Here is a 144,179-nt window from a genome sequence, read left to right as displayed (position 1 = left end):
AAGAACAGCTCAAATAAGCAAAGATAAACGACAGTCCATTATTACTTAAAGACATGAAGGTCAGTCAATCCAGAAAAACCATCAAGCGCTATAATAAAACTAGCTCTCATGAGGACCACCAAAGGAACGGAAGACCCAGAGTTACCTCTGCTGCACAGGATAAGTTCATTAGAGTTAAATGCACCTCAGATTGCAGCCCAATTAAATGCTTCACAGAGTAACAGACACATCTCAACATCAACTGTTCAGAGGAGACTGCGTGAATCAGGCCTTCATGGTCGAATTGCTGCATAGAAACCACTACTAAAGGACACCAATAATAAGAAGAGACTTGCTTGGGGCAAGAAACACAAGACTGGTGGAAATCTGTCATTTGGTCTGATGTCCAAATTTGAGATTTTTGGTTCTAACCACTTTGTCTTTGTGAGATGCAAAGTAGAGGTGGAAAGGGGAGGAGGAGGTGTGATGGTGTGGGGATGCTTTGCTGGTGACAGTGTTGGTGACATATTTAGAATTCAAAACACACTTAACCAGCATGGCTACCACAGCCTTATGCAGCAATACACCATCCCATCTGATTTGCACTTATTCCCACTCTCATTTGTTTTTCAACAGGACAATGATCCAACACACCTCCAGGCTGTGTAATAGCTATTTAACAAAGAAGGAGAGTGATGGGGTTCTGCATCAGATGACCTGGCATCCACAACACCTCAACCCAAATGAGACGGTTTGGGATGAGTTGGACTGCAGAGTGAAGGAAAAGAAGCCAATAAGTGCCCAACATATGTGGGAAATCCTTCAAGACTGTTGGAAAAGCTGGTTGAAAGAATGCCAAACTTTTGACTGGTACTGCATATTTGACTAATTATTTCAAACCTTGCTTACATTTGTATACGATCACATATATCTCTCTATTATGCATGGGAATACTTTGGAAGAGATTTCCAAAATTAAAATTACTTGGAGCTGATTTGCTGGAGTTTTTAGTGTTTTATGTCCAACAATTTACTCAGAAACTTGGGGGGCCAAATGGCATAGGACAATGAATGGGGGATCAATACATGTAAACAGAGACACAGTGACATTATGGTGTGAGCTAAAGTGAGAAACTTGAATGGTTTTGAAATACAACAAACTAATATTCAGACTTTTCAAGAAGGACAACAAAGTAACAACTCTAGTGTGAGCCAATGCATGTTATTGAGAGAGGAACATTTGGTTTGGAAATATACTTTTTTTTAAATATCCAAAGTTTGTTATCCAAGTAGATGTCTAGATTCTTGACTTTTTGCTCCTTGCACAACAAATACAGAATATTATTTGGGTATTTACAGTAAATGACATCCAAAAGGTAACTTTACTTTTGTGACTTTATGAGAAGCCCATGCCCTGAGGTAGTCGGCTGTTTACATTAATTGTCTTAATGTGTTTAAGTGGTTTAAAGAAGATAATTTCAAACAGATATCCAGTTTGAAAACAACAGGATACATGCACTAATTGAGCCTAAAGGGTATTTTTCTGTGGTAGGTAATATCGGGAAAGTCTGCCCATAGTCACTGTAAAATTAGAATTCTGAAAAGTGAACTTGATGTCCTTTTCAAACAGCTGTAGATAAAGATGTTTGTCTATCTATCTCCTTGTCTCGTGTGTGTGTGTGTGCGTGCGTCTCGACTCTTTGTTCATGTGACCACTAAGGATATAGGGAGAACGTCAGTGGCATAGGGGAAACAGCTAACTTCCTATAATTGTACATATTTTTCCATGCGGCATAGAGAATAATTAGCAGTTTAATAGCTAATCTCATGCTATTTTAGACATTTTGCCATGAGGCTGAGAGAAAATAATGCTGTTTTAAAGCTAATTTCCTGTAATTTATATTTATGACAGCTTTTCTCAAACTCGGTCCTCGTACCCCAAGGGGTGCACGTTTTGGTTTTTGCCTTAACACTACACAGCTGATTCAAGTGATCAAAGCTTGATGATTATTTGAATCAGCTGTGTAGTGCTAGGTTAAACAACTAAGCGTGCACCTCTTGGGATCCCGAGTTTGGGGAAAGCCTGGCTTATGACCTGTTCATATGCTACATTATCTGGGGAGTTCTACACGTATTGCCATGGGGCAGAGAGAAAGAATTTCAGTTTTATATCTAATCATGCTATTCTACAGATTTTACAATGAGGCTAAATCATTTTGTATTTTTGTCACCCATCCACACAGGAACATTCAATGTTGTCTTTTTTAGCCCTTTTTCTTAATATCCAATCGGTAGTTACATTCTTGTCCCATCGCTGTGACACAGCCTGGGATCAAACCCGGGTCTGTAGTGATGACTCCAGCACTGTGATGCAGTGCCTTAGACTGCTGCGCCACTCGGGATGCCCAATGTCATCTTGTTAAGCAATTCCAGTGTATATTTGGCCTTCTGTTTTAGGTTATTGTCCTGCTGAAAGGAGAATTTGTCTCCATGTGTCTGTTGGAAAGCAGACTAAACCAGGTTTTCCTCATAGATTTTAACTGTGCTTAGCTCTATTCCATTTATTTTGATCCCCAAAAAAACTGCATAGTTCTTGCCGATGACAAACACCCATAACATGATGCAGCCACCACCATGCTTGAAAATATGAAGAGTGGTACTCAGTGATTTGTTGTGTTGGATTTGCCCCAAACATACCATTTTGTATTCAGGACCTAAAGTTTTTTGGGCAGTTTTACTTTAGTGCAAACATGTTTTGGAATATTTTTATTCTGTACAGGCTTCCTTCTTTTCACTGTGACATTGAGGTTAGTATTGTGGAGTAACTACAATGTTGTTGATCCAGTTTTCCACTGTCACTGCCTTTCAACTCTGTAACTGTTTTAACCTTTTACTGCAGTGGGCTAAATCAGGGTCACACAGAGTGTTTCTTAGTAGTCTTAAACAAATCTACTTTAAAACAAAAGTGTACACCTCACACACATATTTATGGGCTTACAAAAAGAAGACAACTGTACCATGTCAGATATACATCAACAGGAAAGCCTAGACCCACTCCAATTTGCATACCGCACCAACAGATCCACAGATGACGCAATCTCAATCGTACTCCACACTGCCCTTTCCCACTTGGACAAAAGGAACACCTATGAGAAAATGCTGTTCATTGACTACAGCTCATGGTTCAACAACATAGTGCCCACGAAGCTCATCACTAAGCTAAGAACCCTGGGACTAAACACCTCCCTCTGCAACTGGATCCTGGACTTCTTGACAGGCCGGATAGTAAGGGTAGGCAGCAACATATCTGCATGCTGATCCTCAACACTGGGGCCCATCAGGGGTGTGTGCTTAGTCCCTTCCTGTACTCCCTGTTCACCCACAACTGCGTGGCCAAACATGACTCCAATACCATCATTAAGTTTGCTGATGACACAACAGTGGTAGGCCTGATCACCGACAACGATGAGACAGCCTATAGGGAGGAGACCAGAGACCTGGCAGTGTGGTGCCAGGACAACAACCTCTCCCTCAATATGAGCAAGACAAAGGAGCTGATCGTGGACTACAGACAGGATATTGCGGGCCAAACAGGCCCCCATTAATATTGACGGGCTATAGTGGAGTGGGTCGAGAGTTTCAAGCTCCTTGGTGTCCACATCACCAATGAACTATCATGGTCCAAACATACCAAGACAGTCGTGAAAAGGGCACAACAAAACCTTTTCCCCTCATGAGACTGAAAAGACTTGGCATGGGTCCCCAGATCCTCAAAAAAATCTACAGCTGCACCATCGAGAGCATCCTGACCGGTTGCATCACCGCCTGGTATGGCAACTGCTCTGCATCTGACCGTATGGTGCTACAGAGGGTAATGCGTACAGCCCAGTACATCACTGGGACCAAGCTTCCTGCCATCCAGGACCTATATACTAGGCAGTGTCAGAGGAAAGCCCATAAAATTGTCAGTCTTCAGTCACCCAAGTCATAGACTGTCTTCTCTGCTTTCGCACGGCAAGTGGTACCAGAGCACCAAGTCTAGGACCAAAAGGCTCCTTAACAGCTTCTACCCACAAGCCATAAGACTGCTGAACAATTAATCAAATGGCCACCGGACTATTTACATTGACACCCCACCCCCCATCCATTTCTTTTGTACACTGCTGCTACTCACTGTTTATTATCTATGCATAGTCACTTCACCCCTACCTACATGTACAAATTACCTCAACTAACCTGTACCCCCGCACACTGACTCAGTACCGGTACCCCCTGTATATAGCCTCGTTATTGTTATTTTATTGTTACTTTTTATAATTTTTACTCTAGTTTATTAGGTAAATATTTTCTTAACTCTTCATGAACTGCACTGTTGGTTAAGGGCTCCTAAGTAAGCATTTCACGGTAAGGTCTACACTTGTTGTATTCAGCGCATGTGACAAATAAAGTTTGATTTGATTTGATATAGAGTTGAAATGAATTACATTTTGAGTTTGCATCCCTATATGAAACTTTAAATACATCACAGAAGACTGAAATATAACAAAACCTTTTGACATAGAAATACTGGATTTTTATCATGTTGATTCCTTCTGAAATGATGAAAAGGTATGAATAACTTTCCACCCATGAAGCCACGAGGTCATTTGACTGCATGAGAGGGCTACAGTCACCATTGGCCACATGGTGAAGTCCCTGTTTTCTTCTTCTCCGGTTGGAAGGATGCCTGTATCTTTGTAGTGACTGGGTGTATTGAATAACTTCACCATGCTCAAAGGGTTATTCAATGTCTGCTTCTTTTTTTACCCATCTATCAATAGGTGCCCTTCTTTATCAGGCATTGGAAAACCTCCTTGGTATTTGTGGTTGAATCTGTGTTTGAAATTCACTGCTTGACTCAGGGACTTTATGGATAATTGTATGTGTGTGGTACAGAGATGAGGTAGTTATTCAAAAATTATGTTAAACACTACTATTGCACACAGAGTCCACTTGTTAAGTGCATTTTTACTCCTGAACTTATTTATTCTTGCCATTACAAAGGGGTTGAATACTTATTGACTCCAGACATTTCAGCTTTTCAGTTACAAAATTCATTTGTAAACCTTTCTACAAACATAATTACACTTTGACAGCATGGAGTATTTGTGTTTAGGCCAGTGACAATCTCAATTTAAAACATTTTAATTTTAGGGTGTAACACAACAAAATGTGGAAAAAGTCAAGGGTTGTGACACTTTCTGAAGGCACTGTATATGTACAGATCTACCTCGATTACCTCATACCCCTGCACATTGCCTCGGCACTGGTACCTTGTTTATATAGCCAAGTTGTTGTTACTCATTGTGTATTTATTATCTTGTTTTTATCTTACATTTTTTTATATTTTTCTCTCTGCATTGTTGGGAAGGGCCCGTAAGTAAACATTTCACTGTTATATCCATATAGACCTGTCGCCCAGTTATGAACAGCATACATATTTTAGTCAAATTGACGATCAAATAAATCAAATGTTTTATTTGTCAGATATGCCTCGTAAACAACTGGTGTAGACTTTCTCAGAGACCAATCCAGGTAAATAAACATAGATGTGAGCAGGATGCAGGACGAATGGGATGTACACTGTTAAAATGAAGTGCTTTGTAACACCAAAACTACTGGTAACTGAGCTGCCATCAACGTGAAGGAGACCAAACCTTGTGTGTTGAAACACGTCATCCTGATATGTTTTGAAACATTACATGGTGTTTTGTAATAACACTTCATCAAGTGTTGTGCAACACCTTGCCAGGGACTGGGAGCACTACGGAAAAGGTTTTAAACACTATTTTGCTGTTTCGAGTCCTGTGTAGTGCAGAATTAGATCCCTTTTCTTTAAATGTGGTTTCCTCGCTATAGCTTCTAAACACTATAATGGTGTTTCAAATTGTGTCTAGTGCAGAATTAGATCACTTCTTCTGGTCTATTTTAATGTTTAACATGGATTTATGATTCTGATCATTTGCCAGTATAACCCATTTTGACAGGCATTGTCGAGCACAGTATTCAATCCCCCAACAGTATCTAACAGTTTTACAGCAGGTATTGCAGGGTAGTGTAAACACAGGTGTGTTTACCTGCATCATTAAAGGTAAACTCAGCAAAATGGCGTTGCCAGAAACAACATCACAGATATTGAGATGAGCAAGATGCAAGACTACACTCTCACACAGTCACACAGACTACCTGCGCATTTGTAGGGGTTCGCTTCACGCTGTTCACATCGTGGTAGCTAGAGCACCAAAAAAGCGGAGAAGTTGAGCCTTGCACTTCAACACTCTTAGCTGTTGTGAAAATTGACCCTCTGTGCTGTTTACTTTCTGCACCTCCGTCATAACTCTGAGTCTACCTTTAATTGTTGGTGACGTGGGATTGTGTCGTTTCATCATTGAATGTAATTTTGTCTCATGGTTTTCATTGTGTAAAATAATCATGAATTCTAAAAATGTTGAATTACCCACAGTTCTCTAAAAATTGAGCCATTCAAGATAGGAAGTGCAAGGAGATAAAAACCAGACTTGAGTTCAACCACTCAATTTTCTCTATCTATGGTTATCCTCATAAAATATACTTATATTTTGAGCAACATATTCAATTTGATTTATTATTACATTTTTGGGTCAAATAAAATTGACAAATTATTGAAACAATTGACATAACTTTTTATTAAGTCTATGTTTTATTTTCATTGCGGCTGTGTGGTTGTGAGTGAAAAAATATTTAGTTGTTTTTGGTTTCGATGCTGCCTTTTACATGTACCCACCAAAAAGTGTTTTCACAACACTCTTAAAACAATTCAGATTGAAGAACCACTTTTGGGTGTTTCAGAGTATTTCTATTCTGTTTTAAACCCCTTTCTGTGTATCATAACATTTCCATTGAGTTTACATTCAAACACCCTCCAAACACCAGATTTCAAGTTAGATGCACTACTTTTCATGGTTTTATTACACAATCATGGCGTTTTGAGTCTTTTTATTTTGACAGTGTGGCATAGGCTGTTGTAACCTGATTCTCTCTCTCTCTCTCTCAGACAGTCTCTCTTTCCATTTTCTTAAACTGTGCCCTTTTCTTAACTGGTTTCAAACCTATAAAAGGCTGCATTGAAAGAAGAGAGAATGCCCCTCTAAAGGATCCCTATGCAAATACTGAGGAACAGGTACGGTAGGTATTACAGTTAATCATGAAACATGGTCTAGTTCGGGGCTTTCTATGTTGGGCCTCTGAGGGGAGATAGAGTCAAAGGTTAGGACCGTGACACACACACACACATACACACTCTCTCTCATACCAGAGGAAAAGGTTTCTCATACAAAGTGGGGAGGAGAAAGAGGAGGTAGGGGGTGTAAAGTGAGGGCAGGGAGGACTGGTTGTAACTCACACACCTGTCAATGGGTGAGCAAGGAGGAGGTACAGGCCAAGGGGTCACCAGGCAATTTGTTCAGTTGTAGTTTGGTTTCCCGAAAATGGTACGGTCAAGGTGCACAGTAATTTATTTTTGAGTGAAGAACTCCCTGCCTTCAGTCATGAGCTGGGGTCTGACATCATGCCAGTGAGAGAGTCTGCCTGCTCAGCACCGGAGTCAGCGGTCACCTGCAGCTACAGATCCTTCCCTCATGAACAGTCCAGTGTTCTTTAGTTTATTTGTAGATCTGTGTGCGTTATTGCCAACAAACCACATGTAACAAAGATTACAAAGCACACATACTTCAAGCTACATTTGTATTAAAGAGTTGACAGTGAATCCGGCTTGCAGAGTTTTTCTGACAGTAGACACTGGCTAGAGTAGCACTCCCAGTGCATAACGCATATGGTATCCTGCAGTGACAGTCTGCTCCCCTGCTTTTCTTACTTCAAGGTTTCACACACAATCACTGTGAGACCCCAACCTGGTGTGTGTGTGTGTCATCAGATATATTTTTATCAAAAATGTTAATCAGTCAGTTTGATCAGAGTAAATCAAAACAACAATTAATGGAAACAATGAGTAAGAAGTTTATTTGTATTACAATGGTAGTTCCCCCACTGGCAACTTATTGTTGGACATTAAAGACTGTAAAAACACCAGGAAAACAGCTCCAAGTGATTTTAATTTTAGAAATCTGTTCCCAAGTATTCCCACGCGTAATAGAGAGAGATACATGTGATCGAATACAAATGTAAGCAAGGCTTGAAATGTGTATGTTTTAGTGAACTAATATATCTGTTTGAGATTGTTATGGACAAATTGCAAACTAGAAATGATTTGTAATTATATTCCGGCCCCTACTATCCGCTTAAAAAAAATTGTCCCGTGGCTGTTAGCATCAGACAGCTCATTGCTGCCCCCTGGTGTTTGTTACCAGTACTACCAACACCCCACACTTGTTGACCTCTGTTGACAGTGAATCAGTGGAATTCTCAACATAGCAACAATGCAGTAAAACATCATTACCATCACTGCTCTAAAACCGTGGTTTCAAACACCAACTCCTAATGATGCCATGCTTTACGGTAACACAGGGTACACTATACTGGGTCATTGCCAGACTTCACCGAGTTCTGTAGACTTCTACCTCCTCTCAGAGAGACGCAGTTTTTCATTAGTGGGGAGGATGTATGTTACATGGTCCATAGAAAATGTTTAGCACGATACCAGAGGGCAATAAAAGACGAATGGGATGTGAGTCAGAGAGAGAGAGAGTCAAAAGGAGAGTTGGGAGGGATAAAGGTACACAAAGATTTACACTGAGTCTCAGAACCGCCATGAAAGAGGGAGAGCAAGGGAAGTTTCCTCTCCCTTACCTTGCCCAGGTTATTTCATGGCATGATTACTCTAGGGCACAGCTACAGGTTGACTGCTACTGTTACTGTACCGAACCTGCAGTGTTGGCAGCCTGTGGCCGGTCGGCTGGGTCTTCAATGTTCACAGGACTAGTCTATGGACCTGAAGGGGGAAGAGAAGGGGGAGAGACATTTAGTGGTTAGTGAGTCATTTGAGGGGACAAAACCCTTCCCCTTTCCCTGTCTTCCATCCCTCCCAGAGGTTTGAAGTGGTGGCAGTGTGCAAACAATATAAACTCTTCCCACAACAAACGTTGTGATTTGCCACTTACAGCAAAGATCCAGGAAATGGACACAAACCCTGATAACATGGCCTGTTCCACTTAGTTTATTGGGGCATTCTGTAGCTCCTACTCGACCGGAGGACTTACTGTGGGGCAAAAAAGTATTTAGTCAGCCACCAATTGTGCAAGTTCTCCTACTTAAAAAGATGAGAGAGGCCTGTAATTTTCGTCATAGGTACGCTTCAACTATGACAGACAAAATGAGAAAAAAAATCCAGAAAATCACATTGTAGGATTTTTAATGAATTTATTTGCAAATTATGGTGGAAAATAAGTATTTGGTCACCTACAAACAAGCAAGGTTTCTGGCTCTCATAGACCTGTAACTTCTTCTTTAAGAGGCCCCTCTGTCCTCCACTCGTTACCTGTATTAATGGCACCTGTTTGAACTTGTTATCAGTATAAAAGACACCTGTCCACAACCTCAAACAGTCACACTCCAAACTCCACTATGGCCAAGACCAAATAGCTGTCAAAGGACACCAGAAACAAAATTGTAGACCTGCACCAGGCTGGGAAGACTGAATCTGCAATAGGTAAGCAGCTTGGTTTGAAGAAATCAACTGTGGGAGCAATTATTAGGAAATGGAAGACATAAAAGACCACTGATAATCTCCCTCGATCTGAGGCTCCACGCAAGATCTCACCCCGTGGGGTCAAAATGATCACAAGAACGGTGAGCAAAAATCCAAGAACCACACGGGGGGACCTAGTGAATGACCCGCAGAGAGCTGGGACCAAAGCAACAAAGCCTACCATCAGTAACACACTACGCCACCAGGGACTCAAATCCTGCAGTGCCAGACGTATCCCCCTACTTAAGCCAGTACATGTCCAGGCCCGTCTGAAGTTTGCTAGAGAGCATTTGGATGATCCAGAAGAAGATTGGGAGAATGTCATATGGTCAGATGAAACTAAAATAGAATCAAATCAAATCAAATGTATTTATATAGCCCTTTGTACATCAGCTGATATCTCAAAGTGCTGTACAGAAACCCAGCCTAAAACCCCAAATAGCAAGCAATGCAGGTGTAGAAGCACGTGGCTAGGAAAAACTCCTTAGAAAGGCCAAAAAGTAGGAAGAAACCTAGAGAGGAACCAGGCTATGTGGGGTGGCCAGTCCTCTTCTGGCTGTGCCGGTTGGAGATTATAACAGAACATGGCCAAGATGTTCAAATGTTCATAAATGACCAGCATGGTCGAATAATAATAAGGCAGAACAGTTGAAACGGGAGCAGCAGCACGGCCAGGTGGACTGGGGACAGCAAGGAGTCATCATGTCAGGTAGTCCTGAGGCATGGTCCTAGGGCTCAGGTCCTCCAAGAGAAAGAGAGAAAGAGAGAATTAGAGAGAGCACACTTCAATTCACACAGGACACCGAATAGGACAGGAGAAGTACTCCAGATATAACTAACTGACCCTAGCCCCCCGACACATAAACTACTGCAGCATAAATACTGGAGGCTGAGACAGGAGGGGTCAGGAGACACTGTGGCCCCATCCGAGGACACCCCCGGACAGGGCCAAACAGAAAGGATATAACCCCACCCACTTTGCCAAAGCACAGCCCCCACACCACTAGAGGGATATCTTCAACCACCAACTTACCATCCTGAGACAAGGCTGAGTATAGCCCACAAAGATCTCCGCCACGGCACAACCCAAGGGGGGGGGGCGCCAACCCAGACAGGATGACCACATCAGTGAATCAACCCACTCAGGTGACGCACCCCCTCCAGGGACGGTATGAGAGAGCCCCAGTAAGCCAGTGACTCAGCCCCTGTAATAGGGTTAGAGGCAGAGAATCCTAGTGGAAAGAGGGGAACCGGCCAGGCAGAGACAATTCCGTTCCAATTTTCTGTAAGCTTGCTTCAGAGCTCGGGTATTTTCTGTGTACCAGGGAGCTAGTATGAGAAATGTTTTTAGTTTTTAGGGGTGCAACTGCATCTAGGGTATTGCACAAGGTTAAATTGAGTTCCTCAGTTAGGTGGTTAACTGATTTTTGTCCTCTGGCGTCCTTGGGTAGACAGAGGGAATCTGGAAGGACATCAAGGAATCTTTGTGTTGTCTGTGAATTTATAGCACGACTTTTGATGTTCCTTGGTTGGGGTCTGAGCAGATTTTTTGTTGCAATTGCAAACATAATAAAATGGTGGTCCGATAGTCCAGGATTATGAGGAAAAACATTAAGATCCACAACATTTATTCCATGGGACAAAACTAGGTCCAGCGTATGACTGTGACAGTGAGTGGGTCCAGAGACATGTTGGACAAAACCCACTGAATCGATGATGGCTCCGAAAGCCTTTTGGAGTGGGTCTGTGGACTTTTCCATGTGAATATTAAAGTCACCAAAGATTAGAATATTATCTGCTATGACTACAAGGTCCGATAGGAATTCAGGGAACTCAATGAGGAACGCTGTATATGGCCCAGGAGGCCTGTAAACAGTAGCTATAAAAAGTGATTGAGTAGGCTGCATAGATTTCATGACTAGAAGCTCAAAAGACAAAAACGTCTTCTTTTTTTTTTGTGAATTGAAATTTGCCATCGTAAATGTTAGCAACACCTCCGCCTTTACGGGATGCACGGGGGATATGGTCACTAGTGTAGCCAGGAGGTGAGGACTCATTTAACACAGTAAATTCATCAGGCTTAAGCCATGTTTCAGTCAGGACTTTTTCAGTCAGGACTTTTCAGTATAACTTTTTGGTAAAAACTCAACTCGTCGTGTTTGGAGGACAAAGAATACTGAGTTGCATCCAAAGGACACCATATCTACTGTGAAGCATGGGGGTGGAAACATCATGCTTTGGGGCTGTTTTTCTGCAACGGGACCAGGACGACCGATTCGTGTAAAGGAAAGAATGAATGGGGCCATGTATCGTGAGATTTTGAATGAAAACCTCCTTCCATCAGCAAGGCATTGAAGATGAAACGTGGCTGGGTCTTTCAGCATGACAATGATCCCAAACACACCGCCCGGGCAACGAAGGAGTGGCTTCGTAAGAAGCATTTCAAGGTCCTGGAGTGGCCTAGCCAGTCTCCAGATCTCAACCCCATAGAAAATCTTTGGAGGGAGTTGAAAGTCCGTGTTGCCCAGCAACAGCCCCAAAACATCACTGCTCTAGAGGAGATCTGCATGGAGGAATGGGCCAAAATACCAGCAACAGTGTGTGAAAACATTGTGAAGACCTACAGAAAACGTTTGACCTCTGTCATTGCCAACAAAGGGTATATAACAAAGTATTGAGATAAACTTTTGTTATTGACCAAATACTTATTTTCCACCATAATTTGCAAATAAATTCATTAAAAATCCTACAATGTGATTTTCTGGATTTTTTTTCTTCTAATTTTGTCTGTCATAGTTGAAGTGTACCTATGATGAAAATGACAGGCCTCTCTCATCTTTTTAAGTGGGAGAACTTGCACAATTGGTGGCTGACTAACTACTTTTTTGCCCCACTGTAACTGGAATCCCAAAGCGTAGTCATAGTCTAGACATTTACGCCTCAGATCTTACTTAAAATCTGCAGGTTATCAAACCTCAAAATGCAAAAATTCTGCCCCCTAGAGTGAGTCACCGTATTCTCAGAGCCATCCCACTGGGCTCACACTGGTTGAATCATTGTTGTTTCCAAGTCATTTCAATTAAATTATGTTGAACCATAGATGTTGAATTGACATCTGTGCCCAGTGAGATGGTCTAGTAAATGATGCACATGTTAATGAACATTTTTGTTTTGTTTTGACTGTTGAAACCATTAACAACCGTCTATATTTGCTTAAGAATTATTTAGGAGTAAAATATTTTGTTAGGCTATACATCGTTTATATGAAGGCTTCATGTAAGGTAGAGGACCCTTAGCCAAAGGAGGTGACAGGAAGGCAGACAGGCTTAAAGGAGAAGTTTACCCAAAATCCAGAAACTCCCAAGTGATTCCATACATTGAAACTAGTTCAGTTGAGTTTGCCCTCCCCCTCTCTCTCTCTCCCTGTAGCGCAGAACTAAGACAGCTGCAAAACGGGTCACGTAACTTGTGATGTTGCTGGATGCAGGCATTGCTCTGGTCCGTTGTCAGTAATAGCATGATTCACAGATCTGCAAACTGTGGACACATTCATTGTTTTATTGAAAGCCCAAGGTTGAATTAGTTATTCTTGTCAAAAGTACTATCGGTTTTGAGTCAGGAAATGTGTACTTTTCCACCTAAAATATTTGCCATGGGTAACAACTGTGCGCCCTAGTGGGGGAAAACCCTGTTACGTAGAAATGTCAGAATATATGGAGCTTGATGTCACGGATTCATTTTCATACCATTCATCCGCTGTCATCACCTTATGTTTCAGCATGTTTCCCAGTTCTTCCATGGCCTGCATACTCACCAGACGTGTCACCCATTGAGCATGTTTTGGGATGCTATGGATGGACGTGTACAACAGTGTGTTCCAGTTCCCGCCAAGATCCTGCAACTTCGCACAGCCATTGAAGTGAAGTGGGACACCATTCCACAGGCCACAATCAACAGCCTATTCAACTCCATGCGAAGGAGATGTGTCTCACTGCATGAGGCAAATGGTGGTCACACCAGATACTGACTGGTTTTCTGATCCATGCCCCTACCATTTTGCATGATGCGTTGACATTTTTGTTAAGTGTAGTTCTCTGACAAGGAAAGAATCACGAATGAGGAGGAAAAGTAGCCTACTGAAGGGGCGTCAATGTATAACCTTATTTTGATCCAGAGTAGTTTATTGTGATGAAGAATTGAGGCAAATTGAACTTCAGATGGCAGCCACCGCTCAAGAAACTGAGGCTGCAGCAGCAGCTGGGTCAGAGCCCCAACCCATCCCCAGGATCAACACAGACTGGTGGTGCAGTTGTGGTAATTGCACTCCAATGCCGACAGGTGAGGAATGTTTTTTTTATTACTATTATTTACTTACAATCCACCTGCAGTGAAGCCACTCAACATTTACATTACATTTTAGTCATTTAGCAGACGCTCTCATCCAGAGTGACCCATGGGAGCAATCAGAGTCAAGTGCGAGTGCCAGCTGGGCTAAATGGATAGTTATGCAACGAGTAAGTACCTACATTTTACTTTATTGAATGATCGCTTATCATAAACCTCCATAAGCGGGACCATTAGTGGGTTTATGTTTTCACATTAGCCCAAACACAATATACTGTAGCCTATGTTCATTTAACACAATGTTTTTGTGATATTCTATTCTGTAATGTAAGGTCAAATCAAATCAAATCAACTTTATTTATATAGCCCTTCGTACATCAGTTGATATCTCAAAGTGCTGTACAGAAACCCAGCCTAAAACCCAAACAGGAAGCAATGCAGGTGTAGAAGCGCGGTGGCTAGGACAAACTCCCTAGAAAGGCCAAAACCTAGGAAGAAACCTAGAGAGGAACCAGGCTATGTGGGGTGGCCAGTCCTCTTCTGGCTGTACCGGGTGGAGATTATAACAGAACATGGCCAAGATGTTCAAATGTTCATAAATAACCAGCATGGTCAAATAATAATAATCACAGGCAGAACAGTTGAAACTTGAGCAGCAGCACGGCCAGGTGGACTGGGGACAGCAAGGAGTCATCATGCCAGGTAGTCCTGAGGCATGGTCCTAGGGCTCAGGTCCTCCGAGAGAGAGAAAGAAAGAGAGAATTAGAGAGACCATACTTAAATTCACACAGGACACTGGATAAGACAGGAGAAGTACTCCAGATATAACAAACTGACCCTAGCCCCCCTACACATAAACTACTGCAGCATAAATACTGGAGGCTGAGACAGGAGGGGTCAGGAGACACTGTGGCCCCATCCGATGATACCCCCGGACAGGGCCAAACAGGAAGGATTTAACCCCACCCACTTTGCCAAAGCACAGCCCCCACACCACTAGAGGGATATCTTCAACCACCAACTTACCATCCTGAGACAAGGCCGAGTATAGCCCACAAAGATCTCCGCCACGGCACAACCGAAGGTGGGGCGCCAACCCAGACAGGAAGATCACATCAGTGACTCAACCCACTCAAGTGACGCACCCCTCCTAGGGACGGCATGAAAAAGCCCCAGTAAGCCAGTGACTCAGATAACACAATGTCTATTGTCTCCTCAACCCCTCTTGCTAACCTGTAGAGCACCTAGGCCTATGATATGGTGCAATGGTAATAACACAATACGAACACCTTGAAGGATCAGCCTAGGCTACATTCCTCCGCACACTTGCTTTGTCTCTTTCTCTACTCAAATGCACCTTTGTATTTTGGCATTGTGGCAGATCAAGTCCATGGAAATACAGTTAGCAACAGCTGTATCTTTTAGTATTTCAGATTGCATATAGCGTTCACTTGCATCGTCGCTGAAGTGCTTGCTACACACAGCAATGTAAGGTTGGCTGTAGGAGTTTGTACATCGTATTTACGTGAAGTGTGAATTTGGTGCCTTCTTCCCTTGGTTTCCTGTATAAAGTGCAGCCAGGAACTGAACAACAGCTTGCATTTGCTGCCATCTCTTTTTCCACTTTCCGTAACTAACTTTACATGCAATAGGCCTATCAACTTTCGCTCCTTTTTCCATCAAATAAAACTGTGACATCCCCCATGACAGCACTCATGCATGGTTGTTATCCATCTCCGCTGCTGTGGCAGCTACATAAAATACTGATTCTAAACCGATAGAAGTTTTTACAAAAATAGCTAATTCGGCTATACGCTTTCAATAAAACAATGCATTTTTCCACAGTTTTCAGATTTATGAATCATAGTTTTACTGACAAAGGAGCAGAGCAAGGCCTGCATCCAGCACTGTCACGAGTACCGTGACCTGTTTTTGCAGCTGTCTCAGTTCTGCAATCAAGGGAGTGAGAGGGGGGTGAGGGCAAACTCCACTGAACTAGTTTCAATGTATGGAATTCACTTGGGAGTTTCTGAATTTTGGGTAAACTTCTCCTTTAACAAAATGGTATTCAAGTGCAGAATGGTTTAGGCCCTACTTACAATGCATTCGGAAAGTATTTAGACCCCTTCACAGGTTTTTAGACATTTTTTTTCATTTTTTCCACAAAAAACAGAAACAAAAACGTATATAAGTATTCAGACCCTTTGCCATGAGACTCCAAATTGAGCTCAGGTACATCCTGTTTCAATTGATTATCCTTGAGATGTTTCTACATCTTGATTGAAGTCCACCTGTGGTAAATTTAATTGATTGGATATGATTTGGAAAGGCACACAATCAAATCAAATTTTATTTGTCACATGTTTAGCAGATGTTATTGCGGGTGTAGCGAAATGCTTGTGTTTCTAGCTCCAACAGTGCAGTAGTATCTAACAATTCACAACAATACACACAATACACAAAACCTAAAAGGAAAATAATGGAATTAAGAAAAATATAAATATTAGGATGAGCAATGTCAGAGTGGCATAAACTAAAATACAGTAGAAAAGAATACAGTATATACATATGAGATGAGTAAAGCAAAAATATGTAAACACTATTAAAGTGACTAGTGTTGGCAGACCGCACCACCCTCTGGAGAGCCCTGCAGTTGCGGGCGGTGCAGTTGCTGTACCAGGCGGTGATAGAGCCCGACAGGATGCTCTCAATTGTGCATCTGTAAAAGTTTGTGAGTGTTTTAGGTTCCAAATCAAATTTCTTCAGCCTCCTGCCGTTGAAGAGGCGCTGTTGCTGTTTCCTGAAGTCCACAATCAGCTCCTTTGTTTTGGCGACATTGAGTGAGAGGTTATTTTCCTGGCACCACACTCCAAGGGCCCTCAGCTCCTCTCTGTAAGCTGTCTCGTCATTGTTGGTAATCAGGCACATGTCTATATAAGGTCCCATAGTTGACAGTGCATGTCAGAGCAAAAACCAAGCAATGAGGTTGAAGGAATTGTCCGTAGAGCTTCAAGACAGGATTGTGTCATGGCACAGATCTGGGGAAGGGTACCAAAACATTTCTGCAGCATTGAAGATCCCCAAGAACACAGTGGCCTCCATCATACTTAAATAGAAGAAGTTTGGAACCACCAACTCTTCCTAGAGCTGGCCGTTCGGCCAAACTGAGCAATCGGGGGGGGGGGCCTTGGTCAGGGAGGTGACTCTGACAGGTCACTCTGACAGAGCTCTAGAGTTCCTCTATGATGGGAGAATCTTATAGAAGGACAACCCTATTTGCAGCACTTCACCAATCAGGCCTTTATGGTAGAGTGGCCATACAGAAGCCACTCCTCAGTAAAAGGCACACGATTCTCTGGTCTGATGAAACCAAGATTAAACTCTTTGGCCTGAATGCCAAACGTCACGTCTGGAGGAAACCTGGCATCATCCCTTTTTCAGCGGCAGGGACTAGGAGACTAGTCAGGATCGAGGGAAAGATGAACAGAGCAAAGTACAGAGAGATCCTCATTAATTAATTATTTTATTATTTGACCCCATTTTTCTCCCCGATTTTGTGGTATCCAATTGGTAGTTACAGTCTTGTCTCATCGCTGCTCATCGCTGCGACTCGGGAGAGGCGAATGTCGTAAGCTGTGCGTCCTCCAAAACATAACCCAACCAAGCCGCACTGTTTCTTGACACAATGCCTGCTTAACCCGGAAGCCAGCCACACCAATGTGTCGGAGGAAACACTGTACACCTGGCGACCGTGTCAGCGTGCATGCGCCCAGCTCGCCACAGGAGTCACTAGAGCACGATGGGACAAGGACATCCCTACCCGCCAAACCCTCCCCTAACCTGGACAATGCTGGGCCAATTGTGCATGGCCCCATGGGTCTCTCGGTCACAGCCACCTGCGACAGAGCCTGTGATGCAGTGCCTTAGACCACTGTGCCAATCGGGGGGCCCCATACAGAGAGATCCTTGATTAAAACCTGCTCCAGATTACTCAGGACCTCAAATACAGGTGTGCCAAGCATGTAGCATCATACCCAAGAAGACTCAAGGCTGTAATCACTGCCTAAGGTGCTTCAACAAAGTGCTGAGTAAAGGGTCTGAATACTTATGTAAATGTGATATTTCCGGGGGGGGGGTTTCTTCAAAATTTGCAAAGACTTCTAAAAACCAGGTTTTGCATTGTCATTATGGGGTATTGTGTGTAGATTGAAGAGGCAAAAATACAATTTAATCCATTTTGGAATAAGGCTGTAAACAAATTGTGGAAAAAGTCAAGAGGTCTGAATAGCCTGGTGGGTAGCAGTGTTCAGTAACCAAAAGGTTGCTTGATCGAATCCCTGAGCTGACAAGGTAAACATCTGTCATTCTACCCCTGAGCAAGGCAGTTAACCCACTGTTCCCTGGGTTAGGTGTGGATGTCGATTTAAGGCAGCACCCCACACCTCTCTGACACATTTTAGTTGAATGCATTCAGTTGTACAACTGACTAGGTATCCCCCTTTCCAAATGCACTGTACATATGAGTGCAGGATGTCCACGTGTAGGTTAGAGAGAGTAAAGGATAAAAAATAAACAAATATATGAAGGCCTACACTACACCAAAAAGTTAACTGACATGACAAACAACTGTTAGCTGAATGACCTTTTCAAGATAATTAAACAGCTAAATACAAAACGCAACATGGCACACCTCACAACACGTTGGTTTGGCAACCATATTAGGTGTGCACTGTTCTTTTAACTTCATTAGGTAGGCTAAGGCTATGATTGATAAACACCTCATCATAAACAGGAATCTCCATACGCAGTAAATATTCAAGCCTTCAGTATTCATATTTACCAAAAAACAACACAATAATAAACCTAATCAAGGCACAATTGAATAGCAGGTCAAATGGTCTCCCTCAAGGACGTCACACCAAACAACAACTGTGCACCTCTGGCCAAGAACACCATTTGACCAAGTGCTGGAAAACAGCTGATAAAACCAGGAAGTAACTGTGAGTTAAACAATGGCGAAATAGCTGTAGCCTACATTGTGGTAGTTCTCCCCCAATAAATGTTTGCAAGTAACTGCAACATTTATGTGTGTTTCCAACTGAAGTGTAGTGACTTGTGAGCCAGAAAGGTCGAAACTTTATATTATTTTCTCTGCAAACTTGTCCACAAAATTCACTGGACAAGTTAATGGAAACTACTGACAGCATTCTGCCCAAGAGACTGAAGAACATCATGAACGACAAGGTCTACTACAACTGTGGGTGCACAGGTGAGGTGATAGAGGCATATGCTTATGATACATTGTTTTAAGAATGGTCAAGCCTGAAGTTGTGGGGGAACAGAACAGTTATGTGATAACTGGCATTGATACTGTTAGTAAACTGACTGTGTGTGTGTGTGTGTGCGCACGTGCTTGATTGTGTGACCCTCCTCAGGTCAGTTTGAGAGACACAAACCACTGCTTTTCAACTTGACCATAAATATTGAGCAGCCAGAGGGGTGAGTATCCTGAGTTGCCCAATGCATTGTCAGCTGCAGGCAGGGGCGTCATGCACCCTAAAAATCTGAAGAGGCACAAAGTACGCTAGGATGGCTTGGGGGTAGTGTTGCGTTGCCAAACCTCCAAAATCACGTCGTTGTCAAACCTTCCATGGAGGTCTGGAGAATTTTGTATTACAAAAATGGGTTGAATAGTCCTCAAGATTTTTATTGGATGTTACATTTCAAGAACCATCCCAACACATGCCAGTTGAAGGGGGTGGAACGTGTTGTGTTCGTCACTGTTTCCCCCCGGGTACTACACATTTTGTAGAAAGTTGTTCCGTATACTAGCTAATTTGCAATATTGCAGAAAAAGGAAGAAAATTTGAATTCTGTTTTGCCAGAAATGTGCTCTATACGAATCAATGAAGGCATTACAACTCCTAATATTATATTCCACCCCATTTTGCTCTCAGAACAGCCTCAATTCGTCGGATGCTGGCCCATGTTGACTCCAATGCTTCCCACAGTTGTGTCAAGTTGGCTGGATGTCCTGTGGGAGGTGGACCACTCTTGATATACACGGAAAACTGTTGAGTGGAAAACCCCAGCAGCTTTGCAGTTCTTGAAACACATACCAGAACACCTGACACCTACTACCATACCCTGTTCAAAGGCACTTAAATATTTTTTCTTGCCCATTTACCCTCTGAAAGTCACACACACAATCCATGTCTCAATTGTCTCAAGGCTTAAAAATCCTTCATTAACCTGTCTCCTCCCCTTCATCTACACTGATCTTAGTGATCCCCTCGCGTGCCGGGATTGATTTGACAACACCCAGTGAAATAGCAGCGCGCCAAATTCAAAAACAGAAATACACATAATAATAAATCATAAATCATACAAGTGTTATACATGGGTTTAAAGATGAACTTCTTGTTAATCCAGCCACAGTGTCAGATTTCAAAAAGGCTTCACGGCAAAAGCAAAACATGCTATTATCTGAGGACAGCACCCCATCAAACATACACATGAAAATCATAATTCAACCCACCAGGCACTACACAAAAGTCAGAAATAACATATAATGCATGCTTTACCTTTGAAGATCTTCTTCTGATGGCACTCCAATATGTCCATTAAACATCACAAATGGTCCTTTAGTTCAATAAATTCTGTCGTTATATATCCAAAATGTCCATTTATTTGGCGCATATGATTCAGAAAATACACCAGGTTCCCCAGGTTTCCCATTTAGGGAAACCTAGTTCTCGATCAAGGGGCCAGGGTTCGGTCTAGAAGCACGGTTTTGATTGCTCCTTTTGATTCGGTACTGCAGTTTAACTGAAGCCCGGCCCAGAAAGACAATTTCCATACACGGCCACATAGAGAAGTCACATTTTTAAATTCCTAATAAGACACTTTAGTCATCACCTTGGTGCACAAAACATCCATTTAATTATTTGAATAATTGTCGCTGAGGCTGATTATTTTTGTCACACCCTGATCTGTTTCACCTGTCTTTGTGATTGTCTCCACCCTCCCTCCAGGTGTCACCCAACTTCCCCATTATCAACTGTGTATTTATACCTGTGTTCTCTGTTGGTCTGTTGCCAGTTCGTCTTGTTAGTAAAGTCAACCAGCGTTTTTGTGTCTCAGCTCCTGCTTTTCCCAGTCTCTCTTTTTCTCCTGTTTTTGACCTTTGCCTGTCCTGACTCTGAGCCCGCCTGCCTGACCACTCTGCCTGCCCCTGAGACTGCCTGCCGACCTGTACCCCTGCCCCACCTCTGGATTATTGACCTCTGCCTACCCTTAACCTGCCTTCTGTCCGGTACTGTTGCCCCACCTCTGGATTATTGACCTCTGCCTACCCTTAACCTGCCTTCTGTCCGGTACTGTTGCCCCACCTCTGGATTATTGACCTCTGCCTACCCTTAACCTGCCTTCTGTCCGGTACTGTTGCCCCACCTCTGGATTATTTACCTCTGCCTACCCTTAACCTGCCTTCTGTCCGGTACTGTTGCCCCACCTCTGGATTATTGACCTCTGCCTACCCTTAACCTGCCTGACGTCCGGTACTGTTGCGAGGAGAAAGTCTGCAATCCCTCTGCCCAGATGTTCATCCGCCGCTGTCACCGGACCTGGAAGAGAGCCCAGGCTGCTCTGCTGAAGACCACGTCCAGGTATAGGATGACAAGCAGATCACCACCGGACCCCTGCTCCACGCTTTCAGCTCAGGCAGAGGGTGTGGCTCTCCACCCTGGACCTGCCCCTCCGGGTGGAGTACCATAAACTTTCCCCCCATTTCATCGGCCAGTTCTTCATCTCTAGAGTCATTAGCCCCACTGCTGTTTGTATTTTGTTACCCCGTACCCTGCGTGTTTACCCTACTTTATATGTGTCTAGGATTAAGCCCGTGTCTCACAGCCCTTTGTTTTACCCCACCAGACATGCCAGCAGAGGTATTTTCACAGTCCCCAGGTCCAGAACAAACTCAAGGAAATGTACACTATTAACTCTCTTCCATCTTATATAGTGCAAGTGAACAGAAAACCTGGTTTCAAAAAACAAAGTAACACCTCACGGCACAACACCTCTCCCCCATGCGACCTACTTGTTGTGTGTATGTACTGACATGTATGTGTAACTGATAGATGCTCACATACCCACACTCACTGCATGTGCATGTTTTTAAATATATGTAAATTGTAATGTCTTTTTCGTTATGTGCCAGTTAATGGGGATCCTAATAATTCAAACGAATAAATCAAATCAACCAAAGTACCAGTACCGAGTCAATGTGTAGGGGTACAAGTTAATTAGGTAGGTATGTACATATATAGCTACTGACTAGGCCAGGATAGATAATAAGCTGTAGGAGCAGCATATGTGATGAGTCAAAAGAGTTAGTACAAAAAGAAGTCAATGCACATAGCTGTTTGGTTAACTATTTAGAAGTCTTATGGCTTGGGAGAAGAAGAAGAAGCTGTTCAGGATCCTGTTGGTTCCAGACTTGGTGCATCGGTACTGCTTGCCGTGATATAGCATAGAGAACAGTCTATGACTTGGATGGCTGGAGTCTCAGGCCTTTCTCTGACACCGCCTGGTAAAGAGGTTCTGGATGGCAGGGAGCGCAGCCCCAGTGATATACAGGGCCATAAGCACTACCCTCTGGAGCGGCTTGTGGTCGGACGCCAAGCAGTTGCCATACCAAGCGGTGATGCAGCCAGTTAAGATGCTCTCAATGGTGCGGCCCATACCAAATCTTTTTAGCCTCCAGAGGGGGAAGAGGAGTTGTCTTGCCTTCTTCACAACTGTGTTGGTGTGTGTTGACCATGTTAATTCCTTAGCGATGTGGACACCAAGGAACTTGAAGAAATCGACCCGCTGCACTGCAGCCCTGTCGATGTGGATGGGGCTGACGAGCGTAACAACAACAACAACAAAAATAATAATAATAATTGTATATTCAAAGAAACAATAAATAAGTCATAATAAAGAGTAAAATAAAAAATTATAATAATGAGAATTTGGATCAAATGGTCGTAAGCTACGTATTATACATTACGTGTGAAACATTATGTAAGGATTATATAGAGATTCAATCAATGTGATGTGAGGGGAGATTCTCCATATAGTCATTAAAAGGTTGCCAAATTCTGTAAAATGTCTTTAACTTATTCCTCAAGCAGTAAGTGGTTTTCTCTAGTGGGATACAACTATTAACTTCCGATAGCCACATTGCAACTGGCAGGAGGGAATCCGACTTCCATTTCAAGACAATACATTTCTTGGCAATCGCTAGCAATATTTATGTTAGCTTTATAGTATGGCTTTGCCTAAGATTGGAGTTAGTAAAGTTACCCAGTAGACAGACCTCCGGGTCTAAAGGGAATGCAACCCCGTGAATTGAGGATATGGTATAGCATACCCCCTGCCAGAAACCGTGTAGTTTTGAACACTGCCAAGTGGAATGGAGGAATGTTCCTTCATCTGAGCCACTTCTAAAACATAGGGAGGTGATATCAGAGTTGAACTTGTGTCATCTAGATGGGGTGATATAGAGCTGATGGAGGAAATTAAACTGGATCAGTCTGTATCTGGAGTTCAATGTGGATGTAACACCATCCCTGCAAAGGTCACTCCATAGACCCTCATCAAGATCAATACCCAGATATTTTCACATCTAAGTCGGGGTTTATCTAGCTCAGGCAGTGTTAGTCCTGACATAAGAGCATCATAAACACGGGAAATGGTCTTGAATAGTGGTTGGTCTGCGTGGCAGAGTTGTTCAATAGGTGACATCTTAGGTAGGTTCCATTGTCCCTTGAGAGTCACCCTAATAAAGTTTTGAAGTTGTAGGTAGCTAAATAAGTCCCTGTTTGGCAAGTGGTATTTCTGTTTACGCTGTTCAAAAGACATGAGAACTCCCTCCTCATAACAATGTTCCAGAAGAGTGATCCCCTTATCAGACCATGGTCTAAAGTTACTATTCTGGAAAAACATAGGAATCAATCTATTGTTCCATAAAGGGGTTTTAGGGGAAAGGAATCCGCCTCGTCCGAACAGCTCATGCAGTTTGCACCATGTCAGGACAGAATGTATGATTAAAGGGTTGCCTGGAAAGGTTTTTATAGATTTTCTGTCCCATTTGTAAAACAAATCTGCCCCAGTGTCATCATTTACCTCCAACGTTTCAATGTTCAACCATGAGGGAGAGGGACCATTGTCAAACCTCTGAGCCAGAAACCTACACTGTGCAGCCCAGTAGTATTTTCTAAAATCGGGGAGGTTTACCCTTGACCGTAATCAAGGGTCAGTTTATCCAGACCAACCCTAGGGGTTTTGTCGTGCCAGATAAACCGTCTGGTCAGCTTGTCGTAGAGAGGAAAATAATGTTGCGGGAATAGGGATAGGGAGCGATTGAAACAAATATAGAAATCTGGGCAGGACATTCATTTTAATTACATTGATTCTACCCAGTAGAGTGAGAGGCAAGTCCATCCATTTACAAAGGTCACCCTCCACCATTTGCAACAAGCTGGCAAGAGTTTATAGAGGTTCTTCAGGTTACCATCCACCATTATGCCCAAATATGTGAAGCCCATTGGCGACCATCTAAAAGGAAACTTGTGCTTGATGGTATGATGGTCAAAGACAGACAACGGTAAGATTTTGCTTTTATCAAAATTGACCTTATATCCAGAGAAAGAACTATAACACTGTAGTAGGATCTGCAAGTGAGAGAGGGAGCGTTCTGGGTTTGTTAGAAATAAGATAAGGTCGTCCGCAAAGAGTGATAACTTATGGATATGGGGGCCCACCTCAAAGCCATGTATATCAGGGCACGTTCTAACAGCCTCAGCCAATGGTTTGATGGCGAGGGCAAAGAGTTGGGGGCTAATTGGGCAACCTTGTCTGTTCCTCTTATAGAGAGGGAAAGAGGAGGAAGTAATCCCATTGGTAGCAATCCTAGCTTTAGGAGATTTGTAGACTGATTTTATCAAATTTACAAACACAGTACCTAAACCAAACTTTTCCAAGACGCGAAAGAGGTATGGCCATTCAACCCTATCAAAGACCTTTTCAGTGTCGAGGGAGACTGCGACACTGGGTATTTTGTTTTTGTTAACAAGTTGAATTATATCAAAGAACCTTCTGAGATTATTGGAGGACAATCTATTAATTATGTCTGATCTGGGTTGACCAACAGGGGAAGATATGACTCCAGTCTCTTAGATAGCATCTTGGTGACCAGTTTACAATCCGTGTTAGGGAGAGGGATTGGTCTATAGGAGGCGCACTTTAGCGGGTTTTTCCCTTTCTTATGGATTACAGTAATCATTGCTTGAGAGAAAGACTCTGGAAAGCGGTTGTCTTCCCCGGCTTTTTTAAGTACCTCCATAAGGTAGGGGACCAACAGGTAAGGATTTAATGGCTTCCAACAATTCAGTTACTGAGAACTGTTCACTCAGGCGCTCTCTGTCTTCCACTGACAGGCAAGGGGGGTTGAGAGTGGAGAGAAAGGAGTCGATCTCTGATAGATCATCGCTTGATTGGGAAGTGTAGAGGTCTTCGTAGTATTTCTTAAAAGTATGATTAATTTCAGTAGGGTCGAAAGATTATCTCATTAGTAAGAGTTTCTATAGCCTTAATTGTCCTCTTACTTTCCTCTGCTTTCAGTTGCCATGCCAATACTTTGTGTGCTTTCTCTCCAAGCTCTTAATAACGCTGTTTTGATTTAGTGATGGCCCTCTCAGCTTGATATGTGTTCAGAATATTATATTTCAGTTTTTTATTTACCAAAAGCCTGTATAGATCTTTAGTCGGGCCTCTTTGGTAGGTTTTTTCTAGCTCGGAGATTTCAGATTCAAGGGCACTCAGTTCCGCATCGTCTTTTCTCTTCAGCCCTTTACTATAGGAAATGTTCTGTCCTCTCAGAAAGGCTTTCAATGTGTCCCAAAGAACGAAACTGTCAGAAGCGGGCGGTTTGTTTGTCAAAGTAAAAATATTTATCTGCTCTTTGATGAATGCACAGAATTCAGGATGCTTTAGGAGTGTAGAATTTAGTCTCCATCTATATGCTCCATTTACCTTGGTAGGAATGAAGATTGATAATACTAGAGGAGAATGGTCAATAAACAATCTGGGGAGATACTCGATATCTAACACTATGAAACAGTTGGGTCGATAGTAAAAAGTTATCTATGCCTGTGTGTGTGTGTGTGTGTGTGTTGTGTGAATAAAAAGGGTAGTCCCTACCCTGTGGGTGCAACTGTCTCAAGATATCTAACAAATTAAGATCTTTCATGAATGACATGGTGAGCTTGCCGGCTTTGGTAAGAAGTGAGGGTTTATCAGAGGACCTATCAAGAACTGTATCTAAACAAAAACTAAAATCTCCTCCAACCAGTGGTCATCCTGGTGGTGCTTGAGCGACCTGAAGGAAGACATTCTGAATAAACATATGGTCATCGAAGTTAGGAGCATAAATATTCAATAGGGTCCAAGACTCCGAAAACATATGCCCCTGCACCAAAACAAACCTGCCCTAGGGATCAGAGATGGTGTTGTTGACGCAGAAGGGGATGTGTCTACTTATCAAAATTGCAGTTCCTCTTGCTTTGGAGTAAAAAGAGGACGTAAAAACTTGTCCTACCCATTCCCTCTTCAGTTTCTTGTGTTCACTGGCTGTAAGATGTGTTTCTTGTAAAAACACAATGTCAGCCTTTAATTTCTTAAGGTATGTATAGAGTCTTTTCCTCTTAATCGGGCTGTTAAGACCTTTTACTTTGAATATGACATATTTTTGTGGATTAAGCATAGGTTGGGTTTCAAATATGTAACCGAATGGAAATCTCTCATATGTAAATAGTCAGGAAATGTTTCAACTTTAGTTTGAACACTGAAGTGACCTATGTGTCTCTTTAGGAAGGAAAAAACAATAAACATAGAAAAAGAGAAAAAAAACAGAAACCCCGATTGTTGTTGTTTTTTCTATTTCTGTGTTTGGCCTGATATGGTTCTCAATCAGAGGTAGCTGTTTATTGTTGTCCCTGATTGAGAACCTTATTTAGGTAGCCTGGGTTTCACTGTTGGTTTGTGGGTGTTTGTTTCCGTGTGTGTGTTTGTCGCCACACGGTACTGTTTTGGTTTGGTTATTTCACATATTCGTTTATTGTTTTTGTATTTCATAGTGTTCAGTGTTTTCTTATTAAAATCGCCATGAACACTTACCACGCCACATCTTGGTCCGATCCTTACTCCTCTTCAGACGAAGAGGAGGAAATCTGCCGTTACAGATACGTTGTTGCTCGCTTTCCATCTTGCTCTTACTAGCCTAACCTTGGCTAAAACTAAAACCTGCGAGCTCTCTAAGTTGAAAACAAACGTTGTGAATAGACATTTATGGCTGAATATTTACTGCCCACAGTAAGGGCTGCTTGAGTCTCTTTTCAGGAGAGGAGAAAGATAAATGGGGGGGGGGGGTCAGTGGGCCTAGGCCCACTAATTTGCTTCGCCCAGTGGATATTGACTATACCAAAATATACTCTCCTGTAAATGTAATAGAACTCACCCCGGGGGAAAAAATGGTTCGTTGAAAGTGTACAAATCAATTATAGCGACCAGATAGTGGGGTAAACGGATCCAAATTCCAAGAAGATATCAGCCGTTCAGTTCCAGGACAACAAGGATAAGAAAAAACAAAAAACTGCATCTTATCCCCCAGAGAAACCATCCTGGTTCAGACGCGGTTCAGTTCTTTGAGAAAAGTGAACACTTCTCCCGGTGTGTTAAAGAGATGGCTTCGGCCTTTGTATTGAACTTTCATCCACGCAGGGTGGATGAGGTAGCCGGTGATGTTCTTCTCCTTCAGTGCTTTGGCGGCAGGTCTGAACTGTTTGTGACGTCTGATGCTCATATCCGGGAAAAGGCTGACCCTCTTGCCATCGATGGTGATGTCACCTTTGGCTCTTGCGAGTTGCAGTATCATCTCTCTGTCCTGGAAACGGAGGAATCGGTTCAGGACGGCCCGTGAGGGCTCATCTGGCCGGGGTTTCGCCGCTGATGTTCTGTGGGCACGTTCGATTTCCAACGGCTTGGTGAAGTTGATTATGCCTAGGACATCAGGGATCCATTGAGTGAAGAAACTGACCGGGTCATGGCCCTCGCTGTCCTCTTTCAATCCCACCACACGGATATTGCTACGTTTGTTATGGTTCTCCATCTGGTCTACCTTGTTTTTGAGGTTAGCATTGTCCTTCTGCAGTTGTATCAGAACCTGGTCATGTCGAGTGATGGTATCTTCAACTGTGCTAATGCGCAACTCTGCCTCAGTCATTCTCAAAAGGAGATCATTCATGGAGGATTTCAGGTCATCAATGGAAGAATGGAGTAAAGATGATTTCTTGTCAATTTTCAGAGAAAGACCTTTGTTACCCTCATGAATTTCCCGGAGGAGAGTAGCCAGCATGTCTCGCAGGCTCGCAAGAGCATGGCTCTTTGGGAAGGTAAGTACTTGACAATTTATCAGCTGATGTTAGAATATTGTTTCAATGTTGTTATTTAGGTAATAATAGAATAACTTTGAAGAGCTCGGTTTGTCAACGTCTGCTCAGCTCCGTGGCATCATGTGCTCCCAAAAAGGGGGCAGTTTTCCCCTGGTGTAGAGTCAAACAGCCTGCACCCTGATTCTGAGGTGTCCGCACACCGGTGAGCGTTTTTCTTTCCAGCCTACAATATCACAACTCTTCAACCATCAAAAGGTTTCGGGCTGGACCAAAAACATTTGGAGCTGAAGCCCTGGATGCCCACCCGTAACAACGCCAACGATCAGCTGCTTGGCACAGGCCTATAACCTGAATACACATCCACATCGCTTTGGCCAAACATCATGCCCACTAGCATTTCTTCTGGAGAGATAAGGTAGTGGAAATTGAGTCATCAGGCAAACACCTGCCTGCTCACCCAGCATCACTACTCTGGACGGTTCTGACTTAGAATATGTGGACAACTACAAATACCCAGGTATCTGGTTGGACTGTAAACTCTCCTTCCAGACTCATATTAAGCATCTCCAATCCAAAATTAAATCTAAAATCAGCTTCCTTTTTCGCAACAAAGCATCCTTCACTCATATTGCCAAACATACCCTCGTAAAACTGACTATCCTACCGATCCTTGACTTCGGCGATGTCATTTACAAAATAGCCTCCAACACTCTACTCAGCAAATTGGATGCAGTCTATCACAGTACCATCCGTTTTGTCACTAAAGCCCCATATACTACCCACCATTGCGACCTGTATGCTCTCGTTGGCTTCGCTTCATATTCGTCGCCAAACCCACTGGCTCCAGGTCATCTATAAGTCTTTGCTAGGTAAAGCCCCGCCTTATCTCAGCTCACTGTTCACCATAGCAGCACCCACCCGTAGCACGTGCTCCAGCAGGTATATTTCACTGGACACCCCCAAAGCTAATTCCTTCTTCAGCCGCCTTTCCTTCCGGTTCTCTGCTGCCAATGACTGGAACGAACTGCAAAAATCACTGAAGCTGGAGACTCATATCTCCCTCACTAGCTTTAAGCCCCAGCTGTCATAGAAGCTCATAGATCACTGCACATGTACATAGCCCATCTGTAATTAGCCCCTCCAACTACCTCATCCCCATACAGTTATCTATTTGATTTATTTTGCTCCTTTGCACCCCAGTATCTCTACTTGTACACTCATCTTCTGCACATCTATCACTCCAGTGTTTAATTGCTATATTGTAATTATTTCGCCACTATGGCCTGTTTATTACCTTACCTCCGTTACCCTCCCTCATTTGCACACACTGTATATATACTTTTTGTATTGTACTATTGACTGTATGTTTGTTTATTCCATGTGTAACTCTGTGGTGTTGTTTGTGTTGCACTGCTTTGCTTTATCTTGGCCAGGTCGCAGTTGTAAATGAGAACTTGTTCTCAACAAGCCTACCTGGCTGAATAAAGATGAAATAAAAAAAGTTGATTTAAAAAAAAAAACATACCTGGTAATGACAAACACTGTGATACCACTTTACAACACTAGATGGCAGTGTTTTCATAAGAATGTACCAAAATTCTCTGTTTATGCCTACAGAACAATTTCATCCGGAGTAAGTATTCCACATACAGTACACCATGTAAGACTAAGGAGTTGGTTTACAATTTGATCACTGGTTTACTAATGCTGCTTTTGAATTTTGTAAGAGACGTGTGTGTGTGTGTGTGTGTGTGTGTGTGTGTGTGTGTGTGTGTGTGTGTGTGTGTGTGTGTGTGTGTGTGTGTGTGTGTGTGTGTGTGTGTGTGTGTGTGTGTGTGTGTGTGTGTGTGTGTGTGTGTGTGTGGTGTGTGTGTGTGTGTGTGTACAGGACAGGGATGTGATATAACAAACATATGCCTTCTTTCAAAGAATCAGACACATCTTGTCGGTTCTCAGTTGAAAACAAATAATCATACTGTGAACAATGCGACAAAATACATTAAATGTCATTTATATGTAACTTTTGTAGTATAATAAACGTAGTCTATAGTAGCCAGAAGCATCACTGCTCTGTAATTAAATAGCTCAACAGAATAGAACAGTAAATATGTTGCAATTTATTGTTTTAGATTTCATTAAATGAGGAAAGACTATGTCAAAGTGTGAACACATTTGTGCCTAATGCAATAAATATGAAAAACAATGAATAATTAGTTCACAGTCCAAAACACACATGATCACAAACACTTTTGATTGATTATGTTCTGGTTAGATCTGCACCTTGAGATGAGGGTTGTGTAATGCTGAAAGAATGCATGAGATCATGTGACTACATCATCAGCAACAAGTGATTTCATTCACTATCGAAACTGCTGTTAGTTTTCCGATGCCACTCATTTGCTAAGAACCTAGGCAGTTCTTATGAAGACTTTATGAAGCATCTGTAGTGCTTATAAATACTTTGTGAATTGTCTATGAAACTCTATAAAGCCTTTCTTCCTTGCCTCTCTGCTGTTTAGTTCCTGAGATCAGAAACCCCACATACTCATTAAAATTACGGGCTGTAGGACCCCCTGGCACAGGAGAAAGGCAAACTGTTTGACGCTGGTGTTCACCCTGTTTTATCCAAACAAGCTGGGGCACAGAGTGGGCTCATGTGTAAAGCCTGGTTTTGAGAGGGGGCATCCAGGCATGCTGTGCCCGAAGACAGAGAGTAACAATAGGTGGACACACCACAGGGCCCTAACCAGCCAGGCATGATACTCACGAAGCGCTATTAATCTCTCTCCCTCGTTTTCTCTTCTCTCTTTCTTTATCTCTCTCTCTCTCATACACACACACACACACACACATAGCCTACACACATAAGCCCTGAATATACCTTTATTGAATCCAATTGTTGTATTCTAGTTGTCCACAAGAAGGCGCTGTTTACTTTTGCTCAATATCTGCTGAATTGCTAAACTGGAGTCAAATCCAGACTCCAAGACGTGCTAAGCTTTTGAGTAGTTGTCTGATAATAGGGAAAGGCTGACATGACCATTCTATGTTATTCTTATGAGAATTATGAGACTTAATCTGACAAATAGTCCAGAAAACTAAAAATATCTTTGACACTTCTCTGTTTTCTCAATGACATTCAAATCAGCATTAAAAAAAGGTGCAAGATTAAGTTTGTTCCACCTGAGCGAGTGATGACACACCAAATGTGTTTGATCGATCGAGGGCAAAGCGTAGGAATAGGCTTTTATAGGCTTCAATCCAAGTATGTCGGCATCCAAAGATGATCTAACTTGAATAAACGCTTGGAGGCAGTGGTGTAAAGTACTTAAGTAAAAATAATTTTAAGTACTACTTAAGTAGTTTTTTGGGATATGTATCTGTACTTTACTTTACTAATTATATTTTTGACAACTTTTACTTTTACTCCAATACATTCCTAAAGAAAAAAATGTACTTTTTACTCCTTACATTTTCCCTGACACCCAAAAGTACTCGTTAAATTTTGAATGCTTAGTATGACATGAAAATGGTCTAATTCACGAGCTTATCAAGAGAACATCCCTGCTCATCCCTACTGCCTCTGATCTGGCAGACTCACTAAACACACATGCTTCGTTTGTAAATTATGTCTGAGTGTTGACCCTGGCTATCCGTAAATTTAAAAAACAAGACAATTGTGTCCTCTGGTTTGCTTAATATTTTCCTTTTGATACTTAAGTGCATTTAAAATCAAATACTTTTAGACTTTTACTCAAATAGTATTTTACTGGGTGACTTTTACTTTTACATGAGTCATTTTCTTTTGAAGTGTCTTTACTTTTACTCAAGTATGAAAATGGGGTACTTTTTCCACCACTGCATGGAGGTAAGGATGACAGCAGTGGTGTGGTCTTCGGCAATACGGATATCCCTTATTAAAGATATCTACATAGAGCATTAACGTGAATCACACTGCTGCTCTCTCATTTAGCTAGTTGCACCTTACGGGATTGTGGTTGTTGTGGATGACTGTTCACAAATCTAAATGTGTATTTGAACTCAAGATGGTTGAATTCAAGAAGTTTAAACTGACTATCAGTCATTGTTTTTGAAACCAGTGGACAGCCAGTGAAAAATACATTTTTGCAACAGCTGAATAGTGCGGATCCCAGCCTATGGAATAAAAGTGGGCTTTTATTGCTCAATCTAATTCATGCTGATAAAAACAAAATCCATAGGCCTAATGGACACATGCTCAAACGTGCACACTTTTGATAGACTTAAAGTGGCAATCTGTAGTTGTTACATCCATTTTTTTTGTTGACTAATAAATTATATATCCATTGATTCTTGAAGAATATAACTTAGAAATGCCTCATGAGCTTAGTTTAACTGTCATACTACATGAGAACCCAAAATATATACTTGTTTTTCTCCAATGTTTGTAAACATTGTAAATGTAAACACTGTATAGCCTCATAACATGGTTTAAACAATAATTTTGATATCATATCATGGATGGTCAGTCCTTGAATCCATAGCTCTGTCTATTCATCTGAGAGTGATTACATTTCTCCAGGCCCATCCCTCAACTTTTTACCAAAACAGAGGTGAGCCAACGATTTTGTTAATGTTTCATCTGTGGATTTGCCCTTTAAACAGCTGCATATGATCAAGATATCAAAGTGTCACCAACAAAAAGGTAAACAATAGGCCTATAGCAAATGCAGCATATGGCATTAATTTTTCACATGTAAATAGCACTTTTCAGTAGTGCTCAAAGCATGCCATTCCATAAGGGCAGCATTTATTTTTTCAAATCATATCAATGAGCTTAATCAGTCCTCCATGACAACAAAATCATAAACAACAGAGTAGGGCTGGCTAATAAGTCATTTGTTTTGTGTTTTGGGGTTTTTCTCAGGTAAATCAATTTAGCTAATCTATACTTCCATATTTCCAAGTCCTATTCTGGAAGATCAAGGGGTATAACATTTATTGGAATGACTGGAATTCTGATAGACTTTGGTTTTTAATGTAAAGATATTATTTAATTGTATTATTATATGTATTAGAAAGCAATGGGTTACAATAAGCCTACATAACCTAGATATGGCCTGCTATGTAAACTTTAACATTGATTTATCCTGCAATGATGTTGTTCAATTGGTAACATACATTTTTGTCTTCTTCTAATGCCTCTTGAGGAAGGAAGTAATCTAAAAGTAACTGAATGTAATCTGAATATATTACTGAGTTTGGGTAATCCAAAAAATTACATTACTGATTACTATTTTGGACAAGTAGCTAGTAGCAGATTACATTTAGAAAGTAACCTACCCAACCCTGCCTATTATCCATACAACATCATGTTGCTCAGACAAATTTATCAGAAAGGCCTGTCCTATATATATATATATATATATATATATATATATATATATATATATATATATATATATATATATATATATATATAAAAGTGTCAAGCCCATTGATAATTGCAGAAAGTGCCTAATGTGTACGGTATATGGAAGGCTTGTTTCCAAATAAATATTTTTTATCAGTGTTGCTGCTGCTATAATGCCAGGCCAAGACAACTGGAGATGGGGAAAGAAATATCAATTACCAAAAATATGTAAAGGCCAAATAATTATTCATGGGGAGGGGTTCGGTGGGTGATATACTAATAAATTGCAATGATATCGTATTCTCAATTGAATAACCCAAGTGTCTCTGACAAAAACTGTCCTCGCACAAAACGTTCTGTCCGTGAAATCGAACAATAATTAAACTTTCTCTAACTTTTCCCGAAACCCAACTGTTGGATTGAGTTAGCCCGGCCCATCTGGAGCAGCAAATGGCCCAACTCACCAGGGAGCAGGGAGGAGGTGAGGGGGTGAGAGTAGAGGGGGAGAGAAAGAGGGGATCGGATTGAAAACAGATCAGCCTGAAGATCTCACCACCGCATGTCTAGAACAACTGTCGATTAAAATCGAGTCTTTCAGCGAAAACACGCAATGCGCTTTCACATGAAAAAACGCAAAATGGAGTGAGAAATTTACTGCTTGAAGATGATGGATTGTAAAAGTTAGATGCGAGTATAAATGCGCCCCTCCGAATTAAATTAGTTATCTGAGGAATGCAGTGCCCGTAATTTCGAGTAGGATTTCAAACTTTTCTTGAAGTGCACCTCAATGGACTTTTTTCAAAGGGACATATCCTGTCCAAGCGGTTTTGATTGAAAAAGTAGTTTCAGTACTATAGTTCCCGGATTCTTTGCGGAGAATCATCGGACAAAGTGAACAAGAGGTCTAAATAAATCATTCAAGGTAAGAAAAGTTTTTGTTGTGGTGTAGCCTAGATGACAGCTTTCACAACCGCACATTTATTTGGATGCATTTTACAATTCCAATTGTTCTTATTTTCTTATTTGACAACTCTTGATGTTGAATGTAATATGTGTTTAAACTTAAACCACTATCCTGCAGTCACAGTTTAATATTGCGTGTCAAGGACAGAAGGGGTTTGGGGTAACTCCACATCTCATTTACTTTTAAATTATTTTACATAGGAATCTAAATAATTCTGTCCTGCAACTTGATCCAAATGTGGAGAGATGTGATCAGAAAGCAGCAGCGCCAGTCCTACTGACTTCCAAATGCCTCAGAGTAGTAGAGCTATTGTGATCACTCACCATCTTTATCTATGATCCCAAAAGTTTGTTCAAAGTTCAGTGTAAACAATAACTTTTATTTTGCAATACATTTTGTGTGTATTTTTTATGGTTGAGATTGAAGGACCCATTTTGAGAGGCTATAACCTCTGGAAGGTTTGTGTTTTCAAATATTGTTGTATTGTCAATCATCATTTTTTTGTGCATTCTGATAGACAAATACTGCATAGACTACATGCCAACTCAAGGTAGTGGCTACAAGTTGATAGTGTCGAAGAAAGTGATAGGTAGGTGCTCAGGAGTGCTCTCGCTTCACTCTGTGTACAGACTATTTCAAGATCCCTCTCCTTTAAACACTTGCAAATAAAGATTTAAAAAATAAATGCTTCAAGTACTTGGCATGCTGTAGAATTAAGGCCACCTTCTTGGATCTCCCTGGTCAGTAGGAGTTGTGTAGCCTACTTATTGTTGAAAGATTCTCAGTTAGCTTGTTTGCACTGTAGCCTGAGTAATCAACAAACACTTGATGCTTTTGTGCTGGGTAAAAACACCTATATTTGCGCTTGGCTTTTACCCATCTAGAGTGTGTGCTAATAATCCCTAGGCTCGCGCCTGAACTAATAATATGAGCACCATTTTCTTCCTTGCTTTGGTCTCAGATCAGTTATAGAACAACTGGTTTTAGGGTTGTGTGTCATTTCATAGGATGGATTCCTTAATCAGTGACTTTCATCAACTCAATGTTAAATCTGATGAAAGTCATGTGAAAGTTATTTTATGTTAAAACTGCAGGGTTTTACAAAGGAACAATAGGAGTTTCTGTAGAGAATGAAGTGAAAATAAAACAGTGAATTACAGAAATTATTAAGAGTAAGAAAAAAGTAAGAGAGAACCAATGTTTCAGGAAAAATCTGACTTTTTCCAAAAGCATTTTTGGTGGTGTGTATTTCTACGTTGCGCATGGTGTGTATCTCTGTGCATGGTGTGTATCTCTGTGCATGCACCGTGAGTGTGTTTTTAATTTAATATGATGATGCCCATGCAGTTGGAGGGATCATTAGCATAAGAAAAAAGGTTTAGTGCATTTGCCATTGTGCTGAATGAAGAGTTCCAGCAGTCAGACCCAGGGAGAGTGAAAGGATGTAAAGAAATTATGGGGCTATTCAGCTTATTCAGACCCTGCCTGGGGCTCCCTTCTCTGGGCTCTGAAACCCATGGTGGCGATGTCACTTTCATCTCCCGAGCCAGATCCAGCCTCTCTCTTTTCTGTTTTCCGTACCCCGTTTCCCCCCGTTTCTCTCTTTCACACGTCTCTCCACAGCTAGACCCACTTTATTGATCTTCTCCTTTTCTTCTCTGGCAGTCTGCGTAAAATGTAATGAACCGAATACTGGAAAGGATGGGAGGGGAGGCTTTTTTAAAGACAAATACCGATGAAGTCTAGCGTGCAGAAGGGAGAAGAGGAAAATAACCCCCCCCCCCCCCCCCCCCCATCTCAAAAGTTTAGAAAATAACAGGGTCTTTCTCCCTCACTCTCTCACCTCAGTGAGCTAAGACACTGTACTGTACTAATAAAGCCATTTCATTTACCGCTGCATGGTATTCCTAGATTGCAGTCCCCCTTAAACTTAAAGGGATTCTCTGGTACTTTTGTATACTTTTTAGCCAGTTTCTAAAAGTAGCACTCATCAGCCAAAAGTGGTCCCTGAAAACTGTATGTGCAGATATACGCACCACATCATTTCTCTCTGTCTGTCTGTTGTTACAAATACATTTTTACAAGCATTGGATTTTATATACACATTTGCATTGATTACATTTAAATAAAACATTTTTTTTACATGTCCAGTACAGATGATATATATTATTTTCAGTCACAACTATTACAGATTAATAACTAATACAGATTAAATCGCCTTGTTAATGTCCAAAAGTGGAAGGCTCTCTTTCTATTTCCCCTGAAAACCGGAACATCCAGTTTTTGGGTGCCCAGCAGATGCTAGCTGTCACTCATATAGCAAGGGGCTGAAGCTCATTGGTTGAACTCGAATTGCCCCCCACGTGAGGGAAAATGGCACAGCATAGGTTTCAGAAAAACAATTGCTTTCAAACTAGGGATTTTGTGCTAATTGAGGTAAATCTGCTCATAGATTATGTATGTATGAACTACACATTGACACATCCAGCCCAAAGCAGGAGGTAAAAAATATACTTAGTAGTCGCCAACGTACCAGAGCATGTCTTTAACTGCTCTGTTATCTAGAGAAAGGTCAGTATTTCAGTTATTAAGTTTAGAAAATGGTTGTGCTTACGAAATAATTGTTGTTGTGCTTCTAAGAGAACTACAGCTGGTTCATCTCTCCATAGATTACATTTTTTTGCAGAAGGCTGCTTTCCCACAATTATGTGCTTGTTTTGATTGTCAAAATACATGATTATATTAGGCCATTATGATTTTAAACCACACAGTTTAGATACACAGTGAAAACGTTGATGGTTGAATTTAATCCAAAGTGCCCTACAGTGCATTTCAAATGTATTTTCATCTTTCCATTATTGTTAAGGAAAATGAACATGCCAACTTCCCAACTTGTTAGGCCTGTTGTATGTTTTGGAACACGTTTTTGAGGTCAACACTATTTCCCTTTTATCTACATGAAGTATATCCCTGACATTTTGTACAACGAGTGGTTGCTATGGAGTGAAATTAGCTTTATCATTCTAGACTTATCCGAGACACCACTTTGAGCCTGTGGGACAATACTGGGTGTCTAGCAGATCTTGCAGCCTTCCTTCAGCCCAGCCCGGGGGGAGCTGTGGAGGGTGGCTGAAGTACACTCATGTATGGAGCTCAATTGGTGGGAATTTAATGGCCATTTAGGGAGCTGTAAAAAGACAGCTATGTGATGAGTTAGTCTAGTCGGCCGCGCCTTGCTCTTCTTACAACGAGCCTGTACTTGAGATGGGGGGGCAAAGTGGGAAGTGGGGAGAAACACAGAGACAGACGACTAAAGTGCCAGCAGCCGGCAGAGTAGCTACATTCATTTATTTTCAGGGTCCCTGTTTGAGTTCCTCTCTGTGTTGGCTTGGATGGCAAGAGGACACAATCAAGGCTTTTTAGGGGCTGTTGTCCCACACCCTCGAGGCATCCGGCTCATTCTCTCTCAAGTGTCTGGGGTTAAATAGGATCACATGATATCCGGTCTGGGAGAGAGAGTGCAGTTCAGCCCTCCCTGACTGGCCTTGTCCCCTCATCCCCCTCTACATCTCCTACAGGGTTGGCTAGGAGTGAGCACTTAGATCCGACCTTGTCCCCTTCTCCATCTCATAGTGCCAGCCATGAATGAGACACACGGTCACATGGAAAGTGAGGTCTCATTGGGTTGAGAGAATTGACTTCTGTTGTCAAAAGAAAATGGGAAACCGGTATGGCCTAGTTCTTTGTAAAAGTAAAGGAGCGAGCCCAGTGTGGTTTTAACTAGCCATTTAAGTACTGTAAGGTAAAATCACTGACAACCTCCTTCCATCGCGTTTTGATGTCATCAATCATGGGAGGCGGCAGGCACAGTGAGTCCCCCTCATCAAAAGGCAAGAAGCTAGGCTACAATTATGAAGGACCTAGTTTCTCTCGAGGAAACACTATTTCCAGGTTTCTGTTAGTCACGCAACAAGGCCTAATGATCTATTTCCTCTAGACCTAGCCATTTATTTCACCAAATTGTCCCAGTCAATCACAATGACAGGCACTAAAGTGGGGATATTTGTGGGGCTTTTGGACTTCAAGTGAGTGTCCAGAATGGCCCCCTATTCCCTTTATAGTGCATTAGTTGTGAGAAGAGTCCGGGTTAAAATAAGTGCACTACATAGGGAATAGTGTGCCACTTTGGGGCCTCTGGACTCCATGACTTTGTAGTCTCAGCCTACCTTTACATGTCCAAGCTGTTCTCTGAGGGGGGATGGAATGAAACTTCAACAGATTAAACAATGTATACTATTTACACTGTGTTATATATGTGTCAACACCAGAACATCTTAACAGCCCCATGCCAGAGTTCTCCAAACACAGGCTTTTAGCAATGATTCTGCAGGTCAAAGGAAGTTGTCCAGTTTGTGGAGGGGATGACACAACATTTATTTAATTACTTCACCCTAAAATAAACCATTGGGTTTAAGCTGCAGAGCTATGCACTAGCACAGCAAAAACCACAATTGGACAGGCCCACTTTGCTCAACCCGCTGCATGGCTGTAAAAAAAATGACTGGTTGCATTAGTATTACATCCACCAATACACTACTGGTCAAGCTTTTCTGGTGCAGTGGCACCAAAATGTAGCTGAACCATGTGCCTGTGCCTGGTTCTTCTTAGTTCTTGGAGAGACCTGAGCTCATCGTGGCTCATCTGAGGGGGTTGCCTTGATCCTGCTGCTAATTACCTCCTATAGTGGGTTAGCTAGAGTAAAACTTGATCTCCTGTTACATCAGGGAAACCTTCTTCCACTGTAGCTGGCAGCAGCCCAGGCAGAGTAGCATTATTAACACCACAGTGTCTTCTCCTATCTTCCTCTCCATTGCCAATGAATGAACAGATTCATTGTGTTGGTTGTTCTTAAGACTGACATGGACTCCCAGACAATGCAGCATTGTCTTGAATGTTTGCCGTCGGCTTTAATCTGATGCAGCAAAAGGCACTGGCAGCACACGCAGCACATTCAACAGTGTGTGTGTGTGCTGTGCATGCATGCTCTGTTTGTGCTTCCAACATTGGGGTTTTGAGAAAGGCGAGAAGAGTCAGTTGTAAGTTGTGATTTATCCGAAGGCCTCCCATAGCTACAAAGCAAAGTTGACTTGTTGACTTGCCCATAGGGGCTGAGGGGCTAGGCGGTTGGCTGGCTAGGCTCTTCTTATTACGTTTCATATAATGAGAAATATTAACTCCTTGACTCTCAGCCAGGCCACAGACTCCTCTGTAATAGACTGGGAGACGGGCTAAAAGCATTGAAAGCATTGAGCTGCTTGCTAAGAAACCATGTGGTAGTCTTTAGCAATCTCTCCCCTTCTTCTACCCCTCCTCCCTTCCAAACTCCCAAACACATGTCCACTTGCTGTCTGACTGCCGCCATTGCATCGGCCTCTCTCTGACTCAGAACAAGACTGGTTCTGGGTTCAGTCCAGCTTGAGGTTACTCTTGTCTTGGAATCCTCTCATTACAGAGAGAGAACAGGATGGGATGATGATTGTATGTGTACATGCTGCCTTTGTCTTCGTTTTCTCTTTGAATGTAACTGGAAACATATAAGACTGTCAAATACAATGCCGTTGCACGATGTGTGCTGGTCAGGGTTGCATCAGCAGGCAGTTATGGCATAAAAGTCTTGAGGTTCTGCTCGCCTGAGTTAAAATACTTTATGACAAGCTGTAGACCGCACTCATAGGGCTGTATAGGGCCATAAGCAAACAAGAAAATACTCACCCAGAGGCAGCGCTCCTGGTGGCTGGTGATTTTAATGCAGGAAAACAGAAATCCGTTTTACCTCATTTCTACCAGCATGTTCCCTGTGCAACTAGAGGCAAAAATGTCTCTAGATCTCCTTTACTCGACACACAGAGGCACATACAAAGCTCTCCTTCGCACTCCATTTGACAAATCTGACCATAACTCTGTCCTTCTGATTCCTGCTTCCAAGCAAAAACTCAAACAGGAAGTACCAGTGACACGCTCAATACGGAAGTGCTCCAATGAAGCGGACACTAAGCTACTGGACTGTTTCTCTGGCACAGACTGGAATAGGTTCTGAGATTAATCCGATAGCATTGAAGAGTTTACCACATCGGTCACCAGCTTCCTTAATAAGTGCACCAATGACGTCATCCCCACAGTAACCGTACATACATATCCCAACCAGAATTACAGGCAACATCCGCACTGAGCTAAAGGCTAAAGCTGCCACTTTCAATGAACGAGACACTAACACAGACGCTTAGGAGAAATCCAGACAAACGATCAAACAAGCAATGCATCAATACAGGACTAAGATTGAATCCTACTACACCGGTTCTGATGCTCGTTACACGTGTCAGGGCTTGAAAACTATCACGCATTACAAAGGGAAACCAAGCCACGAGCTGCCCAGTGCCATGAGCCTACCAGATGAGCTAAATGCCTTCTATGCTTGCTTCGAGGCAAGAAACACTGAACCATGCGTGAGAGCATCAGCTGTTCCGGACAACTGTGTGATCACACTCTCTGTACCCTATGTGAATAGGACCTTGAAACAGAATAACATTAACAAGGCCACAGGGACAAATGGATTACCAGGATGAATGCGCTGACCAGTTGGCAAGTGTCTTCACTAACATTTTCAACCTCTCCCTGACCCAGTCTGTAATACCTATATGTTTTAAACAGACCACCATAGTCCCTGTGCCCAAGAATGCCAAGGTAATTTGTCTAAATGACTATCGCCTTTTAGCACTCGCATCATGAAATGCTTTGTAAGGCTGTTCATGGCTCACATCAACACCATCATCCCAGACACCCTGGACCCTCTCCAACCAGTTTTCCCACTTTGACAAAAGGAACAAATACGTGAGAAAGCTATTAATTGACTACAGCTCAGTGTTCAACACCATAGTGCCCTTGAAGCTCCCTGGGACTGAACACCTCCCTTTGCAACTGGATCCTGGATTCCTGACGGGCTGCCCCCAGGTGGTGAGGGTAGGCAACAACACATCTGCCGCACTGACCCTGAACACATGGGCCCCTCGGGGGTGCGTGTTTAGTCCCCTTCTGTATGACAGGGTGGCCGCGCACGACTCCAACACCAGCATTAAGTCTGCCGACAACACAACGGTGGTAGGCCTGATCACCGATGATGATGAGACAGCCTAAAGGGAGGAGGTCAGAGACACTACCAGGACAACAACCTGTCCTTCAACGTCAGTAATACAAAGGAGCCGATCGTGGATCACAGGAAATGGAGGGCTGAGCACACCCCCATTCACATCGATGGGGCTGTAGTGGAGCAGGTCGAGAGTTTCAAGTTCCTCGTGTCAACATCACTAAGGACCTCTCATGGTCCAAACACACCAACACAGTTGTGAAGAGAGCATGACAGCGCCTCTTCCTCCTCAGGAGGCTGAAAAGATTTGGCATGGGCCCTCAAATCCTCACAGTTCTACAGCTGTACCATTGAGAGCGTCTTGACTGGCTGCATCAGCGCTTGGTATTGCAACTGCTTGGCATCCGACCACAAGGCACTACAAAGGGTAGTGCGTATGGCCCAGTACTTCCGAGCTCCCTGCCATCCAGGAACTCTATACCAGGCGGTGTCAGAGGAAGGCCCAAAAAATTGTCAAAGACTACAGCCACCCAAGCCACAGACTGATCTCTCTGCTACCGCACAGCAAGTGGTACCAATGTACCAAGTCTGGAACCAAGACTTCCCCAAGCCATAAGACTTCTAAACAAGACTGCTAAATAGCAAATCAAATGGCTACCCGGACTACTGCATTCACCCATTTTTGCACTAACTCACAAACTTTTTTGCACATATGATTCTGCTACTGTCTATCTATCCTGTTGCTTCGTCACTTTACCCCTACCTATATGTACAGTACAAAGCTACCTCATTTACCTCGTACCCCTGCACATCGACTCGGTACTGGTACTCCCTGTATATAGCCATGTTATTATTTACTTGTTATTTCTATTTGTTATTCACTGTTTTGCTATTAAAATAAAAAAATAAAAGAAACATGTCATGTTTAACTCTGAATGACTGGAAAAGGACCAGTAAGTAATCATTTCACTGTGTCTACACCTGTTGCTGTCGAAGCGTGTGACAAAAAGAGGTGATTGGTCTGTCCTCTTCTACACATAGCTCTCCTTTGTCAGTATGGAGAAGTGTGGAAGTTCCTGCAGAGATTGTAAAATGTAATAAAGTCACTTGCGGTGTTAAACTGCCTACTACTGCCATCTCGTGTGGGTGGCTGATCTTTATACCTCAACGTCGTGAGGTTCTGACAACTGCAAAAAGTAAAGTCATCTCTTCTCACTTCTTGGTGTACTTGGGCAGCTGGTGGTACAGAGCTCTGAACCCCCACACACACAGCCAGGGCTGTCCCCTTCTTGTCACCAAGGCATCCGATCTGAGAAACAGCTGATACACTGACGACTCACACCACACACACTCACTACAGAGATACAGTCTAGTTTCAAAAGCACTTATACTGGAATGATAATCTCTTGTAATAACAATGTGGACGTCACCATTAGATAGACAAACTTAGAACGACAAATGGCAACTTTAGATTTTTGCCAACTTTGATTCAAAGGGATGCACACATGCTACACACCATACCACCCACACCACTCACCATGGTCTAAGGGGCCTAGTGAGGGTATTGACAGCTGTAACTGTTGAGAGTGAGTGCTAACAACACATTTAGGATAAATGACCAGGCCCCAAATGTTACTGGGAGAAAGAAGACAACTCTGCAATGTGGCACAAACGACAGCTGATCTGAGCTGGGGGTTTCACCCATATAATTATATGAGCATCTTTGGTTTGTCCTCTGGAAGGGAAGACAAGGGGATCTCCTGTCCTAAGCAGATGACCACTTCATTGACCATACATGACACAACGATAAAGTGCCCTAATGTGCTTGTTTCTGCATGGCCAGAGCATTACATAACAAAAACCTCCCCAACACACAAACCCCTCGGTAATTACATAGAGATACATTGAAATGATCACTGTTAGCGAACATCAAGCAGAAGTTAAATAACCAACAGTTAGGAAATTCCTTGGGTGATTGTGTGTAGGCTGTGTGTGAGTCTCCACATCTGTTTTCTATTGGTCAGGAGACAAAGAGATTAACCACAGGATATTACATTTACTAGCAGGGAGTGGTGGTGAGGAGGGTGGGTAACAGGGAACAGCTCATCCACATTACTTTTCTTTCTGTGTAGATCTTTTCATTATGGGGCTGACTGGAGAAACATGGCCTCTGAGGGACTGACTGATTGCTTCCCAGTTACTAAGGACAGGACACAGGATCTAGTGGACCCCAGTCATTGACTGTATGTGTGTACAACATTTGTTTTCTAATAGGTCAAATCCAAAATAGCATCCTATTTCTTATGTAGTGCACTACATTTGACTTAGCTCTGGATAAAAGTAGTGCACTTATCATGAATAGGGTATATAGTCAACTGCCGGTTCTTTCAGGCTTCCTATGTGAACATGTTACGGCAGGAATAGTAGTATTTTCCTAGCCTGGGAATCCACACTGAATCCATACCACCTTTCACTGTTTCTCTTAAACTGTTCAAATATCTTAATCTACTGTTGGTTCACTCAATCTTCCTTTGTGAAAATGTTAAGGTAATAGTTTCCTTTCTCGGTTCATTGACCAGGAGGATGCCTATCTATATGACATATCACACAACAGATATTCCTTCCTGGATCTGAGTCAGGCACATGACTAATGAAGGCTCCCAGGTCTTTTTTCGCCATATTTAAACATGTGCCCATTTTAAACCAGGGCTTCAAAGGTTTGCAGGAGTGTATGTTTCTCTGAAGACAGTGATTCACCCATCTAGAATGTGCCTTTGTCTTAACCCCAGCTTGTCTTGTTTAACAGAGACATCTCCGTGTGTCATCAACCTAATAGGTCTAATGTGAAACATGGCTCCTGGAAAGGCTTGGAACATAGACTAAATCAACTCCGATTTTGAAACTAAACAGAATGGTATGTTGCTTTTTGTTTGAATTCAAATAAATCCAATCGCATGTTATAGTAAGACAACACACTTATTTTTGTACAGTATATGAGAGAGAGGGAGAGAAAATGTGCATTACACATGCTATCTTGAGTGAAGAATGAGATGAAAACCACATAAATGATACAGGGGCTCATCATCAGCCAAACCACTGTAGCAGTGGGATTGAATTATTACGATTAAAGAGGTAGATTATACTGAGAATAACTCACTGTGTGAGGCCTCCAGATGACCAAACCACCACATGCAGTGGGATTGAGTTATTACGATTAAAGAGGTTAGTACTGAGAATAACACACTGTGTGAGTGCCTTGACCCCAGATGTTACCCCTGAGAGAGAGAGAACAATCTGAGCTGTTTGTCCTGCTGATAGATAAGTACTGTAGTATTGTAAGTACTCTGTGGGTTTTAGTGAGTAATGTCCTGTAACGCCACATGTGCTCAGGGTCCAGAGGGCATGTGGAGTACACTGGGCACAAGTGCAACGTCTAGGTACAACAATAGTAAGTAGGATAGGCCAATTTCATGTTCAACATTGTGTGGGTCTAAAGGGAGATGATACCATTATGTTGTTGTGGTAAAATCATTGCTAAGGTTAGCCAGAGTAAATGCACAGTTGCGACCTTGGAGGGAAAACTGTTGGTAAGTGAAAAGAGGATTAAATTATAGGTGTTTTGATGGTGCTGTATGTCACAAAGTCAGAAGGAAGTCAGCATCGGTCTGGCCAAGGCAGTTAAGTTAGGTCTGGCCATGCAATGGAAAATAAAACAGCTGTATTTTGTCTGAATTAGCCGGTGGCCTTCCATTTTTTTGAGGAGGAAATGGGTTGGATTTTGGGTTAGCTGAATGACTATGTTCATTCACTGTATTCTGTTAAGGCCAGGACAGGGGAGAGTTTTTGTATTGGCAGGTTGCCGAGAGAGAGAGAGAGAGAGAGAGAGAGAGAATCTTACCAGCATCAATATCATGATATAGGAAAAGGAGTGAGGAGTCTGAGAATCTTCAAATAAGAGAGCTGTCTTTGATGTCTGTTTGCATTCCTTTCAGTGTTGGTGAAAGAAGAGATGTTAAACGGAAGTGGAAGAGAGGGAGACACTTGAAATTGAATGAGGCGCTAAGAAAAACACACACCAGGTCTCTGAACAAAAGCAATGGGGAGAGAGAGAGAAAGAGAGGGAGAATAATTGAGAATAAGAGTGTATAGATCAAGGGATCGAGAGACTTAAGGAAGGGAGAGAGAGCGAGAGTGTGTGTGTGAGAGAGCAGAGAGAGGGTAGTTGTCCACTACATCTCTGTGCTGTTTTAAGGCTTTGTTGTGGTTAAGTGGCACGTCCTGGTGATCCATCTAGCTAAGTAAAGGCTGGCAGTATCAGGCTTAGTCCTAAATTACGTCCTATTCCTTAAGTAGTGCACTACATAGAGAATAGGGTGCCATTTGGGACATTGTGTCACATAACCACTGTTTAGGGCAAGGAAGCGTTCATAATGGGGCAGAAGTACAATATCTGGGTCTCCTCTCACTTGTTTGCGGTCCTGATGCTTTTCCCTCAAATGGGCTGTTACACATGCCTTTGTTTCCTGTTGATTGTCTCACTCAGAAACGCTATAATGACAATGTGCATGAAGTAACATGTATACAAGCTGTTTATGGCTTTTGAAAAATAAACTTGTGTAATGCAGTATGATAAAAACAGGACTAGAGGACCTTGAGCAGAGGCAGGGAATAACAACACGAAAAGCCTTCTCTCATTGTAGTTAGTGCACAGTAGAGTATGGATGGAAGAAGCTGCTTTTTACTATCCCAGGACCCAGCCTTGGCCAGGCGCAGACTCGCTCACTGAGAGGTGTGGTATTGGGAATGGGGCAGCAGAGGGACAAATTCAAGAAGGGGGGCTGGGGGTCTGGTAAAGGGGATTATCCACACCACCCAGCACCGTAGAGTCTTCTGCCTCTAGTACCGTGTGGTGGAGGGGGCCGGGGTGCCGTGATTCTGTTGGCACGCTGCACTAGGCTGACCAGCCAACCAGAAGAAGGGGAAAAGAAGAAGAAGAAATGGCCTCTTGTTGTTTGTTCTCCTCATCCTCCATCTGTCTGTTCAGTTCCTGACACCTGTACTGTCCTGTCAGAGCCTGACACCCTGACAGGGGCAGATAGGCCCCATCTTTAGGGACTGATGGAGGGAAGGATAGGGCAGCTAGCGAGACCTGCATGGTGGAGCTGTGGGGGGATGGGATGGGGGTGAAGTTGGGGCCACTTCGCTTCTATCCCAGCAACACACTTTCTAGCTCTATAACCCAAGCCTACAGTACCCTAAGATCCAAGCCCTACATGTTTTATAATGGACTTAACAGAACAAGCTTTTGTCTGTTAAATTCACAACTCGGAGCTTAATTTGTACTTGTGATAGGGAAGGGTAATTGATAAACCAATACTCGACTTGATTTAAAAGCAGAAAACAACTGCGATTAACGGGTTGTCAGCCAGATGTTCCTATACAACATGAATCAAATCAAATGTTATTGGCCGCGTACACATATTTTACAGATGTTATCGCAGGTGCAGCGAAATGTTTCTATCTCCAGCAGGGCAGTAATACCAAACATAACACACATCTCTAGACTAAACATGTATTAATTAAGAAATATCAGAACTAACAATGTAGCAGTCACTAAGGTGCATGGTAAAGGTGCAGGGTCTCTTCCTTCTAGATGGTAGCGGGGTGAGCTCGTTGATGATTTTCTGGCCTTCCTGTGATGCTATCAAGAAGAAACTCTCCTCTTTAGGGGTCATTCCATGGAACACAGTTAGACACTGACGTTGAGGGTTTAGTATGTGCTCTGGGGCTCATCCAAGAGCCTTTCATCGTTTTGATTGTAAAACAAACATCTTTGTTCCAAATTCCTAAATGTAACACTTCTTACTACTTTGGATTGTGATCGGAAAAGGAAATGTCTTATGGTTGAGTTGTCAGCCTTAGTGACAAGATGGCTGGAAGGAAGACAGCTTTTATTTGCTTTTGGCGTGACAATAAATTAACAGATGCTTTCTAAACCTGTTAGCTACCCACCTCTTAATCGGCTTACCTTGGCACAGGGACGGGCAGCGGGATGGGCGACTGGCACCTTTGAAGGGTCATACCAATAGCCAGTGGTCCAGCCTTCCTCCAATAGAACATAACATGTTGGAGGACCACATGATACCAAAAAGAATACTTCATACATGAGCACACATTCAATTACTTGATAGAGTTCTGTAAGTACTGCTCACAGTGACTTGTGTATAACGGTTGAGGAACAGAAAATACATATTTAATCAATGTATTACCAAAGCATATAGAATAATTCTTCGAAAGACATCATCAGTTGAGAAGTTCCTATTGGTCTCTTAAAATATCCAAATACTGTGTATGCCATAACTCAAGTGCTGTTGGTTTTCTTAAGCTCTGAACCTATCAAGTCATTTAAACATGTTTAGTATATGACATTTTAAAATAAACAGTGTAAAAGAGTTTATGTTGCATTCATTTAAAGTTCTGACTGCCAAGTGCCCACGTCTGTTAACAAGTGTGTGGAAACTGTGTCACTTCACTTTGACACCACAGCAGAGCTGTTTTAAATGTATTTTACTACATTGAAGAGTAATCCTAAAGTACTACAGAATTGTCAATATCCCACCCGTGGATTAGGTAGCACAAGTTATATGTTGTTGGGTAATCATGATTTAATAAGCTCATGAATTAAATCAATTAGGTTTGTTTAGACACTGTCAATACGGAAACCCTCATGTTCTCTCACTAAAGAGTAAAACCAGTGTGGATAACCATGACCACAAGCTAGTGCCTAGTGAGGGTGTGGAATGACCTCCCCTCTTAGGCTTTAGACCGCTACTTGTTTGCACTTACCCGAGGATAATCGTGTAGGTTCCACAAACTCAAACAAATGGCTTGCTGCCAAGTCTTCTGCCGTTCAAACAAACATGTAAATGTGTTGACATAGTGGTGTCATAGTGGCTCAGGACAGACTGCTGAGTGTCTGTTCTTGTCACATTTTTACTATGGAGGACATTAGGAACGTATTACACTGAAAAACCTGTATCTACAGTGCTTTCAGAAACTACTGTACTCACACCTCTTGACTTATTCCACTTTTTGTTGTGTTACAGCCTGAATTTAAAGTAGATTAAATATATATCACTGCCCGACACATAATACCCAAGCCATCAGTAGCACAGAGAGGGTGTTGCCTACATACAGACTTAAACTCATTGGCCACTTTAATAATGCCACTTTAATCATGTTTACATATCTTGCATTACTCATCTCATATGTACAGTTGAAGTCTGAAGTTTACATACACTTAGGTTGGAGTCATTAAAATTAGTTTTTCAACCACTCCACAAATGTCTTGTTAACAAACTATAGTTTTGGCAAGTCGGTTAGGACATCTACTTTGTGCATGAAACAACTAATTGTTCCAACAATTGTTTACAGGCAGATTATTTCACTTATAATTCACTGTATCACAATTCCAGTGGGTCAGAAGTTAACATACACTAAGTTGACTGTGCCTTTAAACAGCTTGGAAAATTCCAGAAAATAATGTCATGGCTTTAGAAGCTTCTGATAGGCTAATTGACATCATTTGAGTCAATTGGAGGTGTACCTGTGGATGTATTTCAAGGCCTACCTTCAATCTCAGTGCCTCTTTGCTTGACATCATGGGAAAATCAAAATATACCAGCCAAGATCTCAGAAAAAAAATTGTAGACCTCCACAAGTCTGCTTCATCCTTGGGAGCAATTTCGAAACGCCTGAAGGTACCACGTTCATATGTACAAATAATAGTACGCAAGTATAAACAATAGTACGCAAGTATAAACACCAAGTATAAACATCAGGAAGGAGACGCGTTCTGTCTCCTAGAGATGAACGTACTTTGCTGCGAAAAGTGCAAATCAATCCCAGAACAACAGCAAAGAACCTTGTGAAGATGATGGAGGAAACAGGTACAAAAGTATCTACAGTGCCTTGCGAAAGTATTCGGCCTCCTTGAACTTTGCGACCTTTTGCCACATTTCAGGCTTCAAACATAAAGATATAAAACTGTATTTTTTTTGTGAAGAATCAACAACAAGTGGGACACAATAATGAAGTGGAACGACATTTATTGGATATTTCAAACTTTTTTAACAACTCAAAAACGGAAAAATTAGGCGTGCAAAATTATTCAGCCCCCTTAAGTTAATACTTTGTAGCGCCACCTTTTGCTGCGATTACAGCTGTAAGTCGCTTGGGGTATGTCTCTATCAGTTTTGCACATCGAGAGACTGACATTTTTTCCCATTCCTCCTTGCAAAACAGCTCGAGCTCAGTGAGGTTGGATGGAGAGCATTTGTGAACAGCAGTTATCAGTTCTTACCACAGATTCTCAATTGGATTCAGGTCTGGACTTTGACTTGGCCATTCTAACACCTGGATATGTTTATTTTTGAACCATTCCATTGTAGATTTTGCTTTATGTTTTGGATCATTGTCTTGTTGGAAGACAAATCTCCGTCCCAGTCTCAGGTCTTTTGCAGACTCCATCAGGTTTTCTTCCAGAATGGTCCTGTATTTGGCTCCATCCATCTTCCCATCAATTTTAACCATCTTCCCTGTCCCTGCTGAAGAAAAGCAGGCCCAAACCATGATGCTGTCACCACCATGTTTGACAGTGGGGATGGTGTGTTCAGGGTGATGAGCTGTGTTGCTTTTACGCCAAACATAACGTTTTGCATTGTTGCCAAAAAGTTCAATTTTGGTTTCATCTGACCAGAGCACCTTCTTCCACATGTTTGGTGTGTCTCCCAGGTGGCTTGTGGCAAACTTTAAACGACACTTTTTATGGATATCTTTAAGAAATGGCTTTCTTCTTGCCACTCTTCCATAAAGGCCAGATTTGTGCAATATACGACTGATTGTTGTCCTATGGACAGAGTCTCCCACCTCAGCTGTAGATCTCTGCAGTTCATCCAGAGTGATCATGGGCCTCTTGGCTGCATCTCTGATCAGTCTTCTCCTTGTATGAGCTGAAAGTTTAGAGGGACGGCCAGGTCTTGGTAGATTTGCAGTGGTCTGATACTCCTTCCATTTCAATATTATCGCTTGCACAGTGCTCCTTGGGATGTTTAAAGCTTGGGAAATCTTTTTGTATCCAAATCCGGCTTTAAACTTCTTCACAACAGTATCTCGGACCTGCCTGGTGTGTTCCTTGTTCTTCATGATGCTCTCTGCGCTTTTAACGGACCTCTGAGACTATCACAGTGCAGGTGCATTTATACGGAGACTTGATTACACACAGGTGGATTGTATTTATCATCATTAGTCATTTAGGTCAACATTGGATCATTCAGAGATCCTCACTGAACTTCTGGAGAGAGTTTGCTGCACTGAAAGTAAAGGGGCTGAATAATTTTGCACGCCCAATTATTCAGTTTTTGATTTGTTAAAAAAGTTTGAAATATCCAATAAATGTCGTTCCACTTCATGATTGTGTCCCACTTGTTGTTGATTCTTCACAAAAAAATACAGTTTTATATCTTTATGTTTGAAGCCTGAAATGTGGCAAAAGGTCGCAAAGTTCAAGGGGGCCGAATACTTTCGCAAGGCACTGTATTTATATTAGAGGTTGACCGATTTTATGATTTTTCAACGCCGATACAGATTATTGCAGGACCAAAAAACGCCGATACCGATTCATCTGCCTATTTATTTATTTATTTATTTATTTATTTATTTATTCATTTATTTGTTTGTAATAATGACAATTACAACAATACTGATTGAACACTTATTTTAACTTAATATAATACATCAATTAAATACATTTAGCCCCAATTAAATAATGAAACATGTTCAATTTGGTTTAAATAATGCAAAAACAAAGTGTTGGAGAAGAATGTGCTATGTAAGAAAGCTAACGTTTAAGTTCCTTGCTCAAAACAGGAGAACATATGAGTCTTCAATATTCCCAGGTAAAAAGTTTTAGGTTGTAGTTATTATAGGAGTTATAGGACTCTTTCCCTCTATACCATTTGTATTTCATTAACCTTTGACTATTGGATGTTCTTATAGGCACTTTAGTATTGCCAGTGTAACAGTATAGCTTCCGTCCCTCTCCTCGCTCCTCCCTGGGCTCGAACCAGGAACACAACGAAAACAGCCAACCTCGAAGCAGCAGTGTTACCCATGCAGATCAAGGGAAACAACTACTCCAAGGCTCAGAGCGAGTGATGTTTGAAACGCTATTAGCGTGCGCTAACTAGCCAGCCATTTCACATCGGTTACACCAGCCTCATCTCGGGAGTTGATATGCTTGAAGTCATAAACAGCGCAATGCTTGACGCACAATGAAGAGCTGCTGGCAAAATGCACGAAAGTGATGTTTGAATGAATGTTTACCCGCCTGCTTCTGCCTATCACCGCTCAGTCAGATTATATGCAACGCAGGACACGCTAGATAATATCTAGTAATATCATCAACAATGTGTAGTTAACTAGTGATTATGATTGATTGTTTTTTATAAGATAAGTTTAATGCTAGCTAGCAACTTACCTTGGCTTACTGCCTTCGTGTAACAGGCAGTCAGTCTCTTGTGGAGTGCAACGAGAGAGAGGTAGGTCGTTATTGCGTTGGACTAGTTAACTGTAAGGTTGCAAGATTGGATCCCCCGAGCTAACAAGGTGAAAATCTGTCTTTCTGCCCCTGAACGAGGCAGTTAACCCACCGTTCCTAGGCCGTCATTGAAAATAAGCATGTGTTCTTAACTGACTTGCCTAGTTAACTAAAGATTAAATAAAGGTGTAAAAAAAAAACGGCAAAATCGGCATCCAAAATTACCGATTTCCGATTGCTATGAAAACTTGCAATCGGCCCTAATTAATCGGCCATTCCGATTAATCGGTCAACCTCTAATTTATATATTCTTATTCTATTCCTTTACCTAGATTTGTGTGTATTAGGTATTTGTTGTGGAATTGTTAATGTTGCTGCACTGTCGGAACTAGAAGCACAAGCATTTTTGCTACACTCGCAATTACATCTGCTAACCATTTGTATGTGACCAATAAAAATGTATTTAATTTTTTTGTTTATTTCACCTTTATTTAACCAGGTGGGCCAGTTGAGAACAAGTTCTAATTCACAACTGCGACCTGGCCAAGATAAAGCAAAGCAGTGCGACAAAAACTACAACACAGAGTTACACATGGGATTAACAAACGTACAGTCAATAACACAGTAGAAAATCTGTATTCAGTGTGTGCAAATGTAGTAAGGAGGTAAGGCAATAAATAGGCCATAGTGGCAAAGTAATTACAATTTAGCAATTAACACTGGAGTGATAGATGTGCAGATGAGGTTGTGCAAGTAGAAATACTGGTGTGCAAAAGAGCAGAAAAACAAAAACAAATATGAGGTAGATAGTTGGTTGGATGGGCTATTTACAGATGGGCTGTGTACAGCTGCCACGATAGGTAAGCTGCTCTGACAGCTGATGCTTAAAGTTAGTGAGGGAGATATAAGTCTTCAACTTCAGTGATTTGTGCAGTTATTTCCAGTCATTGGCAGCAGAGAACTGGAAGGAAAGGGGGCCAAAAGAAGTGTTGGCTTTGGGGATGACCAGTTAAATATACTGTACCTGCTGGAGCGCGTGCTACAGGTGGGTGTTGCTATGGTGACCAGTGAGCTGAGATAAGGCGGAGCTTTACCTAGCAAAGACTTATAGATGACCTGGAGCCAGTGGGTTTGGCGACTAATATGTAGCGAGGACCAGCCAACAAGAGCATACAGGTCGCAGTGGTGGGTAGTATATGGGGCTTTGGTGACAAAACGGATGGCACTGTGATAGACTGCATCTAATTTGCTGAGTAGAATATTGGAGACTATTTTGTAAATTACATCGCCGAAGTCAAGGATTGGTAGGAGAGTCAAATTTACGAGAATATGTTTGGCAGCATGTGTGAAGGATGCTTTGTTGTGAAATAGGAAGCCAATTTTAGATTTAATTTTGGATTGGAGATGCTTATTTAATGTCAAAGTGGAATTATGTTTTTGTCTTGAGTCAATAAGTATTCAACCCTTTTGTTATGGCAGGCCTAAATAAATTCAGGAGGATTTACTTAACAAGTCACATAATGGGGCCTTCCGAGTGGCACACCGGTCTAAGGCACTGCATCGCAGTGCTAGAGGCATCATTACAGATCCGGGAGACCCATGAGGTGGCGCACAATTGGCCCAGCGTCGTCCGGGTTAGGGGTAGGGTTTGGCCGGCGGGAATGTCCTTGTCCCATCGCGCTCTAGCGACTCCTTGTGGCTACCTGGCTCATGAACGCTGACTTTGGTCGCCAGCTGTACAGTGTTTCCTCCGACACATTGGTGCGGCTGGCTTCCAGGTTAAGCGAGCAGTGTGTCAAGAAGCAGTGCGGCTTGGCGGGGTCGTGTTTCGGAGGACACATGGCTCTCGACCTTCGCCTCTCCTGAGTCCATACGGGAGTTGCAGCGAGGAGACAAGACTGTAGCTACCGATTGGGGAAAAAAAGGGGTAAAAAGTTTTAATTTAAAAAAATATATATATATAAATAAATACAAGTCTAATAGTAAGTTGCATTGACTCACTCTGTGTGCCATAGTAGTGTTTAACGTGATTTTTGAATGACTACCTCATCTCTGTACCCCACACATACAATTATCTCTAAGGTCCCTCAGTCGAGCAGTGAATTTCAAACATAGATTCAACCACAAAGGAAGGTTTTCCAATGCCTTGTAAAGAAGGGCACCAATTGGGTAGATGGGTTAAAAAAAATCAGGCGCGGAATATCCCTTTGACGATGGAGAAGTTATTAATTACACTTTGGGGGGTGTATCAATACACCCAGTCACTAGAAAGATACAGGAGTCCTTCCTAATTCAGTTGCCGGAGAGGAAGGGAACCGCTCAAGGACTTCACCACGAGGCCAATGGTGATATTTAATGGCTGTGATAGGAGAGAACTCAGGATGCATCAACATTGTAGTTACTCCACAATACTAAACTAATTGATAGACTGAAAAGAAGGCAACCTGTACAGAATAAAACATATTCCAAAACATGCATCCTGTTTGCAACAAGGCACTAAAGTAGTACTACAAAACATTTGGCAAAGCAATTCACTTTTTGTCCTGAATACAAAGTGATATGTTTGAGGCAAATCCAATGCAACACATTACTGAGTACCACTCTCCATATTTTCAAGCATAGTGGTGGCTGCATCATGTTATGGGTATGCTTGTAATTGTTAAGAATTTGGGAGTTTTTCAGGATAAAAAATAAACCGCATGGCGCTAATCACAGGCAAAATCCTAGAGGAAAACCTGTTTCAGTCTGCTTTCCTCCAGACACTGGGACAAGAATTCACCTTTCAGCAGGACAATAACCTAAAACAGGCCAAATCTACCCTGGAGTTGCTTACCAATAAGTCAGTGAATGCTCATGAGTGGCCAAGTTACGGTTTTGACATAAATCGGCTTTAAAATCTATGGCAAGACCTGAAAATTGTTATCTAGCAAAGATCAGCAACTCATTTGACAGAGCTTGAAGAATTTTGAAAAGAATAATGTTGCATAATCCAAGTGTGCAAAGCTCTTAAAGACTTACCCAGAAAGACTCACAGCTGGAAGTGCTGCCAAAGGGGATTCTAATATGTAATGACTCAGGGGGTTGAATACATATCAAAGTTATATTAGTGTTTACTTTTTCATGATTTTTCTTCCACTGAGACATTTTACAGAGTATTTTGTGTAAATCGCTGACAAAAAAATGACAATTATATCGATTTGAATCCCACTTTGTAACACAAGAACATTTGGAAAAAGTAAAGGGGTGTGAATACTTTCTGAAGGCGCTGTATTTAAGTGTACGTTTTCATATTGAGTGACCTCTTAAAACTATGTATAAACATGGTAGTTACTAGTTACAGTGCGTTTAATGTATTATTTGACAACTACGTATATCCTGAGCGATACTTCTTATGACATACAATCAAAACGTTTTGTTTTTATTCTCTGCCAAAAAGTTAAATAACTACATTTAGTTTAACTGTGCAAGAGAGAAGACTAGGACCAGACACGCTAGATGATGTAATATGTTAGCTAGACTAATTTCTCCTTTTGTGTCATTGTTCCCAGACAGTGCCCGGTAACCAGCAACGCTATGCTTTACCTCAGAGAAGTCTGCTTCATGTCATAGAAATGAATAGTTATATATTTATTAAACGCAAGCATGTTCTTTCTTATTCATTTCATATTTTATACACATTGTTGGACTGTAATACAGAGTGTAAAATCTGTAGAGCTCCCTCTGTTGGCAACTCGGGCACAGCTGGGGGAACTCACATAGGATAATTCAAGCAGTGAATGTGTTTTTTCTCTGCGTGTGTGTGTATGTGTGTGTCCATGTGTTGTGACCAAAACAACCTCCTTATTTCAAAATATCCTCGTTTAAAAAGGAATTGTGTCAACAACCTTTTTATTCACATTCCACATGTTTTGCTTTAATCTCTCCTTCTCCCTCTCTGTTTCTCTAGGTCGACTCTCTAGGTCGACTCTCTGACTCCCTGCTGTCCACCATGGAGACCTCTGCTCCGACAGCCACTGAGAAAAAGGAGCATAAGGGATCGGGTCTAGATGGAAGCAGCTTCTCAGACCTGCCAAAGAAACCATCTCCCACTACTGTGACCAGAGGTATGAATGACTAAGCAGTGGTGGAAAAAGTACTCAATTGATTGTCATACTTGAGTAAAAGTAGATGCCTTAAAAGAAAATGAATCAAGTGAAAGTCACACAGTAAAAGTCTAAAAGTTTCTGGTTTTAAAATGACTTAAATGCAGCGGTGGAAAAAGTACTACATGTTCATACTTTAGTTATATTTGGGGAAAAACAGATGGGGGAACACTCAGACATTATTTACGAATGCATTATTTGTTTTTAGTGATTCTGCCAGATCAGATGCAATGGGGATGACAATGCGTTATATTGATAGATGTGTGAATTGGTCCATATTGCTGCCCTGCCTGAGCATTCGAAAACAAGTACTTTTTGGGTGTCAGGGAAAATGTGTGGTATCATAAATATAACATATTTTCTTTAGGAATGTAGTGGACTAAAAGTAAACTTGTCAATGATCTATATTAAAGTATAGAAACCCCCCAAAACAACTTAAGTAGTACTTCAAAGTATTTTTACTTACTTTACAGCACTGTGACTAAGAGCTAACACCTTCAACTATACCTCAAGTCTCTGTCTGTACACTATAGCAGTGCTCCCAGTCAGAAGTTGGCGTCTTTGATACCCAAATCAAATACATTATAGGTGTTCCCCTGTCATATGGTATCTCCAGAAGTATTCTTCCAATATTTTCAATATAAAATACTTCTTGACTGAAATTGATTGTGCAGAAGGTGAAATCTTGCCTTTTAGGTATTGTTTTTCTTCCGGTGGTCCATGTTGGTGTCTGTTTTACATAGTGTCTTATTGACCCACTCAGTGGCACATCAAAAAATAGATATGGAGAGGGACTGCATGTTTCAAGGATGTCAGAAACTGGGTGATGAAAAAACCCACTAATGAGGGCGAAAGACCTTGTTCTTACCTCGTGAGTATAAACGTTATAAATTACTAAAGCAGTCTGTGGTAACAGTGGATGGCACAGTGCATCAGAGTCCTCTGACACCAGCGAGGACCGGGAAGTACCTTTTGATATGCTAATGAGTTGTATCTGATATTGTGGCATTGGTAAGTTATATTTAATGATAAGCTTGGTGACCTGCCATAAGCAAAGCCATATGAGCATTAATTGTTTAGAGAAATAGATTTAAGAAAAATAGGACGCTTCTCTCTGCCCTCAATGGCACCTCTTCAAAGAAATCGTAGAAGATTGTTTCCAAACATATTAATTATATTTATTGTACTGTATCCTATACAGGGTACCCTATTGCAATTATTCAAACCTACATAGACCAAATAATTGTGATAGTTGCAAATGATATTGTAAGTAATATAAAGCTGGTATAGTTTATCTTTATGGAAGGTAGCTGGCAGGCAACTCTTATGTGATGATAACTGTAGTGAGTTTCCATCCGGTCTGAGAAGAAAAAAGAGTGTGCGAGAAAGAGTGAGAGAAACAGAAAGTGTTAGAGAGGGAGGGAGGAAGAGGGAGATACAGATTAAGGGAGAGAGAGACAGACAGAAAGAGAGACAGGGAGAGAGACCCCTCATCTATTAAATATGAGACCTCATGTTTTCATCAGTGAGTATATGTGATGAAATCTCCCCATAACGAGGACTGAGTACCTTGTTCTCGCCTCCAGAGGTTTAACATTATGAATTATAAACGACTGCATGGCGGAGCGGTTCAACTGGACTCTGAAGTCCTTCCTTCTGAGATGGACAAAGACATCTAGCGAGGGCCCACCACTGAAATGTTAATAGAACTTATCAGTCGTACATTTTTACTGTTTAATGAATGGCTTGGTGGCCTGCCATCGCCAAACTATAATCATCATGCATTCTTTATTCACACATTGGCAACAGCGAAAGTAGAACATTTACACCCATACTGACTTTGTTACATAGTTATACTCCTATGTTTATAATTTGTTTTTGTCCTTTTGATCAGTCTTTTCACTGGTCCTGCAATTAGTATGAATATGAATATAGGGCCAAATCTGTTCCTGGAGAGCTACCTTCCTGTATGTCTTCGCTCCAACCCCAGTTGTAACTAACCTGATTCAGTTTATCAACTAGCTAAATATTAGAATCAGGTGTGCTAGATTAGGGTTGGAGTGAACTTACTCACCAGGAACAGGGTTGAAGAGCCCTGATATAGGGCATAATGTGAATAAATCAATATGATAGTGTATTATTCTTAGTACATTTCTCAAAGTAGCCAATATCAATGGCCTCATTCACTCAACTCTATTGAAACTACTGTTAAGTCAAAGGGTAACTAACTGAAGGATCATCAGACCACTCGGTGAAAGGTCTAAGAAAAACTCTCTAGCTTCAAATGTAAAACATCCAAGTCATTACAAATGAACATAGTTCCAACTACGGTACATCGTTTCCCTTCGCTGGCCTGCCCTGGACACTTTGGCAGGTTGAACATCAGTGTCTTACAAAGAAGACTCCATTTCAGTTTCATGGAGACATACCTTGCCTAGTTCAAGGGAAACTTCACAGCTGAATATTATTTGGGGTGTTTTTCCAGTTTCCTACATAATTATGAGTGATGAGGTGTTTCAGACATAATTATGCACCATAGCGGTATTTTAGAATTTTTGCCCGGGAGAGTTCAACCAATGATGTCATGGATTTAGTCATGTTTTGTTGCAATTATTGTGACCTTTGTGTTTTGACGATTGCATGACGATCACGCTAGCAGTGAGTAGATATGATTGTCCTTGTTCAATAGATAGGAACAATGTTCCTAGCTGCCACATCATTGCAGGATATCTAGACCAGGAAGGCAAATGACAAATAAGTCATTTGTTTGGCTGTTGGTATCTAGCTAGCAATAAAAGCTCTCTTTTCACACAAGGCAGTGCTGTTCAGTAAAGTAGAATTTTGTGATCGATTCAACCATAACAGGGCTTACTAGTAACACTACAAGCCAAGCTAGCCATGTTGCGGTAGCTTTGTTTGCTTTACCCAAAAATGTACTGTAGCCTAATGTTATAGGTAGTTAGCTAACATTAGCTAGCTTGCCTCAATGTATCTTATTAGGATTAAAACTGGAGAAATGTTTTGATGATAACGAAGAGTAATGAAATTACTTTGGCTTTATGACTCGTATTAGTCTTTGAATAACTATACCTGTGTGTTGTAGCTAGCTAGGTAACGTGTGTCTATGATATGTGTAATATTCTTTATTGTGCTCTAATACGAATACAGACAGTACACAACAATTGCCCATAATAACATTTTTGTAATTATTTTACAGACAGTACCACTTAGTGGCCTAGGGATTATCTGTGTAGTTTGTTCTATGTGGGGAGAAGCTAGGCACAGAACACCGAATCCCCTTGCCTGCGTGTGTTGTTTGGGCCATTCAAACAATTTATCCTTCACACGATGGACAGTATGTCGGATACAAATAAGTGGATGACTCGGGGAGATGTGAAAGGTCCATAACAACAATCTCCCATTGTATCAAAGTGACTCCGAACAGCTCACTGCACCCACCAAACACACCATATACAAATATTCCCTTTGTAGACCTGTAGTATTTATTATAGGCGTTAGTAGTATATTTGTCTTTACTGCATACAGTATATGTCATACATTGCCATAATGTTTCTGTGTACTGCTGTGTAAACTCACCTCGCTCCCCAGAGCAAATTAAATTTGTCTTGAATACAATCCATGTCTACTTATTTGCTACATTGACAGACAAATCTACTGATTTATTCAAATATGTTTACTTGCCAACAAAATGAAGTTGAAATGATACACCAACTCCCTGCATCATTTGTTTTAGCAGTAAGATTGTAGCTAGTTACTTCCCCCCAAAAATGATGAATATCACAAAGAATAGATCCAGAAGTAGAAGTCAGCACTTTATTGGTTTCTGATGCAGCTGGAATCACTTAGTCACTTGTCAGTACACATATCCAAAAATATTCTATAAACATTTTATCAAACTCCATTATATACATATGTAAAAGAGCTGGCAATATCTATACCACAATGCAATTGTGAGCATACTAGGCATTCTATATTATATGACAACATCAGCCTAATATGGATGTTGTGTTGGCTGAATATTCCAGGCAGAGTCCTGAAAGTTCGTGTCTTATGTTAGGCAATGGCAGCTTGTCTGACAGAACTTCATGACCTTGGACTCCTAGATTATACACTTTTGCTCTTGCCAGCCCCGTGCAATCATTTCCTCTTCCGTGTCAGATGATCTTGAGGTTGTTCACAGCTGAAATGGGTCTATAGGATCTCTACTACTAAAACTGGTGTCACGGTCAGCAGCAGCAGGATTAGTCTGTAGTCTGTGATTAACCAACATTTATTTTTTTGTAAAATGCTAGCCTAGTGGTTAGAGCGTTGGGCCAGTAACCGAAAGGTTGCTGGATCAAATCCCCAAACTGACAAGGTAAAAATATTTCCATTCTGCCACTGAGCAAGGCAGTTAACCCACTGTTGCCCGCACGCTGAAGACTTGGATGTCAATTGAGGCAGCCCCCCGCACCTCTCTTGTTCAGAGGTGTTGGGGTTAAATGCGCAAGACACATTTCAGTTATACAACTGACTAAGTATCCCCCCTTTCCCTTTCCCTAATACACACTCAAACAAGGTACGATATCCACCCATCCCCCTCGTGTCAATATATCATACTGACTAACCTTCACACACAATACCCACCGCCAACAGACCTCAATCATTCATCCACACCATCCCCTTCTTACTAATAACTCTGCTTTACTCCAATTTAGACTTCAAGTTTTGCATAAACAATCAACTAAGCCTCCATAATACAGAGAGAACTAAGTTGTAACTCTACTTATAAACACGCCAACTAGGACAAGACACAGGCCATGTTTATGCCTAGCTCCAGCATATTTATTTGCTCATTGTGGAGTCATGGAAAGATTTACAGTAGCAAAGGTGACTTACAGTGCATTTGGAAAGTAATCAGACCCCTTGACTTATTTTTAAAAAAATGCTTCACACCCTTATTCTAAAATTGATTAAATCGTTTTTTTCTCTCATCAATCTACAAAATACCACATAATGACGAAGCAAAAACAGGTTTTTTGAAATGTTTGCAAATTAGTAAAAAAAGAAACTGAAATATAACATTTGTATAAGTATTCGGACCCTTTACCCTTTACCCTGTACTTTGTTGACGTACCTTTGACAGTGATTACAGACTAATTTCTTCTTGGATATGTCACTACAAGCTTGGCATACCTGTATTTGGGGAGTTTCTCCCATTCTTCTCTGCAGATCCTCTCAAGCTCTGTGAGGTTGGATGGAGAGTGATGCTGCACCGCTATTTTCAGGTCTCTCCAGAGATGTTCGATCGGGTTCAAGTCTGGGCTCTGGCTGGGCCACTCAAGGACTTTCAGAGACTTGTCCTGAAGCCACTCCTGCATTGGCTTGGCTGTATTCTTAGGGTCGTTGTCCTGTTGGAAGGTGAGCCTTTGCCCCAGTCTGAGGTCCTGAGCGCTCTGGAGAAGGTTTTCATCAAGAATATCTCTGTTCTTTACTCTGTTAATCTTTCCCTCAACATGATGCTACCGCCACAACATGATGCTGCCATCACCATGCTTCACCGTAGGGATGGTGCCAGGTTTCTTCCAGACGTGACGCTTGGTATTCAGGCCAAAGCGTTCAATATTCGTTTCATCAGACCAGAGAATCTTGTTTCTCATGGTCTGAGAGTCCTTTAGGTACCTTTGTGGCAAACTCCAAGCGGGCTGTCGTGCCTTTTACTGAGCAGTGGCTTCTGTCTGGCCACTACCATAAAGGCCTGATTGGTGGAGTCCTGCAGAGATGGTTGTCCTTCTGGAAGGTTCTCCCATCTCCACAGAGAAACTCTACAGCTCTGTCAGAGTGACCATCGGGTTCTTGGTCACCTCCCTGACCAAGGCTCTTCTCCCATGGTTACTCAGTTTGGCCAGGCGGCCAGCTCTAGGAAGATCCTTGGTGGTTCCAAACTTCTTCCATTTAAGAATGATGGAGTCGACTCTGTTCTTGGGGACCGTCAATGCTGCAGAAATATTTTGGTACCCTTCCCCAAAATCTGCGCCTTGACACAATCCTGGCTCGGAGCTCTACGGACAATTCCTTCGAACTCATGGGTTATTGTGTGTAGATTGATGAGGATTTTTAATTTAATATTTAATCCATTTTAAAATAAGTCCGTAACGTAACAAAATGTGGAAAAATGGAAGGGGTCTGAATACTTTCCAAATGCACTGTATACTAGTTCCTGGTTTTGATGACGCTACAGATGTTGATGGTGTCGGACTCTGTAAATGGACACACAGGCCAGTCACGTTAGCCTCTGCGGTAGTTAGCTGGCTGGCTATGGGTTAGATGCAGTCCGGTAGGCTGTAGCTAACTTTAGCTAACGTTCGCTTGCAAAGTTACAAATCACATTGCAAGATAGCAACTGGAAAATTACATTGATTTGCTTTGGAATGTCTAGCCAGCATATTAAGACAACTAACTAGCTTGGTTTAGATACACAAATGTAGTTCGCTAGCTACATTACCTCTGCTCGACTTCTTAGCAAGGTAACCAATGAAATGTTACCCCAGCAGTCTGTGCTTGCTTGTAGTTTGCACATCCATGTAATGAACAACACACCATGACTAAACTTTACAGTTGTTGTCGACACAAAAATATAAATAAATAGTTGTTCGCAAGCTGATGTTCTATGAACAAGTAGCTGGTCCAGTGAGTAATTTTAGCACCTGTTGACACCCATTCTCAGCTGGATCCACCTCGACAAGGGCAGTACTGCGTCCTGAAATCGCTATGAATGATGGATATTGTGGTTTGCTTTTAACCAGGAAATTCACATGGCGCGTTTTATACCGGTGAGATGCAGAAATGCTTGTATTTGGATGTAGTGAGGAAATTCTAGATTTTTCTGACACGCATATAACATATGAATGGACATATACCTTGAAAGAGCAGCAGTGAAATGTCCCTTTTAAATTGGAGTCCATGACTCTTAAACCAGAATGAAAGTATGTGTAGCCCCTATAGCTCTTAGTGCAAGGGGCCCTGACTAGGAGGGGAGGGGGATGATGTTGGCTTGGCATGAATCCGCCTGTTCCTTGATATGCATCAGGCTGTTTCTTTAGCCGGGCCTTGTTAATGATTTTAAATGGGCACCCACGTTCTCTGTGACAGCCCGCATCTGTCTGGCAGGGCAGGCTCTTACTGTGTGTGTGTGAGTGTGTGTGTCTGCGTGCGTGCAAGACTGCAACACGACCCCTAGTCTGTAGGAGTTATTGGTCTGTCTCTCAGGTTGTGGTTCACCAGTTGTAGGAACATGTGCACAGAATAGGTACTTCATACAGGACAGTAAAACATTCAAAGCTAAACCTGGCCTGGCTTTAGCAGATTCTCTTTCAGCAAGGGAAGAGGGATGTGTAGGCATAGATAGACACAAGCTGTGTTCAAATACCCATACTATCATACTGTATACTACATATTTAAGGAGTGTATATACTATTAGTTCATTTTAGTATACTGTAAACAAACAGTATCCCTTAAGTTGAGTGTACTAGCGCTTTGCCTGTCTACTGGAAAGTTGATGCTGTTGCTATGCAACTTCTTGCTAGCTTGTTAGCATAGCTAACAAATTACCAGCTAGACATTTTACTTCTTCATTAGCAATGTCCGTTAAGAACACACAACGACTATACCTTTTAGCTAAGCTAAGGATGCTGTGAATAAGTCAATAAACGTTGGGTAGTTAGTTAGATACCATTTAGTTAATATACTGGCAAGCAGGGACGGAACTAGAGATTCATGGATAGGGGGGCTAAGTTTCTTTTAGGGGGGTCTGGGCATACTCCCCCCTATAATAAGCCTAGTGACATCCCTGCTGGCAAGTTTTATGTATTATTAGCCAACTAACGTTAGGTAGCTAGCTAACATACCAGTACATACAAACAACTGCTGTAATGATATGCTATGCGGATGGTAAGGCTAGCTTAGCTAACAAAATGTCACTGAACAGAAGTGTAACATAAGTTATTTAAAAAGGCATAACATTTATATTGCTCAATATTTTCTTAACATTTGTCATAATTAGTTAAGGCAATGAATTTGTATCCGCTCTCGTCAGACTTGGCTGATTATTTTCTGACATTTTCTTCAAATCTGAAAATGTGAAGCCATGCCCATTTTTGGAAGAAATGCATTAAGGGCCCCAAAGCACAGAAATAATGTCCACTGCTTGTATACTTCGTATTTTGGCAAATGTAGTACGACATCCGGGAACCTTTTGACATAATTTGACCAATAAGCATACTACATACTCAATTTACATCACAAATAGTATGGTTAGTGCGGTTAGTAGAAGTATTTGAACACAGTCTTTCTGTTTTGCCATTTTATTTTAATTGTCCTCTAGTAAGCAGGGTGCATTGTCTTCAATGTTATGTTAAAAAAAAGAGGTTAGCCCTGAAAACCAGAGGTAGATTTTTCTGTTATACTTTTACACTATACACTGTCTTTATGTAACCCTCAGATTGGAGTTGAGTTCAACAGTCACCATTGTGCCCTGTTGTGTCCCCCCCCCCCCACTCCACATACACTGGCTGTGCAAATGTGGACTGCAGAGTGTAACCACTAGCCTAAATTCTGGGTCTAGTGACTACACTAGATGGATGAAGTGTCATTAGTTTCGTTAAGAGAGTGGTGAGCTAGTGATAAGGATGGAGCAGTGTGTTAATCACGCCCCTGGTGTCCGTAAAGATGGTGAGTGAGTAAAGGTCAGGGTGAGATGGGTTCCGAGGGGTGATGGGGAGGTTAAGGCATCCAATCTGAAACAGTTTGGGACAGTTTGTGAATATATTATGACAACATTTTGTGAGGTTTTTGTTCATTTTGGTCTTCGGCAAAGTTTTTTCCACTGTTTGTGCACACACATTTTTCTCTCGGTGCAACCCGAATTTCAGTAGCCGAAGTCTACGCCCATTCGTCGGTCATTGTTCAGCTGTGGGGATTCTTTAATGAAGTGTTTGTTGTTATTCAATGGTAGACGACTCATTTCCATGCAAATTTTTTCACTTGAAAAATACTGCACCAAACATCTTAGTTAATGTAAAATTGCGTAACTAAAATATCCTCAGCAAAAGCATAAACATTTGACAGATTTCTTCAATTATTTTAGACTTATTCTGACTATTTTGAGGAAGTGTATACTGGCTACATCATCTCAAGATGGACAAACGGTACTATTGCCACCTTTTTCTCGAGTTTGGCTAGTCGCCAGCCGACCGAAGCGTGCATAAGGCTTTTGAGGTGTGCGTGAGAGGGGGAGCAAGGTGCGTCTCTGCCATAGACCTCTCTCATGGTCCCTGAGGTGCTCTGCTCTGGAGAAGGCGCTCTGGAGGTTAGGCTGCGGGCAGAGAAAAATGTGATCAGAAAAAAAGGCTACCCGCCTGGTTGTCCACAGGCAGCATCACTCCAAAGGGACAGACACAAATCTTCCTGAGAAAGGGATTTCTGCTCTTTCTCACTAAATGGGAATACCTAGTCAGTTGTACAACTGAATGCCTTCAACTGAAATGTGTCTTCCACATTTATCCCAACCCCTCTGAATCAGAGAGGTGCAGGGGGCTGCAATAATCAACATCCACATTTTCGGTGCCATGCTCAGGGGCAGAGCAACAGATTTTTACCTTGTCAGCTCGGAGATTCAATCCAGCAACCTTTCGGTTACTGACCCAACGCTCTAACCACTAGGCTACCTGAGGCCCTTACTCTGCTGTGGTACTGTGGCCCCATGAAAAAGCAGGGAGAGAATAGAGGATCTGAGACTCAGCGGTTAGCCAGTGCTGTCTGACCTCTACCTCCTCCCTTATATGTTGAACTAACTCCATGGTCCTCCTCTGGTGTTTTTAAACTTAAAATCAAATAATAAAATATCCTGATGAGTGGAATATTCTCTGTACTTTTTAAGATATTCATAACGTTACTCTAACTGCACAACGTGGATGAGTGCCTTCGTATTCGTTCCCTTTGTCTTTAAAAAGAGTAATCAAGACAATGCAAGAGATAAATAGTTCTGGTTACTGTCTTGCACAAGACACCACCTCCATTGACCTTTATTATTTTGAAAACAGCTTGACACACACATTAGAAAAGCCCATAATATATCTATCTTTAATTTCCCCAATATATAGTCATGTTGGGAAAGAAAGGACCAACTCTATCTAGTGTCATCTATTTCATGACATTGTATCAATATTGCATTTGTATCAATACTGCATTGGCTAAGACCCGATACCTGAGAACTATACCAGGCAGGTCTTACAGGAAGGCCAAGCTATTGACTAGTTCGGCCCAATTCTGCTTTCCTGTCAGGGCGCTCCTCTTCTATAACACACAGAGACAGATATCATTACAGAGCGGGAAAGACGTTCATTTTATTTTTATGGTCATGTTCTGTCAAACTGTATAGATCCTCCTAAAATGGTGTCTTATTTTACAGTAAATAGGTTATATTTCATATCTAATATGTTTTAAAATAGGTTCATACAGAGTCTGTCCTGGGCAGTCAGCTCAATACATTTCTTCAGTGTAAAACAGAGCTCCTTGGAAAACAGATTGTGTTATACTGAGGAGTTTCAGAAGTTACTCTGCCTCTGTCGGTAGTCATTATAGCAAGTTCAAGTCTGAAAAAGTTGTTGCCTGTATAGGCTTCAGCACAGGGTCTGATACACTTCTGTTCTCTTGCCGGAAATTGGACACGGGTTTGGTTTTGCATTTTACAGTTGATTCTCTGGATAGTTGTTACATGAAGTAAATACATTCCTATGCTGAGTTCAGATGAATATTTAAGATACTTAGAACACTACTGTGATCACAATGGGGGAAAAATGTGTGTGTTAATTAATTAATTAAATCAGCACAGTATAGTACATCAATGCTTAAAGTAACAGTATAGTCTCTGTACTGTCTCTTTTCAATAGATTGACAGAGCTGAACACTTTGACAGAGTTATGTCTCTAATGTGGTTATGAAGCATAAATCATTCTGTAATAAAAATACATCTCTGATATTGGTTGTTTCTTTGGAACATTCTACTGCCTCTTGCTTCAAAGCTTCTAGTTAAAGTGAAGAAAATAAACTGTGTGCTTTGGGCACCGTCTGCCTAACACACGTAAATCTCTCCTTACAAGATGTGTCCACACACACACACACACACACTCGCACACACAGCGTCCAAAGACAACACGTTAGGAGTTGAGAGCAATATATGGATACTTTAGGGGATTTGCTGACAGCCTTTCTCTCTCTCTCCTTCTTTTTCTCTAACAGCACGCCGTTCCCAACATGCTCTGTTTAATCCAGGTCTCCGACTCTGAGATGTATATTTCCTGTTTTGGGTACCTGATATGGATCTGTCGGTCAGCCCTGGATGGGCTGTAGAGTTCTGGTTCTCCCCTTTCCCCCCCAGTGCCCCCCCTAGGCAACCCCTGCCCTTTGCCTTTTCTAAATGGGGGGGGGGGGGGGGGGGTTACACATCCAAGATAATAACAGTAGCTAGCTGGACAAAAACAAGATCCACTACATAAAGAAAACGGGAATGTCTGCTAAACGTAGACCTCTAAAAAGACCCCCACCCCTCACCCCCCACCCCTCACCCAATGTAACTCTAACTCTTATCAACCTGAACTAAGAGCCTTCCACGCCTGCTTTCATCCACTAATGTACCCCTTCACGCTCACAGTTCAAGTGAACAAAAATAAACCACTGAGGAGTTAAACAGAAATGTGTATAAAACTGTAAACACAGGTAGCGGTGCTTATGTAAACAGGTATGTTCCTATAGCTGGGGTACATGGGCTACAGGCTATTCATATGGCTGGTCTTCTAGGCTACAGCAGGACAGGCTGAGGCCAGAGGAGTCCATCTTTTATGAGAATGTTGTCGGGGAAAGTTAATTCGAATATTGATTGTGAACAACTAGAGATATATTATTGCCACAATTGATAAAATCACAGTTCTTTACTGTGCTTAGCTAATTTGACACTTCACCTAAAAAGAGCTATTGGCCTATAGCCATCGCCAGTATCAGAGCGCTTTGACTGTGCTGTTGCAGCTCTGTTAAGCTCACAGGAAATTGACTTGTAGCGACACTAGAATTTCTCCTCAAGCTGGGGGAGTTAGTTTGCTAGTAATTACAGATCTAAGGTTACACTGCTGACAACGGCTGGTAATACCACAGCATTAGCAATTAGTCTCCTTATGGATGGCTTTTAGTAGTAGAGAGAGTCACATATCACATGTTCAATCCCCTGCACCTGTAAGCCAGACAGACTTTGTCTAAGTAAAATCCAGTCAAATAAACAGACAAAGGGAAGGGTTTTAAAACATGTTTCTTTTGGTTTAAATAACAAACAGAAATGGTTTAACTTTTTTTCATTATTTGTTGGGGTCACCTTTGTCCGAAATAAGCGCCAGGTCAGCTTAGCTTGACGATGAGTAGGAGAAGAAATTCAATAAACATTGTGTGGTCAGTGCAGCAGTCAGCTGCGTGAATCCTGTCTGAAACAAGAAAGCAGTAAGTCCCAAATGGCACTCTATTATCTGTAGTGCACTACTCTTGAACAAGTCCCACAGGGAATAGAGTGCCATATGGGACAAGCCCAGTGTGGCCCACGGCCCTGACACCAGGGCTACTGGCCTTCCTCCAAGGACAGAACGCATGCAGGCAGGCATGCAGACGGCATGACTACAGTAAACTGTGTGACCAGCAAAATAAGCAGACAGGGTAGCCTGAGTAAATGCAGCAGACCCAGGAATAACAAACAAACAGAGGCATCCCAGATCAACACTCTGTCCTGGCTGGAGACGAGTATACAGTTCTCCTAGAACAGGGTCAGGAAGGAAGGAACAGCCAATCCAAGAACCAATCTATGCCTTATGTTTTCCATTGTGTAGCGTTGAAGTCTCCTCCATTTTTCTTGTTTGGTGGGTAGTGCAAATGTGGGCAGAATCAGTTCAGTTCTGCACATATCCCCTGCACTATGCAATGGAGTAGCAGCATTTCCTCCATTCTGAGAAAGTCCTTTCTATCACTAGTTAAATTACAGTATATACAGTACACCCTGTAATTATACTACAGCCTTGAGACCTCAATGTATGGTTGTCATGGTCCTGAGTAACATGTAAACAAGCCGCTACCAGCCTTATGGAAAACTAGTTTGTAATCTCATACATCAGACAGCTCTGGGAAAAGTGTTGGAGGATGAGAAGAAGGATGGATTTGGGAAAAATAAATAGTAATTTTCATAACAACTGGGTAGGAATGGAGTGAGTGATTGAGTGAGTGAAATCCTTTCATGTGAGCTCTTTGGTTAGGAAGTATGGAGATTTTGAGGATTCCCTCATACCTTCTTTGTTTCATTAAAATTGAATTTACCCTGAACAGAAATACAAATGCAACATGTAAAGTGTTGGTCCCATGTTTCATGAGATGAAATAAAAGATCTCCGATATTTTCCATGCATACAAAAAGCTTGTTTCTCTCAAATTCTGTGCACAAATTTGTTTACATCCCTGTTAGTGAGCATTTCTCCTTTGCCAAGATAATCCATCCACCTGACAGGTGTGGCATATCAAGAAACTGATTAAACAGCATGATCATTTCACAGGTGTACCTTGTGCTGGGGACAATAAAATGCCACTCTAAAATGTGTACACCACACAATGCCACAGATGTCTCACGTTTTGAAGGAGTGTGCAATTGGCATGCTGACTGCAGGAATGTCCACCAGAGCTGTTATCAGAGAATTGAATGTTAATTTCTCTACCATAAGCCGCCTCCAACATAATTTTAGAGAATTTGGCAACTGGCTTCACAACCTCAGACCCCGTGTAACCACCTCATGTTTCAGCATGATAATGCCCTGCCCCATATCACAAGGATCTGTACACAATTTGTGGAAGCTGAAAATGCCCCAGTTCTTCCATGGCCTGCATACCCACCAGACATGTCAACCATTGAGCATATTTTGGATGCTCTGAATCGACGAATCGATGTGTATGACGGCGTGTTCCAGTTCTTGCCAATATCCAGCCACTTCGCACGGCCATTCAAGAGGAGTGGAACAACATTCCACAAGCCACAATCAACAGCCTGATCAACTCTATCCGAAGGAGATGTGTCGGGCTGCATGAGGCAAATGGTGGTCACGTCAGATACTGGTTTTCTGATCCACGCCCCTACCTTTTTTTAAGGTATCTGTAAACAACAGATGCATATCTGTATTCCCAGTCATGTGAAATTCATAGATTAGGGACTAAGGAATTTATTTCAATTGACTGATTCCCTTATATGAACTGTAACTCAGTAAAATCTTTGAAATTGTTGCATGTTGTGTTTTTGTTCCGTTTAAATGCATCTTGTCCTTATGCGATGTACATAGTGGCAATAGTAGATAGGGTCATGCCCTCTGTATACTTATTACAGTAATGAAGTGTTGCCTTCCCTATTACCACTCTGACACTGTGACCAATTCAGGTGAACAAGAGGTTAGTGTTGTTAGACTGGACCCATTATTAACCTCAGTCAAATTACATTTATTTTTCCAACGCGTTATGACTTACAATGTAAAGCCTGTGTATTAGCAGTATAGTCTGTGTTGTGGCCTAGGTAATTTCCCACAGTAGGAAATATGCGTGTGCATTCTTGGCCCAGGCTTCAAAGGATCAACAGGGTCATCCCACGGCTGCAGCAGATACAGACTTGTCTCTCTCTCGCTTTTTCTCTCTCTCTCTCTCACCCTAAGATCCCCCCCCCCCCCCCGCGCCCTCACCTCCACACGCACACAAACACGCATGCACACACACACAGACACATGCCTCCACCTCTTCCAAATCTCCTGATCCCGCTGCTTTAACATGGGACTCAGAACAGGTCCTTTATCTTATCAATGATAGTGAGGATGACATCAAACTGTCATGGTAAACAAGGCGGTAGTCTCTGACATGTTGTGGCATGGTTATAGACTGTGATTAATATAAGACCCAGAGCCAACTTTCCACTTCAATTCTGGCCAATAGGGTCTCGACTCTCAATTTAATGGCACATACTGCAGCATTGCACACAGCTGCATCTACAGTATGTTACATTTAATTCAGTTATTTCCTAAATACAGATTCCAAACACGTGGAATCCCAAACAATGAGAGTTCACTTACTCAATCTATAACAGTGTAGAAGCAGTCTGAGACATGTACATTTGCAGGAATGTACATGTGTAAAGTATATACAGTACATGTCCTATGGATGTGTACATTGTCCAAGTGTTAGCTTTGGCTCTGAGAGAGTTTGGATACTTAAGAGCTCAGTAAATCCTTCTTATTCATCAAAGTTGTAGTTCCTGCTCGCTCTGAAATTCCCACGGCTGTATTCACTACACAGTGTACTTAACTGAAGAGGGGGGGAATGTTTACATTTCAAGCGTCCGCTTCTTTAAACTCCCATGAATAACAATAATTTAGCCAGTGAGTTTTTACAGTTTAATTTCTTCATTGTGAGGGGATAAACCTTTAATTATGACTGAGGAAGTTGCTTAATCCACAGACAGAAGGAAGCTGAGCTCACAGGCTGAGAGGTATCTGGGACTTTTTTCTTCCTGAGGCCACAGTTTAGTTTATTCCTCATTCTCTGGCTGTCTCACTCTCTCTCTCTCTCTCTCTCTCTCTCTCTCTCTCTCTCTCTCTCTCTCTCTCTCTCTCTCTCTCTCTCTCTCTCTCTCTCTCTCTCTCTCTCTCATATTATTTGTTCAGTTATGAACATTTTGCCTGATCATTAGCACTGATCATTACCACTTGCAGGGTGTCAGGGTCCCTTGCATTTAGTGTTATGCTCCAGGTAATATTTCCTTCCTCTAGGCCAGTCAGGCCAATCTCTCTCTCCTAGAGGGAACCAGTCAGGGGTTGCCAACAGCCAAGAGCCAGGCAAGCCCCATGCATGCAGGCCTCGAGGAACATAAAGCCAGGCAAGCCCCATGCATGCAGGCCTCGAAGAACATAGAGCCAGGCAAGCCCCATGCATGCAGGCCTCGAGGAACATAGAGCCAGGCAAGCCCCATGCATGCAGGCCTCGAGGAACATAGAGCCAGGCAAGCCCCATGCATGCAGGCCTCGAGGAACATAGAGCCAGGCAAGCCCCATGCATGCAGGCCTCGAGGAACATAGAGCCAGGCAAGCCCCATGCATGCAGGCCTCGAGGAACATAGAGCCAGGCAAGCCCCATGCATGCAGGCCTCGAGGAACATAGAGCCAGGCAAGCCCCATGCATGCAGGCCTCGAGGAACATAGAGCCAGAGCTTTCCCAATACTACTCCTTGGCCTGATGATCACTCCATAAACACATACGGGACTGTCCAGTGCAGGTTTGGGGTCAATTCCATTTCAGTTCAAGCCTCAAGGACAATTGGAATTGGAGGTAGATTTTTTTATATATATATATATATATATATACATTAGTAGGCCTACAGCAGCTACAAATGACTTACTACATAGGAGATCTGACATTTTAGTGTGTCAAGGAATGTACAAGTGTCAAAGACATTTGTTCTTGTCTGCTTGCCGAAATGTAAAAAAGTATAATTTATGTTCACTAACACAGATTTCTTCAATACAGTCTTGTATGGTTTTGCCAGAAAATATAACTTTTAGCAAGTCAAGAGAAACAGTGAATAGTGTTTTTGCAGGTGTGCATGCATCGACTAACACTAGACAAGGCTTTAAATTATTCTTTAAATAGGGCCTTGTGTGCCTGTCTGTCTGTTTAGTTAGCTCATGTTCAGGACAACTTGACATGGCAGCTTGTCAGACCAATAGAGACAGTGTAATTGCCCTCAACTCCCTAAGAAAACCTAGTTTGACTGACGAAATAACATGAATACGAAACCTTTTTCCATTTCCAATTGACACAACTCTGCTACAATGAGAAAAGCCATAACAGTGTAGCCTAGAAATCAAGCCTTACTACAAAAATGCACAAGCTGTACCATTATTCCTATAAAGTAAAAGATCTGTGAAAGAGCATAAGTAGTGTTGGTATGTAAATTAATTCCTTCAGAAACTGACACCTTGTCCTCCTTCGCCAGTTACAAAACAGTGTGCACACCGCTCGTATAAGAAAATAAACTATTTGTCGAGAATGTTCTGTATTCTAAAGTTTTACATAAAACGTATGGTGAATTTTTTCCCGTCATAAACACTGTGAAATGGAATTGGTCTGAATCGAACGGCTCCGGTTTCTCTCCTACAGGACCAATCGAAAAAAGTCCCAATTAACCAGCTGCTTGTTTGTCACGATATTTAGCACAGGTGTGGAGAGGTCACACATTGAACTGAACAAGGCCCTTTTGTTTGTTAAGGACTGTGTTATTAAGGATAATTGTCACCGCCAGGGTTTTAAATGTACTGCAACATGCAGCCAGGCAGACATGTTCCTGTTGTGAGGCAGAGCATTCAAAAGCATTGGCCTGAACAAGGCACTGTGCAGATCCATTCAACTTGAACAGATACAATTAGTAGTTATTGGGGATGCTGCAGTACTGTAGCGGATTTGTAGATCAGTAATTCTGTGTGACTTCTTACTTAGGTTTATTCCCTCAAGCGCAGCAAATGTATTTTCTGTAGGGGGGAAAAAGTATAGTTTCTGCTAGTCTCCCCCTCTCTCTGCCTCCACTCAGTTAATGAATCCATTACCCTGTCATATTACAATAGATATAACCTCAGGTGATCTCAGGCCTCGGTGCATGTAAAGTCTCCTGAGACGGGGAACTGGGGGGGGGGGAGACGTGGGGCTATGGTGGCTGGTGGAGGGGCTCAGTTACTCCATGGTTAGGGTGATTAGGACCACTACTTGGTATCTATAAGAGCTGATACGTGGCAGTCTGCAGGTCTGACAGGTTGCTGCTGGCTGCATACATGGTTTCAGACATGATCCTGTTCAGGCTCAGTGATAGAGCAGCCTCGAGACTCTAAAAGACAGTGAAGTAGGACCTGCACACACCATTGCTCCACCACATACCTTTAATTAGGCTAGTAAATGTACAATGTTTTGATCAGGATCATATATAACTATTTTAACAGGATGAAGCTCTGTCTCCCCTACTCACTCCCCACTCACTCCCCTGTCTAGGCTGTTGCGGTGACCAGATTACCGCCACACTGGCAGTCATGAGTCATAAAATTCAACATGACCCTTGAGTCACGGTCATCTCCTCCTTACCATACTCTGGACACGTGCTGGTAGTACCCAGCTCGCTAATGACAATCCGGTTGCTAATGGCCTGGTACTCAGGGCTCTGTTGTCCCTCTAACCACTCTGACGTTAATGTAAATGTGATTGAAAATCACATCAAACACTTATCATCAAAACAGTATGTGCTTTTAAAGCTCACCTCACTGTGATGATCAGTTTGAAGGAAGAAGTTCAACAACAGGTTGAAACTGAGTGGAAAACATAGTTGATGTGGATGTTGTATCAAAGCCTAACACAATGAAGTGGACAGCGCTTTCTACGATGATCAATTCAAAACACCCAAAAGCATATTAGAGTTTATGCATAGGCCTATGAGCCCAAGCCTGAAAAAACCCTGAATTAAAATAATGATTGCATTATACAATACATAGTCTACCACATATTACGCACGGCAGAATATTTGTATTTATTTAAGATGTCTTTGGTACACACTCCAAAATTAAACAAATTCTAGTAATCGCCTTTGAATGTGAACTGTATTATTATGCATACTGGATGGACTGGTTACCCTATGCTACGCTCCAAACGTTCTATTCTGGGAGAGGACCTATAAGCCTAAGCGATGCTGTTGGTTCATTGATTGTGCATGGCGGCTAAGCCTAGAATTATAGTACATTTGTATTTGATTTTGAATAGCCAAGTAAAAGCAATTTTTTAAAATTTATTTTCATAATTAATAGGCTGACAAATGACCTTTTAGCTACAGAATAGCTCACCACCATGCGTTTCCATCTCTTCCCCTCTCTCCAGAGCGCAGAGAAATGAGTTTCATTGTGAAAACACATTACTATCGATGTTCCCAAACAGATTTCACTAGGTTTCCCAAATGAAGCACTGGGTAAATACAGGAACGAGCTTGGAGAGCCCATGGCATACAGAGTTTGGGTGGAATATCACCTGTCGCGCAGCAAGAGGCTGCATGCTCCTCAAACAGTGGTTGTTGATGTGGAGTGAAATAACCGGAGTAGTCTGAAAAAGGAAGCAGCGGAAAGGATGATGTCTATTCCCCCCTGCCCCTGTTCTTGCCCATTTGATAATGGGCCATTCTAAATAAAAACTCATTTTACATATTGGTAAAGACGAGATTACATTTTAAATAGTGAAAACATGATCACTTGATGAGAGAACAGTGTGTGCAGGAATAGAGCACCAGCTCTTTTTGCTACTTTCACAAATCAGCAATAGCCTCTAGTTGCGTCATGCAGCCTATATATGTTTTGTATCATTCACAACTAAAGTTGCCAAATAACTCTAAATCTAGCAAATAGGACGTGTTTCAAATGATCACTTTTACGCTCAACATAGTCACTTCATATACGTACTCGCAAAAAATATCCTTTCTGTTTTATTAATCTAAGTGAAATTATATTCTTCTTACTATAAAATCATATAATATAAATTAATGGCACAGGACTTATAAGCATATCTTGTCTGCTAAATGAACAAGCCTACAGCCTGTGGCAATGGATTTATTGTGACGGTGTAGGCCTATATTAAATGTATTTATGAAACTTTTTTATGTAAATGTTCCAAATGTGCACATCAGCGGCTTGTATGCCTAGAGATGCTAAACGGGTTTATGTTAGTTAATGGTCAATTACTGTGAGACTGGAAGACTTTTGCATGACAATAACCAGCTAACAAAATGCAATGAATGCCAAAGCCCTACCTCTGTCCATCCCACCCCACTTTACCCCAGCTATGGGTGTAAAATGCAGGAAATGCCCAGGAGTTAGTGGCCTAAGCGTAAGGGGAAAGACAAAGAAAGCAGCTCTTGAGTCAGGTGGTGGTGGTGGTGGAGCTAAGCTGTGTGTGGCTCTGGCAATATAATACGTCTTGGAGAAAAATATGAAATATAAGGCTATCAAAGCAACCACTGGATTTCTGCAACGTCGTCATTAATTTCCCACATCCAGCAGCTATGATGACTTCACGGTCACACGAGAACTCGTCTCTGTCGAGAGAGCAGCATGTGGTTGGCTTATTTAAAGTTCTGAGAATTAATAATAACACGGGCAACATATGGCATGAACAATTTGTGTTGCGTCCCAAATGGGAACCTGTTCCGCCTATATGGTCCAAGGTAGTGCACTTTATAGGGAATAGGGTGCTATTTGCGATGGATACTTGGATTATTTAGGAGACATCTGTGGCACATGTGGATCATCTCATCATCAAGGCGGCAGTGGCGATTGTTAAACTTCAATGTGCTGCTCTTAGATTGAGGGCTTTCTTTGCTTTGAGTGGGATTTTTTTTTTTTTTATCAGAGCCTTGGAAAAACAAGCACTGTGCTGTTTTAACCCTGTCAAAACCACCCTAACCAACCAACCAATGTCAGGAGGCCAGATGTTTGCCTTACTTGTATGTATGGATACATTCCTTGACATTTAGATCTCAAGTGCAGTATGTGGATGTATAGTACTTTATATTACATCGCTCTAAGGTAGGGACAAACCAAAAAGATGGGGCAACAGTCAGGTGATTTTTTTTTTGGAGTGGTTCGCCAGTCCTATGTGTCCTACTTAAGAGACTAGAGCTCAAACCATTGACACCTGTTAGGTTCTGAACAAACAGAGTGAAAACTCAAACAAAGTTTATTTAACCCACTGTGTGCTTTAGCTGCAGACACAACATACAGTACAATCACACAAGCGTATATTTATACCTTCCCACTAGGTCGGAGTCATCTCCTTGCATGTCTAAGATAAACACTCCCTCTTTGTCACTAGGCCAAAACACAGTAGGTTCCACTTACCGGTATTGTCATGGCCCTGCCTAAGTCTAGGACTCTCGTGTGTGCGTGTGCATGTGGACTGTAATCAGATGGTCTTCAGGGTGGGTTCCACATCCTTCATGGTCCTAGTTCCACAGCAACTGGCTTTACTTATCAGGAACTAAAACCAGACGGATGCTCTTTGCCTACTTCCTTAGAAATATCAATATTCAGCGTAACATGTTTGAATAGAATATTAACTTTTGTATTTCCACTTGTGTCTCTTTCCATACACAGAGTTCCTACTCAACCTTAATTGACCCCCCCAACATACACATTTCTTATACATGTAAAATCATCAATAAGTTCTAGTATGGTAACATGAGTAAGCACAGTATATTTCAAGCAAGAATCCAGTACACTAAAATTATGTCATCCATGTTGTCACCACGTACACACAAACAGCCTTGACTAAGTTCCACTTTTCCTCCACCTCCACATAAACATTAAGGAGTCCTTTTAAGTCTTGATGGGAAACATAAAACCTCTCTGTGCTCTTTGATAAGTTCCCTAAACGTCTCATTACAACAGTAGTAGAGGAGAGGGTCTCACCGGCTGGTAGTGATTTAGATGTGTGCTGAAGCCTTAATGACATGCTCCTCAGTTACACTGCTGCGCTATCACTGGTGACAGCCACGTTGTGAGCGTGCTTGTGTGCATTGGACTCGTGTGTGTGTGTGTGTGTGTGTGGGGGGGGGGGGGGGGGGGGGGGGGGGGGATGCAAGGCAGCCATGTTGTGTGTGTGGGGGGGGGGGGGGGGGGGCGGCATGTAGAAAGTCCTGATTTGTATTGGCGTCATCACAGTTTAGATTCAATTTTGAATTAACTTTTTTCCAAAGCAACCATGTACCATTTCTGTAATCTAAATTACTCTAGGATAGGGTTTTATTTTTGACTTTTATATGTTTAGAAATATTCTAATTATGAGTGTAATGGTATATCTGTACAGTATATAGTAAAAACATACTAGTTAATTTGTTCCAGATGCTGAGAAAGAAATATATAGTATATGAATTCAAAAATCCATTGGTTGCATGTCAAAATCAGTCTAGTCACTACGAAGCCTGGCTGAATAGTGCAAGGTGAGGGGACACACACACACACACACACACACACACACACACACACACACACACACACACACACACACACACACACACACACACACACACACACACACACACACACACACAAACACACAGCCTTCCCGCCATCTCTTTTCACCTCTCATTCTCCCAGAGAGTAATTGTACCTGTCATTAACGGTGTAATTACCATATTAATGTGTCTAGTGTGATGCCTGGCTCTTTTCTACAGGATAATGACCCTCCTGTTAGCTGTGACAGCACCTATTGAACACTCCCCTCTCACTGTCACTCTCTGCCTATTCACTCACACTCCTCACCATTTAAACACTTGAGTCAGCTGCAGGCTCACTGCTCTCTCTTCTACTTCACCGTCTCCTCTTACAAATCATTGACTATTATCAATCCTTCATTCTGTATACTTAGCATGAATCTTTCATTGTGACAGTGGGAGGAGGTTTGACTTCTATTAGCAGATTGACGACCTCTATAGTTGTTAGACTGATTTGTATCTTCTTCCTGAGGACCTCAGATTGACAGACTTGGACTTGGGTCTGACTGGATCAATAGAACTACATTTAGAATGTTTCTGATTCTTAAAAGGCTGGGATTCTAATATATGTCTATGACTGGATCAGGGAAAAAAGTTATTGACATTATCGCTGAGTAATACTGAATCATCAATGAGATGAGATGGCAAAAAGTGATGGAAATGCATGAGTACCGGCACACTCCCGTTAACCAAGTGTTACACTCAGTAGCACCCTTTCTATCACCAGACAGTCTCTTAATGGTAGTGGGTGAACAGATGATAGCCCACTCTGGGCTGTGTACGTGTGTAAAGGGCACTGCTTGCTTAGCTAATTCCACTTCCTCCTGATTCGAGCCTCGGCTTTGCTAGCATACATGACCGCCCTGCCAAAGTGTGATACCAGTTGTGCCATGCGAAGAGTTAGCTATTCCGCGGAGAAGGTGGGGTACTTCAGGCTGAGGAGTAAGTTTCACACATCCTCATGTGCTACACCTGTGTACATGTGTATATCTGTCTAGAACCCATGTAGGGTGTTTAGCCAGGAAGACCCGCCTGTTCCTCCCCCCTCACCAAACCACGCATACCAGCCCCCCCCCCCCCCCCCCCCAGACCATAAGATCAATAGGACACTTCTTTGCTCATCAGGACTGAAATCTGAGAGACGGAGAGAAGACAGAGGTACGCCATGCCCTCCTCTGACAATATATAACATGATGTTGAGAAGGCTTATAGGAGTGTGTGAAGAAAACTTAGTGGACTCACAATTGACTCCTGGGCTTGACTCCAAACACACTTCCAACACATGGACTTTCTTTCTGAGGGGCCTTGATATGTATACTTATACAATCTTATTAGAGCTATATAGTGGCAAATTGTTTTTACTATTTATTCTTGCCCCACACAAACTTTTTGGGAAGATAAAGGAGATCCCAGCAGACGAGTTCTGAGGTGAAAAAAACTCTCCTCACCTCTCTCATCTGGGACTGTCTCACACACTGGGGAAGTAGCAGCTAATTTTATCACACAATGTAGCAGCTAGCTATTGTCACTGGACTCCTGGTGACAGATGATTAGTTATCATGAAGGTTGTTGTAGCTGAGTAATGTTCCAGCCACTCTTTCTCTCTCTCTCCCTCCCTCCCTTTTTCTCCCTTTCTCTCTCTCTCTCTCTCTGTCTTTCATCAGATCTTTTTTTTTTCACCTCTATTTTCAGTGAGAAGCTGCAACAAACACGGATGGTGCTTAACAAGTTACATCTTAAACAAAAATGTTCCTTGAGTTGTAAATGGACTCCCCAGTACAACATGACTTCACCCTCGGCCCTATACCACCCTACACGTCAACCCATATCCCCCAGTACTAGTAGCTGTGTGTGTGTCTAAGGTCTCTGCAATGGGCTTACTCTCACTACGCTTTACTCAAGTCACTCGCAATGTTGTATGAACTCTCCAGTGCTTGATTTGCCTGCCCACTCAAACTAAATGAAGACTAATTAAGATGGACATATAGACTAAGACAGATTAACCTCCCTTCTCTTCTACCATGTAGATCTACTGTTAAATATTTTGACCTCTCTGCCAGCCAGGAAGGGGCTGAAGAAAGAGACATGTGTTCTTCATAGACCCCTGTTTATTTGACTTTTATACTTGCATTACAGCGTAGTAAACATATCAGCTGCGCCTGGTACGTGAAGCCAGCTCAAAGATGCCGGCTTCTGTACTATGGCGAGACGGCTTATCGCTTTCAACAAGGCCCTCTCAATGCAATAGTTTGCTCAAGGGAAGAGAAGCATCTCCCATTGGTGGAATCGTGTATTACCTTTTTATTGGATTAAACACATTAATGTAATCAAGATGATGTAATCTGAGTCTAACTAAGTAAAAATGCAAACGATTTTGGTACAGTTCAACATTTCAAAAACATTTACGATAAATCCACTGAAACTTGTATGAAGGGTCCATAAACATACCTTTCTACATCTGGAAAGCAGTATGGTTTCCAAAACATTTAGTCACTATTGATATGGGTACCATGCTGAGCTGTGGGTGCTCTGAGAAGTGTAGGCAGTGTGTTGATGCATTGAGCTCTCAGCTCTCCGCTCTCTCTCTCTCTCTGTAGTGCTTGATAGTGTTGGGGTAAGGAGAGCTCTTCTGCCTGAAGGGTTGGTCTACTTATACAAGCACTCCATGACAGACGACAGAAAGATAAAGACCACGTTTACTTGGCTGTTCCTGAGGTTAGCCTTTTAATTCATGCCATTGTTGGCTCTGTGCCATCCCCCAATCCCACTCCACTCCTCCTCTACTCCAGCGTGAAGCTAGTCAGTGTGTTTATTTTTCTCTTACTGGGCCGAGGATGTTGTGAGAGGACGACTAGCTCCCATTTTGATTGAATGATTACCCGGCCGCATCACCCCCCATCTCACCCCGCCAACCTCCAACACCCTCTCTGTACCTAATCATCACCCACTTCCTATACCTAGCCTAACCCAGCCCTACAAACATCCAACCCCCTCACCCATGGTTCATCCTCATGCTCCAGATTTATACAGTCCAGCCTGGTAATATCCTAACCACCCCAGTGAACACCCACTTAACAACCCAAAAATGCACCCCTATTGTCCAGGGAGAAAAGGTCCTCTCCTTCTCCCCCCCTCCTCCTTCCCACCCCACTGTCCCCTTTTGAGACCGGGCCCTTCCATGCTGTGCTATTGGACATTCCCTTGGTTTTTCCCCCACCCCTGACTGCCTTACTATAAACCAACCCGGATGCTCCAATTAAGAGCCTTAATCTCTGACTAAGGCCCTCGGACAGAGAAAGGGGGAGAGAGCGAAAGGGACTGAGAAAGAGAAAAGGGGGGAGAGAGGGGCAGAGAAAGAAAGAGCGGGAAAGGTAGAAAGAGGAGGGGGGGGGTAAGGGAAATGCGTCCCAAAGTTCAGTGGATGTCACACTGGCACTGCGTGTCTTTGCTGTAAAAATTGTATAAAATTAAGGCTGGCGATAAATCATTTAACTTTCTCCGTGTGGGAGATGGAGCTGTAGCCAACACTCTCCTAGTTTAAGACCTTTCTTGTTGTTTTTAATGTAAATGTGACATTGATTCCTTCAGTTAGCGTAGCCTGCAAAGCTAGCTGACACAAAAACCAAAGAGTAGTTGCAAGGCACTGAGTTAAATCCCCTACTAGACTAGCAGTAGTATATTCACAAACAAAATGGTCCTGTTTTAGGAAGAGAAAGAGTCAGAGCCTGGCCGGACAGCCTGTCTGAATTCTCAGACCCCTAAAAAAGCACCTGCGAACCAATCAGACAGAGGATCTCTGACCCTTACCCAATCACATCAACCATCTCAGATCCTCCACAGCTGTTTCTCATTGCTGTTTTTAAAATTCGTTCCCTGAGTGAGAGAGTTTCCTTCAGACCAGAAATCCCAGGAGAATGATCCTTAGACCAGACTGTCTGTGAGGAGGTGAGTCAGGTTCTTGTTCTGTGTCAGCAGCCTAGTGTTATCAGTGGCAGTTTAATAGAGTCCAGAATATGTCTCTCTCTGAGACACTCCCCGCATCCCCTCTTGGCTCATCCCACCCCTGTCAGGCCCCAGTTAGGGCCCAGAACCCTAGCTACCCAGGAGGCCATCACCCCGGGGTGACCCCCAGCCACAACACCCAACCCCCCTCAGACAATGCTCCCACGCATTGTCTGGCTATGGAGGGCACTTCCTCTGTTTCTCCCACTCTCTCCCTTTTCCCGTTAAAAAATACCCTTTTAGTGAGGGGGAGAGGGAGGATGTGCTGAACCAGTGCTGACCATGCCGTCATCGGGCCGTTAGGGTTGTGAGGGCGTTCTTTGTATGAGCTGGCAGCTTTTCCATCACCTGTGATGCAGAGGTCAAAGGGTCAGATAACACTAGCTGTTGTGGCCGGGGTTCCCGCACTGGGTTTGATGTGAGACTTTGCTTAGTTGTTGCATTAGGAAGAGCTACAAAAAAAGACAATGTGCAATCAGTAAGAATAGAGAATAATATAGAAATTGCAAATCATGTCAACTGTGTTAGAATAAGAAATAATACAAGTAAGCTTGTAGATAGCATTGTGTCGAGGGACAGTCTTATTCACACAATCTTAATTCAACAGACAACCTCATTTTATCACAATGTCTGCTGTAGAGACAATAGACTTAGTTATCTGTGCTCTAAGGTAATTAGTGAACCAGACCCACACCTGGGTGTGTTAACCAGGGTTAGGTCAGCTGATCCAGTGATCCATCAGAGTCTGGTCAGGTAGCTGATTAACCAGACAGACCATCAGTCTTACAGAGACCCTCGCTCCTCTCTGGTCCCCAAAGCTACAGGAAGCTAACGGTATGCTAACATACCAGTCATCAGTCTTACAGAGACGGCACGCTAATGCTAACATCTAGGCAGTGGTGGAAAAAGTACCCAGTTGTTATACTTGAGTTAAAGTAAAGATATCTTAAAATGGCCCAAGTAAAAGTGAAAATCACCCAGTAAAATCCTACTTGAGTAAAAGTTAAAAAGTATTTGGTTTACAATTTTCTTAATTATCAAAAGTAAATGTAATTGCTAAAATATACTTTAGTATTTAAAGTAAATCTATAAATCATTTGAAATTCGGCACGGTTTTCTTTTATTTTTTTACGGCGAGCCAGGGGCACACTCCAACATAATTTACAAACAAAGCATTTGTGTTTAGTGACCCAGCCATATCAGATGCAGTAGTGATGACCAGGGATTTTCTCTTTAAGTGAGTGAATTAGACCATTTTCCTTTCCTGCTAAGCATTCATAATGTAACGAGTACTTTTGGGTGTCAGGGAAAATGTATGGAGTAGAAAGTACATTACTTTATTTTGGAATGTGGTGGAGTAAAAGTAGTCAAAAATATAAATAGTAAAGTACAGATACCCAAAAAAACTACTTAAGTAATACTTTAGTCTTTTTACTTAAGTACTTTACACCACTGCATCTAGGTTCAAAAGACTTCTTAACAGCTTCTACCCCCAAGCCATAAGACTGCTGAACAGCTTCTACCCCCAAGCCATAAGACTGCTGAACAGCTTTTACCCCCAAGCCATAAGACTGCTGAACAGCTTCTACCCCCAAGCCATAAGACTGCTGAACAGCTTTTACCCCCAAGCCATAAGACTGCTGAACAGCTTTTACCCCCAAGCCATAAGACTGCTGAACAGCTTCTACCCCCAAGCCATAAGACTGCTGAACAGCTTTTACCCCCAAGCCATAAGACTGCTGAACAGCTTCTACCCCCAAGCCATAAGACTGCTGAACAGCTTCTACCCCCAAGCCATAAGACTGCTGAACAGCTTCTACCACCAAGCCATAAGACTGCTGAACAGCTAATCAAATGGTTACCCGGAGTATTTGCATTGACCCCCCCCCCCCCCCCCCCCCTTTTTTCCGCTGCTGCTATTCACTGTTTATGTACATACTGCCTCAATTACCTCGACTAACCTGTACCCTCACACATGGACTCTGTACCGGTACCCCCTGTATATCATTATTGATATTTTATTGATACTTTTTTTTTACTTTAGTTTATTTAGTAAATATTTTCCTAACTCTTATTTTTCTTAACTGCATTGCTGGTTAAGGGCTTGTAAGTAAGCATTTCACGGTAAGGTCTACACCTGTTGTATTCGGCGTATGTGACAAAGAGGATTTGATTTGAACATCACAGGCCAGTGAGGCCACACGGCTGCCCCCCTCAAGCTCTCCTTTCTCTAAATGCTCAGCATAATGTAGTCCACTCCCAGCTGGGTGATGCATGGCGGTCATTAGCCCCTGATCCCCAAGACACGTCTGCCCAAAGCTGATATCTGCATTTCCTTTCCAGCCTTTGCCCCCCTTTCCCCTACACTACCATAACATACAGACACCTACTGTTATAACTTACTATATGGCAAAGAGAGGTGAGGTCCTAGTCTTATTACAGTGCCCTAAAGACAATTAAGAGCACCAGAGGAACAGTGCCCCTCCCTACCTCAGCTCAGGTATAGGTGATGCATCATACTGACTGGTGGTCAAAGATCAGTCAGATTTGGGGTTTGCTGAAACTGAGTTTCTTAGGAGTGATTGGTTGGATTAGGCCTGTTGTTTGATGGAGACGGATGATGGCAGTGAAAAGCCAGCTGGAGGGAGGGAGGGAGGGAGAGGGAGAGAGGGAGAGGGAGAGAGGGAGAGGGTGTATGTTGTGAGAGGGAGAGGGTGTATGTTGTGAGAGGGAGAGGGTGTATGTTGTGAGAGTGAGAGGGTGTATGTTGTGAGAGTGTTGGCTGATAAGGCCCATCATGCAGGCTGTGTTTAGGGCCAGTTGCCATGGGCACCCCAAGATGTGTCCGATCTTCATCGGGCGTTGTGTAGCCATGTCCTGAGTTCGTTTCCTGTACACAACTCTCTTTCTCTTACACACACATGGTCTAACATTTAAAATTGTGCTTCTCACACAAAGTTTCCTGCCTGATATTATTTAATGAACACCTTCCAAGAATCTGAAGTGGAATAATGAGTCCTTTCTATTAAAAAAAAACATTTTCAAATAACATTCTCCCATCCTCCCTACATAGTCTCCCTTCAGCCCCCTCAATCTTACTGTTTAACACGGTATATGGATGCCCTAGCCAAGCTGTAACTGTCACCAAACGGACAATGTACCGTTTGAGACGTCAATGTCTTCAAATAAATAATTGAACTCAACCACTTCCCTGAATCAACAGAGCTGGAACTGAAAACAATGTTACTTTTCCATACTGTATGTTTATTTGAATATTAAAGTGAATTTCCTCTGCCTCTTAGCAGCCAGTCACTGACTTCAAATCAGTCAAAGAAAATAAACACAGGTTCTCTGATAGACATCCGTTCTTCATGTCACATGTTGCTATGGAGCCAGCCTTACCTTTAACCCCAAATCCCCTATCAATAAAACATGTATCATTTTACCATCTGCCCCTGAGGGAGGGGTGTGAAGAGAAGAGCACACACACACACACAGTCTCTCTCTCTCGCACGCACACACACTTAATACTTCCTTTCAGAGGTGGTATGGTTGTTTCGTGCTCTGCTGTAAGCCCGTAATCCTTCTGTCGCCATGGCGAGCCCATGCCTCAGGAGGAGTCAGCACCGCCGACTAAACCTGGGGCTGTGAACTTTAAACTGGTCTTGGATCAGCCTTAATACGTTGGCCTATTAACCTGTTGTGTGTGTGGATTTGGACTAGGATCTGACTAACCACACAGGCTTATTAACCTGGCTGGTTCATGCTGTGTGTGTGTGTAATAATAGTCATAGGTCAGTCTAAATACACAATTGGAACAGTTTAACCTCTCAAATGGGGCTAAACTGCTGTGGTTGAATGGATGTGCAGTACTATTGACGTCTAAAAAAGGCCTCTCTCCCTCTATTTCTCCTCAGCTTGGTGTTAACAAATTGCACGCTAGCTACCGAAATCTTTCCTCCATTCACCGGTAGCCTTAGGCTGGTCAGACTGTTGCTTTGCTTCCCATGGTGCAGTGCAGCACAGGCCAAGACGGGACGGGGCCGTTCGTTCGTTGTGTGTAGAAGTTGGCATGGTGCTGTGTAGTTAGGACCCCAGCCAACTTATTCTGCTGGAATTTCCTGTCTGAATGGAACCCCCTCCTACTCCTCTCCTTCTTTCCCTCCCACCCTAGCCCCCTCCTCTCCTCCTCCCCCTCTTCCCCTAGCTCCCTCCCTCTCTCATACCCCTCTCCGCTAGCGTCCTCCCTCATTTTCTCAGAGAGCGAGACAGAAAAGCTGTTTTAATTACCCTGTCCAGGCTCTCTCTCTCTCTCTCTCTCTCTCTCTCTCTCTCTCTCTCTCTCTCTCTCTCTCTCTCTCTCTCTCTCTCTCTCTCTCTCTCTCTCTCTCTCTCTCTCTCTCTCTCTCTCTCTCTCTCTCTCTCTCTCTCTCTCTCTCTCTCTCTCTCTCTCTCTCTCTCTCTCTCTCTCTCTCTCTCTCTCTCTCTCTCTCTCTCTCTCTCTCTCTCTCTCTCTCTCTCTCTCTCTCTCTCTCTCTCTCTCTCTCTCTCTCTCTCTCTCTCTCTCTCTCAATATTATTATCACTAAGTACTTCCTTAGAGGATGAGCCCCTGTGCGTTCCAAATGGCACCCTATTCCTTATATATAGTGCACTACTTTTGACCAAAGACCTATGGGTTCTAGGTCAAAAACCGTGCACCATATAGAGAATCGGGTGCCGTTTGGGATGCAGACCCTCTTCACTTCAATGTAGAGCCCTGATCTGATCCTTGCTACTGCTGGCTGTGTCTGGACATGAAAAGTGAATGTTTTCCCTTTGCTCTGAGCATCACAGACAAAAAACACACACCAGTGCCCTTTGTTAATAACACATGTCTCTGTCTTTCGGGTGAGATCACACCCGACCACAACAAGAATAAAGGTTGTTGTCTGGATGTTTGACACATCTGAGAAGATTATTACGGGGGATGGAATCCAATAATATTTTTAAAGACATTTAAGCAAATGTAATGATGAGGGAACATCTACAGGTGTTGAGAGCACACAGATATGTAAATGAACACAAACAAAGTTACCACAGTTTAAGAAGCATGTTCCCATGAGGTGGGTGGATCAACTCCACTAAGCGATCAACTCGATCCACAGAGATGAAAGTAACTGCCTTGAAGTGACAAGGAGCTGCTTCACGGACACTAACTGGAATCTGATGAGAACATCCTGAATGTAACTAAACCTTTCTGCACTGGAGGCTCACATTTACATTTGAGTCATTTAGCGGACGGTCTTAAGACCGCGAGGTGGGACAACAACAAATCAAATACATTTTTATTTGTAACAGGTGTAGTAGACCTTACCGTGAAATTAGTCGAGGTAATTTGTACATGTAGGTAAAGTGACCATGCATAGATAATAAACAGCGAGTAGCAGCAGTGTAAAAACAAAGGGAGGGTCAATGTAAATAGTCTGGGTGGCCATTTGATTAATTGTTCAGCAGTCTTATGGCTTGGGGATAGACGCTGTTAAGGAGCTTCCTGGACGTGATTTGGCGCTCCTGTAACGCTTGCCGTGCGGCAGCAGAGAAAAGTCTATGACTTGGGTGACTGGAGTCTTTGACCATTTTTTGGGCCTTCCTCATAGTAAGGTGGGGGTTGAGGGGGGGTGCTGTGGGATTATTTCAGATACTCTTTGAAGAGGTAGGGTTTCAGGTGTTTTCGGAAGATGGGCAGGGACTCTACTGGCCTAGCTTCAGGAGGAAAATAGGATCCCTTCTATCCATTCAAATAGTTATACAGTGCCTTGCGAAAGTATTCGGCCCCCTTGAACTTTGCGACCTTTTGCCACATTTCAGGCTTCAAACATAAAGATATAAAACTGTATTTTTTTGTGAAGAATCAACAACAAGTGGGACACAATCATGAAGTGGAACGACATTTATTGGATATTTCAAACTTTTTTAACAAATCAAAAACTGAAAAATTGGGCGTGCAAAATTATTCAGCCCATTTACTTTCAGTGCAGCAAACTCTCTCCAGAAGTTCAGTGAGGATCTCTGAATGATCCAATGTTGACCTAAATGACTAATGATGAAAAATACAATCCACCTGTGTGTAATCAAGTCTCCATATAAATGCACCTGCACTGTGATAGTCTCAGAGGTCCGTTAAAAGCGCAGAGAGCATCATGAAGAACAAGGAACACACCAGGCAGGTCCGAGATACTGTTGTGAAGAAGTTTAAAGCCGGATTTGGATACAAAAAGATTTCCCAAGCTTTAAACATCCCAAGGAGCACTGTGCAAGCGATAATATTGAAATGGAAGGAGTATCAGACCACTGCAAATCTACCAAGACCTGGCCGTCCCTCTAAAGTTTGAAATATCCAATAAATGTCGTTCCACTTCATGATTGTGTCCCACTTGTTGTTGATTCTTCACAAAAAAATACAGTTTTATATCTTTATGTTTGAAGCCTGAAATGTGGCAAAAGGTCGCAAAGTTCAAGGGGGCCGAATACTTTCGCAAGGCACTGTATGTCTATGATTACATGCAGTGTTGTAAAGTCTACACTACTGTAGAGTCTACAGAGAGCAAAGTGAGAGGGTGTGTTCTAGACACTTTCAGCATTGTCCTGCCAGAGGAGAGTGAGAGTGTCAGGGTGCAAAAGTGTGTGAGGGAGGCTGGGGCAGTGTGTCCCTACATTGCTGTTCGCCCAGGGGGACAGCTGGCAGTCCAGTGCCTGTGGACCCTACCCTGTGCCATGTACCCAACCCCTGTACCTGCCTCTTGTTGTCCCTGTGGCCCAAGAAACAATGCAGCTGTCTGGGTGATGGAACAGGCCTACTCAGTCTATCCCCCTAGATCAGAACAGCTCCTCTCTCTCTGGGGCTCCTTACTTTGTCTAATAAGAGGAAGTTGTTCCTATTTTCTTGTTTTCAAGTTAGGTTATGCCAACTCCAGTAGACTCAGTACCACTGACCTCCTTGACTCAGACCCATTCCATATCACTCCATCCTCTTCAACAGCCCACTCTCCCTGTTTCGCATCCATAATTGTTGGGAGCCAGGAGACATGTTTGGATAAACGCTGGAACTTCTCTGCACAATCATCCCCCCATTAAGTTTTTACAGGGTGGCTTTTTGTTGCTTCCAACGTACAAGTTGACTTGTGTTTGAATGTGTCTTCTCTTTCATATAAAAGGAAGAGAGAGGCTCGTTGGCAGACATCCAAAGTAGAACAGGGTTTCCCAAACAAGGTCCTGCCCCCCCCCCCCCGGGTGCAAATTTAGTTTTTTGTGTAGTGCTAGGGCAAAAACCAAAAGGACCGAGTTTAGGAGACCCTGGTGTTGAACGTTACAGAGACTGAGGTCCTGTAACGTGTGGAGGGCGAGGATGTTCAATTACACTGACCTGATGTCATGATGAACACTGTTTTGTTGCAGTTGTGCTACTTGGCAAGCTGTCAATGATGAAAACAAGAGGACATATACCTTCCCTTCTTCATGATTAATGCCACAACACTTGTAAACAATTCTATGCAAGTCAACCATTTCTAACAACAATCACAGTTGTGGGGACAGTGCATACCTGAAACCATGGATTTGTATGTCACAATAACCCACAAATTAGGGTACGGTACAACAGGCAATCATGAGAACAATAGGCTCAATCGTGAATAAGTACCAGTAATGTCTTGCTTTGTGTTTGCAGTTCCCAAAGAATAACATTCAAAACATTCCTGTTTGGCCTCCAGGCAGACAGAGTCGAGTTACAGTGGCATGTTTTCTCAGCCATGGCTTCAGGAGCCTCCATGAGTCTTTGTGCAGTAATGAAGCTAAGTACATATCAAACAGGAGGCTGCCAAGGAAGGTGCCATAATGCTCAGAGAAGAAAGTTGAAGAAAGTTTCCTGTCTTGTCTTCAAACACCACTGCTCGGAGGCAAAGCTCTGCGGTGGGCCTCAGTCCTTATAGCTTTAGTCATTTTCCTCTCAGGTGAGACATGAGGCCACAACAATCTCTGTCATTTGACTCAGTTTGTGCTCTGTTTGTGGGCTAAGCTTTGTAGTGTGGTGCCTGCCCATCAAAGTGACAGGGGGCTCTGCTGGGCTTTAGTGATAACCCAGGAATGCTGACTCTTGCAGGTAGAACTTCCCCTTGAAATCACACACACACAACCTCATTGCCTGCTTCCACATCCCCCTATCTCGTTCATCACCCTATCCCACACATGAGATAATGATCTGTGCCACCTAACCTCTGACCCCTGACCCCTATGGTCTCTGCTCCCCAGGTCATCTCTGACTCACTGGAGCGTGTGATGCTGCACAAAGAATCTTAATACAGAGATCCCAGAGACCAACCAGCCAACCCAAGAGAGCTGGCCGCTGCCTCTTTCTCCTTCTTCTCTTTCTCCCCCCTGCAATGCACACACACTAGCCTGGATTCAGTTATTAAAACATATGCTTTCACTTATTTCCATTTGTGGAGTAGAATCAGGGCAATTGTTGGGGTGGCATGTGCTGCTGAATATCCACTCTTTGATTTTATTCAGCATACATTTAAAAGGGGAGGATGTTAAAGGAGGAGAAACTGAACTGGTTACAACGTAGAAAGTGTACACAAAGACAGCTAGAGATGGAGCTAAAGAGGGTGTAAATAGGCTCAGACTCAGATGTATTCATCACACTAATTAAGGAATGTCTGTTGTTTTTAACTAGATGTCCCATGAGCTATGAACCTTTTTTATGGCAGGAAATTGTTGATTTGTGCATTTTTCTAGTCTTTCACACAAACACACTCATCGTGAAATAACTGTGTGTTTCATCCCTTTTACACATAGAGCGCTATTAAGGGACACAGTACCCGGGGCGAACGATTCAGACCAAACAATTTGTAATTTAAGGTTTCTGTTATTGGAACTGTAAAAAGGTACAGTTCCACGCCATGCTGTGGAGGTATGGAGCAGGAGTACATAATCCTTAGCTAGCTAGCTTGGTGAAATGCCTGCTGCTTCTCTTTTTTGACTCATTCCAGCTCAGGACAGCAAGTAAGTGCTCTCTCTCCTCTTACATGAACCACTACTAGTGTGTAGGGTAACAATGGTTTAGCTGCTGCTTGTAGCTGCTGCCTGTAAGGTGAGAACCTCCCTGCTATACTGGAGATGTTCATCTCAATGCTATTGTTCCGTGTTTATGTCCAGACTGAAGCACTCCTTCACATGGGCACCTCTACACACACACACACACACACACACACACACACGTGCACACACACACTTACACACACACTTACATACACACAGACACCAAGTTCAAAGGGCTGGATCACAGCAGGTGTTTGTCATCTCTCATGTTTGAGATGTAGGATTCCTCAGGACCACTCTTTATTTAGTCATTCTTCTTCATGTGTGATAGTGTCAATATTTGACACAAAACTTGATCAGCCAGCCCTCTGAAGTGGTTATGTTTGCTGCATTATAGCGTTTAGGTTTTTACCCTTTAAAATATTTCACTGGAAAGTCTTTTTATTGAGGTGGATTTCTTCTCTCCCTGCTTGCCCTGTCTCCTCCCTCTCTCGCTCTCTTTCTCTCTCTCTCTTCTTCATACAGGTCCTCACCATCTCTTCCCCACGTTTCACACACCGATCCCAATCGATATGCGTCACCACGAGGGGAGGTACCATTACGAGCCACATCCCCTCCACGCCATGCATGGGTAAGTAAGACTAATGTACTCAGTAATTCATAAAGCGGTGGTTTCAATTTAAGTTCATATTTGCACCAGTTGTGTTGCACAGGAGGGCAGAATGAAAGGGATTATGGCCAAGGCATCTTGCTCAGTGGTGCCAAAATTCTTATAGTCCCGTACCCCTTCATACATTCAACCTCCAGCTGCGTACCCCCTCTAGTAACAGGGTCAACACACTCTCAAAATATATGTTTTTTGCCATCATTGTAAGCCTGCCACACACACACACTATACGATACATTTATTAGACATAAGAATGAGTGTGAGTTTTTGTCACAACCCGGCTCGTGGGAAGTGACAAAGAGCTCTTATAGGACCAGGGCACAAATAATAATATAATAATTATCAATAACTTTGTTCTTTATTTAACCATCTTACATATAAAACCTTTTGTTCATTGAAAATTGTGCCTAACTCACCACAGGTTAATGAGAAGGGTGTGCTTGAAAGGATGCACATAACTCTACAATGTTGGGTTGTATTGGAGAGAGTCTCAGTCTTAAATCATTTTCCACACACAGTCTGTGCCTGTATTTAGTTTTCATGCTAGTGAGGGCCGAGAATCCACTCTCACATAGGTACGTGGTTGTAAAGGCCATCAGTCTCTTAACAGCGTGATTTGCCAAGGCAGGATACTCTGAGCTCAGCCCAATCCAGAAATCAGGAACTGGCTTCTGATTCATTTCAATTTTCCCGGAACCATTGTTGCAATTTCGATGAGGCTCTCTTATTCAGATACCGGTAAGTGGACTGGAGGCAGGGCATGAAGGGATAACGAATCCTGTTGTTTGCGTCATCCATTCCGGGAATGTACCTGCGTAATTGCGCATCCAACTCACTCAGGTGCTTCGCTATATCACATTTAACATTGTCCGTAAGCTTGAGTTCATTTGCACCCAAAAAATCATACAATGATGGGAAGACCTGTGTGTTGTCCTTGTTAATGCAGACAGAGAAGAGCCCTGTAATCCTAGATTCAGAAGATTCAGGCGAGGAAAAACATCACCCAGATAGGCCAGTCGTGTGAGAAACTCGTCATCATGCAAGCGGTCAGACAAGTGAAAATTATGGTCAGTAAAGAAAACTTTAAGGTCGTCTCTCAATTTAAAAAAACGTGTCAGTACTTTGCACCTTGATAACCAGCAAACTTCTGTATGTTGTAAAAGCGTTACATGGTCGCTGCCCATATCATTGCATAGTGCAGAAAATACATGAGAGTTCAGGGGCCTTGCTTTAATAAAGTTAACCATTTTCACTGTAGTTTCCAAAACGTCTTTCAAGCTTTCAGGCATTCCTTTCCTTGGCAGCAAGAGCCTCTCGGTGGATGTTGCAGTGTACCCAAGTGGCGTCGGGAGCAACTGCTTGCACGTGCGTTACCACTCCACTATGTCATGGGTTTTGCGCCATCAGTACAGATACCAACATGAGCAGCAGCCAAATGCACTGTTTGAAAATGTGAAGAAAAAAATGTATTTGGCGTACCTCCGATGGTATTGCATACCCCAGTTTGGGAATACCTTATCTAGCTGAATTGTTGGGCACTGGCTTCTGTTTAAGTTTGTTAAACCTTATCTTTAATTAAATGAAAATGTACTTGAATGTTTTCTGGAGTGTGTCCTGTTCTTTACAAGAATGTGAATGAGCAGGTCAGTCAGTCATCACCCTGTAGTGATTTACCCTCGGTGGTCCCGCCATCTCTCCCTCCTTTCATCCGAGTCAGAGAGAGAGAAACCTTTCCAAACGGAGAGAGAGAAAGCCAGGTCCATATTAAAGACAGATGATACGGAGAGAGAGAAAGCCAGGTCCATATTAAAGACAGATGATACTGAGAGAGAGAAAGGAGAAAATAAAGAACCAGTCGGTTTAGCACCAATACAACAGAATGTTAACATTTCCGTTCGTATCTCCCTTCCTTTCGTTTCATGGTGTGGGACTTGGAAAGCTCTGTAGTCCCGCTGGCATTGTGCGCTGAAACGCTAGGGAGCATTGCCAGAGAGACATCCTCTTCACATTAGAGGAGATCCACAGAGAGGGATTTGTCAGGCAGACAGACAGACAGGCAGACAGACAGACTGAGGCAGGCAGGCATGCAAGCTATCAAGAAAGAAAGATAGACAGAACTTTGGCCAAATTGGGTTTATTTTTGTCATTCAGGCTCCACCCAAACTGACATATTTCTATCCAGTCCACACCTTTTAATTTGTTGTCCGTCCCAGAAAAAGTTTGGTCTGCTTAACATTGCCAGCTCTCCTCTCCTTTCTCCGCTTATCTTAAAAAACACAAAGAGGTAGATGAAACAAATCAATAGGTTTGTGGGACTTCTATTTGCATTCCCAGATCTGATGGTGATGGTGATACATACATTGTTCCTGCAGTGGAAAAGCTATTCATCACTAGACAAACCAGGGAGGAGGACGAGTGGAGTTGAAAACAGAGTCCTTACTCCCACTGCCATGATTAATGTGATTTGATCTTGACAGTGCTCCCCTAATTCATCAATGCCCTGATCTAGCTGTCTGTTCCTCCGCCTGTGCCAAAATCACCCTAATTACATATACCTTGCTCTGCAAATTAAGTAGCGGTGTCATATGTCGGTGGTGTATGTTGCTTTGTTACCCGCACTGCAGTATGTCAGGGGTTCTGCTTCCTGTCTACCTGAACAAGACAGTTCCGCACTGAGACCCTTCATCACTGTTTGCTTGGAAAATAATGAGGGCATGGGTCATTTTGTCAGAGCTGTCAAATTTACAGCTATCGGACTATTCCTACTCTGGTAGAAGGGATGGATGCTGCCTTCATGCCTGTCTGGCAGCGCCTCAGAACAGAGCTAGCTATGGGACAGTTCCTTCTCTGTTTATAACTAGTTTCCATATACACTGAGTGAACAAAACATTAGGAGCACCTTCCTAATATTGAGTTGCAGCCCCATTTGCCCTCAAAACAGCCTCACTTCATTGGGGCATGGACTCCACAAGGTGTCAAGCGTTCCACATGGATGCTGGCCCATGTTGACTCCAAAGCCGTCCACAGTTGTGTCAAGTTGGCTGGGTGTCCTTTGGTGGTGGACCATTCTTGATACACACAGGAAACTGTTTAGCGTGAAATGTGCCTGGCACCTACTACCATACCCTTTTCAAAGGCACTTAAATATTTTGTCTTGCCCATTCACCCTCTGAATGGCACACATACACAAACCATGTCTCAAGGACTAAAAATCTTTCTTCAACCTGTCTCCTAGCCTTCATCTACACTGATTGAAGAGGATTTAACAAATGACGTCAATAAGGCATCATCGTTTTCACCTGGATTCAACTAGTCGGTCTATAGAATGGAAAGAACAAGAGAAACAAGAGCCAGAACCAGTTCCTAGGGAGGGATGCTGCATCAGTCAGTACCTGGCTAGATAGGCCTCTTGGTTACTCATGGATATGGCTAGATGCACCAAAGACATAAGAGTAAAATGCCTGGAGCATTTCGCTGGTCTGGACTAGGGGAATTTGGCGAAGTTCTTTGGAGAAAGATTGGGACATTTTGGGAAAGATGCATTCATCCCTCAACAGTACAGCGCTTGCTTGCTCTGAGACAGTGTAACAGTACAGAGCTTTGCTTTGAGACAGTGCTTATAATGTGCGGTGTAGGCCTAAAGTGGATTGTGGGAATGGGCATCCTCTGTGTGAACCCACAAGTCAGTGAAGAGGGAAGCCAGCCTCTTCTCTCTGCCAACATGTTGGAGGGGGTAATTAGTACCCAAAATCCAGCCTTCCGTTCCCAGAACATAAACGGCAACACAACGAGAGGAAGCAGAAAACAGATCCCCACTCATTCCAGATCAGCAGGACCGCTATTTATTCTTTTTGGGATTTGGATCCAAATTGCAGCATTGAACTGAACTGAATTCTGAAGGTTTTGTGAGGTGGAGCCGGAGAGCTGTGGCCTGCGCCACCCCTGTACGCAAACACATGCGGTCCAGCTTACCAGGCAACCAGTCTAGGCTTGGAATGTGTTGATTAAATGGACTTTCCAGATCAGATATTTGTTTTATTTGTAGTTTAAAGTACAGTTCCCGAGCGTGCGTTAGAAGGGAAGACGATCTTGAGCATGCTGATTGGTTAGCATTGGAAGATTGGGTTGATCCTGAGCATGTTGATAGGCTGTCAGTCCATTGACACTCAGTTTTTTAGGATGTTGGTTCTAGCCTTCACTCAGTACTAATGGGAGGATTTAAAGGTTCCTGTGAATTATTGTGAGGAATGCATTCATGAAAGGACAGGAGCAGCTATCAATCAAATGGTTTGAAAATGTCAAGATTTATCTGGCAAATTTAGATAATTTGGTTTGAAGAACTGCAGAAGTCACCAAGTTGAATCAGAATAAAAGATAAGTGTGTCTTTGCATACTAGCTACTGTCCCCACTAGGTTTCTAGGTCATCCTCATTCCTTTGTCTGCTGTACACAGAGTCCACTTGTTAAAGAATAGTATACCATCAAAGTTTGAGTCCAAATCCTCAGCATCCTGATGAAGAGTCCCAAAAACAACTAGGAGCTCACTGCAGCCCCATCCCCAGCCCCTGTGGGGTAACACAGCTTGCATCCCAAATGGCACCCGATCCCCTTTATAGTGCACTACTTTTGACCAGATCCCTATGGGCCCTTGTCAAAAGTAGTGCACTATATAGGGAATAGGGTGCCATTTGACACACAGACACAGTGATTTATCTCAATGGGAGTGGCTGCCCAGAAGTACAGACGAGAGTGTGTCACGTCGTAATTCATCTGCTGAGCCAGTAGGGAAAAACATGCCAGAGAGGCAAATACTAACTTGTTGGCGGTTCCAGACAGTCAGGCAAAGAAAGTAGAGAGCGAGAGATCCACCGAAACAGGATGCCTGAATTCACATAACCTTCAGTGTTGGGGAGGAGAGGTAAAGGCTGCTATCTGTCTGTCTGTTGGTCCAGAGAAAGCCTTCCTTAACTCCTTGTTCCACCACCCTGGAGTTGCCGTAAAGACTAAGGCTAATTAAAAAAAGGTGTTGAATACAGTAGGTCCAGGTGGCCCTAACCAGCCTATGTCCATTTACTGCCCTGCCCCACACCAAAAGGACCGCACAGAAACATCCCCCTCCCCTATCCTCTGTACTCCACATGCATACACACAGTTATGCACTTACTCATATGTTTTTGAAGCTCAAACAAGCAATCCCTTGTCCAAATGCACTTTTTCTCACACTAGGAATCCAACAATGGGATAGCAGAGAGTAGCTACATAAGCTGGTAATCATACAGTGAAGCAAACAACAATTACCTCAAGTAGAAATGTACTGTAGGTTGTGTGGCTTGTATTCACTCTCCACTTTCTACTCCTCCTACAATATACAGTGCATTCGGAAAGTATTCAGACCCCTTCACCTTTTCCCCATTTTGTTATGTTACAGCCTTATTTTGAAATGGATGAAATAACAAAAATGGACTCCTCAATCTATGCACAATACCCCATAATGACAAAGCGAGAACTGTTTTGAATTTTTTTATTTTAGCAAATGTATTAAAAATAAAAACATACCTTATTTATATAAGTACTCAGACCCTTTATGTACTTTACTTTACATAAGTACTTTACCCTTCATATGAGACTTGAAATTGAGCTCAGGTGCATCCTGTTTCCATTGATCATTCTTGAGATGTTTCTACAACTTGATTGGAGTCCACCTGTGGTAAATCCAATTGATTAGACATTATTTGGAAAGGCACACACCTGTCTATATAAGGTCCCACAATTGACAGTGCACAGAGCAAAAAACCAAGCCACGAGGTCGAAGGAATTGTCCGTAGAGCTCAGAGACAGGATTGTGTCGAGACACAGATCTGGGGAAGGGTACCAAAACATTTCTGCAGCATTGAAGGTCCCAAGAACACAGTGGCGTCCATCATTCTTAAATGGAATAAGTTGGGAATCAAGACTCTTCCTAGAGCTGGCCACACTGAGCAAACGGGGGGGAAGGCCCTCGATCAGGGAGGTGAGATGGAAGAACCTTCCTGCAGCATTCCACAAATCAGACATTTATTATAGAGTGGTCAGACGGAAGCCACTCTTCAGTAAAATGCACATGACAGCCGGCTTGGAGTTTGCTAAAAGGTACCTAAAGGACTCTCAGACCATGAGAAACAAGATTCTCTGGTCTGATGAAACCTTGATTGAACTCTAGCCAGAATACCAAGCGTCATGTCTAGAGGAAACTAGGCACTGCTCATCCCTTGGCCAATACCTTCCCTACGGTGAAGCATGTTTGTGGCAGCATCATGCTGAGGGGATGTTTTTCAGCGGCAGGGACTAGGTGACTAGTTAGGATTGAGGGAAAGATGAATGGTGTAAAGTACAGAGCGATCCTTGATGAAAATATGCTCTAGAGCACTCAGGACCTCAGACTGGAGCAAAGGTTCACCTTCCAACAGGACAACAACCCTAAGCACACAGCCAAGAAAACACAGGAGTGGCTTCGAGACAAGTCTCTGAATGTCCTTTGGTGGCCCAGCCAGAGCCCGGACTTGAACCCGATCGAACATCTCTGGAGAGACCTGAAAATATCTGTGCAGCGACGCTCCCCATCCAACCTGACAGAGCTTGAGAGGATCTGCAGAGAAGAATGGGGGAAACTCCCCAAATACAGGTGTGCCAAGCTTGTTGCATCATACCCAAGAAGACTCGAGGCTATAATTGCTGCCAAAGATGCTTCAATAAAGTACTGAGTAAAGGGTCTGAATACTTACGTAAATGTGATATTTCAGTTGTTTTTTTATACATTTGTAACATTCCTAATAACCTGTTTTTGCTTTGTCATTATGTGGTATTGTGTAGATTGAGGGGGGGGGAAACTATTTAATACATTTTAGAATAAGGCTGTAACATGGAAAAAGTGATTCTGAATGCCTTCTAAATGCACTGTACATAGCTACAGACAAAGATAAAGAGACGACTGTCTGTCTTCCACTCTCCCAATGACTTCATAATATAAATAATAATAATAAAATAAATTATAAATGCCATTTAGCAGATGCTTTTATCCAAAGCGACTTAAAACCAATTTATGCTTGATCTGAAAATGTGGTCGGAGGATCCGTATGGAGGGGGTGACACAATTGAGAAGCCTCCGGAGGCATGCAGAGGCCAAATCAAGCCCCGTGCCAAATCGAGCTCCGTACTGCATCACCGTGCACCTCCCACATTTTGTAACAATGTGGAGGACTTTGTATAGCTGGTTGACAGTAGGTGGGGCCGGGAGGTCCTGCATAAACACAAACTCACTTTCTTGAAAACTTCCTTCGTAACAGCTCTGCGTTGTTACAGGAAGTGCATGAAGTATGAATGCCCTGAATTCTGCAGAGGCCGTATCGCAGTAAATGCTGTATGGCCACTGCAGACATCAGATTGACCATGCAGGTCCTTTCACAGTCATGCTTTCATACATGTTATGTATGGGTGGTTCCGGAAATCAAACCCTCTATCCTGGCGTTGCAAGCGCCATGCCCTGCTAACTGAGCTACAAAGGACCACTTCAGTTTCATCAGGTTAGTCTGGTAGCCACCCATGGCGCTATGTATGATGGAATTCTCTTTAAATGACAGGTTCTGATGTAGAGACAGCCTGCTCTCACAGGCTTGTTTGTTCAGGATTGTTGCACTACATGCTCTGTCTGTGACTAAGACCTGTCTGTGGAGAAACAGTTCAAGTAACATCTTGCCAGAAAGAGGGCAGATTGACAAGACTTCAATAATAGTAGCTGTCAGAGAGGTCTCCTATTGGTTGTCTCCTGACAGGCCAAGGTAGTACATTTCACCTCATTATCAAAGACTCAAACACGCACGTGTGTGATTAATGGTGTTTGTTAACATGTTCTGTGTCATACTGTGACAGACAAATAAGGTTTTGATGATGATTATGTATGAAAACTGCAATGTGTTACTGCGGTATTTTGAAGCTCAAAGAACCCCATCGAAAAAGGCATTCAGAAACGCTTCACCATTGAAACAAAGGAATTCAAGGGATTTAAGAAAGGTATATGTGTCAATTGTATGTCATTTCTCCATTTGAGCTCTGATCAAATAACTCATTTAAGTCTGGGAGGTAGGGCACGACCAATTCATTTTGCACGAGTCAAGCTTGTTTAGATTCCATCTAGGAGGGGGCTCCCATAAGGGAGAGCATTCACAGCCTCCACAAACTAGCCAATTTCAATTTCACAGTTTCAATTAAGTGTATTGACTTATATTCCAAATACTTGAAAGGAGTCCATAACCACTGTATGTATAAACACAACATTGGCCTCTTATCTGGCTTTAAATGTTTATTAAGAAATGGCACATTTGAAAATGTTCACTTGTGTACTCTGTGTTGATTCTCTGTGGCTGAGGTCGGGACCACAGGCGAGTCAGTCAACGTCCAAAATTGTACCATATTCCCTATTTAGTGCAATACTTTTGACCAGGGTCCATAGGGCTTTGGTCAAAAGTAGTGCACTATATAAGGAATAGGGTGCCATTTGGGATCGCAGCCTCAGCCCGCTCTAAAGGCTCTTTGGGGTCGTCACACCTCAGATCCCACCGGTGCCTCCAAATGACACTCCCCCCACAGCGCAGCAATAACCGGGAACACTGTGGCTAAACTTGAAGGACGGTGACCAACCAGCACGGTCCGTAGTAAATTACTCAGACAGATAAGAGCACTCTGGTGCCAGTTTTACGAAACCTGGAGCATCAGTGAAGCTGAACGCTAATCTGTGAAACTTGCACAGGCCTCTAGACCTGCGCCGGGTGGAAGCTCCAAGGGGAGGGAATCAGCTTGTGTTTTTGTGTATGGAGCGTCTGTTTCTTCTCAGCTCCCCCAGAACAGAGACCTCTTTATGGGCCGTCCATTGGAGGGGTTGACGGCAGAAAGTTGGCCATCAGACAAGGCTGGTTGTCTGTAGGCGTTTACTGGAAACGGAGGGAGCAGCAAGAGCTGGGTTGGGTGCAGGTTGGCTCCCATACAGAGAGGGGTATAAATGAGAGACTGAGGTGAACCCAGGCCTTGCCAAGAACGCTAACATCTCAGACCCACCTTTCAGACCCACAACCAGCCTCTGCCAGCTTCTCATCCCTATGGATTTCAGTGGGAGATCAGTATAACCAAATCCACAGATTTTACGGGAAGAAGCCATATCAGTATTTCAACTATTTTCTTTACCTCATGTACTCCTGGCACATATCAGCATTTACTACGGAAATGTGTGTTGTAAGTCTAAGGTCCAAGTAGTATCTAATATGAATTCTTATCATTATAACTAATGGATGTTAAAACATCTTTGTGTATACTAACTGAAATCGGCTTCAAATACTTTTTTCTTCAAAGCAAGAGCATTTGAGTTGTTTTTGTGTGTTGCCTGCCTGCCCTGCAACTCATCAGTTAAGCAGACTGAAGTCTGGTACGCTGAGCCCCCAACCCCACCGTCCCTACTTTCTCCCATCCTCCCCCACCTCCTCATCCCACTCTCCCGAATCCACCCCCATGTCCCGCTCCACTTCATCAACCCTCTCCTCCCCCCTCCCCAATGGACAGCATACTGTGACTCATTACAGTGGTAATTTGGAGACTAATGAAGTGTGAGGTCGTGGTACTGGCCTGCTTTCTTTAAAAATGCCTCTGGACACATCTACTCCTTGGTTAAGAGAAACAGCCTGTAGTATAGGAGAAGCCTGTAAGCCTGTATAGCAGCAGACAGAGAGTGGAGAGGTGAGGATGTGGTACTGGCCTGCTTTCTTTAAAACCTGACATCTTCTCCTCTTCACCTGTTTCCAGGTGCTGTACTGCCTGGCTCACCACACACAGACGTTTCAATTAGACCCAACAACCATATTAACACAAGGAGTAGCATGCCCCTTCAAAGAACAAGCTTTGCCAAAAACAGTTAAAAGAACTGTGCCAGCGGCCAGCAGACAGACGGCACGGTATTCAGTGTTCTATTCTGGCTTCAGGGAGTAGCTATCAAGAGTTACAGCAGCCTCCTGGCTGTGTTTCTACAAGCAGACCTGCTAGTTACCTGCCAACAGATGACACATTTATATCCCACTGACTGTGACCTGTGGGCTATATTATCAATGACTCAACTTTAGTCAGGGTATCTTGTTCTATTAATCTGGTAGCTTGAAGGTGGCCAACTAGGCGCCTCAGTTTTTTACAGTTACATCCGGATGGATGTGCTGACTCGTAACAGGGCTAAGTACTAATATGAGAGACACCTTGGCTGTGCCCACCCAAACAGATACCCAAACAGTAGGCTGTCTGAGACACTCAGTCTCAACTTGTTCAATGCTTCAGGCAGGAGCGGTTCACTAGGACAGATCAGGAACGCTAGTAGTGGATCTGGATTGACATGTGCATGTTTTCAGGGACCAACCTGAATGGCAGACATACAGCACCTGTAAACCACTATGTTCAATTCACTAAAATCCTATTGTACAAAACACTGATTTGCATTACTCTTTCAAGGTATTCATGCTTGTGCATGGTTGTCTCTTTCACTCTATTTCTGTTACTAACTAATTTTCCCTCTCTCTTTCCAGACATCATGGCCTAGCAGGCAGCCCGGTCATCTCAGACGGCATCTCTCTGATCCGTCTGTCCCCCCACGCAGCAGGGACGGGGGATTCCCCCTTCAGCCCCCCTCACTCCTACGTCCACCCCCAGATGGAGCACTACCTCCGCTCCATGCACAGCAGCCCCACCCTCTCCATGATCTCTGCTGCCCGCGGACTCAGCCCTGCAGAAGGTGAGACACACACATACAAACTACTGGCAGTTATAGGGGAGCTTACTGTAACAGAGCATTAAAAGAAATACAATTTTTTTTTTAAAAGTGCATCATATTTTCTACGCCCATATCTGTCAGATTGTACATGATATACACTGCTCAAAAAAATGAAGGGAACACATAAACAACACAATGTAACTCCAAGTCAATCACACTTCTGTGAAATCAAACTGTCCACTTAGGAAGCAACACTGATTGACAATAAATTGCACATGCTGTTGTGCAAATGGAATAGACAACAGGTGGAAATGATAGGCAATTAGCAAGACACCCTCAATAAAGGAGTGGTTCTGCAGGTGGTGACCACAGACCACTTCTCAGTTCCTATGCTTCCTGGCTGATGTTTTGGTCACTTTTGAATGCTGGCGGTGCTTTCACTCTAGTGGTAGCATGAGACAGAGTCTACAACCCACATAAATGGCTCAGGTAATGCAGCTCATCCAGGATGGCACATCAATGCGAGCTGTGGCAAGAAGGTTTGCTGTGTCTGTCAGCGTAGTGTCCAGAGCATGGAGGCGCTACCAGGAAACAGGCCAGTACATCAGGAGACGTGGAGGAGGCCGTAGGAGGGCAACAACCCAGCAGCAGGACCGCTACCTCCACCTTTGTGCAAGGAGGAGCAGGAGGAGCACTGCCAGAGCCCTGCAAAATGACCTCCAGCAGGCCACAAATGTGCATGTGTCTGCTCAAACGGTCAGAAACAGACTCCATGAGGGTGGTATGAGGGCCCGACGTCCACAGGTGGGGATTGTGCTTACAGCCCAACACCGTGCAGGACGTTTGGCATTTGTCAGAGGACACCAAGATTGGCAAATTCGCCACTGGCGCCCTGTGCTCTTCACAGATGAAAGCAGGTTCACACTGAGCACATGTGACAGACGTGACAGAGTCTGGAGACGCTGTGGAGAACGTTCTGCTGCCTGCAGCATCCTCCAGCATGACCGGTTTGGCGGTGGGTAAGTCATGGTGTGTGTTGGCATTTCTTTGGGGGGCCTCCATGTGCTCGCCAGAGGTAGCCTGACTGCCATTAGGTACCGAGATGAGATCCTCAGACCCCTTGTGAGACCATATGCTGGTGCGGTTGGCCCTGGGTTCCTCCCAATGCAAGACAATGCTAGGCCTCATGTGGCTGGAGTGTGTCAGCAGTTCCTGCAAGAGGAAGGCATTGATGCTATGGACTGGCCCGCCTATTCCCCAGACCTGAATCCAATTGAGCACATCTGGGACATCATGTCTCGCTCCATCCACCAACGCCACGTTGCACTACAGACTGTCCAGGAGTTGACGGATGCTTTAGTCCAGGTCTGGGAGGAGATCCCTCAGGAGACCATCCGCCACCTCATCAGGAGCATGCCCAGGCGTTGTAGGGAGGTCATACAGGCACGTGGAGGCCTGAGCCTCATTTTGACTTGTTTTAAGGACATTACATCAAAGTTGGATCAGCCTGTAGTGTGGTTTTCCACTTTAATTTTGAGTGACTCCAAATCCAGATCTCCCTCAATTTGATTTCCATTGATAATTTTTGTGTGATTTTGTTGTCAGCACATTCAACTATGTAAAGAAAAAAGTATCTAATAAGAATATTTCATTCATTCAGATCTAGGATGTGTTATTTTAGTGTTCCCTTTATTTTTTTGAGCGGTGTATATACAAATCCTAAAAATAAGACAGAAATATAGTTTGAAACTTGTTATGTAAGGGTGTGTGTTGATAGATTTACAGACATTCGGTTCAGTTTTAAGGAGGTGAGATGAGAGGATCAGGCTGTGTTTAAGGGAAATAACACTTAATGGATAGTTCTCACTATAAACACAGAGAGAGAATGTCTGGAACACATCTCCCAGAACACACCTGGGTATATGTGTTATGTTGTTTACACACCAGATTACCCACCATACTGTGAAAATTTGTCTAACACCTAATACACTCTGCTACATTAAAACTTTTTTCCTTTCATCCTCTCATGTAATGGGATGTGTATGGTTTATACAACGGGTGGGTCTTATCCAGGACGCTCATTGGTTAAAACCGCATTCCAACCGGTGTTTATTCCACAAGTTACCACCGGCTAAACCTATGACGTTGAAATGCCTACTTACTCTGTTCCATCTCACTGCGCAATCCACTAGCCAGACAATTTATGAACTTGATCTCCACTGTAAAAAGCATCTAGACATTATCTCCCTTTTCTTTTAGACTAGCAATTGGTTTTCAATAGCGGTAAAACTTGCTATCTTACCCTTTTGATATTTGCAATATTGTTTCAGTATTGAAATTCAATCTCCAACTGTCCCATAGTAATGAACATGTTGGGAGTCAGAATGAGACAGACAGACAGACAGGCAGGCAGCTTTTCTCAGCCAGTCGAAATCATCAATCAGCATCATTTTAGTGGATATTTACAAAGAAATGTCAATTTAAAAACCGGTTAAAACAAAACGAAGTAAAAACAGGTCAAACGAAATAAAGTGCATCTAGTTTGCAGTATTTCCAGCTTCAGTTTGAAGTGATTGTGTTTTCTGTGTTGTTGGCTTGTTCCTCTGAACAACAATGTCCTGACGACAGAGCACATTATCTATTCCAGGTGAAATAGTGTATCATTAGCTCATTATCATTTGATGTATCCAAATAAATATCACTAGAAAACAGCTTAAACAAACACAAACACAGCTACTTTGTTGTTATTCTGGCTGTGCTGTTTGACGTGACTGTAAAATATTCGTAGTTGGCTGGCTAGCAAGCAAGGGATAAGAACGTTGCCAGCCAGTATAGCAATAGAGCATTTAGAACAAAGTCAGTGATGCGTCCACAGATGCAGAACAAGAAGACTCAACGAATGGGCCACGTCACGGGCAACCAAACCAATAGAACGAACGACCAGCCGGTTTGGGTAGCAACCCTAGATTTGTGTCAGGACTATATTTTGTGGAAGGATTAAATAATATGGCTAGATTTAAATAAAGTTTTTAATGAAAATACATAGTTGAAGTCGGAAGTTTACATACACTTAGGTTGGAGTCATTAAAACTAGTTTTTCAAGCACTCCACAAATTTCTTGTTAACAAACTATAGTTTTGGCAAGTCGGTTAGGACATCTATTTTGTGCATGACACAAGTAATTTTTCCAACAATTGTTTGCAGACAGATTATTTCACTTATAATTCACTGTATTACAATTCCAGTGGGTCAGAAGTTTACATACACTAATTTGACTGTGCCTTTAAACAGCTTGGAAAATTCCAGAAGATTATGTCATGGCTTTAGAAGCTTCTGTTAGGCTAATTGACATCATTTGAGTCAACTGGAGGTGGACCTGTGGATGTATTTCAAGGTCTACCTTCAAACTCAATGCCTCTTTGCTTGCCATCATGGGAAAAGCAAAAGAGATCATCTAAGACCTCAGAAGAAAAATGGTAGTCCTCCACAAGTCTGGTTCATCCTTGGGAGCAATTTCCAAACACCTGAAGGTACCACGCTCATCTGTACAAACAATAGTATGCAAGTAGAAACACCATGGGACCACGCAGCCGTGGAAGGAGACGTGTTCTGTCTCCTAGAGATGAACGTACTTTGGTGTGAAAAGTGCAAATCAATCTCAGAACAACAGCAAAGGACCTTGTGAATATGCTGGAGGAAACAGGTACAAAAGTATCTATATCCACAGTAAAATGAGTCCTATATCAACATAACCTGAAAGATCGCTCAGCAAGGAAGAAGCCACTGCTCCAAAACCAACTTAAAAAAGCAAGACTACAGTTTGCAACACCAAATGGGGACAAAGATCATACTTTTTGGAGAAATGTCCTCTGGTCTGATGAAACAAAAATATAACTGTTTGGCCATAATGACAATTGTTATGTTTAGAGGAAAAAGGGGAAGGCTTGCAAGCCGAAGAACACCATCCCAACCGTGAAGCACGGGGGTGGCAGCATCATGTTGTGGGGGTGCTTTACTGCAGGAGGGACTAGTGCACTTCACAAAATAGATGGCATCATGATGGAGGAAAATTATGTGAATATATTGAAGCAACATCTCAAGACATCAGTCAGGAAGTTAAAGCTTGATCACAAATTGGTCTTCTAAATGGACAATCATACTTCCAAAGTGTGGCAAAATGGTTTAAGGGCAACAAGTCAAGGTATTGGAGTGGCCATCACAAAGCCCTGACCTGAATCCTATAGAAAATGTGTGGGCAGAACTGAAAAAGCGTGTGCGAGCAAGGAGGCCTACAAACCTGACTCAGTTACACCAGCTCTGTCAGGAGGAATGGGCTAAAATTCACCCAACTTATTGTGGGAAACTTGTGGAAGGCTACCCAAAACATTTGACCCAAGTTTAACAATTTAAAGGCAATGCTATCAAATACTAATTGAGTGTATGTAAACTTCTGACCCACTGGGCATGTGATGAAAGAAACAAAAGCTTAAATAAATAATTCTCTCTACTATTATTCTGACATTTCACATTCTTCAAATAAAGTGGTGATCCTAACTGACCTAAGAAAGGGAATTTTTACTAGGATTAAATGTCAGGAATTGTGAAAAACTGAGTTTAAATGTATTTGGCTAAGGTGTATGTAAACTTCCAACTTAAACTGTAAATCATTAAATGTTGGTTACCCATTGTATAAAAGTGATAATGCCCGGGCATTATCACTTAAGTGTACTGTGTGTGTGTGTGTGTGTGTTTGCATGCGTGAGCGTGCATGAATGTGTGAGTGCTTACGTGAGTGTAAGAGAGCTAGAGAGAGAAAGAAAGAGCATGTGAACACATGCTAGAATGTGTGTATACGTTTCTGAACAAATGTTTGGGTATCGGAAACCATGGAAATTAGCAAAGACTAACAAAGCACATTTCCCTCCCCAATATGGAGCTCATATGATGACAGGCCTGTCCTCACGACCCTGTTACAACAACAGGTTGAAGGGTGTAGAGAGAGCTGCCTGAGAGGCGACAAAGGCTGAGAGATAGAGCTGTCTTAGAGGCCCAATGATAAATCACTGAGTGTACTCCCCTGTTGACTTTAATGGCTTTGTGGCTTTTAGGAGAAGCAATGCGGAAGAGATTCTGTCACTGATAAAGTGGCAGCAGTGGCAAAGAAGTATGTCATAAAATGGAGGGCATTAAGCTTGAGTGAACATAAATAAAGTTGTGTAAGCTTGGAGCCTATCGGAGAATACTGTAGATAATTCTAGAGATAGAATACCTGTAAAGTAGTTGTAGACAACTTGTTCTGAGTGTAGTTTTAGTAACCTAATGCCTGGACACTACTGTTACTTGTCCCAGAGATTATAATTTTTCCTATGTTGTTGTGGAGTTATAAAATCAGTCCATTTTATCAGCATATCAACTTGGTTATATCAAGAAAGGGACAGATCTTCCAATTATAGGAAACATCCACACCCTTTATCGTCAGTGTTGTCAATGTCTACTATATGTCTGATACAGCAGTGTAGGGTCACTCCAAACCATGTAAATGAGATAGAGCCTCCTTGCTCTGCGTTCTGTCTGTTGAATTCCCTGGCTTTTTGAGCTGGTTTCACCGGGACGACTACTGGTTTTATCCTCTACCCTCCACTACCATGCTCAAGTCCTTGTGTCTTACCTATCCACTACTCTCCACCATCCTCATTCGGTCTGTCCAGTCCACTACCCTCCACCATCCTCAGTCTGTCTGTCCAGTCCACTACTCTCCACCATCCTCATTCGGTCTGTCCAGTCCACTACTCTCCACCATCCTCATTCGGTCTGTCCAGTCCACTACCCTCCACCATCCTCAGTCTGTCTGTCCAGTCCACTACCCTCCACCATCCTCAGTCGGTCTGTCCAGTCCACTACCCTCCACCATCCTCAGTCTGTCTGTCCAGTCCACTACCCTCCACCATCCTCAGTCTGTCTGTCCAGTCCACACAAAGCAGCTACTGGAAGTGGTTATGTGATCCGGGCAGGCGAGGAGAAACTAAAGCTTCTCTGTGGGCCTCCTAGCCAGCACAAACAGACGCCTGTTCTTTTTTTTACCACAGCCAGACCTAATTAGTCCTGTTAGGACCGTTTTGGTGTGGCCCATGGTTTAGGCACTGCAGAGGAAGGAGGCTCAAACCTCCACCCCTCCTTCCCCCCTCTCTCTCTTCTCCCCAGTTTATCTAACTAACAATAGTCAGGGGTGGTTGGAGTAAAACATATATACTTTAAAATGACTAAAACCAAATGGAAACTGTGTAGAAATGATAATAGACCTACATTCATACAGTTTCTTGACTGTGTCCATCTTGCTAATAATCACCCAAATGAAAGCTAGACATTCAGGGAGCATCGGAAATTGTAAAAACTATGGATAGAGGACAATATTTTGCACATTTTTACGGCGAGGAAATATAGCACATTTTCAGTGCAGCCCTCTGGACCTCTTTGTTGACTGAATACGGACCCCCAGGGTCAAATTGGTTTGACACCACTACATTAGGCCCTTTAAGGGAGTTCAATTCTCCACCCTTCCATCCCTACTTTCTTCCGCTCCTCCTTTCTCTATCTGTGGAGATAGATATATCCACAGGGGCAAACGGAGAGCAGGAAACTAGGGGAGGAGGCCACAGTTATGGATATAGGCCTCAGTGGCTCGCTGCAAAAGGAAAGAAAACAGATCTACATCTCCCTCTTACAGCTTGTGACATTTTTAAATGTGGGTTTACAGGGTGCAGGTGTTAACACGTTCTACATCAATATTTCCGTAATGCTCAAGGGTTTCCCTTCTCTACCACTGTGTGTGTGTGTGTGTGTGTGTGTGTGTGTGTGTGTGTGTGTGTGTGTGTGTGTGTGCGGGTAATCTGTCTCAATGAATTTATGTGCGAGACACGAGAAGAGCAGGAATGTTCTATTCCCTCCTTCTTTCTCTTCTTCGTTTACTCCCCGGGGTCATTCACACACCTCAGCAAACCTCAAAGACTTCACCTATCTTTTATCAAAAGCCTTTTGCCCTCCAGGCATCTTCTGTAGCATAGATCTTCAAACCTGTGAAGCAGCGCACCATGTCTGTTCCCCTCTGTCTCTCCGTCTGTCAAATCTACTACTCACTGTTTTGGTCTGTGTCTCTCTGCGTCCTCTCATTTAACCCCCCCCCCCCCCCCCCGTCTCTCTCTCTGTCTGTTCCTGTGTCAGTCTTCCCTGTCCCCATGTCAGTTGTTCATTAGTTGACCTGTGACACATCTCTCACCTCTCACCCCTCTCTCCATCTCTGTCCGACAGTGACCCATGAGCACCTGAAGGAGCATGGTCTGTTCAGCCTGCCCCCTCCACCTCCAGGTGCCAACCCTACAGATTACTACCACCTCATGGCCAGTGGCAGGAGCACTTACGGAGACCTCATCATGCAGACCGGGGCGGCCGCAGCAGCAGCAGCCGCAGCAGCACACCTGCCCGACTACATCAGCCCTGTGGATGGTGAGTGATCCTGAAATCCTGAAACACACCATCCTGGGTTGTACCCCAAATGACATCCGATTCCCTAGATCAGGGGTTGGCAACCCTGGTCCTTGAGTGCAACAGCCACTGCACTGCAGGATTCTTTCCCAACCAGACACCACACCTGATTCTACCAATCACTCAACTTAATTGGCTAAATTCATCACCTGGTCTAAAACAAAACATGAAGTGCCTCTACAGGGTTTCCTACCCCTGAACTACTTTTGACCTGACACAGCCCAGGTCACACTGACTATCATATGTGGGACTCTCCCACCTCACTGAGTGTACCAAGCATTAGGAACAACTTTGTAATATTGAGTTGCACCCCCCTCCCCCTCAGAACAGCCTCAATTTGTCAGGGCATGGACTCTACAAGGTGTCGAAAGAGTTCCACAGGTATGCTGGCCCATGTTGACTCCATTGCTTTCCACAGTTGTGTCAAGTTGACTGGATGCCCTTTGGGTGGTGGAACATTCTTGATACACACGGGAAACTGTTGAGCGTGAAAAACACAGCAGTGTTGCAGTTCTTGACACAAACTGGTGCGCCTGGCACCTACTACCATACCCAGTTTAAAGGCACTTAAATCTGAATGGCACACACAAACAATCCATGTCTCTATTGTCTCAAGGCTTAAAAATCCTTCTCTAACCTGTTTTTGTCCCCTTCATCTACACTGATTGAAGTGGATTTACCTGCTCAATAAGGGATCACAGCTTTTACCTGGTCAGTTTATGTCATGGAAAGAGCAGGTGTTCTTAATGTTTTGTATACTCAGTGTACATTGTGAAGTACCCATATGCCACACTACTAAATACTAAGAGCCTCATCACCCTTTGTGCTTACCTCCAGGTATGTGGTGCTGTGCTTTTCATAGATGTCCTTTCTTCTTCTTGTGGCTTTCTGTGTGTAAGACTTCCCCACATCAAAGCAAGAGGAGCATTCCTTGACTTATAAAAACCCTCAGTCGTAGCAGGGGGTGTCTATAAACACAGAAAAGCCCATGACAGAAAGGCCCACCACTGTTCTCCCAACACAGGCCTCTAATTTACACAGCTAGTCACATAGTGTTTCAGGTGTGTTACTCTGTTATGAGTAACATCCTACAAATCCACAGTGGTAACCTTAAAAGGGCAACCATGTTGAGAGGTAGAGGGAGAGGAAAAGAGGTAGAGGGAGAGGAAAAGAGGTAGAGGGAGAGGAAAAGAGGTAGAGGGAGAGGAAAAGAGGTAGAGGGAGAGGAAAAGAGGTAGAGGGAGAGGAAAAGAGATAGGTAGAGGGAGAGGAAAAGAGGTAGAGGGAGAGGAAGAAAGAGGAGAGAATGAGATGGAGAGAGAGAGTAAGTGTGTGAGAGATGAGACAGAGATGAGAGACAAATAGAGAGAGAGAGAGGTTTGGCAGTGGATGGACTATATTTCAGGCAGCAGCAGATGCCAGGGCTTCTGAATCTGTCTCTTTTCTGTTTCTCAGTCAGTGTTATGGCAGGTATACTGTAAATCTGTGGTCCCTGCTCTGCTTGTGCAATCTAACGGCAGTGATAGAGGATAGTGGCAGGCAGGGGAGATTTAGTGACAGTGTGACAGAAGAGACGTGGTGAACAACCCTGCTTTTCACAGGAGAGGTCAGACATATGGTCAGGGACCATAGCCTTGCAGACAGTCCCAGGCCTAAGAACAGAGTGACAAGTAAGGCCTAATAATGCTGCTAGGACCTGAAGATTATTTCAACTCAGGAACCTTCCAGTTAGCTGTATGAATGGGCAATACAGTGCTACAGAGTGGAAAGCTAAACTAAACTGTCCATGAAAGTAAGCCTTTCGATGCCTTTCGACCGTCAAACGCATACATTCTCTGCCTGCCTGGCACAGACTCCCGGTTAGGTATCCATATCACTTTTATCCGGTCTCAAACCACCCAAGGGAAAAGAGCGAGAACGAGCCATCTACCATCTAACGGTGTTTGCACCTCCTGTCACGCTCTCCGTCCACCCTGCGTGACGCTAAATCACCAATCCTCATGTGCATGCTAGGAAAACCTTACCGCCATGATCCCTGCCAACGCAGGATCCACCTCGAAATGAACCGTTTAAATTACCCCTCAATCACTAAATCAAACATGAAGAGAGGGAGGAGGAGGAGGGGAGGGCATGCAGATTTGGGCATAGAGGTTGTTGTCTTCCTCCTTCACTACTCCGTCCCTCCATTCCTCCATCCATCCTCCCACTTCTCTCTCCCGGCGTGACCGCCACTGCTGCTGGCTTCCCACAGTTGTTTGGGGAGGCTGTTTGCTCAAACACCCACAGACACCGACTCACACAGCACAGAACTGGGCCTTCTCCTCGCCTCCCCGCACCCCCCTCACCTCCACACCTCCCCCTGGCAGGTTTATTTGGTGTTCTCTACTTCTCAAACCTGGCTGGGTTTGATGTGGTCAGCGTCCTGGGCACTCTCTGGCTTGAAGCTCTCCGTCAGTGCGGTTAGCGAGGCTAGCAGCTCCACAGACACACACAGGCTCTGTATTGACCTAGCCAGCCAGCTAATGGCTCAGAGTCTCAGCATACGGCCTGGCTGAATAAAGAACCTCATTTAATGGCAGAGAGGGCGATACATATGCATCGAGACCGCTACGTTTGTTTTGGAAGCCTAGCTCTGATAAAATAAAAGAAATTCATATGCATATTTAAAAATCAATTTATGCTCTAATAAATTCATTGGACCTACCACAAGAGCTGAGTCCTCAGTGAACCCAAAGTTATAATATGGCTGGTTATTTTCCCTTCCCAATGATTCCTATTAGTACTACAAACATGAGAGAGTGGGCTTAAAAAATAGTGCTGGTTAATAAAAGGGAGAAATGTGTTCATGGAAAATTCTGCAGACTAGCCCTAGTACCGGGTGTACTTAAAAGTTTTAAGACAGTCAGGTGTTCTCATAGTTCCATAGGGCTAAATGTATGGATTTACTGTAGGTTTTACCACTTGCCATTAAGCAGAGCTATAACCTGGGTCTTTTCTCAAGAACATAGCTAAATGACACTAAACATGGCACCCTGATGCTGTCCTGTTTCCCAGAGCTAGCTGCTCAGGACAGACCATGTATCCCTGTCCCCATGCGTGGTACTGTATATAGTACGTTGACAATTGTATACAGTAATACAATTAATGAAACAGTCAATAATCTGATCATTAATCTGACTGTGTGCAAACCCATTCTCAGTTTTGGATCTTTTTGTTGAGGCCTTATGCTCCGCAGAGAGTGAAGGGAAGTAGGTAGCTAAGTAGTAATGCTTTCTCTAAGAACACATTATGGGACCTGGTCAAAATTACTGCACTATACAGTATAGGGAATAGAGTGCCTCTGCTCCTCTCCTCCGCCCACTGTGTGACTGATTGAGGCATGGGTGCCATGTAGGCTACATGCAGTCTGCTCCGACAGGCCTACAAAACAAACACCGACAGATCCTCCTGCCGTCCGTCAGTTGGTTGGTTAGTGTGGGCCGTGCTGAAATGCCAAGTGTGCCTCCGTGCCAGTGGCGTGCTCTGACGCGCTCATCCACTAAAACAACATAGACCAATTTCCCCCGCTAATAACAGACACAAATGTTTCCACCAGACCAGGCAGAGGCCAGTTGGGCCTTGTTCCCTAAAGCCCTTAGTAAATCTATTGCATGTGGTGTGTGATGTTATGAGTGGTCTCACCCAGAAATCTCAGATAGATCGATGGATAGATGGAACAAATCGGTCTGGAAAATAATCTGTACAGCCCTCCTCTGAATTTTTTTAATGCCGATGTGGCCCTTAAGACAAAATGATTAGCCACCCCTGCTCTAGCTGGATCAGCATTTTCACTCTTTTCAGTGTAAACTTAAATACTGTAAATCCTACAGATTACACTTCATCATGTCTTAATAGTAAACTCACTGAGGAACGCGCCAAACAAGGCTGAACAAGGGGGGAGGGTTGTAGAGCACTAACAGCATAGGACCCTGCTGCCGGGAAAAGAAACTCAAAGGTCCCATGACAATAGCTGCTGCCAAAGTAAATGTCTGCCATGCAGTCAGAGGAAAAAGAGATCTTAGTGTTTGGGGAGGAGGAGGGAGGAAGGGACGGAGAATGAGGGGGGTCTTGTCCAGTCCCTGCGGACTACATACACAAACACTTACTGTATGAACACACATGAGCCCCCGGCAGAAGTGTGCACATACACAAAAACACACAGCTGGCTTTAGCAGGACACTGGGGGCTCATAGGGGAATCATCGCAGTGAGCTCCCTCTAATAAAATGTGCAGTGATGGTATTAGCGAGATTTACCAGGAAAAATAAACATTCCTCCCCACTCGGAGGAGAGCAGAGGGGATCGGGGGTGGCTGGACTTGGCTGGGGCTCTTGGCTGGCTGGTACCCAGGCTGCGGTGTTGTTTAGGGAGGAGATTGGGCCTCGCACTGGGCCTCTCTCCCTCGCCTCGGAGGACCAACGCCTGACCCCTCATGCTTTACCTCAGTCTGGGGTCATCTGAAAGAGAGAGAGCTAGAGCAGTGTAGGTAGTGGATCCACTGTACAGCAACCCTACTAGAGAGAGAGACCGAGTGAAAGAGAGACCAGAGAGAGAGACAGACCGACATAGCCAGAGAGCAGCGGAGGTAGTGAATCAACACTCCTAACTAAATGACCCAACAAAGCCAGGCCCTCCACAGGGCTCCACTGGCTCTCCTGATGGGAAAACAGAGCCCAGATAAAGAGACCCTACATCCCATTGTAATATCATTCTCTCAGGCTAACTACTAACTACAGGCCTCTAAAGCCTGTTGCACTGAACAAAGGGAGACTACCTTTGTGTGCTGTGTGTGGAACCTGTGCCAACTCTCATTCGGGGGGCTTTGGTTTGGGGGTTGTACTGGGAGGCACGGGGGGGGTAAAGGATTAAGGATTACTACCCTTCAATTACAGTATTCAGATTTTCCACAAAGCCATTTCCATCAAAACAGCAAGGCAGATGCTTAAAATAATCGCTCAGCCCCCTTTTAGTTTTTTTTGTTAATGTGCACTCAAGTGCCTGTAATTATGAACCTATATATCAGTCCAGATCCCCCAATTATAGCCAACCCTCCCTGTGCTCCACTCTGCTCCCACAGAGACAGAGTCCTAGACCTAGAGAACAGGACATATCCCTCGGGCCAGCGCCACGCCACCTCCCTGCTGCCAGAACCTGGCATACCCCTAAATTAGAGCCCCGCCATCGATAAAGCACTCCATCACTGTGTGTGTTGCCTGAGTGACCTCAGGCAGAGCAGATACAACAATGACCTCACAGGGGTGCTTATTTTTGTCCTTTTACACACGTGTTTTTCAGCATATACCAACTCCCCCAGGGAGTGGGGTCACAGCCAGGGTCACCATTATACAGCTCCCCTGAAACAATTAGGGTTAAGTGCCTTGCTCAAGGGCACAGTGATAGATTGTTCACCCTGTCGGCTCCAGTATTCGAACCAGCAACCTTTCGGTTACTGGCTCAACGCTCTAACCTCAAGGCTACCTGCCGCCCTAATAAATTGCCGCTGTCTTCAGGCGCTGTCTCTCTAACATGGGAGGCCAGAGGAGGAGTGTATCCTTGGTGTGCCAGGTCCAGGCTAGAAGAGCAAACGCTGCGCTCTCATGCACACACTGTTGACTAACACATTAACTAGGGACTCCTGAGTGGATAGAGAAAGATGTACTGAATTGATTAAGGAGAACCTACAGTTTTTCTGGGGATGGGGATTTTGGGGTTGGAGGTATCAGGTATGAAAGGGGTTGAGACAATATCTAAGGGTAGGGGTGTGGGATGGTGGGTTTAGGGGGTTATTACTATAGTATGTCTGGGGATATAGGGGTGGGTTTTTGGGGGGTGAATCAGCATTTTGTGAAGGGGTTGAGACCATGTCTGGGGCTAGGGATATGGAGGGTTTTGGGGGTTGGGGTATGAGGTTTAAGGCTTTCTTTTGGTAAGGGTGTCCAGGGGGTGAGGCAGGCGCCAGTTTCGCCAGGCTGTGAGCCGTACCTCGCTTAGTTTCCTGCTTTATAAAGTGGCACATTAATAAGCAAATCTCCCCTGAGATTCAGTTCTGTTCTGTGGTGAGCAGAGATGAATAAGACCGCTGCACCACACACACAGACCCAGACACACACACAGACAAACACACGGCAGCTCCACAATGGGCCAGCCCATTCCCAGGCAAGAGAGAAAGAGCCATTACACTCGATGCAAATCTGAATCCACCCCTAGCCTTTCTAAAGAGTATAATATAAACCACTGTCGTATCCGGGTAGCAACCCACTCCTCTCCCCACTCCACCCCCTCTCTCCTCCCCCTCTACTCCCCTGATAACCCCCCTCCTTTCGCAATATGCCTAATGATACTTGACACATTTATTTTTTTAGCTTCATAGAAGAACATTCTTAGGGACCGAATGTTGTTTTTGCCAACTTTTTCAGACATCTCTACAGCTGAGTTTTCATAGAGCAGCCAGAGTCCCTCTGAAGTCCTGCAGCTCTTTAAGTAAGCACATAAGCCTTTTGTTTTACAACTCAGCAACATAAGTCTTTTTCACACACACCCACACATGTGCGCAGGCCCCGACACCTACCCACACACACACACACCATGTATAAGACTACCGTTTTTTTACGGCCATAGGTATATAAGTATAGTGGTCTCTGGGTCCATATGGCCTGGAAGAAAGGATCACTAATTTACCCAATAAAGGGTCAGAGGATTGGCTGCAGGTTGACAGTGGTGTGTTTGACATGTTGGCAGGTGGTGGTGTGTGCGTCTGTCCGTGTGTTTTGGGGAGGTGTGATAGGAGCTATTAAGAACTTCCTGTTGCCAGCGCCTCTGATGATGCCCCCTGTTAGGCCTAATAACCCCCCATCCCAGACCAGTACTACCCCCACCACTCTGCCCTGGTATGTGTCCTGCCACGCCACATCACACCAGGGATAATACTCAGCACCTGTTGGCCCACAGCAGCTGGCCAACGCTACCCCCATCCTTACCCCGTATTCTGCTAGCCATTACCCCCTACCGAAAGGTTGCTGGGTCGAATCCCTGAGCTGACAAGGTAAAAATCTGTCATTCTGCCCCTGAGCAAGGCAGTTAACCCACTGTTCCCCGGTCGCCAAAGACGTGGATGTCGATTTAAGGCTGCCCCCCTGCACCTTTCTGATTCAGAGGGGTTGAGTTAAATGCGGAAGACACATTTCAGTTGAAGGCATTCAGTTGTACAACTGAATGGGAAAGTATCCCACTTTCCCTTTACCTTCCCTACCACCATCTCTGTCTTTCTCTCCCTAGCTGCCACCCATTGCCACAGGAACAGCGTCAAACCCAATCCCACCAAAGAAAAATTCAATTAACTTTTTGAACAACCCTGAAAGACCAAATGTCTTTGACCACCTGGAACTGTTTTATGTAGCCTGTAAAAGGGACTTTCCATTGCATGTCCCAAAGAGGAAGGTTAAAGTGAACTACGTGCTCAATTCAGGTCAGAATTCCATGCACAGAACTCGGTTAAGGATGTCTACATGCATTCTTACAGAATAATGATGATTATATACATAACCTGAGGGAATTAGTTCCAAAAGGGTCAAATGTTACACAATACCAAATCAACAGTTTGTGGGAAAAAACGTAATGTTTTTTAATATTTTTTTTTACTGTAATATTCGTGCTCCAACAACAGCTTGGTAAAAGCCATCCATGACTCTCTGGGTTTACCTTTACCTTTTGTAGCTATGCTTCATTCTTTTAATGGTATTCTCAAATCAATTTGTTTAAATTGCCTCCATTTAACATGCTGAAATACAACTGACTGGGTGAGATTCTTATCACGGTAATTACAGCAAATTATTGGGAGGGATTCATTATGCATAAGAGGATGTGAGCATTAAGGGGAGGAGGAGGGTTGGGGTGGTGTTAGAGAGATGATGGCGAGAGATATAGGTTACATCCCAAATGGCACCCTATTAGCTATGTAGTGCACTACTTTTTGGTCAAAAGTAGTGCAGTGCACTAAATATAGATAGGGTGCCATTTGGTACTGCTTAGACAGACTGAGGGGGACTGTACCTTAGTCTAGGCTAGACTAGCACTAGAATGACCTCTACTAGAACACCTCTAAATAAACAGGTTTCTTCTTCTTTCATCTTAAGACTGTAACTCTTTGGGGGTTTACTGACTGACTGACATTAGTGTTCTTCATTTTTAGTATGCTGTGGGAGTGTACTACTAGTGACATTTTGTTTTCTTCTCACAATTGTTGTAACACTTAGTCAGGTTAGGGAGAAAGGGTCACTAGCATGTTGTGTGTGTATAGGCTTTCTCGTTGGGGTTTAGCCTGGGTACTGCAAAGCACTGCTGATGTTAAGAAGGCTTTGTAAATATGTTTGTTTGATTGATTGGTGCTCTCGATCTGCAGTGTCCCGGTTCTCCAGCCCCAGACTGACCCCCAGGCTGAACAGAAAGCGAGCCCTGTCCATCTCCCCTCTCTCAGACGCCAGCATCGACCTGCAGACCATGATCCGTACCTCGCCCAACTCCCTCGTGGCCTACATTAACAACTCACGCTCCAGCTCTGCAGCCAGCAGCTCCTACGGACACCTGTCCGTCAGCGGCATCAGGTACAAGATACTTTTGGTCATGTAGTGTATGTGGACACCTGCTCGTCAAACATCTCATTCCAAAATCATGGGCATTAATATGGAGTTGGTGCCCCCTTTGCCGCTATAATAGCCTCCACTCTTCTGGGAAGGTTTTCCACTAGATGTTGGAATATTGCTGCGGGGACTTGCTTCCATTCAGCCACAAGAGCATTAGTAAGGTTGGGCACTGATGTTGGGCAATTCGGCTTGGCTCTCGGTCGGTGTTCCAATCCATCCCAAAAGTTGGAAACAGAATTGTCTAGAATGTCATTGTATGCTGTAGTGTTAAGATTTCCCTTCACTGGAACTTAGGGGCCTAGCCCGAAACACAGCCACGACCATTATTCCTCCTTCACCAAACTTTACAGTTGGCACTATGCATTGGGGCAGGTAGCATTCTCCTGGCATCTGCCAAACCCAAATTCGTCCATCGGACTGCCAGATGGTGAAGCGTGATTCATCACTCCAGAGAACATGTTTCCACTGCTGCAGAGTCCAATGGTGGCAAGCATGGTGATCTTAGGCTTGTGTGCGGCTGCTTGGCCATTGAAACCCATTTCATGAAGCTCCCGAGGAAGGCTTCCAGAGGCAGTTTGCAACTCAGTAGTGAGTCTTGCAACAGGACAGATTATTTGTTACACACTATGCACTTCAGCCCCCGGCGGTCCTGAGCTTGTGTGGCCTACCACTTCACGGCTGATGTTTCTCTCCACTTCACAATAACAGCACTTACAGTTGACCGGGGCAACTCTAGCAGAGCAGAAATTTGACAAACTGAGTTGTTGGGAAGGTGGCATCCTATGACAGTGCCACGTTGAAAGTCAGTAAGGCCTTTGTCTATGTACAGTATATTGCATGGCTGTGTGCTCGATTCTATACACCTATCAGCAATGGGTGTGGCTGAAATAGACAAATCCACTAATTTGAAGGGGTGCCCACATACTTTTGTATATAGTGTACATGTAGTGCACACACATACAGTACACAACAACTGTTCTACACATATACATCTTTAGAACTTATGTATTACTTCAATCTACACAGGGCTCCACATACACCAATCAATCATAGAATAGCTGTACAGTTTTAAAAGTTATCTTAACTCTATAACTAAGTGATTACAGTTATTTTATTTGCTGTTGTACTTAAAATGGAGTGTCCTGTCCTTTCCTCTCTCAGTCCGTCGTTCACCTTCCCCCACCCCATCAACCCCATGGCCTACCAGCAGCTGCTCAACCAGCAGAGAGGCCTGAGTGCGTTCGGCCATACTCCTCCCCTTATCCAGCCCTCGCCCTCCTTCGCTGCCCGCCAGCATGCCCACGCCTTGGCAGCCTCCACCCTCAACACCACCCACAACACCTCCAGCTCTGAGTCCAACCAGGTGAGTAGCATTGTCTTACGTCAGATATCTGCACTTATATGTCTGATATCTCACAAACACTGGTTTAATTGTGACGTGCATGACGATGTAGTCCTAGAGATCCTATAATTGTGTTTTATATGCAATTCTATGAATGGAGTTGTGAATACCCAGAGAGGGATACGGATGAATTCCATTCAGCTATAACACAGAAACCAAAGATCTCTAACGTGAATGGAATGTAGACTGTATATTGTCCAAAGTATACTACGTAAATTATAGATAAAATGATGGCATGCTAAATTAATCCAGCCCAAGAGTGTCATAAACTGTCAAGTGTTTTTGGCTAGGATTCGCTCAGCTATGAGCTGGAGGATGACTCCCTCCCATTAGCAGCAGTTTTTAACTGTCTCAGTTCATAGAAGTGTTTCCTCTGTCTCCTTTATCAACCTATTGTATACATGGTCTCTATGAATGTAAACTTCCCCCTCATCTACCGTCACCCCCTCACACACACACCCATAAATTCCATCACTATGTCAATTTTAGTATACCAATGTACACACAGATACACACACACACGGAGCTAAATCCCCCCCCCCCCCCACCCCACCCCACCCCTCACTGACATTAATCAGAACCACATTTCCCCTGGTTTCCAGCCATTGAAGTTAGTGTTAGTGAGAGCATGGGGCCCCTGAAGCACAGTCAGCGCCGTACTGTACTGTAGTGGCTGGGTGGGATACTAGAGAGACCCCTCCTCACTGACCCCCAACCCTCACTTCATATCCTTTTTTATGATGCTTAAACACACACACACACTCACACTGAGCGTCTCCTCCACAGAGCCTGTGACTGAGGCGTAAAAAGGCCTGTCTGTCTGTTATGTTGAGAGTTGGTTGGAGGATCAAAGCTCTGAGCGTTGCAGTGTGGATAATAATTTCTCTCTTTTCATATTTCCCCTGGCTGACTCTCATAAAGCAGTCTAAACTGTTTAGTCTCTGTGTCGGGTCGCTATACGAGTTATGGGCCCTGAGCCTGGTGCTTGGCTGGCTCTAGTTGACTCTGAAACCAACCAACCCTCACATCATCACGTTACCATAGAACAGAGCCAGTCAGCCAGCGCCAAGAACAATACTGTGATGTCGCTCTGACTTTGCTCTGAGTTATCTTAACTCTGCCTCTGTCTCTACACACTCCAGAGCACTGCATCTCTGACTCCTTCTTCTGTTTAGCCACTTAGCAGACACTTTTATCCAGTGAGTGCATACATTTAGTGTATAATCCCTGTGTGAATTGAACTTGACACTCTTACCAACTGAGCCATTAAGGACCACTCTATCTAACCTCTACTTCTCTCTCTACAGTATGTCCTTCAGAAGGCTGGTATAGTCTCTGTCTCTAACGTGTACCTCCTTCTCTCTCCTGCAGAATGCTGGTGGTGACCCGGCGGTGAGCAGCACAGTCAACCCCATGATCACCAAGAGGCACAAGGTCAAGACAGAAGCAGAAGGACCCCGGCCCATATCACCATGCTTTCAGGTATGTTATCCCATAACCTATTTTTTGCTTCCCTTATCTTTACAGTGAGTTGTGCAAAAGCAAACTTAGATCATTAAGATGCAGATAAGCAAATGCAGAATAGTACAGTATATGTAATGGGTGCGTGTTAGTGGCAGGGAAGTCAGGTGCAGGAGAAAAAACTTGGTAAAAACGGAGTTGTTTAAAAAATGCTGATAAAACTCCAAAAACCTAAATGTACTAAATAACAAAAGTGGATACAAAACCCGTCGCACACCAACATGATACATGCACAATTACATACAATCAAACAATCTTCGACAAGGACATGAGGGGAAACAGAGGGTTAAATACACAACATGTAATTGATGGGATTGGAACCAGGTGTGAAGGAAGACCAGACAAAACTGGAAAATGACAAATGGATTAGTGATGGCTAGAAGGCCGGTGACGTCGACCGCTGAACACCGCCCGAACAAGGAGAGGGACCGACTTCAGGCGGAAGTCGTGACAGTATAGTTGGTTATATACAGTACAAGCTATTGTCAACACACACACAAACTGTGTGCTTGCATGCACATAAGACAGTCATGAACCCCTCTCTGACTGAGTCCTCTCATCCACAGGAGCATGTCCTGGACCTGAGTGAGGAGCTGGACAAAGATGAGTGTAAGCAGGAGCCAGAGGCTGTCTACGAGACCAACTGTCACTGGATCGGCTGCAGCAAGGAGTACGACACCCAGGACCAGCTCGTTCATGTGAGTAATTATTAAGTGATTTTTAGTAACCACACAGAGTTAGGACATCTGTGAGTAGGGGCCTGCTGGTGCCTCTACAGTATGGATATGCTTGTGACTTTCAGTGGACAAAAACGTAAGGCAAGAGAGAGGCACACAGATACTTTTTTTAATGTTCAAAATGGCCTCCTCTGCTCCTCATTAAAGCGTCATTCCAGTCAGGTTTAAGATTTAACCAGTCAAGGCAGTAGTAACTGATCCTTTCCTGTGGCGGACACGCGCAGGGTTAATGAGGCCTGTTGATTCCGACTGAGGAGACGGAGGTACTCTAACGCCCCTGCAGATGTGACCCCCAACCCCTGGCTCTCAGCCACCTCTGACCTCTGAACCCTAGAGGCATGGCAGTAAATCCATCGTCATACTCAGAGCTCTGGAACTCTGTCCTTTCCTCTCTAAGGAACCCCTGATGCAGCGCTCTGTACTCTACTCCAATAGGCTATGATTAACTGGGATTGTCAGTTCAGTACCTAGACTGGGAGTCTCTGAGCTGAGTCTGGAATGTTCTGAAGTCTCTAACTCCCAGTGTTACGGGTCAGGAGTGGATTCACCTTAGCCCCTTTCTCGTCCCCTTTCCAGCCTCCAGTCTGTCTTGACAAAGAAAGTCCAGGAGTAGAGCCACCTTAGAACCCCATTTACCCCCTCTTTCCCCCCTTTGCTCCCCTCTCCTCACCCACCCTATCACTTCTCCCCCTCATCCTGCCACCCTGCCCCAGTCGTCCTGACAGAGGGCATGTCCAGACCATCCCAGTAAGTTCCAGGATCCATTCCCCCTACACTGCATCTCTGTCAGGGATTGAAGGGATTAGGGAACAAAGCTAGGGCCTGGTGGTGTGGGGTGTGGATGGACATGGTGAAGTAGAACACATACCACAACTCACTGGAATAATGGAATAAGGGAAAGGCAGCAAGGAAGGAAAATATAAAAATGAACAGTAAATGTCCACGTGTGAATGAGTCTCTTGTTACAGTGACTTCTAATTACATACCAACGTAGATGTAGACATCTGTAGATGTAATAACTGAGAGTCTGCTGCCAAGTATTTGATAGTACTTTATCCCTCCATCTACAGTACACACCCCCTGTACTGTAGTTCCAAGGTTTTACACAATGTTCTCACCAGTCATACAAGTGAAATCACTCACCTTGACAAAAAATACACAAAATTATGGCGTAGAACTTCTAAGTTCTATTTACCCAAAGTAATCCTTCCCCAATAGCCCCAAATGATGGTTTCAGTATGGTATGAAGAGTACATGGCTGAAAATGGAAGCCTGCTGCAGGCCACACACTTCATTTGTTCATCCACTTTTCCTCTGAAAAAGAACTGGGCAGGATCAGGACTGTCAACCACTAACCCAGTCAGTGGGTGGATGGCTACATCCCAAATTGTACCCTATTCACTATATAGTGCACTATTTTTGACCAGGGCCCGGCTTGTGACAAAGTGGCCACATTAGTAGGGTATAGTGAGGGTGAAGGTCCCCAGGAGACAAAGTGGTTTGTCTGGCTGTGTGAATATTTTCCATGTGGTTGTTTGTGTGTGTGTGCGTGTGGCTCAGTGAAAATGGAGGGATAGGCACTAAGCAGGGTAATCTTACCAAGTGGCCTTGCATGCCTAGACAATACAGCAGAATGAGTCTTCCTGCCCTCCTGACCACACACACTTAAATGAAAGACAGGCAGTTCCTCTGAAACAGAAACTCTGTGTTTGATTCTACGTTTTGTTTTCTGTAATTTAATGGAATGTAACTCTAGACATTTCTGTCCAATCACTGTCATGTTTTTGAAACGCTCAGGCAAAAATGGATGCATGTCTGCAAGGTCCTTTGACCATCTTTCAACCATGTCAGTGACGACTAACATTTTAAAATACTGACAGACAGTACAGCCAGCCAGCCAGCCAGCCAGCCAGCCATCCATCCAGCCAGCCATCCATCCATCCATCCATCATTTATTTATCTCCAGATAGAAAATAAAATCAAGCATTCAAGCATGGACATCTCAGAGTAGTGTACACACGGTATGTTACACACTATTGGTTTCCTGGTCAAAGCGAGAGAGAGAAGGAGATGTGTGTAAATCTCAGTTGTCAGGAAGACAAGTAAGGATTGTGTGTGTGTTTAACTATTTATGAATAGTAAACAATCAACAATTTGACCAACTCGGGACATTTTGTTAGTCCCCACAAGGTCAAATGCTATTTCTAGGGGGTTTAGGGTTAAGGTTAGTATTAGTGTTACGGTTAGAATTAAGTTAGAGTTAGGGTTAGGAGCTAGGGTTAGTTTTAGGGTTAAGGTTACGTTTTTGGGTTAGGGTAAGAGTACGGGTTAGGTTAGGGGTTAGATAAAATAGGATTTTGAATGAGAATTGAATTGTGTGTCCCATTTTTAAAGACATAAACACATCTGACAACTTGTTGATTGAGAATATCAGATCCTGAAACAGATGAGGTTCATGTCTATCTCCCAGACAGGTTGAGATACATGGATATGCCTGCTTTGTTTTACTTCCATGTGTTTTATTCCCATGTAACCCCATGTTCCCCTGTTCTCTCTGCAGCATATCAACAATGACCACATCCATGGGGAGAAGAAGGAATTTGTGTGTCGCTGGGATGAGTGCTCGCGGGAACAGAAGCCCTTCAAGGCTCAGTACATGCTGGTGGTCCATATGAGGAGACACACTGGAGAGAAGCCACACAAATGCACAGTAATAACTCCAATTCCCAACATGCACCCGGGCATGTACACATTCTCCCAATAAGCCCAGAGCCTTCTATAATAGGTCACGTATAAGCCAGTCACTTAACTATCTCTGCTTGTATCACACACATTTATAAGTCCTACCTCTGGTTATGATTCTGCTTTGTGCACTATAATAACTATAGACCATAGCCTTAAAATGGTACTTTAGCTTCTCACCAGTAGAAATCCATCCACTCCACATAGAATAGTCTTCTGGGCCTTTACTAAGGAATTCATCTGTTGCACTGATTCACTCATGATAACATTTTTGTGTGTAGTTTCCTCAGCTTCAAAGCTCAATAATGAGGGCTTGTGAGTCCATTAAAAGATAACTTCTGAGAAGAGAAGACTTCACAAGGCTGATTGACATGAGAGGAGGATGTTAGTTATTCAAGTGTAAAGAGGACTAGGGGTCCATGGGTCCTTATTAAGATCTACTCTACTGTATAGTTTAGTTGCTAAATCCCACATGCATCTCATTCACCCTAGCTATCTCCCTCTCTACCAAGTCTTGTGTTTTTGAAAGGGAGGATCTCAGGTCTTTTATGTCCACATTTGAGCTAATCTAGTTTGATCCCATCTCTCACACTCTGTCAATTACCCACAGTGCACAGCATAGCACACTCTGAAGGAATACCAAATCCTACCACATAACAATGCATAGCATACCAAAGCTAAACACAGAACTGCTCAGCTGCTTTGTTTCAACAAAGTGTTCCATGATGTCAGGCGCTTTGCTTAAATAGTTCTAATAGTCATTTTTCTCAAAGAGCAAATCATTTTTGTGGTATATGTCAGTCTCTTTTAATAGTCATTTTCTCAAAGAGCAAATACTTTTGTGTGATGCCAGAGTCTCTGAGGCTATTGCTAACGCTGACCTTTGTCTGTCTCTCTCTTCTCTCTCCCTCCCCCTTTCCATCAATCAATGTTTCCATCCATCCCTCCTCTCTCTCGCTCTCTAGTTTGAAGGATGCTGTAAGGCCTACTCTCGCCTGGAGAACCTGAAGACCCATCTGAGGTCTCACACAGGGGAGAAGCCTTACGTCTGTGAACACGAGGGCTGCAACAAAGCCTTCTCCAACGCCTCAGACAGAGCCAAGCACCAGAACAGAACTCACTCCAATGAGGTAAGGCTTCTATAGACACCCAACCATAGACAATCAAATGAGAGACACACTGTGAGCTACATCTATGTATGTACCCACTGCCATTATTTAAATAACCTAATGCACATTTAAGTTCATTGTGTTTACACTTTTCAAGGATTTTTATGTCCAATATGCAGTTAACATTCTGTTTTATTTGTGTTTTACATAATGTATTTTCAGAAGACAATGGATGAAAACAGTAATCAACTTTAACATCAGATAATAAGATATTGTGTAAAATTATTCTTCCCAGAAACCCTACATCTGTAAGATCCCTGGGTGCACTAAGCGCTACACAGACCCCAGCTCTCTCAGGAAGCATGTGAAGACGGTCCACGGACCTGAAGCCCACGTCACGAAGAAACAACGTGGCGATGTGCCCCCCAGGGGTCCTCCTAAGGGGAATGGAGAGAACGAGGCAAACGCCAAACAGAGTCGTAGAGGGATGGATGGAAAAATGGAGGCCAACAGCACCATTAGAGGAGCAGAGGACTGCCTGCAGGTCAAGTCAATCAAGACTGAGAACTCAATAGTAAGACTGGATGTGACATTTTATTGTGTCATAACAGCTGCCTTTAACAAAGCATTGACTTTGACTATTGTCAAAATCCTATCATCTACTACTAACAACTTAATACTATAAATGCTAATCTTAACATTATCATTCATACATGTTATATGTTATTTGAGTCTTGTGATGCAAATGCAAGCCTTTCACCATTTATCATATCACCTTTCACATGAACTGATCTGTGATACAACTGCTGATGGTCTATCCTCTTCTTAACCTAACTCACCTCTCTGGTCACTGCTTGAATGTGCTTCTCTTTCCTTAACACTTTCCCTATTGGACAGGCTTCACTGAGGTGAGCACCAACACTGTTTCTATTCCTTTCAATGCTTTTTAACACTGCATGTCAAACCTGAGTCAACAGTCAATATATTTGAAATTCACTACTCTGTTCCTCCATGTATTAAAAACAGAGGACTTTCCAAGAGCTTCTGGTTTTAAAGTGTATACTAGCTACAGTTAGATGTTGTGATGTACTGTGAAATCTACCCAATGAGTTATACAGTGCCTTTGAAAAGTATACAGACCCCTTGACTTTTTCCACAATTTGTTACATTACAGCCTTATTCTAAAATGGGTTAAAAATATATATATATATATATATATATTAAATCCTCAGCAATCTACACACAATACCCCATAATACAAAAGTGAAAACAGGTATTTAGAAATGTTTGCACATTTTTTAGAAATAAAAACCTGATATACCTTAGGTACTATTCAGATACTTTGCTATGAGACTCGAAATTGAGTTCAGGTGCATCCTGTTTCCATTGATCATCGTTGAGATGTTTCTACAACTTGATTGGAGTCCCCTGTGGTAAATGAAATTGATTGGAGATGATTTGGAAAGGCACACACCTGTCTATATAAGTTCCCACAGTGGACAGTGCATATCAGAGCAACATGACAGAGCTTGAGTGGATCTGCAGAGAACAACGGGAGAAACTCCACAAATACAGGTTTGCCTCATACCCAAGAAGACTCGAGGCAGTAATCGCTGCTGTCTTCTTGTCAGAGCGAAAACCAAGCCGAAGGAATTGTCCGTAGAGCTCCAAGACAGGATTGTGTCAAGGCACAGATCTGGGGAAGGGTACCAAAAAATGTCTGCAGCATTGCAGGTCCCGAAGAACACAGTGGCCTCAATAATTCTTAAATGGAAGACGTTTGGAACCACCAAGACTCTTCCTAGAGCTGGCCAGCCGACCAAACTGAGCAATTGGGGGATAAGGGCTTTGGTCAGGGAGGTGACCAAGAACCCGATGGTCACTCTGACATAGCTCCAGAGTTACTCTGTTGAGATGAGAGAACCTTCCAGAAGGACAACCATCTGTGCAGCACACCACCAGTCAGGGCTTTATGGTAGAGTGGTCAGATGGAAGACACTCCTCAGTAAAAGGCACACGACAGCCCACTTGGAGTTTGCCAAAAGGCACCTAAAGACTTTCAGACTATGAGAAACAATATTATCTGGTCGGATGAAACCAAGATTGAACTCTTTGTCCTGAATGCCAAGCGTCATGTCTGGAAGACACCTGGCACCATCCCTACGGTGAAGCATGGTGGTGGCAGTATCATGCTGTGGGGATGTTTTCAGCGGCAGGGACTGGGAGACTAGTCAGAATTGAGGCAAAGATGAAAGGAAAAAAGTACTGAGAGATCCTTAATGAAAACCTGCAACAGGACAACAACCCTAAGCACACAGCCAAGACAACGCAAGAGGGGCTTCGGGACAAGTCTCTGAATGTCCTTGGGTGGCCCAGCCAGAGCCCAGACTTGAACCCTATTGAAAATCTCTGGCGATACCTGAAAATAGCTGTGCAGCAACGCTCCGCATCCCAACCTGACACAACTTGAGAGTATCTGCAAATACAAATACAGGTTTGCCAAGCGTATAGCGTCATATCCAAGAAGACTCGAGGCTGTCATCGCTGCCAAAGGTGCTTCAACAAAGTATTGAGTAAAGGGTCTGAATACTTATGTAAATGTGATATTTCTTCTTTTTTTTCAATTATAAATTAGCAAACATTTCTAAAAAACTGTTTCTGCTTTGTCATTATGGGGTATTGTGTTTAGATTGTTGAGGGGAAAAACGATTTAATCAATTTTAGAATAAGGCTGTAACGTAACAAAATGTGAAAAATGTCAAGGGGTCCGAATAGTTTTGAAGCCACCGTGCCTCCATCTTGGCACTCCCTCAACGTTGTAAGAAATATTTTAGAAGCTATAGAAATGCGTTTATAAATGCAATTTAAAAAATCCATGTTTATTCTATTGCACACACCTTAATGCTTACTTTTAAATTGTGTTATGTGAGCTAAACATACAAATAAAACATTTAAAAATATATATAATATTATCCTTAAAGTATACTTTTTTTGAAAGTACTAATGTTACTTCCCCCACTGCAACAGAACAATACATGTAATTTTGTCCTTAAAACATTTAATTGAATACTGTGGAATTCCATTCATTCCTATGGAGGACTGCTCTCCTGGGGAGTGCCTAAACAGGTGGCTTCAAACCCTCTCATTGGCCAATACATAGTATCAGCAATCCAGTGTTTGTATACTATAAGGACCCCTTTGAACACACACACACACTTTATTCAGTTCTATTCTTCTGTGGCCTAGAGATCTGACAGTAATGTCTATCAGGCCATGATAAAAGTAATTATCAAATTAATATTCAAACAACGGGACTGTTCAGCATGTGCGCCGAACAAATAGTTCCAGCAATCAAGCTGTGATCAAGACTCTTTCTAGTTCAGTCTGTGTCAGAAATAACCACTGTCAACACTTGACTATGATGAGAATCACAGTATCCCCCGTCCCTCCACTAGACATGTTTCCTTTAGAAAAAAATCTAACAATTCTATGATAAATAAGATTATGAAACTAAAGCTAGGCTACATAATTAATTTAATTTATGGTTTTGCAAAGTTTACCTAATTTATTAATCTGAATTTTGAAACTTTATTTCATCTTTAAGCATCTTTTTTATAATAACAATGCCCTGTCTGACAGTGATAACCGTTTCACACTACCATGCCAATCCAAACCAAATCGACTAGAGTAATGTGAAAAGCCCTTAATAGGCTTGATTCGGTGTCTAACCTGAACCACCTATCCTGTCCCCCTCTCCAGACGTATCAATCCAGCCCGGGCGGTCACTCGTCATGTAGCAGTGAGCCGTCGCCACTTGGCAGTGCCCACAACAATGACAGTGGAGTAGAGATGGCCCTGCACAGTGGGGGCAGCTTTGGGGACCTGAGTGCACTGGATGACCCTCCCATGGTGGACTCCTCTACCCTCTCCCCCCGCAACTCGGTGGGGGTGGGTCTTGGGCTTCATAAAGGGGGAGGAGTCACCATCAAGCTGGAGAACATCAAGAAGGAGAGGCTCAAGAATGTGAGGGACTCTTGTCCCTGGGCCAACTCTGGTCCTCAGGCACCTCAGGTCCGAAACACCAAGCTGCCTCCCATTCCTGCTGTTGGTAAGTGTGAAGTTCTATATTGGAACAATATAGTTTTTGATAACAACTGTTTTTAAGAACCTGCAATAATTCTGAACGATTAGTAAACGATAATAAGGAATAAAAAAATAATTGTGGAAAAAATATTGCACATCCATAATAGGAAAGATTGAGTTGAGAGGAATATGTGAAGAAGCCTTAGAAACCTAGAAAGGGGTTTTTCTCTATAAGCTTGGCACATCTAGCCACTGGGATTTTGCCCATTCTTTAAGGCAAATCTGCTCCAGCTCCTTCAAGTTGGAAACTTTCTGCTGGTTTACAGCAATCTTTAAGTCATAGAACATATTCTCAATTGGATTGAGGTCTGGGCTTTGACTAGGCCATTCCAAGACATTTAAATGTTTCCCCTTAACCACTCAAGTGTTGCTTTAGCAGTATGCTTGGGGTCATTGTCCTGCTGGAAGGTTAACCTCCGTCCCAGTCTCAAATCTCTTGAAGACTGAATCATGTTTCCCTCAAGAATTTCCCTGTATTTAGCGCCATCCATCATTCCTTCAATTCTGACCAGTTTCCCAGTCCCTGCCAATGAAAAACATCCCCACAGCATGATGCTGCCACCACCATGCTTGACTGTGGGGATAGTGTTCTCGGGGTGATGAGAGGTGTTGGGTTTGCGCCAGACGTAGCGTTTTCCTTTATGGCCAAAAAGCTACATTTTAGTCTCATCTGACCAGAGCACCTTCTTCCAAATGTTTGGGGAGTCTCCCACATGCCTTTTGGCAAACACCAAATGTGATTGCTTATTTATTTTCTTTAAGCAATGGCTTTTTTCTGGCCACTCTGAAGCCCAGCTCTGTGGCGTGTACGGCTTAAAGTGGTCCTATGGACAGATACTCCAATCTCCGCTGTGAAGCTTTGCAGCTCCTTCAGGGCTATCTTTGGTCTCTTTGTTGCCTCTCTGATTAATGCCCTCCTTGCCTGGTCTGCGAGGTTTGGTGAGCGGCCCAATCTTGGCAGGTTTGTTGTGGTGCCATATTCTTTCCATTTTTCAATATTGTATTTAATGGTGCTCCGTGGGATGTTCAAAGTTTTGGATATTTTTTTATAACCCAACCCTGATCTGTAATTCTCTACAACTTGTTTGGAGAGCTCCTTGGTCTTCATGGTTCCGCTTGCTTGATGGTGCCCTTTGCTTAGTGGTTTTGCAGACTCTGGGGCCTTTCAGAACAGGTGTATGTATATATATATATATATATATATATATATATATACTGAGATCATGTGACGATTGCACACAGGTCGACTTTATTTAACTAATTATGTGACTTCTGAAGGTAATTGGTTGCACCAGCTCTTATTGAAGGGCTTCACAGCAAAGAGGGTGAAAACATATGCACACACCACTTTTCAGTTTTTTATTTTTTAGAATTTTTTGAAACAAGTTATTTTTTAAATTTCACTTCACCAAAATGGACTATTGTGTGTATGTCCATTACATGAAATCGAAAAGAAGAAAAAAATGACAGGTTGTAATGCAACAAAATAGGAAAAATACCAAGGGCGATGAATACTTTTGCAAGGCACTGTATATGTTATAATGTGGTTCCTTTTGTTGGTTCCTCAGGTTCCCTTCTGGAAAACTCTAATATGATCGCTCCACCCGGGCTCTACCCTGGTCAGCGTCTTGGTGACCTGTCATCATGCGAGGTGACCATGCTGAACCAGCTAAACGAACAGGGCCGCCGGGACAGCAACACCAGCACTGCCAGCTCAGCCTACATCAGCCGGCGCTCCTCTGGCATCTCCCCTTGCTACTCCAGCCGCCGCTCCTCCGAAGCCTCGCAGTTCAGCAACCGCCACAACAACATCAGCTCAGCCGACTCCTACGACCCCATCTCCACAGACCTGTCCCGTAGATCCAGCGAGGCCAGCCAGTGTGGAGGTGGAGGTGGAAACCTCTCTAGTTTGCTCAGCCTCACTCCTGCCCAGCACTACCATCTCAAGGCCAAGTACGCTGCTGCAACCGGGGGAGCTCCACCTACACCTCTGCCCAACATGGAGCGTATGAGCCTCAGGACCAGGATGGCCCTGTACGGGGACCACTCCCAGGAAAGAGAGAGCTTATCCCACTCTCAACTGTTCCACCCACCTACCGCAGCCGTTCCCAGACGCTGTAGCGACATCGGCTATGGTAGCCATAGCATGATGCCCCACGAGGTCCCTGGGAACCTTCCCCGGCGAGCCAGCGACCCCGTCCGCAGACCTACCCTAGACCCACTATCCCTTCCACGAGTCCAACGCTACAACAGCATGAACAGTATGAACCCCAACAGTATGATGCCTCCTCCCTCTGCCGACCGCCGGGGCCTGGCCATGCAGAGCTACACGCGATCCGACGGAAGCCTGCACCACCACCCCTTCGCCCCACGGCCCCCCAGCATCTCAGAGAACGTGGTGATGGAGACCATGGCCGTGGACGGGCTGGACCATGCAGGAGATGAGGACATGGTGCTGCCTGATGATGTCGTACAGTACCTCAGGTCTCAGAACACTGGCCCTGGCCAATCAGCAGGCCCCGCCAACTACGCCAACAGCCAATCACAAGGCGGCTTCCAGGTCCAGGGGAATATGACCTCCTCCCAACAGCAGTTCTATGGGCAGAGGAGGATGGCCATGGTGGATGCCAACATGCCCCTGTCTGGGTCAAGCCAGGTTCCCCTACCCCCCTACCAGATGAGCCCTGGGTCTGGCTCCCAGCAGCAGCAGTACCCAGCCTCTCACAGTAGGAACAACAAGAACAACATGCCAGTCCAGTGGAACGAGGTCAGCTCAGGGACTGTGGATGCTACAGCCACCTCCAGACTCACCAAGCAGAACCTCCTCAGAAACAACAACCTGGCCATGGTCCAGCAGAGACAGAACTTTGGGCATTTCCAGGGTAGAATGGGTAGTAACAGTAACCAGCAGGTGATGCCCATGAGCCAGAATATGGCGCTACAAGGCTACACCCAGAGAAGCAACTCCCAGTGGATCAACTCTGTCCAACAGCAACAAAGGCAGCCATGCAGCATGAACTATCCTGAGCAGATGAGTCCCCAGCAGGGATATGGCCAAGAGATCATCCCTGTTCCTAACTCTGGATCTGGGAATGGCAGCTTTCGACCCAACTTTAATGGCATGGCACTGCCCAACGGCAGGGTGATGGCTACACACAACAATCCTGATACGCAGATCTACAGGTCAAGGACTCCGGTTGAAAGCTATGCCCCCCACATGATTCAGGTTGACCAGCAGAACTACAGTATTTCTTCTCAGCAGCAAGACGTCAATACTGGGAACAGAGCTGGGATGCAGCCCAGGCCTCCCATGGAGCCCAAGTCTATGAGCAGTAGACAACACTCAGGGTCCAGAGGTATGATGCAGCAGAACCGTTTCCCTCAGTCTGACTTGCATCACAACACCTCTGAGGCCAGTCCAAAGAGACCGGGTAGCACCGCAGCACATACCGGCGGACATAACAGAGACTCAAACTCCAATGCTTCAATGTTTTATGCTGGCCAGATCCAGATGTTTGAACCCAATAACAACCACAATGTGAGCTTCAACTCCCCCATGTCCCCCGTTATGGGCCAGACACCGGGAGGCACCACTGTTACCATGGCATCTCCAGGGGTCAACCAGGTCACCAGCACCGTTGACTCATCCGGCTCCTCTGGATCGATCTCTGGCGTGGAGCATGCCCAGATCGACTTTGACGCCATGTTGGATGATGGAGACCACTCCAGCCTGATGTCAGGGACCCTCAGCCCCGGACTCCTCACCAGCCTGTCCCAGAATTCCTCGAGGCTTACCACCCCCCGTAACTCTGTGACCCTGGCCTCTGTGCCAGCAGGGATCGGTAATATGGCCATCGGAGACATGAGCTCCATGTTGACCACCCTGGCTGAGGAGAGCAAGTTCCTCAACATGATGAGCTAAGGCCTTGGCTGTGTCACAATAATCTCTCCTTTCTCCCGAACTGTGCACTTGTTCACTTCCCTTCTTGTATTTGAAAGAAAATATATCGCATCTCCCTCTAGCCTAGCCCATGCCCCACTAATCCAATGCTTTAATTTTGTGGGGAGGAGGGAAAGAGTGCACACTTTGGAAGGAAAGAAAGATTATTGGGATGCCCCATTGTGTATTCAGACCATTTCAAGGAAAATGTACTATAAAAGCACTGATTATATGTAACAATACCCTATGGAAATAGTTACTCTTCAGGAGCATGTCAATCTCCGCTGGCCTGCATAGAGACTTTGCTTATCCAGTAATATGTCATATTTGCTCAAGTACATTTTAAGTAGTGTTTGTGTTGAGAAAGTAAGTATAGTAAAGACATAAGGAACATTTTAAAGACATAAGGAGCATTATCACTGTTTTGAAAAGCCATACTTTGTATCTACGAATAAGAATAGACAAGAGTATAAAACTACATCAGCAAATATGTGTCCATTGCTCCGTATTTGTTGATGTTTGTTACTCTTTAAAAAGCAGTGCACTGATAGCAGTTCACGAAGTGCCTTGCTAAATAGATTATGTTTGAATAATATGTGAATTCATGAAACATACATACATGTAACGATGTTGCCAGGTAAAAAGGCATGAGGAAATATTAGAATCATTTTCTTATTACGACCTTTGATCATGTTTATAGATATACTGTATGGTACGTGCTTTAAATTATGTTAAAGAGACTTGATTATTTCAAGTACAATATGATGCAACTATAGAACATTGTGATGCTACATTGTTAACATCCATCCATGTATAGAGGAGCTTGCAGTGGAACAGGATCCCATGCAAAGCTAGAGACGGTTTTCGTGGACCCAGATTAAGCCTAATGAAGGACTAAAAACCATGCTGAGTGGAGATTCTCATTTGAAAGTGATGTTTAGTCCAGGACTATGCTTAATCTGTGTATATGAAACCAGCCCCTAGTGTGGAGGAGATGGCCACTTGTCATACTGTATAAAATATCTTCCAAGTGCCCTCCAGAAGCTGTACAGTAACCCTCCAAGGACTCTCCTCTTTGTGAGACTGACTGTATGATAAAAAAGGACAGAGATCTGCCTCAGTGTAAATCAGTCTGTGGAGACACACGCTAACCTGGACTCAGGGGTAGACGTAGCATAGTAAATCTAAATACGGGACACTCCTATTAGTATGATATGTTATGTATTAATTTGTGGATGCCCATCATCCATTTCGGATGGTATGTTATGAATTACAATCCGTATGATATGTTACAAAATGCATTTCTTACAATATTTAACAAATAGCAATTTGTTCAATATGTTACAAATTTGCAAAACGTATGATATGTTACGAATTCCAATTTGTTGTGATTAGCTTGGTGGTAAGGTGGCTAATGCTAATGTTAGCTGGGTGGCCAATGTTTGCTAGACTAGGTGTTAAGGTTAGCAGTTGGATTAAAGGATTAGGATTAGGGGAAGGGTTAGCTAACATGCTAAGTAGCTAAAAGTAGTAGGTAGTTGCAAAGTTGCCACAATGCTAAAGTTGTGAGATTCGAACACTCAACCTTTGGGTTTCTAAACGTTTGTGTTATACGCCTACCCATCCACCCTGACCAACCGCCCTACTTTAATTTTTGCCTTAAGTAACTGTCTCTCTTATGTAACCAATCCAAACTTAACATATCCTAATTTGAGTATTCCTGATTTACGTTTACAATGTTACATCTAGTCTATTAGACCAGGCTGTGCACACATACCCTGTGCCTGTCTAGGATGTATCAGATCTCTGAAGGAATATGCTAGTACTCCATGTGTACTCGGTGGACATGATTACACACTAATTTGTGGATTCATTACCCCTCCCTACCCCCTGGGCTAGACATGGACTGTATGGAGAATCAAATAAGGGATGAATTACTTTGATTACAAATCATATCAAGAACAATGATACACCGCAACCTCCTCAGTTTTTATTTTAGTTTGCTTGCTGGAATTAAAGTAGCCTTACCGTATGTACAGGTATGCTGCCCATCCATTTTACTGTGTGTGTGTGTGTGTGTGTGTGTGTGTGTGTGTGTGTGTGTGTTGTATATAGCTTTTGTACATTTCAAATACAGTATCTCAGTTTTTTCTGTTTTAACCAAAATGCTGTGTTGTGTCTCCTTTGAAATCACATGGTCTCGTCCCTCTGGGACACATGAAAGCAAAGAATCGTTATTCAAACTCTTCAGCACACACCCTAATGAATTGTAGACACCATGAATACCATCCTCATGTCAAATAATTCATCTTGATCAAAAATACCCATAGAATACCCATAGAATTGCATAGGATCTTTATGATTCTACCCCCTTAACACTGCCCATACGTTTCATATCATACATCATTTTCTCCTGGTCATTTATATACGCAAACTTTTTACTGTTTATAGCTAATATTTGTGTTAGCTGATGTAAAAAAAATATGCATTTGCTGTTTGAAAAATATAATCTAGCTACAGCATTTGATGCGTAGCGATAAACGATGCCTATTGTTCACTTAGGGTAATTGTATCATAGATGAAGGTGAGTGGTGGTTAAAAAAATATATATAACAACATAAGTTACTACTTTTTCTCTTTGATCCCTTCTCTTTCATACATTCACAAAAAATATGTACTTAAACAGGCTCCATAGATATGTATCTTATGAGGCTTTTACAGTTTTTTTTTTACAACATTGGCGAGGGCAAATATTCTACCTCTGAAAACCCAGTCGAAAAAGGATCCTCTTAAAACGCATAAAGAGCTGGCATGTTGCCCAAAATCGACAGTGGCAGGCAGGCTCTGAGGAATGGTTTTTCAGGAATCACATAAAATGCACCAGTGGAGAAAGATAAAAAGAAAGACAGACAGAAGGAAAAAGAGGGAGAGCGAAAGAGTGTGTGTTGAAGAAGAGCCAGAGAGAGGGGGCTGTAAAAGGAATGACGCGTGGAGAAAGTGTAAAGAAAGGGGGAACAAATGATTTTACTCTGACAGGCAGCGGAACTCTGCTGAGGATCCTTTTGATGTTTGTCACTGATTGCTCTTGCCACTGGAATTCCTTATTCTCTCAGAGAAAAGATGGGAGCAAAATAGCCCGGGGTAAGAAGGGATCTCAGAGAACAAGATGTTAACACGGGAGCCAAGTTGATCAGTAACGGACAAGGCACTAACTAATTAGACAAGAACACAAACGAGGTGATACAAGACTCAGAGAGGGAGAACTGAAGATCCAAAGAGATGGCCTGCCTGCCTGGCCTGGCATGCAGTCTCAGAGCATCACATTCTAGTATAGTGTTCTCCATGCTGCTTGGTTCCAGTGATTCCACACAGAGATGCAGTTTTCTAAGAACAGGGAGAGGGGGGGCTGTGATCTCTGACTCTTTCTCTGTCCCTCTCTCTCTCTATCCATAACCCCTCTTCACTCAGCTGCCCCCTAGTTGGTAGACTCTGGGCAGTTGGAGGAAGAAGAGAAAAAGAGAGGAGGGAGGGCAGGGCTTTTAGCTGCTGAGGGAATGCATGAAACAATGCCACCAGACATTACAATTCACACTAGGTTCAGAGGCCTCACATTTTTTTTTATCTCAAGACATGTCCCTTTGTGCATAAGTCTCCTTAGTGATTTGTATTGCTGGCAAAAGTCCACTAAGTAAGCACCTCTTCCTATCCTCATCCTCTCACATGTCAAGATCCACTGCTTTAATAGTACGCAATTTTCATCAGCTCTCAAAATCCTCCCACTTTTTTATGGTATAAGGGAATCACGTCACTAAGCAGTTAAACTGAACTCAATCGTGTGTAAACAATAGATCATTGCTTATGATGTGGAGTGAGTTAAGTACCTCAACATAATACAAATAAATCCACCAGGAGAACTACATTTGGTGTTGAAAGAGACAATGATAAGCCTAAAAACAATCTCCCACATACAGTGCCTTGCGAAAGTATTCGGCCCCCTTGAACTTTGTGACCTTTTGCCACATCTCAGGCTTCAAACATAAAGATATAAAACTGTATTTTTTTGTGAAGAATCAACAACAAGTGGGACACAATCATGAAGTGGAACGACATTTATTGGATATTTCAAACTTTTTTAACAAATCAAAAACTGAAAAATTGGGCGTGCAAAATTATTCAGCCCCTTTACTTTCAGTGCAGCAAACTCTCTCCAGAAGTTCAGTGAGGATCTCTGAATGATCCAATGTTAACCTAAATGACTAATGATGATAAATACAATCCACCTGTGTGTAATCAAGTCTCCGTATAAATGCACCTGCACTGTGATAGTCTCAGAGGTCCGTTAAAAGCGCAGAGAGCATCATGAAGAACAAGGAACACACCAGGCAGGTCCGAGATACTGTTGTGAAGAAGTTTAAAGCCGGATTTGGATACAAAAATATTTCCCAAGCTTTAAACATCCCAAGGAGCACTGTGCAAGCGATAATATTGAAATGTAAGGAGTATCAGACCACTGCAAATCTACCAAGACCTGGCCGTCCCTCTAAACTTTCAGCTCATACAAGGAGAAGACTGATCAGAGATGCAGCCAAGAGGCCCATGATCACTCTGGATGAACTGCAGAGATCTACAGCTGAGGTGGGAGACTCTGTCCATAGGACAACAATCAGTCGTATATTGCACAAATCTGGCCTTTATGGAAGAGTGGCAAGAAGAAAGCCATTTCTTAAAGATATCCATAAAAAGTGTAATTTAAAGTTTGCCACAAGCCACCTGGGAGACACACCAAACATGTGGAAGAAGGTGCTCTGGTCAGATGAAACGAAAATTGACCTTTTTGGCAACAATGCAAAACGTTATGTTTGGCGTAAAAGCAACACAGCTCATCACACTGAACACACCATCCCCACTGTCAAACATGGTGGTGGCAGCATCATGGTTTGGGCCTGCTTTTCTTCAGCAGGGACAGGGAAGATGGTTAAAATTGATGGGAAGATGGATGGAGCCAAATACAGGACCATTCTGGAAGAAAACCTGATGGAGTCTGCAAAAGACCTGAGACTGGGACGGAGATTTGTCTTCCAACAAGACAATGATCCAAAACATAAAGCAAAATCTACAATGGAATGGTTCAAAAATAAACATATCCAGGTGTTAGAATGGCCAAGTCAAAGTCCAGACCTGAATCCAATCGAGAATCTGTGGAAAGAACTGAAAACTGCTGTTCACAAATGCTCTCCATCCAACCTCACTGAGCTCGAGCTGTTTTGCAAGGAGGAATGGGAAAAAAATTCAGTCTCTCGATGTGCAAAACTGATAGAGACATACCCCAAGCGACTTACAGCTGTAATCGCAGCAAAAGCTGGCGCTACAAAGTATTAACTTAAGGGGGCTGAATAATTTTGCACGCCCAATTTTTCAGTTTTTGATTTGTTAAAAAAGTTTGAAATATCCAATAAATGTCGTTCCACTTCATGATTGTGTCCCACTTGTTGTTGATTCTTCACAAAAAAATACAGTTTTATATCTTTATGTTTGAAGCCTGAAATGTGGCAAAAGGTCGCAAAGTTCAAGGGGGCCGAATACTTTCGCAAGGCACTGTAATGTTTGATCTGTTGTCTATCTATATATTTATAGATATAAATGGACATAATATATATATATGCAATGCATTTGGTCAGTAATAAGTCCCTTTGATTTTTTTCACATTTTGTTACATTACAGCCTTATTCTAAAATGGATTCAATAAAAACATTTCCACATGATACCCCATAATGACCAAGCAAAAACAGGTTTTAAAATAAATATGATAAAAAATATCTTATTTACAGAAGTACTCAGACCCTGTGCCATGAGACATGAAATTGAGCTCAGGTGCATCCTGTTTCCATTGATCATCCTTGAGATGTTTATATAACTTGATTGGAGTCCACCTGTGGTAAATTAAATTGATTGGACATGATTTGTATAAGGTCCCACAGTTGACAGTGCATGTCAGAGCAAAAAAACAAGCGATGAGGTTGAAGGAATTGTCCGTAGAGCTCCGAGACAGGATTATGTTGAAGCACAGATCTGAGAAAGGGCACCAAAACATTTCTGCAGCATTGAAGGTCCCAAATAACACAATGGCCTCCATTTTAAATTAAATAAGTTTGGAACCACCAAGACTCTTCCAAGAGCTTGGACTCTCAGGACTCTCAGACCATGAGAAACAAGATTCTCTGGTCTGATGAAACCAAGAGTGAAATCTTTGGCCTGAATGCCAAGCATCACGCCTGGAGGAAACCTGGCACCATCTCTACGATGAAGCATGGTGGTGTCAGCATCATTCTGTGGGGATGTTTTTTAGCGGCAGGAACTGGGTGGCTAGTCAGGATCGAGGGAAAGAGGAATGAAGTACTGAGAGATCATTGATGAAAACCTGCTCCAGAATGCTCAGGACCTCAGACTGGGGTGAAGGTTCACCTTCCAACAGGACAACAACCCTAAGCACACAACGTAGGAGTCTCTGAAAGTTCTTGAGTGGCCCAGCCAGAACCCAGACTTGAACCTGATTGAACATCTCTGGCGATACCTGAAAATAGCTGTGCAGTGACGCTCCCAATCCAAACTGACAGAGCTTGAGAGTATCTGCAGAGAAGAATGGGAGAAACTCCCCAAATACAGGTGTGCCAAGCGTGTAGTGTCATACCCAAGAAGACACAAGGCTGTGATATTTGTTTTTTTAGTTTTTATAATATGCTAAAATTTCTAAAAACCAGTTTTTGCTTTGTCAATATGGGGTATTGTGTGTAGATTGATGAGGGAAACATATTTTTTTATGCATTTTAGAATAAGGTAACAAAATGTGGTAGAAGTCAAGGGGTCTGAATACTTCCCGAATGCACAATGTATATTTACAGTAACAGTCAAAAGTTTTGGACATACCTACTCATTCAAGGGTTTTTATTTATTTCTACTTTTTTTTTACATTGTAGAATATTAGTGAAGACATCAAAACTATGAAATAACACATGTGGGATTATGTAGTAACCAAAAAGTGTTAAACAAAACAAAATATATTTAATATTTTAGATTCTTCAAAGTAGCCAACCTTTGCCTTGATGACAGCTTTGCACACTCTTGGCATTCTCTCAACCAGATTCCAATGGTCTTGAAGGAGTTCCCACATATGCTGAGCATTTGTTGGCTGCTTTTCCATCACCCTGCGGTCCAACTCATCCCAAACCATCTCAATTGGGTTGCGGTCGGGTGATTGTGGAGGCCAGGTCATCTGATGCAGCACTCCATCACTCTCCTTGGTCAAATAACCCTGACACAGCCGGGAGGTGTGTATAAATAAATCCCAGACAGTGTCACCAGCAAGGCACCCCCATACATCACACCTCCTCCTCCATGCTTCACGGTGGGAACCACACATGTAGAGATCATCCGTTCATCTACTCTGCATCTCACAAAGACACGGCGATTAGAACCAAAAATCTCCAATTTGGACTCATCAGACCAAAAAAACAGATTTCCACCGGTCTAATGTCCATTGCTCATGTTCCTTGGAACAAGCAAGTCTCTTCTTATTATTGGTGTCCTTTAGTAGTGGTTTCTTTGCAGAAATTCAACCATGAAGGCCTGATTCACACAGTCTCCTCTGAACAGTTGATGTTGAGATGTGTCTGTTACTTGAACTTTGTGAATAATTTATTTGGGCTGAAATTTCTGAGGCAGGTAACTCTAATTAACTTATCCTCTGCAGCAGAGGTAACTCTGGGTCTTCCATTCCTGTGGCGGTCCTCGTGAGAGCCAATTTCAATAGCACGTGATGGTTTTTGTGACAGAACTTGAAGAAACTTTCAAACTTCTTGCCATTTTCTGGATTGACTGACCTTCATGTCTTAAAGTAATGATGGAGTGTTGTTTCTCTTTGCTTATTTGAGCTGTTCTTGCCATAATATGGACTTGGTCTTTTTCCAAATAGGGCTATCTTCTGCATACCACCCCTACCTTGTCACAACACAACTGATTGTCTCAAACACATTAAGAAGGAAATAAATGCCACAAATGAACTTTTAACAAGGTACACCTGTTAATTGTAATGCATTCCAGGTGACTTCTTCATGAAGCTGGTTGAGAGAATGCCAAGATTGTGCAAAGCTGTCATCAAGGCTAAGGGTGGCTACTTTTAAGAATCTCAAATATAAAATATATTTTGATTTGTTTATTATGATTCCACATGTGTTATTCCATAGTTTTGATGTCTTCACTATTATTCTACAATGTATAAAATAGTACAAATAAAGAAAAACCCTTGAATGAGTAGGTGTGTCCAAACCTTTGACTGGTACTGTGTATGGATGTGTCAAATGTATCATTTGAAAAGTCCTTTATTAAAAAAATATTTGTCACATTTGACTGCTACTACTTATTTCTCTGAGAGTGAGGGGTGAGTGAGGGAAAAAAGTATTTGATCCCCTGCTGATTTTGTATGTTTGCCCACTGACAAAGAAATGATCAGTGTATAATTTTAATGGTAGGTTTATTTGAACAGTGAGTGACAGAATTACAACAAAAAAAATCCAGAAAAACACGTACATTTTTTTTTTATTTGCATTTTAATGAGGGAAATAAGTATTTGACCCCTCTGCAAAACATGACTTAGTACTTGGTGGCAAAACCCTTGTTGGCAATCACAGAGGTCAGACGTTTCTTGTTGTTGGCCACCAGGTTTGCACACATCTCAGGAGGGATTTTGTCCCACTCCTCTTTGCAGATCTTCATTAAGGTTTTGAGGCTGACGTTTAGCAACTCGAACCTTCAGTTCCCTCCACAGATTTTCCATGGGATTAAGGTCTGGAGACTGGCTAGGCCACTCCAGGACCTTAATGTGCTTCTGCTTGAGCCACTC

At 43.1% G+C, this 144,179-nt stretch overlaps 1 protein-coding gene and 2 long non-coding RNA genes across 4 annotated transcripts in view; all 3 read left to right on the top strand.

Moving 5' to 3' along the window:
* The window catches only part of LOC149984663 (uncharacterized), a 13,014-nt gene extending 12,043 nt beyond the window's left edge, over positions 1 to 971 (top strand). The window contains exon 2 of the long non-coding RNA XR_016494915.1: positions 616 to 971. This is a non-coding gene — a long non-coding RNA (uncharacterized LOC149984663). The remainder of the gene's footprint in view (positions 1 to 615) is intronic.
* Positions 972 to 19,047: 18,076 nt separating this feature from the next.
* LOC149984662 (uncharacterized) lies at positions 19,048 to 22,308 on the top strand. The gene is made up of 3 exons (XR_016494971.1): positions 19,048 to 19,312; positions 19,479 to 19,542; positions 20,001 to 22,308. It is a non-coding gene; the product is annotated as an uncharacterized LOC149984662 (long non-coding RNA).
* Positions 22,309 to 34,239: 11,931 nt separating this feature from the next.
* LOC110520285 (transcription activator GLI2.L) lies at positions 34,240 to 137,449 on the top strand. 2 transcript variants are annotated; one of them, XM_021597475.3, is made up of 14 exons: positions 34,240 to 34,852; positions 56,579 to 56,735; positions 92,558 to 92,663; positions 103,289 to 103,494; positions 110,779 to 110,973; positions 119,449 to 119,650; positions 120,851 to 121,052; positions 122,463 to 122,573; positions 123,179 to 123,310; positions 125,910 to 126,059; positions 127,057 to 127,221; positions 127,496 to 127,774; positions 130,960 to 131,308; positions 132,912 to 137,449. In XM_021597475.3, exons 2-14 carry the CDS (start codon positions 56,621 to 56,623, stop codon positions 135,263 to 135,265), a joined length of 4,566 nt encoding a protein of 1,521 aa, XP_021453150.2. In that variant the 5' UTR covers positions 34,240 to 34,852; positions 56,579 to 56,620; the 3' UTR covers positions 135,266 to 137,449. The 2 variants fall into 2 exon arrangements, with proteins under 2 accessions (XP_021453150.2, XP_090086183.1); XM_090230057.1 differs by lacking the exon at positions 34,240 to 34,852 and adding an exon at positions 44,168 to 44,278.
* Positions 137,450 to 144,179: the final 6,730 nt, after the last annotated feature.

Source organism: Oncorhynchus mykiss, chromosome 3 (genome assembly GCF_057628025.1).
Source record: "Oncorhynchus mykiss isolate SJ-2025 chromosome 3, ASM5762802v1, whole genome shotgun sequence".
NCBI classification, from domain to species: Eukaryota; Metazoa; Chordata; class Actinopteri; order Salmoniformes; family Salmonidae; genus Oncorhynchus; species Oncorhynchus mykiss.
This window is presented reverse-complemented; position numbering and strand designations above follow the sequence as displayed.

What these genes read in the sequence shown, in the direction of transcription:
- LOC110520285 (XM_021597475.3), top strand. Translation starts at nt 56,621, where the DNA reads ATGGAGACCTCTGCTCCGACAGCCACTGAGAAAAAGGAGCATAAGGGA. An exon ending in CTACATCAGCCCTGTGGATG is followed by an intron (nt 110,974 to 119,448) that starts GTGAGTGATCCT and finishes CTCGATCTGCAG; the next exon opens with TGTCCCGGTTCTCCAGCCCC. An exon ending in ACAGAACTCACTCCAATGAG is followed by an intron (nt 127,222 to 127,495) that starts GTAAGGCTTCTA and finishes TATTCTTCCCAG; the next exon opens with AAACCCTACATCTGTAAGAT.